This window comes from Mastigoproctus giganteus, chromosome 1 (assembly GCF_048544385.1).
Source record: "Mastigoproctus giganteus isolate SK-2022 chromosome 1, ASM4854438v1, whole genome shotgun sequence".
In the NCBI taxonomy this organism is placed as follows: Eukaryota; Metazoa; Arthropoda; class Arachnida; order Uropygi; family Thelyphonidae; genus Mastigoproctus; species Mastigoproctus giganteus.
In genome coordinates this window covers 171,637,784-171,781,962 of record NC_143575.1, presented here as the reverse complement: position 1 = coordinate 171,781,962, position 144,179 = coordinate 171,637,784, and the positions used below count along the sequence as shown (strand labels likewise).

At 39.3% G+C, this 144,179-nt stretch overlaps 1 protein-coding gene across 3 annotated transcripts; it reads left to right on the top strand.

Annotated features, from left to right (window-relative positions):
• Window positions 1-58,364: 58,364 nt before the first annotated feature.
• LOC150091259 (Kruppel-like factor 3) lies at window positions 58,365-106,501 on the top strand. Of its 3 annotated transcripts, none has more exons than XM_090375054.1 (4): window positions 58,365-58,502; window positions 86,163-86,249; window positions 94,537-96,040; window positions 106,112-106,501. In XM_090375054.1, the coding sequence occupies exons 2-3, from the start codon at window positions 86,169-86,171 to the stop codon at window positions 95,698-95,700; spliced, it is 1,245 nt and encodes a 414-aa protein (XP_090231180.1). In that variant the 5' UTR covers window positions 58,365-58,502; window positions 86,163-86,168; the 3' UTR covers window positions 95,701-96,040; window positions 106,112-106,501. The 3 variants fall into 3 exon arrangements, with proteins under 3 accessions (XP_090231180.1, XP_090231164.1, XP_090231172.1); XM_090375038.1 differs by lacking the exon at window positions 58,365-58,502 and adding an exon at window positions 73,353-73,650; XM_090375046.1 differs by lacking the exons at window positions 58,365-58,502; window positions 86,163-86,249 and adding an exon at window positions 73,353-73,650.
• Window positions 106,502-144,179: the final 37,678 nt, after the last annotated feature.

Sequence of the window (144,179 nt, the reverse complement as noted above, 5' to 3'; positions counted from 1 at the left end):
CGCGTGCAGTGGAAAGCGGAATGAGATGAACGAAGAGCCGTTATATAGCTGTAACCACTGTTGGATCTCGGGGGCTAATTAATAAGGCAGAACCTCGACGTCTCGTGCGACAGATTAGGCCCGGGTGGGCCCTGCATATTCTCGATTCGGTTTAACTTTGCGACGTTAGAAAAGTTATTAAACTCTTCGCAACTTGTTGCGTTAAAGTAGAAAGGGCACAGCAATTTACAAGCCGCGTGTTGATACTCCGCTCAGAAACAGAATGTAGAAGACAATCTGTCTTCATCAATCATTAGCAATGGGTCCTGATGAATCGCTTGTTTTCGTTGATAAGAGAGCCGCCTCGGGTGTTGTGAAGCAACCGAGAGGTAATCCATATTGATATTTCTTTCTCCCACGTTAAATGCACACATCTTCCTACCAAACGGAATGATCACACTCGGCAAACCATTATCGAGGAGCAGAAATAGAAAAATCCATGATAATGAGCTGTCCATGATCTTTAATTCAACATATGGCTAATAACCAACCTTAATTTACGATAACTTCATTAAAGGTTCTTCAAATCCAAAAATTAAATATTATTTTCAATAACTATTTCAGAAATTTTAGGGCCCTTAAGGAAAAATGTCACTAATCAGCAAGAAAATCGTAAAACTTACTCAGGTATGTCTATTAGGGTATATTTCTCTGGAGGGAATAGCCGTTTTACCATAAATGTACACACGCTAGTTGGCAAGCTCCTCACATCCTACACTAATACTTGATCCCTCGTAAAGGATCCTTCATATTACCACGAAGCACGTGCAGCTAATCTCTCTCTTTCTCTCTCTCTCTCTGATAACAAAGAATTAAGAAAAAAAAAAAAAGAAAATGACACTCTTACAAAAGATCCTAGTAAGAGTGAAAGGGAAATCCCCTCATTATGTAACCGTATAGTGATATCTGCTGACACCCAGCATTATGAACAGAGTTCTTTGTTATGTAAATCAGTTAACAGGCTACGAGATTGTTATACTGTATCGGACACCCTTACACCAGTTTCATTTAGAGGTCATTCATACTGTGAAGGAATGATGGTACCTAACTCATCCCACTTATGTCCTATATTCTGGACTATTAAAAAAAATAGGCAGCAGTAACATACTCTACTTTAGCATAAACCAACCAGTTATGGAAGATAAAATGCGTAATTGAGGTCTTTGTTTTAAGCGGATCCTACTTATTTTCAGAACACGCATAGGCCTAGAGCAAGTTTTGGAAACTGTGGTCCTTTTGGTAGCTAAACGGACAACGTGGCAGTTCTGATCTAGAGATCGCCAGTATCAATTGGATGACAGCTAAAAAGAATTTTAAAATATGAGCATTACCATTCTTAAATACAGATTTGGTACGTGGTATCCAGGACATATAACAGGATGAACGAGTAGGTATTGACATTCCACAAAGAGGGTTGGGAGCTGGGGGGAATAATTCGGTTAAGTTTTAGCAGTTACGTAGTTTGAAACTTCCTTCGTCTCCTATGAAGTATGCCTTAGGAATATGTTTGTTTATATAATGCCCTTGCTAAAAATAAAACGAATAGCTAGGTAAGAAGTGGTAGTGCCATAATGAGCAGCTCATTATAAATATGAATTTAATGCGTACATGTATCAGTTCTTATAATAAAAATTCAGCAGTTTTATTTCTGAATGGAGTGAGATTGCGCTCGATTTTCCATCGTGGTACGCCTTGCCCAACACCAGATCGAGATGTAACACTGCCTGTAGCTTATGGTGATCAATGGCATGAAACCTAAACTGTGTTTTCTACTGCTCAATGGACTAAACAGTTTCATGGTTCACATATTTTGGATTGAGTTCGTTCGTTATGATTCGATGGAATCAAAATGCAGACGGTTGAGTTGCCTGGGCTAGAACTAGTCACTTGCGAAACTTCATACTTGCACGTTGGTCGGTCATCTCCCCTACCTAGAAAACTTTTTGCGGTGAACGTATGCGCGGAAACTCAACCAATAAGAAAGAATTGATTTCCTTTATGGTACACCCGAAATCGATGTGAGCTGTGACAACTAGAAGCAACAGCCAGTTTGGCATAGTCTCCAGTGAAAATTGAAAAAAATCTCTATGAAAATTGAAGAAACCATGAATCCCCCCCCCCCACAGCAGACTGATCTTGAATTACCATACCAGTGGTCGCTTTTCGCCCCCTGCATAGGTGGGCTGGTGTTGTAGTTTCATCACTGGACTTAAACAGTTGTTTTGTGAACTATGAGGGAAAAAGCAGTAATGTCTGCTAAGGAGTACTTTTGTTACCCATCATTCACATGCTCGTGAACTTAAAACAGCTGTAACTCGGAATACCCACCTGCTACGTATTCTACAGTTTCCAACAAGCAATTCTGTCTTCTTTGATGCCTCAATCCTTCTGTGAAAATTTAAAAACGTCCCCTTGAGTTTTTCGAAAACACATTCGTTCCAAGTGAGTGTATATTAAAGGGAAAAATGAATATGCATTATATCCACGTTTTGAAGATAATTGGGGATGAAGTTTGGATTAAAACTGACAAGACACCCAATAATGTGGAAAGGTGTATGCTTTGGCGAGATGAAAATGATCATGATAACGTCCTGCAGTTCTTGAGCGACACACTCGCTTATATGGAGAACTTATCAAGATTCTTAAAATTATTTCCTTTAATTCTTACCTTGGGTTCTTTAGCCCATGCACCGTACTGAATTCAGAATAAAATGTGTACTTTACTTCCGGTTGGTGTCCGATAGCAATAAGTTTTCGTGAAAATTGAACGTGAACTCGCATTGTCTCTCCAATTCCTTCTCACTAGATGGAGGACAGATCTCTGCAATAGTTTTTGAGGCGGATGCGCTTCAGTCGCATCATGAAGTAATTGCTGTTGAAGAAGGCAGCCTGCAAATATCTCTCATTTGTTTTTCTCACTTTTAAAACTTACAAGATGCCTTTATAGCACTTGAGGAAAAGAATGGATCCTCGAAATCTTTAAAAATATTCACTGATTGAAATTAGCTGTGTCCAATGAGATGAAGTTTGTACGGTTATGTTAAAAACGTTTTTTCTGCTAAGATTTAAAGATTATAAAGAACACTTGGGAAGGATAGGCTACGAACTGCTGTTTATTAGCTTAACCTGGAATTCAACCTATTTCTAATCGAACATGAACAAAGTTTTAGGTCATTGAAGAATATTCCTTTATGTGAATCCCATCAAGTGGATTTATATTAAATAACTGAATTGTCATGTGTTGACTCTTATTAAAAGTTACCATTGGGAAACGCACAAGGCCCTTTCTCCCCTCCTCTTCCCTAATGGCCCACCCAGAAATTCTGGGTGGGCTACTGAATACCACGTATTTTTTTATTTAAGCGATTTGTCATCAAGCCATGATCTATCACATTGGTGCTGTTAAAATTAGGGTGAATATTATCATCCCAATATTTCTGCAAAATATCGATAAGAAATACTAAACCGCGACTCTGAAACACAAGAGGCTTTTCTCGTTTTGAATACGCATTGACTTTGTGGGTAATTTTATCGAGGTTTATTTCTAACCAGACCTTTTTTAGACAGATAGTAAAAGAATTCCATGTGAACTATAATTTCACTTTGTTTTCGTTGCTTATTCAAAACCTGAAGACTTTTGCATAATTTTAATAGACTGTTATTTGCACTAATGGTTTTATTATGAGTGTAAATGATGCTGATAGAATCTCTCCTTGAGGGATATCCATGCAAATTACGATTCTAATGGCTTTTCCATTCACTTAGACATAAAAGGTCCTTGTCGTACGCAGTTTTGTTTCATAAAAATTAAATTTTTCAAGTCTGAATTTTTAAATAGCGTTAATGAATTGGTTATTCATCTTGGGTGTGGTGAAAGGTCGGAAAGACAATCTGTGCAACCAGTTCTGTCAGATTGAAATGTAATAGTGCGATTGTCTAGATGTGGGTGCAGGAGGGGTGGATAGAACTACCACATTTGCAAGACTGACTGGGTTTTTGTTGATAATAGTATAAAGGAAACTGGTCCCATTACCATTTCGAGATCATTCCACATTTCAGTAAGATGGGGGTGCTAAGCAAAATCACATGCATTCCAAGAAGCTTGCATTCGTTAGAATCACAAGAAACAGGAAAAGTCTACGTGGTTTTCGGATTGTTCCACCTTCCGAATCCATAAAAATTTAGCCCCCAGGTTTTGCTCCAGGGTTCGTTGCAAATCGGGATTGCCATTAGTCGAGTCACAATTTGAAGTTACAACTCGCCAGTGCCTCATGGTCTTAGCTGCCTATGCTTATTATGATTGTATCTTCAATACAACCACAATCGAAGGGGTGGAATTACTTCACTATCGTATCCAGGTATCATCATAAGGGGGGGTGGGGCATAATTTTCTAGTTAAAAAAAATCTTTCAAAACATTTCCAACTTTAATTCATAGAGGGCGCCTCTCCAGAATAAGAATAACGAACGAGTACCAAATGTCACTGACGTCTTGCGTTTCCTGCGTTCACGCCATCTGGAGTGGTTTCGTGTTTGTATTTTAAATTCTATGGACGAAGAGGATTATCTTATATCGTTCGTTGCACGAGCTCGACCATCCCTCTCCCCCCCCCCCTTATTTCCTTCGTCTTGGCGATGGCATCACACCTTATTACCACGCTAAAAACTCAATTGTTATTTAAATCCCGAAACATTCAACTTTCTTTTCACCATGAGCGTGAATGACATTACGCCATTGTTTCCCTGCAAAACCACCGTGGACGTGTCACGCTGTTAGCCTTTCGTTTAATCTGTTTCTCGAGAGAATGAAACGAAAATGAAAAGTGTTTCAGGTATGCCGTTTAGGACAAACAATAGCCTGTTTTTTTTCATTCATTCACTTTCACCTTTTATCTCATATCTTGTGTGTGTGTCAGCAAGCCTCGGTGAGAGGGGGGGCGCCATTGTTTAACCCAATCACGAGCAGGTCTGTTTAACAACCAAAAAAATAAAGAAAAAAATATATGGACCACGAAAAACTGGCAGAAAAGGTCTTTGCTTAAGGAAACCTGTTTGGCAGATGGAATTCGCCCCCCTCCGCGCATACACTTTCTTCCTTACTCTTCTAGCGACCCACTTCCGCCAAATCGCCTCGGTCGGACGTGTCAAGATAGCGAAGAAAATGACAGAGACATTCAAATTACGTGGTAAGAGGAGCTGATGGACACAGCGATAGTCGGCTTCGAGACAGCAGATCCGAATGGAAGCGTAAAGCGAAAATCCACCATCTAATTACAAAAATCCAACTTCTTTCAGCAGAAGAGGAGGAGATGATTTTAGCCTGTCTAAGGAGGGGGGGAGGCTAATTTCTAGCAATTTTCTTCGCGTAGATAAAGACGTCGAACAGCGGTATTCACGCATCTGAAACAAAAACCGCCCACGAAATTACTCGAGAGTGGCGTCGATATCCAGAATGGACGAACACCTACTGCTCATTAGCCATTATTTCCAGAAATTGTAGAGGAGTGTTAACCACCGGGGGAGGGGGAAATCATGTATTGCCCCACCTTTTTTAGATAACGACTTCTGGTGGTGGTATTTCTTCCAGAATTTCCCTTAAGGCATTGAGATGACCCCATTTGTTTAATAATACCTGGCTTTATGTAAACTCTGATGTGATGCCCTCATTTAATTCAATTAAACTCCAAGTAGGAACAAAAGTATGTGGTAGGTCTTGGAGGGTTTTTTCTTTTCTTTTAAAGATTGCCAGCGATATTGATTGCCTTGGTAAAATGTGTAGAAAACCAAGATTATACTTTAAACATTGGGCGAAAGAGATGGAGAAAATACATTCCAATCTTTTTGATGTTTGAATAATGTGCTCAGATTACAATAATTCCAAAACTTAAAATGCTAACATTTATAATTGAAAACACTGCATCTGAGTTTTAAACAAATTGAGTTCTTTCAATAATAAACAACTTATTCTCAGATCTTTTCCAGCTATGTTGTATATAAGTATATAATTTGAAGCTTGCGATAAGTGTTTCTGCAAGAAAGTAAGGGGGAACCCCTTTAATATTTCGTGGGCTAATCACGGAGGCAGAGCATGAAAATATCTCCTTCTGGGTGCCCCTTCAAATCGAGGGTGTACTTGGCCTAGAGTAAAAGGTCATCCATCTATGACCTCTTGGAAACTGAAAGACTCCCTGTAGCCGGTAGGAACCACCTTTACCACCATAATTTACTTAGGAGACAGTTATGCATGTATTAAAGGCGTCTGCAGATGATGGAAGGCCATATTTTACCGAAGCCCTACGGACACATGCGTGCCTACATCGAAAGAGGAAGATCTATATAGATTATAACTTCCTAAGTGGGTTGCACTTAAGTTGGGCTGTACGTGACAAATTGGCCTAACTGTTTACATACTTATAATCACGGTTACCATTTTTGCCCTCCCCCTCAAGGACTCGTTTTCCTTTTTACGAAATTTTAGTTGATAATTTTAAATAATCATGAAGTATTAAAGTTGGTACTTTGCCCAAATATTGTCCTATTAAAGTCTTCAGAACAATTTCAGATGGCCCTGAATTCAAGCTAATTTAAGTCAATTTTAATTATGGTTCAAGTTTAATTATGGTCTTATTCCCGCTAAGTACAGAATTTATTTTATTTAATCAGTTGATTGCTAGTTACAATTATCCCTTGAACAGCATGAAAGCTAGATGAGAATATTAACAAGTTAGAAGATATATTTAAAATAGTATTTAAAGTTTTGAGAGAAAAGACAAATTTGTATAAATAAATGAGTTGGAATTCGGAGGGGAGCATCCGCAACCATTCTCAATGCCCACTTAGCAATCAGACTGCTTTGAAGCAGCAGCAGCATGGCTCTGAGGAACATCCAGCACGACATCCTCGACCACGATTGACAACTAGGAGAGGACTGCATATGAAGTCCCCTTCTCAGTTTTTGTTTGCGCTACAAGAAAAACACCATGGGTTCCAGTTACTGGACTGTTTTTCTGTGGGGGATGTTAGGTCTGCTAATAGTAGCGTTTGAATGCACGCAATTTACGGTCACTACAGTTCCGCCTCTCGACCTTGATTGCTTTGACGCAGAATACAAAAATAACTAACCATAACTCCACAGATTCGGAAGATTTTTCCTTTATCCATCCCTCCCCCATAGCCTTTTGGTGTGGGTCGCAGTGCATTGCTCTTTGCTCACTCAGAAAAAGAAACAAGGCACAATAACAAATATTCAGAGTTGCCATCCTAATGAGTAATGAAATTAACATAAATTAACTTACAACGCCTCTAGACAGAGTTCACCTACCTCAGGAGTATATTGTGTGTGTAATGTAAGGAAATGAATATATGGGCGGTTATGAAAACAAGGTTTAAAACGAAGGAAAAAAAAAAGATAAAGCCTCTATGGGAGGAAGGAATGAACTGAAAATTGGATTTTAAAAAGAGTATGTAAAAGCTTTAGGAAAATTACGAAATCCAATCGCATTTTTAAACCATAAATACTCATTTAATCTTAGAAAAAGATTGCACCACGTCTGTGGTAGTTATGAAATCTTCTCTGCCAAAAAGATAAAATGAGTAGTTTCCCAAAAAAAAAGCAAGCTTTCATTCTTTAGAAATCGTACCATCCTATTCTTTGACATTACAATATCAAGCAAAACTGTGCTATTGGGCTTTACCTGGTCTGGTTGCTGATTGCACAGGACTAAAACGTGGGTTTGAATTACTACGAAGCTTAGCCGATGAAGTATCACCTTGTTTATTCCAGTTTCTCCATCCTTGTGACGATAATACGGAATAAGGTGAGGTGGTCAATACCCCAATCGCCCACACCTCCCACTCTGACTCCACATAAAGAAAAAAAGGGGGGGGGGAACTGCAGTACTGCTCCCAGATCTCACACTTTTCATTCCGATTGGCCACCTTTAACCTTCTGTCAGGACTGTATACTTTGGACCATAAATTTCCCCCGCAGAGACAAATACGGCATGGCGGACATTATACGGTGTGTACACGTGTCTTTATGTGCGCTTTTATCTTTCTTCAGGTGATCAGGGGAAGCGTGCCGGATGTTGGAATGATGGCTTATGGACAGTAGATTGCAGGAGTGTGCTAAGAATTACGGCTCGGAGCGGCGTTCCAATCTTTAAATCTTGGTCGTTCTAAAGAACTTCCCCCCCCTCCCCTCGTGTCCTTCCTTCGCTATGTTTGCGGGTTGCGTAACGTGAACTTCGCCTTTTGTTTTATGGATGTTCAATTCACTTTTCAGTGGACCCGACGACGTGACCTGGGTTCCAATAACTGCGGACGATACCGCGACAACCTGCTATGGATGCCACGAGGCTTTATCTGTCACCGTTCTCAAATTGTCCGCGGTATTTTGCAATGGCTAGAAGAGGTCTATATCAATTGAGCGAAGTTATTTGGTGATGGCGTAAATTCGTCAATCCGTTGAATAGGTCATTCGGATGAGGGTTAAATTGGGCAAAAACGCGGTCATATTTGATAGAAACGCGGATTGATTAGCATCTTACCTGTTGGAGAGAAGTTGATGTTCATGATGAATTCCATTCTTTTATTCAACATACTGCGCTATGTAGATTCTTTTTTTTTATGCCTGGAAAATGAACAGTATGAAGTCTATTCAAAGACATGCGCATGATATATGTTCTCAAATTTAACATTTGGATAACTGGACTGTATTTCTTTTTCCAATAAAAATCTCCATTTACTGCACGTCAGAAATGCTCTAATCTGTGACGCGCTCTCAAAGCAATTTCACTTAGCTTTTCATCCACAAAAACGAAATGTTCGAAAAGGCTTCACCAGGAATCGAATTTATGATTTTAAACCGCCATTAAATAGATTTACTTTTAATTATGAACTCAGTGATCGAATGGGACGTCCCATCACGCAGCAACGACAAAAATTTAATACAATTTGACCTGCTTAGGAGATTTGAAGTATAGCCTTGTGATGAGCTAATTTAAATACAAATATTTTCGAAAAGTGATCCAAGTGGATCGCATAATGTTTGAAGATTGGTTATAAAGTCAAAATAAGTTCCATGTTTATTTTATCAGGAAATTCCCTCAGATAAAAAGCATTGTTCCCTAAGAAATATTTTGTTATTTATTTGTTTATTAGAACGGTGGAAGTATTTCCTTCCTTTTTACCTTTCTAGCCTAAGAAAAAAATATTTTCACGATATTGCTTTTCAAGGGATATATTGCTGTTTATTTAAAATGAAGTCGCCGCTTTGAATGCTCCTTTTGGTACTGCCACATCATCCTTTTCTCCTTCATGGTGAACAATAAGCGAAGGACTTAAAGTTCAATAGTCACAATTAGATTCTGAATATCGAACAACCATACTCTGAAGACTAGGTGATTTCTCCAATCTTCCTTTGTGGTAATTTACATCCACGAGATCAAGGGCGCATCTACCATTCCGAATTGCAAATGGTGATGGCGGTATCAAAGATTTCCAAATGGATATGCATCTATACACAATTAGGTAATTCAAAACCTACCCAGTTAGAATCTTATTAAAAAGCTGGTTCGTTTATGAAATTTATCATTATGGGACTATAGAATCTAGCCAATTTCAAGATTCAGTTTTCATAGTTTTTGCCTAACGAACAAAAAATATATATAATAATAATAATTACGGACAAATTAAGTTTACAATTAATAACGGATACTACTAAGAAATAAAGAAACTAGAGCAGCAGAAGAAAACACACGTGTAGGCATATTACACAATGGCGCAATATGATCCAAGTAGATTATGCGCGAAAACCCTAATAACAATCCCCCCTTTCTATAAATTTCTGTATTTATGGAAGAGGGAGGGGGGAAGAATATATTTCCCAAGTGTGATAATTTGTATTTAGTAGCATTTAACTTTAGCTGCTATTTTTTTTCAGGCCATACTTCAGTCGGTTTAATTTCTTTTGAAGCCGCATAGCCTGGTTCTGATCTTTTTTTAACTGTCCTCCCAGCCATCAACAAACTCTTATCTTCTGTGTTTCCTCGTTAGTATCATTTAGGTATATAAGGAACAAGAGGGATCTGAATACAGATCCCTGAGGAACCCCACTTTCTACTCCAGTTCACTTTGGACAGTACCCGTTTACGAACATCTTCTGTCGCCTTAAACCAACCTCCAATCACTGATTGATCGTCCCTATTATCCCGATCTGCTCTAATTAATATAAAAACCTGTCATGGGAAACTGTATTAAAGGTCTTACTTAAATCGAGGTATTAGTATTAGCAATGGCCACGTGGTGCAAGGAAGCCTATGGCTTATGCTGCACCAGCCAACAAATAAAATAAAATAAAAATAATAAAAAATAAATAACAATAATAATAAAATAACACAAATAAAATAATAATAAGAAAAAAATTAATTAATAAATAAAAGAAAAGGGAATGGATAACCTAAGCGTTTCCCTCCTCCGGTATGTAATTATCCAGCTTTAAATTTCCTCAGACTGTCAGCCTCTACCACCCATGTAGGTAACTTATTCCAGTAATTTATAACTCGCTGGCTAAAATAAAACTTTCTGCAATCCAGTCTAAACCGTAATTTGAAATTATGGCCCCTAGTTCTAGTATCATTTATAACGGTGAAAATTTCGATATCATTCATTTTGGTTATGCCTCTCAGAGCCTTAAACACCTCACTGAAGTATCCTCTGAGGTGCCTAGTTTCCAAGCTCTGCAACCCACATATTCGAAGTCTTTCCTCATATGGACGCCCTTTTTCCGATCTCACCAGACGAGTTACTCTCTCTTTGGACCCTTTCAAGAAGAACAGTCTTTCTTTAGGTGCTGTCTCCATACTTGAACAGAGTATTCCATGTGTGGTCTAGCTAATGATTGCTGGAGTAAAGCATAGCTGCCATTTTTCCGACCGTCCCTGAAGTCTATCTAGGTCATTCTGAAGAATCTCTGCTTGGCGGCAATCATTAACTACTCTACCAATCTTTACATCATCTGCAAATTTAGACATCACGCCCTCTATCCCTTCATCGATGTCATTAATGAAAATCAAAAACAACAATGGTCCTAATACTGATCCTTGGGAACCCCCCACTTCTTACATCAACCCAATCTGAGGAATAACCATTTATCACAACCCTCTGTCTCCTGCCCTGAAGCCATCCAGCTATCCATCTAAGGATTTTCCCTGTGATTCCAACCTGTTCAACTTATAAAGTAACCGTTCATGTGAGACTGAGTCAAAAGCTTTGCTGAAATCCAAATAAACAACGTCGAAATTATTCCCCAAGTCCAGCTCTTCAGTGGCTCTGTCAAAAAAGCTAACCAGATTAGTTAAACATGATTTTCCCTTCAAAACCATGATAAGCATCGTTCTGAATTCCATTTTTATCTAAGTGATCCTGAATTCCACCCTGATCATAGTCTCCATTATTTTCCCTACTACTGAAGTTAGACTAACTGGCCGGTAATTTCCCACTTCACTCTTAGAACCGCCCTTATGTATTGGAGATACATTGGCACTTTTCCAATCCACTGTTCTTGTACTGTCAGCCCTGTTATGTCATCTGGTTTAAGGGCGATGATGAGGTCTAGAGTATCCTTTTCCCTTGTACCTTACCTGACATACAAATAGCAATTATCTAGTTGATTTAAAAACGTTGTCCCTCATGTGGAGTTTCCTTCCCATTTTCTCCCATCAATTAGAGGCAAATTAAAATCGCCGATAATAAGACATTCACACTTACTTGCCCATTTCATTTGCATGTAGAGGCTCTTATCATAATCTTCACAATCACCTAGCAGGAATCTATTAATAATCTCGTCATAGTGATTCATCAGGTTAGAAAGAGGTAAGATCTCTTTACGAAACCATGTTGAAACCAACTTAGGATCTATTCTTAATCAGATGATCCAGTATTGCGTTTTTAACCATAATTCCATAACCATACCAACGAGAGAAGTCTAACGCACTGGTCTATAAGTGGTCCATTCCACCAAATCATAGAATTTTCTATAATCCACATAGAGCCGTTGTGTCCGAGCTCCCAATTTCAACATGATACCTAGGTGTCACTACAGTAACCTCTTAGTGGGGGATACACAAGTCTTCAGTTAGAAATTTCCAGGACCCCTTTTAACTCCATTTAGTGTCCCAATCAAATTCTACTTATCAACTGTAAGCAGTCGTCCAGAGAAGACTTATCGCCATGTGTCAACGAGGGTGGAATTGCCACAGTTTTCCTACCTGATAATTTTGCTGGATCACTTTCTCTCAAGATACTTCTTATCAGGAGATTTTTCAAGTTCTTTGCCTCGTTGGTGGCAACTAGGAATTCCCATTATCGATAAGCGAACATCTTAAAGTATTTTGCAGTGGTTACGAGTTGTTCGACTACTTTTAAACAATCTCCCACACGTTAGAAAAGTGGATATTTCAATGTGGAAGGAAGCTCAAGTTGTGATTAATATTTCTTGGGCGAATGACCCTTGCAGAGCGCACCTTTTTGTCGACTGGGTACGGAGTTCAGTTGAGTAACAGAGGTAGAGGAAATTGATGACTGCCAGAAGAAAATACAGTGCCGGTCAGTAAGGTTGATTTCTCTGTAATCTACCGTGACATTTTCACGTCAGGGGAGAGAACGAATCACAAACTAATTTAGAAACAGATCCTCCAGGAGAATTCGTGGCAATAAGAACAATATTTAATGATCAGCAAATCAAACAAATGCCAGATACGTTTTGTCCTATTTATTCTTCCTTTTATTTTTATAAATCGTGCACCCAATATTCAACTATGGAAATGGATTTCACCTATGCGACACCAAAGGTATCATTTTCCACCTGCTTCGCGTTTTTACCTGTTGTGCGCCGTTAACTCTGCAGGTGTTTTCGCCAATAAACCACGTGTTATGGCATTTGTGTGTGTTTACATAAACCAGTCATGGTCCAGGTAGGAGGAATGTGTACTTCGGCATTGTATACTCAGCTCGCGCAGGGGTGTGGAAGAGAATGGAAGGGAGGGAGTGCACGACGAGGACTGGAGGGGGGGGATCTATAGCTACTATGGTTATGGGTTTCCAGCAGGAAACACGGACCCGCTGAGCTACCTCCGTATCTGATTGATCGCGAGAAGTTACTAGCTGCTTTGGGCCGCCTAGTCAAAAGCGGGGGTCATGCCTAAAAGAGCATTATAAATTGTCAGGGACGGCTGAGGTAGGGAGATTTCCGAGGACTAAGAGGCTACTTTTCCGCTGGCTCGTGCTGCTTTATTGGGCCCCCGCCGAATGTCCCAGAACTCTGGGTCGTCGCAGCACAAAGAGCGCCAAATTGTTGTTCACCGTTTTTCAATGGCTGTCTGCTTCCTGCGGGGACATTAGCTCTCCGGGGAGGCGTGGGGGCGACGCATTTCTCACCTGGGACGCACGACTTCTCACACCAGCATGACAACTAAGACGGCGAGACAGGACATTGGTCGCTGCGGGGAGGTTACATGCAACTTGTGTCTGGCTTAAGTCGGGCAAAGTGATAAGTTTCTCCGGTGACCGTGTGTCCCTTATCGGCGCGGGGCAGTATTGAGTTCGGGACAGACACGAGTGGAGCAATTCGAGTTTTTTGGCTAATAAAAATGTCGATAGCGGCACCGGTAATCACTTCGGCTTTCTCACCCTCCTCATAACAACATTGTCAAGGTGTCAGATTTGGAACCGCGACTTAAGGAAATATGTCCTTTGGCATTTATGTCCGACACGCGCTCGAACAAACGATCCCATTGTTGCTTATAATATAGTTTTTTTTTTTTGGCATAGCGGTGGGCCAAGTGTGCATACCCCGTCACAAATAAAGAATTATCACTTGGAAGGTCAGGTTTTCAAATTGCCGCACCTTCTTTACGATGTTAAATCCCTTGGTCCGACCATGCCTCGTTCACAATTTATTTCTTCCTGTTTCTACTCCCCCCCCCCCTTCGGTTTTTTAGTGTCTGGATGCTCACGGTCATGACGATCACATCTCTCCACTGGTACTTCAAGTTTATCTGGGAGTGGTGATTCTGGAGGTACAATAATAGGATGAGGTTTATACAAGAAAATCACAGCAAGGTTCTGTGGATGGTCGGGAACAAGTTCCCCGCACCTTGCTGTGAAGGTGATGTCGAGTCCACAAGGAAGAGTGAAAGGAGTGTAATTCTGTCATTTTGATTCTTCTCCCAAAGTCTGGACTTCGATCGTACTAAACCAATAAGATAAACATTGATAACGCATTAATTCTGGTATCGGTTTAATACCGTAAGTATTCTTATAATTTCAAGCTCCTCAACTCTCTGTTGAGGACCTTGAAATTGATAAAGCAAATGGAATCGCCTCAAATGAAATTCATCCACTATCTTTTCTGACGCAATCCCATGTTTAACCACCGAATCTCTGTTCTTACTTCAAGCTTCAATCTTTGAAAACTCGAGGAACTGTTCTTGATCTAAAACTGTTGTACCATATCTTCACTGGTTCCTACCTGCCGGATCTTCTATAGCATATTAATCTTTACGCTCCTGCGCTGGATACTAGAAAAGACAACATTCCACATCGGCAACTCTAGATTAGAGATATCAGTAACTCCTTCAAAAGAACATTGGCACTCATGAACAAGCTTGATATGGCTGTGGGCAGGAAAGAGTTTCACAGAACTATTTGGAGTAGGTTGGCTTGGTTGACGGATGAATTCAAGGTGTAAGATGTCTCATCAATTCGGTCGTGTCTGTGTGTGATGTCTCCAGGGTTTTCCTCACGGCACTGGACTTATGATGTCATAAATACCTGTTTTATTTCCTTGATTTAGACTATTCGGGATTGAAATGAACTTTCATTGTACAATACGTTATTCTTCGATTTATTTTTGTTTTGCACAATCTTTATTTTTTTTTCTTTTTACTGTTTTGTTATACACAATAACTGGGCGCATGTCTGTTGTGTATATTATATGTTAAAATAAATAAATGAATAACCATAAATATGGAATGCATTTTTCTAGCTTTCGGAAAGTTTTCCGATGAATAAGCAAAATGATTTCCAGATTTTCAGCCAGAAAAACAAACCAACCTTTACAATGCACGCAGCTTAGATATATTGTAGTATAAGTTGCCTATGCGCATAACAAATCTACCTAACTTAACTAGTATTATTCCCTCAATCAACACTTAGAATTAGCCAACTTCTAATTGTTAGCCAAAGAAAGATCCATTCTACAAGGTCTTTCTCCATAGAGTGGAGTTAGAAAGAATATAAAATAAATAAATTTTCTGTTTATACTCCGAGACGACCACACGGTCAGAGGAATTCGCGAGACAGAGAATACAAGAAACAGCATGGATTTAACAGGTCATGGTCTTGAGCCCTGGTCACTCAAATGCATGCATCCTCCCGCCTGAGCATTCACTACGAAAGGCAGTGGACAACGGGAAAGAAAGAAAAATAAAATTAACTTTTCTTTAGTAGTATGACTCGCTTTTTTATTTCTGTAGTCTTTTTCCATGATAAAATTTTCAAATCCGGAAAATTTGTAATCATCCCACATATGTTTGCAAATTTCCTTTTTTTCAGAGCTTGTTAAATCACCAAATATGTTGATACGAATGCATCTACATCCCTACCCCCCAAACCAGGTGTCTATTGCTCATATGACATTGTCATTTGGTGCAAATTTGATGCCGTTTAAATGTTTTGAGATTTCGGAGGAGGTAGCAGCCCTGCTGTATGTGAGATCTGATGAATATGAAAAACGTATCCTTGTGCCAAAAAGACGGAAGCCATGACCCTCCCAGTAGACCTCTTCGTTAAGAACTTAAGAAGGTTATGTGGAGAGTGCTGAATTAATTTAAATCCTGGATCCGTAGTCCAACTGTAGAAATTGAGTTCCATTGAGAAACATCAGTCTTATCAAGTGACCACCTTATCGAATAATCTCGGGATATTCCACCACCAGGTACAGGAACATCCGAGAGATCACTCAAGACCAAAATCGTGTGGTTTCTTTAGATGAGAAAATTACGACTCAAGGATCTCTTGAGAGGGCGAATGGTAGGACTCTTCAATATTCCCAAGAGCATTTGGGAATACTGAAAAGGCCTATAATTTCTTTGCAATTAATTTACCTTTGTCGAATCAAGGTATTCTTTATTATGCCACCATATCAGTTTTAGTTTCCTGGTGCGAGACCGAACAAAATTTGTAATTCTACCTGATGACCGTGACATTATACAGTTTATGATGTGGAAGGATCTCTTGAGTTGTAAAAAAAAGTCTACGATAATAAACTACAATTAACAGAACGAAATGTTTTTTAAAGATGCATATACAAGCAAATCACATCAATCTGGTCATTATGTTACAGGATGCAGACATTTTCGGAAGATAGCCAGTATGGAGTTGTTGGAAATCTCAAGGTTAGCGCTATCCGGAAATAATTCGACTCAAAACAAAATATTTCGTTGGAATGAAAATCTAAAACTTGCCCAAGGAGTATATGAATCAGAACAATTTTAATGCGTAACAGGATCAGATTCCTGTTTCCAAAGCGGGTATTTCCAGAATAACATGCTGATTGAACCCGTTTTTTAAAATTATGGTAGCTTTTTACACGTAGTCCAATTACAGTATCCATTAATAATTCAAAATGAGTATTCTCTTAAGTTAATAAATTAGACGTAAAATATCGTGCTTGTTAAGATGAAATTATTACAGATTACCGTGTACTACAAAACTCAAAGAATTTTCACCAACAGCACGGTTATTACAACCGTTTTTTTCTTACAATATTGAAAATGCGTGGGTGTTCTATTTCGGCTGAAATTGTGAAACATTTCCTTCTGGATTGAATTAACTTTTCTTTTTTTTGAAAACATAAACTCTTACCCCCACCAAGAAGCAAATTCAGTACAAAGCAATCCGTGTCCTATTAGAGCATGATAACCAAATTTACATAACTCCAGAAAGGCCTGCCATTTCTTTGAAATAAATTCGCCCGTGTTGAATCAAAGTATTCTTTATATTACGCCATTATATCAGTTTTAGTTTCCTGGCGCGAGGCTAAACAAAATTTATGTAATTCCACGTGATACCCGTGGCATTATCAGTTTATGATGTGCAAGCTTGTCTTTTATTTTTAAAATTAACTGCGAGCTCAGCCAGTCAGGAAAATCAAGTTTAGTTGCTTTTGTGGAAGATGCAGTAGTTTGTATTTCGTGATTTAGATTTATTATTCCTCATGCGTTACTAGAATAAAAGCCCGTTAATCTTATATATATTTTTTAACCTTCCTTCATCCGATCAGTGCTCAACTATAATTGCGTTCCTTCAAATAACAAATATTTCTACATTGAGAGGGCGAAGAGCAGTTTCTTTGAATAGTGCGACACAGCAACTCCATTTGAAGATGGAGTGTTACGCAAGTTAACGTTCTCAATTTTAAATCCAGCAGTGGTTCGCTCCCGATGTTTTGAAATGTCTGATGGCTAAAAGGCCGTCTTAATGGTGTTGTCAGACGCGAGGGTGCATAAACAATAAGGAAGGAGACATTGTGGACATTATACGAAAATCTGCACAAAAGGACCTTGAGCAAAGATATATTTTGATGCAAAGTTCCAACCCCCATCCAAATCACAATGCACCTGTGATTAATTGATAACAGACTATTGCTCTGGTTGATGGTACAGTGAGAATATTATATTCTTTCCATTGGAGAAAGGGCATGGGTTCGAGTTCCGTCCCCATATTGTAGTGACGTATTCCTGACAGTAATTTCCAATGGACTTTTCAAGCGATGACAGAGTTAGACGTCTCATTCGACAGCTACATGAATTTCCCAACAGCAATTCTGTATTTCCATCCAGCGAAATACAATAAAATGCACTCATTTTAAGTACACGGTAATCTTACGTCTCGTGGCTTTAAATTGACTCGGCGCTTAGCCAGAATAGTCCATCATAGTGGAATGGGCTCCCAGAGGATCCTGGCCCACCTTCTGTCATCACCAAGTCGGTCAGAGTCCCTTTTGAGAAATTACGTGCTTTTCAGGGACTGGCTTCTGGGTAGCCAAGCGGCCAGAACAGAACGCACACAAACCTACACCAATTACATTTCTGGCCCTTTTATAGCGTTACTATTCTTCACAGAGATACGGGGCGGAGTTGAACTGACGCTCTAGGAGCCTCCCTTTACATATACACATGTCCACAGTCCATCCTAACCCAGTATTCGAAGCTTTGGTTTACATGTTTCCATTTGAACTCAATTCGTAGTAATAAAAGCCAGATTTACTGAAAAATAAATTTGAAACCGAATGTGTCCATCACCAAGCAGCTACTGTAAATATCCCAGCTGTCAAAAATTTTAAACAACGCAAAAATAGATTTTCTTTTATCCCGAATTTTCTTTTTAAGAAAACGAAGAATTCGATTAATCTCAATTGGCACGCAATCTGTCGCCATCAGGGAATGAATCCCATACATTTTGTATGTTTCTGTATCTTCGCTGAAGGAGAGTTGAATTCCATAAAAAAAAAAAAAAAAAAAAGTCTGCAACTAATGAAACATCGACGGTTAATCTTACAAAGTCCGGTGATAAAATCTCATTGGCAACTTTACACTGTCTGCCACCCTTCCCTCTATTATGCCCCGTATATATTCGTAATGGAAGATCATTAATCAAGTCAAACGAATTTGGCCTCTCTTTACTGCCCATCCTTTGTACTATTCATAAATGTTCACTGGCAGCTCTGCAAAGCGAGGAGTTCGCATGTAGGTGGCGTTAGTCACGTTTCTTTCTTTTTTTTTTTATGCGTGTATATACTCATATAGAGGAGCCTGGAGAGCAGCGTAGACGCCTTCTCTGAAAAGTATCACACCTCCCTCGTTTTTTGTGGTTGCGGTCTTCAGCTGTGCAAAATGTGAAACGTGTTGGATGAATAAGAGGAGGTCAAGTTACCGCTGGATGGAATTCTGTGCGAAGAAATGGGGAGGGGGGAGTAAAAAATTGGACTCCAGATGATAAATGAAAGGGTAATTACCGAATGAGCCTGGTTTTCCGTTATTAATATCTTCTCTAGTTTGTCAATTACGATTATAGAAAATACGTTTAGGCGTTTTTAACTAACAGCTTCTAAACGATCAGGTGGAGGCTTTTTGGTGTAATATATTGGGAGGATTTCGATTTAAAATACCGCATGTTAGAGAAAAAGCGATGGCAAAAGACGATAAATTGTTCCTTAAATTCAGATATTGGTTCTCCATATTTATTCTAACTTGTCTAACTTAGTTTTCGCGAATCTTCTGAAGGACCATACCTATCCCAAGGAATGCTCCTACCCACCAATTATGAAATGGACATTGAAAGAAGAAAGTCTGTCGTTAAGAGAAGTGCTTGCTCATCTGATACTCTGCTCTGTGACAGGATTGGACTTATAATTTTAAACCTATTTGGAAAGGTCAAAGTTCGAATCCCTTGAATGATGAGAGGAACGTATGGAGGACTTTAAGGGATAGGGCTAAATGAAACTGACGAGACAAGGTGGGTTCCAATCTGGCAAGCAGACAAACTAGTCTTAGAACACATGCAACTTTTTACACCCAAAACATTGACGTTTGGTTTCCTGAGTTGCTTGGTGCTGACTCTAAAGATGGCCAGGGCGAGCCATATAAGCCAATTTCCGGAACTTTCCGCCCACCATATTTCACCACAAATTCTCAGACATCATCAAAATATTACATCATGGGTTGCAGGGCTCCACTCCTGCTTTTATTTGTCTTAAAAATTAATAAGAGGTTCGCTTTTCTAAAGTACTTTCTTAAGAACTATACGTTTCTGTAAGATACAGTATAGTACACTATAATATGGTATACTAAACTTTAATATAGTTTAATAAAAAATTTAATAAATATAGTATACTATACTGCAAGGTACAGTATAGTATACTACAATATAGTATTTTTGATGAAAGATACAGTTTTGTAAATTAATTATTATTATTATCAGTTTATTTAACAAACACCCGTGTACAAAAATAATCATTCATACATACATCCAACAATACCTTTTAGTTGATAACAGAATAAAATATCAGAAAATACAATTTAGACTAACTCAAAAGTCATGATTCATCTTACAGACAGAGCTCTCTCATAGGAATTTGATCTTAAAAACGGTGTACAAGATACAATTCAACATGTGAAAACTCTGCTGGAGCTTTCAAGCACGACTGCCTCGCACGTATATCGAGATTGGTTCAATATCCAACTAACGGCAGTCCTGTGGTCGGAAACTGCTGAGATGCGACAGGCCAACGGAGGGAGGCTAACAAACAAACGAAAAGGCATGGTTACAATGAATGATTGAAGAAACGTGTATGGAGAATCTCAGCTCCTTTTTCACACCGATGGACGAGCAGAATACAGCGAAAACAGCATGAGTCTATGGATCCATCCTGCCAAGTGTTAACAGTGAAGGCTGTTAGTAGCAGCGTAATAGTCGGGCGCATCCCCTCATAGTTGCAGTGTATTCATCTGCAAATGAATTTTTCAACAGGACAATGGGCCGTATCACAAGGTTAGAATTATATAGAACTGGTTCCAGGAGTATGAGTGAATTCAGCCTACTGTGGCGACCTCCGCCAGTCCTCAATCTACTTGAACATCTGTGGGATGAGGGAGCGAATCTTAACCATCTAATTTGCAACAAGCAATTAAGTCAACATGGAGTTTTCGTCTTTCGACCCCTCCAACCTTCTTCCTATCACCAAGATCTCTAAATTGAATTTCGGATATATAATTTAATTTTGTGGAATTCTTCGATGTTCTTTAAGAAAGACTTCGCGGTTTCCTGTGTGCGGGGGTTGCTACTCCAAAGTTTAAGAGATATTCTTCAGGTGGTTCAGGATTTGGCATATTTAATTTTGAGCCACTGACCAGAATGAAGATAGCCAGCCATTCTCGGTAGCACTGGAAGTCTGTTGAGGAACAGGCTGCTTCCAGTCAGGATAGATACTTTCTAATTATAGTCTGATAAACTTTAACAGCCACTTGGTGGATGCTATGACTACCAGAGATGTCTGATCTATCCTTAGTTGCTCCGATTGAAGAATGTGAGTTGTGTGTCGTTTGAAATGACGATGCGTATTACGAGTGGTAATAAATTTATATTAAAAGTCATGCTGTGCTTCATACTCATTCAGCATTTCCCATTTACAATAAATAAACAAAGTACAATAATTGAACGCTTCGGATTAGCTAGCTCACTGGCGAAAGAAGACACAAAAATTGTTACACAGAGAGGGGTTAACGTCCTGAACGTAATTTTTGGTCTCCTGTACTACTCGATCCCAAACAAACAAGATGGCCTGATATCATCAATCACCTGGTTTTTTTTTTTTTTTTTTTTAAGAGTAGCGAAGGACTGATCTACCCGTATGTCTCGTGTTGACCTCTCAGCAGTCCTTTATTTTATGGAGGAAATCAGTCGCAGCCAGTTCCCTCACGGTAGTACAGTGGATATAATGAACTTTTTTACAAGGTGACTGAATTAGTCTGTCTCAGGCGAGGGTTCTATGGTTTTTCCTCCTGGATAGCAAACCGATAGGAAAATATATTCAACTGTGGGCACACTATACTGATGCCTCATAACCTTTGTTGCTTTGGTCTTTTACGCGCACAATAACCGTAAATCGCACTGCCAATGCTTAAGGACGTTCAGCGAGTGATAGTTCAGAAACTACATCTCCCTGACCAATGTATAATTCGCGCATGCATGCTGTAATCCACGGAAATATTCATTTCGCTTCATTGACTGCTTACCTTGCTTCATAAACAGCTCAAAGCACCTGCAGCACGCACTCATAATTTTCCATCCAGCGAAACAATTCCCATTTTCACTTAAAATATACTTTGTTGCCATACTAGTGTCTTTTATACGTAGACTAAGAGGAGTTGATTACTGACCACACGAACTTCTTCCAGTGCTGCCATTACTTTTTGAACAACCATTTTTATTTTGGCTAAACTCTGTAATGGATTGTGTATCAACTTTAGACCACGCTATTAAGACAATTCATATTGAACTTTAGAGACGTTAGCTTGTTTTGGAGAATTTGCGTCCATGTTTTCCGCCTTTTATTAAGCTTTTATTTTCTGTAATTATCCGTTCCGTTCTGCTTTGGGTAATGTCGGTGTACGAACTAAACATTAAATTAAGAAAACGGATCAGAAAATAATGAAGAAATCGCTAAAAGCCAAATATCAGAATGAAATCCAGTTATTTGGAAATCACTCATCGGGCGATTATTTAAAAAAAATTGAATAAATTTCACAGGTTACGAAAATTGCCTTAGTTGAGATCGGAGTGGTAAATCCTTTACCAATAAAGAAGTTACCACTCTGACTCTGTATGGGACACCAGAATCATTGCTATTTTCAATGGAAGCATCAAATTACTGAAGCGGTCAAACCCCAATTATCGAGGTCCAGTTCACCATGCTTGGAATAGGCTGTTCCAACGGGAAGAGGGAACCCTAAACTTTTTGGCTGAACAAATGATATTATCCAGACTTAACTCAGAGCTATAAAGATGTTTTACAGTTATATATACAATCATTAGCATAACACAGTACCTAGGAGTGACGTCACTGAGTGGCGCAGAATATATAGTGACAACGAGAGTAATGCCTATCAGTACGAAGCCGGTGCAATGGAGAAAGAGGAGGATCTGATGGAGTTTGAATGGGGAATGATTTGTGGGGATCGGAAGACGGGGGCTTGCATTGTCAGCTGTTCTAGGGCCACTTTAAAGAAGGTTTGGCTGAAATTTTCCGAAAAGCGACACCCGACCACCACGTTGATAGTTGGTGAACGGCGGTTGGTGCGTGCTGTCCGAGTAATAGATGGCTCACGATCCCTCGATTAACTAAAAACTAAAACCAAGGTGCATACAGATACGTTTCCGAGCACACCATCTAGTAGACGCTGTTGTGGATAGGACTACGGAGTAAGTCACCTGTTCATGTGCCCATGGTGACCGACCGTCCTCAACCTCGCCATCAGTGGGCACAGATGCACCGTTTATGGACATTGAAAGACTGGCAGAGCTCCTTAATCTAATGTGGTTCCATCTCCAACATGCCGAAGGACGGAGCGGCTGCAACGTTGAACGAATGCAGGCCGGTGGCGATAGTGTCGTGGTTTGTGGTATCTTTTCATGGAGACAGTTGGGTCCCCTCTTCCCATTGAACACACGCTCACCACCAGATCCTACCTCAGAATTGTTTTAGGCTAAGTTTTGCCTTGCATAGTGACTGTGTATCCAGAAGGGCGGTGGATGGATTCTTTCAACAAGACAGCGCTCCGTGCCACAAGGCTCTCATTGTACAGGAATTGCTTGAGGATAATGTCCAAGCATTTCGTGTGCTCTTCTGGCTGCCACATTCCCGCAGCATCATTCCCAACGAGCATTCGTGCGGCAGTGGAACGCAGCAGTCCATGTTAATGACTCGCTCTGTTGCCGAACTCTGGGACGTTCTGTCCAGATCGTCCAAAATACCTGAGGACAGCTTCTGCGTGGTTGTGGAGTCGATGGTACATTGAATAAAATGGCACGATTATCACGACGGAAGGCGACCCAAAACCCTGTTAGGTTGGTGGTCATAATGTTTGACTAATGAGTGTGTATATTGCACGGAAGCCGACCGGGCTAGCCGAGTGGGTAAAGTACCGAGTGGGCAAAGGTTCGATTCCCGAGGCGGGAATCGAACCAAATCGGGTTCGATTCCCGCCTCGGGCTTGGATCAAAGTACTGCAAAAACCTTGGGAGGTGCAATATGGCCACAGAAGCCGATGCGCCAACAACTACCAAATCAAAAAAAAAAAAAAAATCATATTGCACGGAATTAATTTGTTTTCGATACCAGTGTTCGATACTAGGGTTCTTCCTTGTAGCAGTTTTGTTACGCGTCAAACCGCATTAAAGCCACTGTTTTGTATTTCAGATGGCCTAATTGAAGATTCATTCTTAGATCACGTGATTCTTATTGGATCTTCGTTTAAATATCAGGTTGAGAATGTTTTCTAATGCAGCCTAAATCATTCTTATTCCCCGCTTGCACAATAATGTCCTTATTTACTGCTCATGCGCAGGAATTTCATAATAATATTAACAAAAAAAAGAGCAAATTAGTGTAATCTTTCTCACGCAACTCCCATGCACACTAAACCTAGATATTCATGAATAATTAATACCATTAATATAATTCTAGTTTCCTAGTTTGCTAAATTCCCTATAAGTCAAAAGACAACAAGTTGGCTAACAATCCGAGCACCGTTGACTTGGTTGCTCAAAACCATTTCTAGTTTGCATATCTTTTCAGCAAATGTTACGCTGACCCGTTCAGCCTGAAAAACTAGTTTTAACGACATTTTCAGAATTGCTTTATCATCCACTGTAAAGTGAAAACGTAGTATTGTTTGCGATGACCCCAATTTTGCCCCATCATTGATGTCTGCCAGCAGAAACAAATGATCTTCGTACCCTACTTAATAACACTGAAATGTGTTCTTTAATGGACTGTTTGGCACTTAATTTCGATCTATAAATAAAACAGTAAAAAATATTCGTCCTATAAATCCAATACTTTTAAAGTCAGTAGTAAACTAAGGATGAAAAACGAGCATTTTAAGAGTTGGACCTTTTTTGACATCTACAACAGTCGATGCCTGTGTCTTAAAAGTATTTGAATTCGTTATTATTTTGCCAAATATTTAAATCTCTGAAGTACTGTATTTTATTTTTGTTTGTTATATTCGAGACAACGTTGATTTTCGGGGGAGATTAATATTAATAACGTAGAGAAGCTGGGGATGACCCCCGTAATGATACCTTTCGGGTTAAGATCAAACTCCGCTCCTTCTTGTGACAGTATTCCAATTTACATCACACTCGCTTAAATCTACCACAATGCCATATGGGAGGAAACACCGTGACTAAGATAACAAAGAGCATCCCCCTCACGACAAGTTGTCTGGTGGGCTTCAATGACAGGGGAACATACACCTGTGTGATTACTCTATAGTCCGGGACGCGTAAACATCCCTGTACGGCCACCGTGTGAATATAAGCCCCTTTTTGTTGTTGTTATTCATCCCTTCAAGAATTTTATAATAATCGATGCTTTCTAAAGAATATCTGGAGCTAAAATGACCCCCGATTGTAGAGGGCAGTCGAGCACGATGCTTCTGTTTGCGTATATGATGAAAAACCGGCGCAATTTTCAATAATAATAAAAACAAAATGGCTGCCATTGTGGCTATAACCTCCATTCTGGAAGCTTACGAGGAAACAAAAGAATATTGTTGGGATGCTGAATGTAAATTATAGCAGAGTACCGTGTCAGTGGGAGGAGAGAGAAGAGTTGTGGAGGCAGATATATACTCGGCCTCTGACCCCTTACTATCACGTGGAAGAACGTGACCCTAGACTTAAATAAATGCTACTTTTCTGCCGCACTGGGATGTCTACATTCTTCTAATGCGGAATCTGCAGATGATGATGATGATGATAGGGCACATTTTTATCCACTAGATGGCGCAGAAGAATACACGACATTTTTTTTTTTTTTTTTTAATGTCATCTTAATAGTGGTTTTTGTAATTAAGCTAATGCGGAAATTACAAAGAATTTCCTGTCATAAATGGAGTCCGGAAGCCATAGAAGTTGAGAATGTGCAGCAGTGTCACCAAGAATGTCCACATTTTAGGTGGGGTGGAAGTGGAGAAATGGCTTTAAGAAATAATTGTTCTTGATGTTTTATTAGAAGTATGGCACGCACAGTTCGTAATATTTTTCCTCAAGTTTCCTCATTTAAGCACAACACCAAGCAATCACTGTTACAAACGATCAGAACAACCTTGAAGGTGAAAAGTTACTTCTTCATTTGTTTTTGTTTGCCCCGTTAAAGCTTTTCTAAAGAATTTTTCGGAATATTTCTGAGGGCATGGAACCGGGCGTGATTCAGGTAGGAAGTACCAACACAAGAGGAAGAAATGGATTCCAAGAAGCGCGAGTTAATTTGAATTTTTATCTACATAACCTTACAAGAATGGTCATTTTCCTGGAATTCATTTCGACTGGGTGGTAACGTCATATCCTTGATGAGAAGCATTTTCCAACTAAGTTCTCAATTTTCCGTTTCCTTAAAGAAAGCAAAACAAATGAACCGCTAATGATCTTTAATCCCTTTAGCCAAGTGGTAGAAGAACCAACGTATTCAGAAAGAATTTAGACTAATTTTTTTTTCTCCTGTTTCCACCATAATATGATGGACGCCTCGTCATATTATGTGCTTAAATTAAACGTATTCTTCGGTTGGTTTATCTGTCTTGCTGGATGAAAAATCATTCAAGCTATTCTAGTCAAATACGGCGTGAAAATTGTCTCATTAAAGTTTCTTCTGTCTGTTGAGATCGGATGCGAACCGGGCCTTTTTAGGAGGACAGCGATAAAAACCGAAAGTGTACCTTGTACGCACGAAAGATGTTTTATTTTATATGAACACATCCTTGGCTTGGAAGAGATCAGCGAAATCAAGCCAATGTCCTAATTACCCATTCGATTGTAGCCATTTGTTGAATAGTATGATTGCAACAATACAAGTATTTGTCATATGACTGCAACAATACAAATATCTGCCAACAATTTCTTTTTTCGTCTCGCATTTTCGTTACATTCCATTGTTAGATGCCCCTAAGGATATTTCACACGAAAACATCTACCCCGCGTGCTCAGACAAGAGCATTTTGCTCCTGGTACTTTAATACTACGATGACTGTTCAAAGAAGATTTTGTCGGCAGTACGACTTCTGCCAACAAAAAGTCGTGTTGCCACATCTTATACTGTCCTGTAGCACACGCTGCACATCCAGGGACTTAGCAGCCTCAGCACCTGATAAACGCACCGTGGAGGAGAGGAAGGAATGTAAACCGAATTATCTCAATCCAAGCAGACGCGAACAAATCCATGACATAATTGTATCTCTTAAACCTTTCAGTATGTTTAAGTAACAAAGACTTTCGACCCTGTTTGAAACAATGGTTCTTCAGTCGCATTCTTAAAGAAACCGTTGTTATAAATATAATGCGATTCGTTTGTATGGTTCATGTGTCATTGCCGAAATTAGCGCATACTTCTCTTATACACGAACACTTGTTCGTTATGATTGCAACAAAGGATTTATTCGAATAATTTATACATACCAGACTGAATAGCACCGGAGCGTTACCTACTTCGCAAAGAAGGTTGAATTAAGTTGTTTAAGATGGTTGAAGTTTTATTCAAGGTTATGAGCACTGTATTGAATGTGACTGTTTAGGCAATATTATATTTACACAGGTTTCTTTGGTTATGATACGTAAGTACTCTTCTGCATATATTTCACAGCGTGGATCCTGTAGCTTGCTCGTGTAAAGCGAATAGACACTTGAGAGTTCTAAGGCAGTAAAACTGTAGATCACAAAAATAAAAGCATCATGAAGTTAAGGCGTTTAATACCAAGTGAATATTTCAATTACACAGTTGTTATTTAACTTCCGAGGTATGATTGAAAAGTTCGGGAACGAAAGCTGTAAGAAACACATAAGGGTACTTAAGGATACTGCAGGTCCCCGTTGGGACCCAACACAACGATTCTGCCAAATTTTTCATCTGCAGAAGCTTTCCTGTAACTTCTTTTTTCGGAGTATGCAGAACGTTTGATTTGTTTCCTTGGATCACTTCGACAGCATCAAACATTTCCCTTTGATTTGCAATTTTATTTTTGGGAATAAACAGAAATCACAAGGGACGGATCCGAAGAATAAGGGAGAGGCACAGAAACCCGAAATTTTGCCAAGAATTCGGTCACAATGGGCTGGTTCGTTACCTTGATACAGAATCCCGTTCTTGTGAAGCCAAATGCCTGAAGAATCAAAGAAAAAGATTAACTTTCTTTTAATATTTAAGCAACTCTGCGGAGCGTGTTTTTTTTTTTTTTTTTTCTTTATTCATGGCTTGTCACTTGTAATGAAATTCTTGAAATTAGGATCAATTTCAGCATGTTCCAGCAGTTCCTGACACACCAAGTTTTGTATCTTCTCTTTCTCTCTTAGGATTCTCGAATGGAATTTGGAGACAACGCCACATCTGCAATTTTCTGTTAAATGTCGATCGCTGCGCACGAGGTCGCGACAATTTTTGAAGTCCATCCAGCACAGGGTCTCATCTTGGACCAATTCTCGGTCATCTTTGAATTTACCACACTATTTACAAAAGGTACTCTTTTGGCGAGTGCAGCCCCGAAGGCTTCTTTTACCAGTTCAATAGTTTCCGCAGTCAATTTCCCAATTGTACTCAACAACTGACTGCAACATTGACGCGGTGGAGGCATGGTAAAGGGTGGGAATAAAGGATTAAACGGGTTTGATTTAGCTAGACACAATACGTCTATTTCTAGCTAAGTTGTTGGCAACATTAGTCCATGAACTCGGTACTCATAGGTCCTATAGTCTTTTATGTTGGATCAGCTAGTCTTTTATTACCAATTCTTCCACAACGTAATCAACTCCTTTTATTAACAAAAATTTTCACTTATTTTAAGATGACATTCACAGAGAAATTGTACTTTGCGTTTTTCAAATTTTAAAAATGAAAAATCGACATTTTTGAACTTCGATTTTTCGAAACTGTTTGAATTCTGAATTACCTTTGAGCTGACTGCGATTTGACTTGTCTCATCTTTATGGCGATCATTTAAAGGAGATGGATAGTATTTAATACTTGAGTAGAACAATATTAATCTTATTTTTTCCCTCTGTTCCTAAGAGAATGTTATTTTAATTGAGTAAATATCCACTTTCATTTAATGCTTCTGTTTGATTACTTAAAGTAAAGTTAACAATAAAAATCCAGGATAAAACTAAACAGGTTTTCCAACTATTTGTTTATGATGGGATTATCTTATCTCTTGAATGATGAGGCCGGCAGTAACCTCTTAAAAGGCTATCTACATTTGGCCACTGCTACCTCTACTGTGGATAGCTTTTAACATGCAAGATCTGCGAAACCGTCTGTCTTAGCAGTCATTTTATATTAGCAGCGACTATTATGAGCAGGGGAGATGCATTGGGCGAAACCTGAACCCGTCTAAAGGAAGTTTAACCCTTTCTTATCAGAGTTAAGACACATCACATTTTGAATATCGCTATCATGTTTCTAAAACGACTTTCTTCCTAGAAAGAGCGTCCAGATTAAGAATGCTAAAAGGAACATTAAGGCTGTTGAATTATACTCATTAATGAACTCAAGACGGCTTTTTTTTTTATAGAATGTTGGATAATTTCATTAATATTACGTAATTAAAAGAAAAGTTGCCTTAAAAGCAACTTTTCCGTAATTTTTTCTTGGTCTTTCCTTCTGACCTTAAGAATTACTCCTCCTTCCCTGCTCAAAATCTGAACTCGGAGTTTTTCCAGTTGAAAAAGATCCACAGTTGCCATAAATAACCAGTTGGGCAGCAGAAGAGATGTTTTTTTAACACTAAAATGCTTCTTTAAAAGGCACTAACGAGGGCTCTTTACAGAGGGGTAAAGGGGTTTGAACCCCCAACTGAAGTCTCGTTTAAAAGCAGACTGGTTTATTTTGGCAGTAGGCATTCAAAAACCAGTAGCTTTAAAGAAAGAATGGCGTTAAAGTAGTACTTAGAGGAGAACGTAGCCAGTTGCTTTTATAAAGGAAGCATCCAGTTCAGTGTTGTCTGTGGGAGGGGTATAAAGGAAGGGCTCCTTTTATTAGGTGTAGAAAGAGAAACGGCTGAGAGGTAGGAGTGAGAAGTTCCTGACAGAGATGTGGATCTCCTACCTACAGCAGCGTTGGCAGATACGACGTCTGGTAATTGTTCAGGGGTCACATTCTCCGCTTTCTGTGGATGTCACCAAGACAGATTTGCCTTCTGTAAGGAAGGTTAACTTGTTGACTTTACAACCCACAGAGAAAAGGGGAAATGGATGTAGAGATGAACAAAGAGCAAGCCTGGAAGTAGAGACAAGAATATTAGTCGGTGACGGATAGACAGACAGCACAACCAGAAATTCTTAACTGAAGTAGTTGATTGGATCAACCAGAAGAGAAAATAAAGTACTGACCACAAACTAATAAATATATTGAATAAATTAACCTCGGAACAGTATGACCAGCTTAAGACAATTTACTCAAAAGGAGGGAAAATAAATCCAATAGAGCCCCCAGGGTCAGAGGCGTATACATCTCCATGGTTATTGCTTATGGAAACTGATAAACCACCTTCCCTTTGTTTATAATGAGCTGTACTTGGGTGTTGGAAGGGGGTGGATAGCGTATGCGCATTGGTGACCACACGTACCATAGTTCTGAACGAATTTCTGTCTCCAGACTTTTCTGTGTTTCAATGCAATTCTCTTTTTCTCTCCTTCCCCCAAAATACAGGGGCCACAGTGCAAGAGACTTTATTTTAGACTTCTTGTGTTCTCATATGCAGCATCCAAGCGGATCCTCCAGTATTTAATTCCCCAACTAACCAATAAATTAAAGAGTTGTGAAGGATTTTTAATTTTATTGGTTGGTTAAGGATTAAGGGCTGGTTAATCCGCTTGACGGTTGCCTGTGCGAACGCAGCCTTAAATTTAATTTTTTTTTTTTTATCTTCCAAATAAGGAAGCTTTGGAACACGCAGAATTTATTGAAACGCTAGATTCCTTCTTGATTGAAAGACCAGTGAGAGTGTCCTGCAGAGAATTGGAAAAACCCATGACATAAAGAAAAGAAAACGGCTTATCTTGGACACCTCATGAGGAACAACAAATATGCAATTCCGTGTCTTATTATTGAGGGGATAATGGAAGGAAGAAGAAAGCCTGGGAGAAGATATACATCGTGGCTTGATAACATTAAGAATTGGACAGGACCGAGCAGCTGTTCAGAGTTGACAGAGGGACATTTGTTGTCGTGGTCGCCAGGACAAATAGAAAGTACGATAATAAGGACGCTTTATCCGAAATGGAATACTGATCTGCAATTGTTGGTTAAAATTATTTTTAACTTTCCTGCATCTGTTTAGCCTTCACAATTAGAGTTGTGATTGCGTACTCTTTTACCAATGTGCAAAAGGCGTGATATGGGTTCAAGTCCCTTCCAATCGGGAGGAACTTTTATAAGATATTTTTTCCGCCGAGGTCGAGTTAGCCGAACGGTTGCATAATTTTACAAAATCTACAACTACCAACCAATCAACTGCTTCTTTATCTTAAGAACTACATCTGTGCCTTTATAAATAAATAAACGCCATCTTTGTGCAGTTTGTTAGTTCCCAAGGATTCTGTTGCAGTATGGCGTTAGCGATATAAATATTTAAATTAAAAAAAAAGCACGGAACGCTGAGACATTGCAATAAGCGTTCTCTGGATGTCGCTGTTGTGTTCAGTCGAAGTTGCATCCACAGCTGGACAAAGAACGGCTTCAAAAGAAATGAAAGCACTGGCGAATTTCTCTCCCTCTGTTTCTGTACAACTGATATTTTCTTCCCTTTCTACACCTCCCTGTTACGTGGCTACTCAGTTCAATACAATCATTTATAACCCTCTGATAATACGCACTTGCCACACTTCTGACCGGATTCATAATCTATCCCGAGGGCTGCCTTTCTGTTCCACTGGCGGACCAGACACAGGAGTACGCCACGAACAAATGGAAGATGGGTCACCGGTCTTCATCCGTGAGCTCAGAAGCTTTCATTTGTGGGTGGTGTAACCTAAATCAACTGGGCTGGGTCTTGCCCATCCCCTACCATCTGCCGCCATTTCTTGCTACCTGCCCAAGATTTTTTAAAGGAAACATCACGATGCAAACACCCTAAAAGAGGTACCAGTCTTTGTGTGTAATCTGCAGAAAAGAGATTAGCGAACCGAGCCCCTGGTGCCATGCCCCTGATGATGTTTCCGCTCGAGAAATAATGACTTGACGAAACAATGACGACCCCGTAATGCCTACCCGAGCTGAGTGCGGGGTCTTGTTAGACAGAAAGTGCGTCAGGAAGTTAATGGAAGCAGTAAAGGATACTTTCGGAGGGGGGAAATGGTCGTAAACACCACCGAGACACTGCCAAGTTACCTGTTTATAGCAGGGGACAGTCCGTCTGTATTCCCACCACCGATAACAGGTTTCGCCGCCGTAGAGCGCGCGCAGGACTTCAAGACTTTTTGCCCCATCTCTCTCTCTCTCTCTCTCTCTCTCTCTCTCTCTCTCTCTCTGTGTATTCCGTAGGCGGCAAACTGCAATGTTGGAACATCGTAATGACAGTCCCAGCTTCTTTATCTTCCTCTGAGATCGGGTAGTCCGCTCACGTGAGCTGTAGTCTTACCATTAAGCGGCGGGCTATGAACCATTTGGTCGTCCATTCGTGAAGTCACACTAGCCTACGAGGCGAAATTACTTCGGAGTGCGTGAACGATTGTACCGAGCTATAAGGTCTATTCTTTCCTCCCCCATTCCATCCTTTTTATTTTTGTTAAGTGATTTAATGAAGTCTACACCGACACCAGAGGCTTCCGCATCTACGTATTTAAATGTTCCTCGAGAGGACGTTGTACAAAAGAGTAGAAATAACCTCGGATTGCTCAAATGGGAAACTGAATGGTCAGTTTTGCTGAGTGCAGGACACGGGTTCCATTCTTATTGAAAATGACTCTACATATTTAATGATCTTCTTTTAGTGTTTGGTTAGCATAAGGGCATCGGTTGTTAGTGGTAAAATGAAGCCATAAAACTTAAACAATAGCTAATTAAAGCATACTTCGGTGCAATCTTCTTTTTTGTCTATCCCCTTATTCGTTAGAGAAAGATAAATGACCTTCAGTGTCTAGTTTACTCATCCCTTGCAAAAGCCATATGTACCTCAATCAGATCCCCACGCAGATGCCAATTTCCAACATCCATTCGTGGACTTGGAGTTACTCGCTATAAAAACAATGTCCATAATTAAACTCTAGCTATTCTCTACATTCTTTTTCAGAAAGTCAACGTTCCTCCTATAATACGGTTTTGGAATATGTATATGGTATATGTAAGTAATGAATATTAGCTCTAAGACGTTATAATGAATCCCGAAGCCATGTAGTTTAAGTTCCCTTGATCAACGGCTATCCGAACATTCTCCGTTAAGAAGTCTCTTTGTAAACAACAATAGTCTTTATTGGTAATGTAATATTTACAATTAAATATCAGTTCTTCCAAAAGAACAAACCACAGCTTCAGAACATAATGAAACTAATGTAAAAATCAGATTTTTCTTTTTTTACCTGTTTAAATAACACTCCAAAAGCAGCCGACTATAATCAGCACCTAAACACCAATAAAGGTTTGGATAAGAACTTCAAAAGGCAGTAATTCTTTATGGACATTTTCCCTACTGCACGTGGGAAGAGTGGAGCTGGAGAGTACAGAACTGCGAACACAAAGTATCTCAGTAGAGAAGAGCGTGTCTTATCTTCCGTGCCACTGCCTAATCTGTGATAACCAGGCAGCCATTTACAAAATCACCACTTGCTCAGCAACAATAACTCGGATTAGTTCCACTCTCGAGCCTGCGACCGTTTACTTAAGGTCACCTCAACGTTTCAAGAAAGCCCAGTCAACAGGTAGCTTAATTGCTACGGTGTGTAGAAACAGCATGTGGCACTCTGGCGACCCCATCGTCTAAGGTTAACAGACTAAAAGTACAACTTAGGTTATGGGAACAGGGTTCACCTCCTGTTGCGCCCTAACAGTATCTCAACTTTCTCTTTGAGCCACCTGGTGGTGGTTTGCAGCCACTGTTTTCTGTGCATGGGGTGTCGACTACGGCGGTTAACTTTCGGGCTTCCCGGGGTGAACGCTTTAAATTTAGACTTCCCTCCCACTGTTCCAGTTAGCTGCCTTAGTGGATTTCAGAAATTGGTAGGAATGCGCGCAACCCCTTCGATGGATGGTGTTGCTGATTGGAAGTTGCACGGCCGAGGTTGAATTCGGACAAGATGTGGCGGCCATTTCTATAAACAGATAAATTTAAAATATATAATACAGGAGCTGCAATAAAATTCACTTTATTCATTGAGCAACGTCATAAGATTACTGCCAGGTCATGCACGGTCCCTTAGCGAAGGCCAATCGTACAAAATGATTGATTCTTGCACTCCAAATTGATTTCGCACATTAGGGTGGTTATTGCGTGTTTACAAGTCAGAACGGGAGGCGTCTGGAGTTAAGAAATATGGCATCTATTTCTTACTGTGCGCAAAGCGTGTCTACTCGAGGAAAACACCTGCTATTCTAGTGGGAAGTATTTTATTTCATTCCATTCTTCTGTCTCGTTCAAACAACGATGCTGCCTACTCATCACAGTGAACAAACACATAAATCCACAAGAAGCTAATAAGCGGATTCGCGAGGAAAGTCTCACATTGTAAACATTCAGAAATGATAAGTGAGAAGGAAAAATATTGGGACCCACAGGGACTGTCGGAAACATTCTCACAAGACAAGCAGCCTGTTTGTCTCCGTAGCACTCCATTCCCCAAGTCACGAGCTTTCTTATCATCCCTACTATTTGTTCGTCCGTGCAGGGACCGCCGAGTATTTTCTCCTCGCTTACCTCACTCTGGGCAACCCAAACCCATGGGAACTTCAGCGGGGGTGTTCGCCTGGCGCCATTGAACGGTCCTTTTCCTGTGTTGTTCTTCTCAAGATAAGCGGAGGAGGTAAGGAAGTTGTGATTATTCAGTCGACGTCATCCCCAAGGCAGTGGGTTATCTGGCTCGTTATCCTCTTTTTCTTTGGGCTTTCACCTTCGTCTCTTTGCTGTGTGCATCAAGTTTTGCGCTCTCTTCGGTAAACAACAGTAACAAATTGTTGTCACAACAGATTAAGGCTATTTGCAGCCCGGTTGTAATTTTCATAAATGGGATGAAATAAAGATGGTACGAAAGCAGTTTTTTGCGTAAAGATGGGGATGACCTACTGCTACATAGGGATTGTTCTCATTATTCTGTAGATATGGAAATTATCAACAGCCGTCTCGTATCCGAAGTAGAGGATTATGCATGTGGACTAATGCGATTTCACAGCGATTTCAGGACCTGATTTCCGAATCCTGAATTTTCGGGGATCGAACCAGCCAGGATTGGAAGATTCTTTTGCTTCTGGCCTTCCTGCGTTACGCACCCAGAAAGGGAGTCCTTCAGGGAAAAAAAATAATGGTATAATGATTTCATTTTTTTCTTTTAACTTAGTACGAAACCTTGGATTCCATTTGGGACTACTGTTCCGAATGGTATCCATGGTTTCCATTACTAGTCCCTTAAAAATTACTTACCCATTAAGTTGTTCTTTCTGTTTAAAGGGGGGTGGGGATGAACCTCACCGGTATGATTTGTGTCCAAGTATTTGCTGGATAATTTAGTAAAACTATTATTATTAATCCAAAGGTGGAACAACTCCAGGGCGGTTGTGCGCCAGAAGGGTGTGCTGTTACATTCTGAGGTGGAAGTACCACGTCTATATTATGTTAAGTACAATGTTGGCTCAACCAACCTGAGAAAATATATACAAAAACTGAAATTGAATAACTGTAGATGCACAGTGGCCATCATAGATTTGTATAGTTTTGATTACAATCAGATGAAGTTAATCGTTAAAAGAAGAACTTGATTTGAGAGTATGAGACGTACTATGCAGTGAGATATGTCTGTTTTGGTCAGAGTGTGGCAACCCAATATTTTAATATTTAGTCTTTTGTTCTTTTAGAATCGGTAACTTGAAGTCTTCTAGATGTACAGTTTGTTAACAAGTCGTGATAGCCATTGCAGGTTAGTCGAGAACCGGAAAATGATTTTTTTAATAATTAGGTCAGATAATATGCATTTTTCAGATTTTCTTTCTGTAGTCAGTCTTGACCTTACCGGAGTAACTTTTTGGTTTTGGAATTAGGTGTTGTCCAGCGTGTTTTTTTAGGATCAGACTGTCAAGTTTGTTGTGGGTCGTTCGAAACGGAAAGCCAGGATCTTTTATTATTTAGTATCCGTGGTTGAGTAGTGCGTGCGAGTCGCCACATTTGGTGCATTAAGTCTTCCAGTGAATAATCTGGCATACATTAGTGAATATTCTTTGAATTCTCACATCCATCTGGAGCTCGGCTAAACGGGGATCTCCGGGACTCAATAGAATTTTCGCAACCCATTTGAAACGATTTATCGTATGGCGCCTGGGAGCAGTTCAATTTTCACGATGAGCCACAGTTATCTACAGGATGGAAGCTTGAACTTTTTCCATTTTTTTTTAATTGTTCCACAAACAAACTAGCCTTGAAATACAGAGTAAGTAAACTTCAGAAATTTTCCTACAATATATTGAGACTTCAGAAGTTTATTCTGTGCTTTTCCAGTTAATTAATTTATAATTATCAAAATAAACTCGGAAAGCTTTTAGGCTTGACGTAACTGAGTGTGGTCACGCAGGGGTGAACCTGACCATGATTTGACCTCACTATGACTGCTAAGTACGATTATGGTGGTAAAGAAAACTCTGATCTACTTGATCATGTCATTTTATTTATCTTTCCTCATGCAACTTCGTTAACTAATTCCAGATCTCGTTGGGTCCAAAGAAAGTTTGTGTATTTTGAGATGAAAAATGAAATTTCTTGATGGAAAAAGTTACCTACCTTCTCTTGAGACTAAACTCAATATTTAGATAAAAACCACCCAGAAAAGTTCTTTCAGTTATTGACGGACGAGATGTAGCTCTTAAATGTTTATACTTCGAAGGCAGCTCATAAACAGACAGACAATTTAAACGTTCAACACGAGCAATTTGAAACTTTAGCGAAAAACCAAATGCCAAGGGCAATTCCGTGTGCAAACCACTGTATTTAAACGGTAAATATATATAAAACGTAAACGGATCTCCCCGTTCAAATACAGTGCGCTGGAAAAAGCGTGCTTGCAATTAAATTATTAATTCTAATCCACGCAACCGAACCCGGGAACAGTGCACGCAGCAGCATCTATGTGCAGTGGTGGAGTGTACTAAACAATGAAGAGCTTTGTCACTGTGTGGTCCTTGTCGGCATGGAAAATAGAAGATCTCGCTGCAGATAACAAAACCGCCAATTTTCAAGAACGCTACTCCCCCGACGGTGACACAGGTCGACGGCAGTGGTCTATTAAGTGTTGCGTAAAAGCACCACGGCATAGTGGTCATTGTGTGTTGAAGTAGACAACAGGGCACAGTTGGAACACCCACGCGCAATCTTTTACCTGAACGGAATGGAGAAACTGGTCATTGTGATGACTCCACGTTGTAGGGGTTAGTGGTGAATACTCCTCCTAGTCCACCCGGAAGGGTGCCCGCCGGGGACGGGGATTCCTTAGCTGACTGGCCCAGAGGGAAAATACGTTAAACGAAAGTTTGCGTGGTGTTATCATAGCGATAGACCTGAGTCCAAAAAGAAAGGTGCGTTTGGATCAGAATTTGTTGCAGCAGTTCAGCCCCACCGAAAATGGTAGTATTTTGATGGAAGTGTTTTTTTCCATAGACCTGAACACCTTCAAGGCGACAAGAAATACAGCAGTCTTTGGATCGGTTGAAAGATCGCCAACAAAAGTTGACCTACAGAGGTGACCATTATCTCGAGAGGTCGATATGAAGATACATGAAGTTTAATCTTCTATAGTTATACTGCCTAAAATAATTGGTCCAATGTTTGCATTATTCTGGACATATGAGACACGAATATTTATGCAGCTAATTCCTTTTTCGTATAGTTTGCATTGAAAGGACAATTGCTAAGCCTCGACATATTCCATCCAATTCCAAATACTAAAAAAAATCCTCCTCCTCTTCCCTCCCCCAGTAGGCCTGATTAATGGAAGTTCAAGAAGCCGACAGCGGACTGCGATTCTTTTATTCCTTTCTTTCTTCTTTTCTTTTTTTTATCTCCCTTGCGGTCCCTGACTCAACTGTTGTGCACTACCAAACTAGGACCAAACCAAAACTCCACCCCACTAGTTTAAAGCGTTGGCCCACCCAAACGGTGGGATGTAGTAGAGGGGCCTTAGAAGTACTAGGGTGTCTCAAGTTAGGGGAGAAGGAAGGGTTAGTGCAGTGATTAGAGGTCGGACAAATAATCGCCCAACGTAGAATAGCTTGAGTCATCCGGGGGTCAAAGAACAGAACTTTTATTTTGTTGTCGTGGTTGAAGTTTTTAATGCAAAGAGGAACTCGAAAAAAAAATTTAAAAAGGTGCAACCCCATGAGGTCATTCTACTTGAGAAGTAACAGCATTTCTGAGAACTCCGGAGGAATATTTGAATGGAGGGACGACTGCCGACGTGCTGCAACTGAAAATTAGGTCCACGGTCAAAACGGTCTGACGATTGCGTAAAAAAAAAAAAAAAACCACGCACACACAACGGATAAGGCGGGTCGTCAAATCTTGTATCAAGAAGGCGACTTAAAGAACATTGTTCCGAATATTATTGAAAAAAAAAAAAAAAATCTGAAGATTTCAACTACAAAACCATTTCGTAAACCAAATGGTAACATTATCGTATGAAAATTCTATGCCCTCAGGCGCAACATGGGGTACAGACCGTTACACACCATTGCATTAATACAGCCACTTCTAAATTACGGTTCTAGAATGATAACCCCTTACTTAGACTGATCTTGAATAGTCTTAAGTTAAACCAGAAAAACAAGTTCTCTTTTAACAAATAGATATTTATTGTATACCCAGTATAAAATGAAATATAAGTACAATTTCAGTTCAGTAGCTTTCGGAACTCGTGTCCCTTCGTCAACTGACAAATTTGAATACATTACAAGCAAAGTGTGGCACGTTACTCATTCGTCATTGTTGTAGCACGGACGTGTGCTGCCTTGCGCCAGTGATCATCCATCAATAAAACGGTTGTCTCCAGGATTGGATGTATACGCATGCCTTTCTGGCGATTTAATGCCTTAGGGTTGTTCATTATGTTTAGTGACTCTAGCCATAGGCGGTGGCGAAAGTGTCGCGCGTGGTCCACTATCTCAAAGTCGCGCTTGGGGTCAAGATCGTGGTTGGTAGCCCAAAAATGTTCTGCAAGCGCGGACTGGTCAGTTTCGGCAAGCCGGATTGCTCTGTCGTGTTCCGTGAGGCGATCCTGGAGACGTCTCGATGTCTCACCTACGTAGCAACTGTTACAGGCCCTACAGGTGATACGGTACACTACATTGCTGCGTAAGACAGGTGTGACAGGGGTCTTCACACTGGAGACAAGTGAACGTAGGTTCCTACCTGGTAATTGTACACATTTTATGTTGTAACTTCTCAGGATCTTCGAGATACGTCCTGACACTCCTGGATAGTACGGAATGTAGGCGGACGATATGCCGACTTGCTTCGGAGGTCTTGGGTTGGAAGTAAGTTCTTGTGCCTGTAACAAGCATCTGTTTAGTACATGGGATGGATAACCGCATCTGGTTAGGTCCGCCTTCACACGGGAGATCTCGTTACGTCTAATTGTGTCGGTGCTGGAATGGCTCCAGGCCCTGGAGAACAGGGTGCGGGCAGTGCTATTGAGATGGCTTGGAGCGTGGCCGGACCCGTAGTTGGTGAATTGACCGCACCACATGGGTTCGCGGTATACTGAGGTCTCTAGATGTGGGCCTACGCGATGCACTAGCACGTCCAGAAACGGGAGCGAACCGTCCACCTCTGATTCTACGGTAAACTTGATGAAATTGGATAGAGAGTTGAGGTATTCTAGTAGTACCGTTTCAGAACCACGTGGTATTATGGTAAAAATATCGTCGACGTATCTACACCACGTTGTAATAGGTGTAGGTGGGTTCTGGTGTATCTGCTTCTCCAGATCTTCCATGGCGATGTTAGCTACTACGGAACTGACAGGGGCACCCATAGCAGTGCCATGTACTTGTTTGTAGAGTGAGTCTTCAAAGGTGAAGATGCTGCTAGAGAGGCATAGGTTGAGGGCGGTACAGATGTCATCAGTGGATAGTGACGTCCTGGATTGGAGGCTTAAGTCGCTCTCAAGGAGCCTTCTGGCGCAGTGCACGACCTGTTGGACGGGAATCGAGGTGAATAAAGAAACCACGTCAAATGATGCCATGATAGAGTTATCAGGGATTGAAATGTCCTTAATGGTGTTAATGAATTCACTGCTGTTTTTAACGGTGTGAGATGTATTACCTATAAGAGGCGAGAGGAGGCTCGCGATGTGTTTGGACAGTTCATACGTTGGGGCACTGCAGCAAGACACTATATAAGTCTGAGAGGAATACCCGGTTTATGGATCTTTGGTAATCCGTAGAATTGCGGTAGTTGGCAGCCAGTAGCACGCAGAAGATGGTGAGTCGCGGTCGGGATCTTCTTATCTTTAAGCCATGCGTGGACAAGTTTATTAACATTTGCTTCCAGACGTTTCAAGACTTTAACGGGAGGATCAGGTAGAGGTTCATATACGTTAGGATCGAGTAATAGGGCCAAGGCTTTCTCTCGGTAGGCTGATCGGTCCAGCACAACAGTCCGGCGCCCTTTATCCGCAGGAAGTACAACGATGGAGTTGTCTTTTCTTATAGATGACAGGGCGGCACGTTAGCGGTGGTTGAGGTTTGAGCACGTTTTTCGAGTGTTGCGGAGGACTGCGGCAGTCTTGAATCGGATCTCGTTGGCAGTTTCTTCGGGAAGGTTGGTAATACTGGCTTCTATACCCATAGCGAGCTGTGTGATGGGAGGTTGGTTGTGATGGTTGGTAGCTCCCATCACACAGCTCGCTATGGGTATAGAAGCCAGTATTACCAACCTTCCCGAAGAAACTGCCAACGAGATCCGATTCAAGACTGCCGCAGTCCTCCGCAACACTCGAAAAACGTGCTCAAACCTCAACCAAATTGTACTTATATTTCATTTTATACTGGGTATACAATAAATATCTATTTGTTAAACTATGGACCCCAGTACTCCAGGCCCATTTGCCACTAAGTTCTCTTTTGTTGAATCCCTGGTCAAGCTGGAATTGTTGGAAACTAATACCGATCTAGCTGCCAAAACTGCTACCGATCCTATAGACGAATCCTTTATTCACATGCATTCTGACTACAAGTTCATTATAAAAAACGATGTCTTGAACAATGACAACACATCTGGCAGAATCAACCCAATAACAAGCTACTCAGGATTAAAAATTAGTTATTAAAAAAAAGTGTTAGGTTCTCAAACCATGAAAATCCAGTATACGTGAGAACCGACATGAAGTCGCATTAACCCGATTACGGATAGGCCACACACACGCACTTGACATCTTTATCAGCTTTCAGCCACTGACCTACCATATTGCACAAACTGTAATACCAATCTTACAGTCCACCATTTACTTATAGATCACCCAATTTACAACAATGAGCAACAAGCTCTTTGCCTCATTTTCAGCAACGAACACTCTGAGTATTACTCATCTCCTAGCAGATACACCACACCTGGACAAAATCTTTACTTTCCTCAAACCGATACAACTCTATAACGCACTATAAACTTCAACCGCAATTCATATTGATAAAAACAGTGCATCGAACACTTTACCATTCTACTGTGATCATTCCATATATTAGCCTAATGAAATATTGTTCGTGTTATATTTTTAACATTGGTCCAATTTTATTTCTATTGTCAAGTAACCTTTTGTTTTCCAGCTGTTTACTAATCCTTAGGGACCTTCTGGAACTGTGGTAAAAGCAGCACCTACAATCATTCCCCTTTAAAGTCTATACCATAAGTTATTCTGGGTTTTCTCCTCGGCAAATCGGCTTGTGAATATACAGGTCTGACAGCCAAAAGGCACATGTTCCAATTAAGATGATTAGTCACCCAATATGGGAGGGGAAAAGATTACTGGATCGTGAAACAACTCAATACGATAACTGGAAAGCCATTCACTATCTACCGGGGAATCTTCTTTTGAAACCTGGATTGAAAGTTATGCGGCTAATCCTGAAAGAAACAAATGTTAGATGCGATGCCAAATTACTCTCTAGAAGGTTGGACACTGCTGACCTGACAATATTTCTTTTTGTCGGTTCATAAGAAACTGTGATTGCCTTGCACCTGTGTCCCCACTTCATTTCAAATTAGCCAATCTAAAAACGTTAGGGGAGGTGTTCCCTGCAAACACTAAGTTTATCAACGACTATAAAACACTCTTAAATGCTTCTCTGCAGTGATACAAAAAGGAATGCTTGCAGAAAATGACTCAAGTAACTTGCTTCAACTGTCGAGCTTTAAGTTCTATCCTATATGTTAAGGTGTGTTTGAATGATCAATTTTTGCAGCACTTGAAGTTTGAAGGGAAAAATACTGGACGATCTTAAGTGATTACAAGAATTTATTATCCGTAGCTTATCTGTATTTCTTCGTATGATCTTCAGCACCAGCCCACAGCGTGAAACCTTTCCTCAGCATGGAGTACTGGGTCCTTGAGAAGCCATTTACCATCTTCAAGACCATAGTTATGCCACATTGATCGAACTTCTTGGCATTTATTCACAACAAAACAAACACCTCAAAGTTAGCGAACTCGCTTTTTACGTTCCCCCATCTCCCAATTTTGTTTTAATTTTCGAAGAGTACAAATGTTCGCAACAGTTTCTTCGCAGTGGTGTGACACATATCGCTAACAACAGTCGACTTATTTGGTCTCGCGTGCGTTTGCATTGTCCTTCGTGACCTGTGCCTATTACCGCAGATTGATTCGCATCGTACCTGCTTCACAGGGCTGAATCTTCTGTGCTCGTGCGCCTGATTATTTACACAATGCTAGTTACCCCTGGTGACAAACGTAAATCAAACGAGCATGCCCACTTGGCACACGGAATTCTTGGCCTTGCGTCCGGTAATTGCCGATCCCCCCCACCCCGATGTTTCTACATTCGTCGTTAGCGACCAAGCCACAGCGAGACGTATGTGCGTCCATTTCATTCGGTACTGCCACGGAAACTTTGCGACAAATCACAGACGGACATACTTTGGGTGTATCATTTTGTCTTTAATAATTCTAAAATGACGCATCATGGGAAATACAACTGGGCACAGCAAACCTCGCATGAAGTACTATTAGAGAAGGAGTTTGGTCCCTTTGCTGTCAGATTGAATCAAGACAAATAACTGTATTGAGTTTCTCATTTCCTGTATTGGAATGCTAGCTGAGGAACATTATCTCGAAAGATAATTTAAGAAATAAATGATGCATAAAATAAGGCTTGTTCGGAGAAGAAAAAACAACTTATCCTAAGTGATTTCGTCAAAGAAAGAAACATCCAAGCTTTTATATTTAGCTCAGAATGAAAGTAATAATGCGAATTGTGACAAATGAAGTCTGAGTCCGAAGGTCATTAATCATGGTATCTCGCTGATGTCAATGATTTCCTCTTGATTCGTCGTTTTGTTGTTGGCAGAGCCTTAAACTCAATGCACAATGCTGCAGAAATGTCCCCATCATTCATTTATTTTGGAAATTCATAGTAGTGACTCCATTAGTAAATTTTATGATGTCCTAACGATGTCCAGGGTGCGCACGATACCATTTCCTGATTGTGTTATGGCCTGGGTGACACGAATTTTCTATAAATCATAATATAAACCTTTTAATAAACAGAGGTTACATCGCTATGAAATATGATGTGTATACAGTAGAATAAGACACGGGTTTATTAATTTACAAGATTAGACTACATGCTGCCCACAGAATGGTGTACAGCAAGTCCATGTTATAATTAAAGTTAAGATTTTGTCAGTAAGGTACTCGCCATGTTTAATTTTACAGTTTGATATTTCAATTCTGTTAGTCGACCAGCAATTTCTCGAATTGCCATGAGTCTACTAAAGTCCAGTTTTTATCTCAGTACATGGAAGGTTTGAATATATTTTACTGCTCGTGCTGCTGGAATATGAAATGAGTGGAAGTTAATTCGGGACATTGATGGTTCCCAACAATGTTTCGTATAGTAGATTGAGGTCCATTATAATCCTTTGACTTTCAATGGTCCAGTCTTAAAATAATGGCACAGCTGGGTTGTTTGTTTGCTTAGTATTTGCTCTGAGGCCAGGAGGGTAAGTGGGGTCGAAGGGAGGTACTCTGCAAGCGCTTCGGGGGGGAGATACATTTTTGACCTAAGATTAAAACCCATTGCTCTAGTCTCGGTTGCAGATAACCCGATGAATCTGGTTTTTCAGATTGGTTTTGCAGAAATTCCAGATCTGGGATGATCAATGGAAGTATGGGGATGTAAGTAGCAATAAAGAGAGCCTTGGTGAAGTTTTCTACAAAACCGAAACTTGCTCCCATCACAATGTCTCTTGACCATGTGATAATGTTGATTGCTTCTTGGGATGAGTTTACCTTATTGAGTTTTTGATGGATCAAAAAGCATTGGCAGACTTCTGAAGTAGATGGTAATCTTTGATATCGAACAGAAATAAAAGGGCCCCTTAACCTTCTCCTGACTTCTGCCGTTGCATTTCATTTTACTATCTGGACACTGACTATCATAACTTAAGTGTTCTCTCTAAATTTCTTAGAAAAATGCTGAAGATGGATGCTGCTGGAGGTAGTCAAATTTTAACTATCTTCTGTGTCCTCAGTGAAGATCATGCAATATAATTTTAAAAGTGTGCCCACAGCGTCCATAATTAACTGAACTTTATTAACAATAACGAGAATATTGACATCTGATGTACCAGTTTTCTTTTCCCTGTTTATCCAGGTTAATGACTATTCAGTGTCATACATGGCGTTAACCAACATCGTTTAAAATTTTTTTTTTTTTTTTTTTTTTAGGTGCAGCTTCCGGTTAAATGGGATACGGATAATCGGGACTGCATTGTGACGCTCCTTAAGTTGAAACATGGCCGCACATTTAGATAAGAAATTTATGCGCGCAAAATATCTTTGACACCATTTTCAATTCTCGTATTAGCGGTTAATTGTAATTAAAACAGGTTGAAGAGCCCTTTATCAGGTGGAGACATCTAGTGGGAGCCATGAAAAATACATCTCTTAATGCAATATTCAACGAGATAACATCAACACGCGGAGTGGCTGGGCGGGAAGGAAATTGATGATACGCGTGCACAATGAAGCTGGTGAGCAGCGCGAGGAATAGCCAGCGTCAGCCGCAGTTGCGTGATCGAATTATGTAGGGCGACACGTGGCGCATGCGTAACAATGCTTCTGGGATTCATCTGCGTGTTCCGAAACTGGTTTTCATTAAGAGTGTTACCGCAATTTGGTTGTGAGTCAGGAGTCACACGGCTGCTAATATGTCCCGGGTACCAGAGCGGCTCGAGATTTATAATCAGCCGTTGTATATTTATATTCTTCGTAATGGCGCTTTTACTTTGCTGCTCACGTGTGCGATCGGATTCCGAGGAAAAAATGAATAATCCGCGGAGTTCTCGAAATAATGACGCGTGTGGACAAGGAATGGCCAGATAGATGGGCAAATAAATCAGTTTATATGCCGATGGATAGGACACGGCGATGCGAGAGAAACAGGGCCGGCGAAAGCGAGTGAAACACCAGAGGATTAGAAGTAGTTAAGGCTCCAGAAATAATAGTAAACAGAAGTGAAAATTAAGCTACAATCTTACACATTAGACACTTTCAAAATTGCTTTATGAATAAATTAGAAATATGGGTAATTATCATCGATCAACGAAACAAAATTAAAAGTTAATTGAAATGTATATTCCCGGGCCATTTCCACTCTGTGTGAGAGCAACCACGGATGAAAAGATCGTTTACAATGACAATCTACAATGCAACCCACAGATACCTTCTCCAAAAGGATAAAATGCCATTTCTTTTTTAAAGATGATAGCCTGTTTCACAACCAACTGGTCCCTCATCAGATAACGTGGTCTATATTGGTCTGTTTTGTCTGAGTGTTATGACTAAACACCAGCTGCGATCTGTTAGATATGAAACAGATTGTCATAGCAGCTCATCTTTTAAACAAATAGTCAAACTTTTGGCAAGGCCATCTGTTTGAAAGTAGCAAAATACTAGGGCCACTCATTACAAAGGCAAGTTTGTTCTGTTGTTCAAATCAAGGCCATTGCATTATTCCTGCAATTTAAATCCTGCTGGCAGCTGAAAGGTAGTTCTGCAAAAAATGTCTCTGATGCCATGTAGCTTCAGCTATTACTTAATGAACACCTCTTGTATATTACAGTTATGTGACTGGTCATACAGCGCTTGCGTGAGCTGAGATCAAAGAGAGATAATAATGCCTGATGTAGGCACAGTTAGAAGTATCTATGCTTCAATAAATCTATAGTTAATACCTTCCAAAAATAGCGACTTACTATCGCTCACAAACAATATATTTAATTCCATTAGATCAAGGTTCTGCCGCCATTATAAGTAGTCATACAGCTCATCGGCTGCACGGATAAAGTAGAGAGAGAAACAACAGGCGACTCAAGGTTAAAAAAAACGATTTAGATCAGTGCTGTGTTTTGCATTTGCCCTATTTCTCTATTAGGTGAACATCAGTGTCGATAATACAGAGACTCACGAGCAAATTTGCTTCCAAAACAAAGTGAGGACAAGATGGACTTCAAAGATGCTGACATTGGACCAGTTGGTTTCATGTTAGTAGTTGGAAGAAATGGGAATGTGCCTCTTGATCAGATAGTAACGTATTAAGATATCGGTCCGCCAATTAATAAAATACAGAAGTCCACAGGCAGTCATGGCTTTGATCAAAATTTTTAGATTTTGACAGGTTAAGTTCTTTAGATTTTTTTGGTACACGAAGTCATAGTGACAACGAAAGTAAAGCATTTTTTTAATCCTTCGCGAAAATGTTCCATCCCATACTACCAGTACGATCATCGAAAAATTCTGGGTTAAGAAATCCTCGAATATTTCCTTTTTCAGTCCAGATATTATCTACTTTAGATGTCCACTCTTTGGACCGTTTAGAATTTCTGGCAGGACAGGAGTTTGACAGCAAATTGGTAATGGGCGTTTGTTCTCTGATGGTTGCTAACCCTACGAACGTGCCATCAAAGTGGGGTGTTATTGACTACACAGTAAGGGATTCCTTAGGACGGATTAGCAACCATGGGCTGCCTAATGTGAGAGGAGAAAGACAATTTACCGACACGTAGATCAAAATTTCGAGTAAAAAAATTTAAACCACATAATATTAAGGATTTCATTGTGTTTAAAACAACTCTATTGCTGTTTTCTTTTAATAAAATTCTAACGTTCTTTCAAAAAAGAACAGTCAGGTTAACTAATGGTCCTTTTCTTACAAACTTGCTCAATTCCCTGTCACACAGATGTCTGGTTTCTTCTGCATCCCTTTTCTTACAGATATTTCCTTTGCAATTATTTTTCTTCACACCACAACCGAGTTAGTAGGGCTCAGTTGAGGACCACATAACCAGACCAACCCTGGATACACGCATTTTTCAGAAATGGTGTACAGACTCCTTGTGACATTGGTCTCCTCTTTACAAATTAAACAACCAACCGAATTAGTAAGAGCGATTGGTCGTAGGCTGTTATTCTTTTTTGAGTTTTGAACCTGAACCTTCAGAGACTGCAAATTGTCTTTTGACTGAGGTTTCAATATTATAGGCTACCTTTTGGAGTTTGTAGCATGCTGTTTTTCAATGTCCTACACGCACTAATATCGCAGACCACAAAGAAGTGGTCTGGGATATTAGATGATGGATACTGATGATCAGACGAACAGTGCATATAAGGATGCCTTTTATTATGATTATTATCTAATTAAGTCATTGAAGAGTAAGTCATTGTAACTTTCCAGGTTGGCTAGTGTAGTATGATGGACGACTGTCCATTTGTAGGTCGAGTGTACAAATGAAATTTCCATCTACACTGTTAAAAACAACGCGTTGTGTAGTTAAAGCTAAGTTACAATCAATGTAATCAAAAACGTTCAAAGAGGCTGCGTAGTGAAGTTTTTTGTTACGGCTTTATTGAAATATGATGCATCAGATGCTAAGCGTTGGAAGCAGTAGTTGCGCAAGATTAAATGCCACTGGACAGATCGGAATAGCAGCAATACGTCCTTCTATGGAGTCCCAGATGTGTTTGATGGGATACTGGTTGGAGAGCAGGCAGTTCAATCTCTACGGACGATATCTTCATCTCCAAACATGTTGTCCAGTGTGCCCTTTAGGGTTGAGCATTGTCGCCCATCACAACGAGCTCCTCGCCTATAGCAACAGCGAAAGATAAGGCTTTTGAATCGCATCACCCTCTTCTTTCTCGCTGTTTCTTGAGATCGTCTCCAGGTAAACCTGGAGGAAATTGGTAGACCCAGGATCACCAATTAGCGTACCGTAAACGCGAAGTTAGCTCCATTACACGCTGTCGTCCGTCATTGAGTCTATTGAATAATGAAGTTCGCAATTTAGTGGCTCTGCATGAATCATGTGATACTATCGATACTGCTCAAGAACTTGTACGATTTTTTGACCAAAAAAAGTGAACAATACCATGAACTCTTATCTGTGTTATCCCTTGAGGACAGAACTCGTGGAGAAGACTTGCACTTACTAAATTTATGAATACCATCGGTCTTAAAATATCCAAAGTAGCATCGATATGCACAGACGATGCTTCTGCAATGACATTTTGAAATAAAGCGCTGGTTAAACGCCTGAACCAAGGTAACGTAACTTTTCTCAGTTATTATTGCATAATTCACCAAACCGTTGTTGGAAACTTAAGAATTTTGAAGACGCAATGCAAAAAGTAAAAGATGATTAATTTTATTCGATCTATATCTTCACTTCATCATCGCAAATTCAAATTGTTTCTTCAAGAAGGGCTGCTAAGGCCACAATGCACCTATTACAGTCTTATTTGGTATATTAAACAAGAGGATTCGGATCAGAAGGTATTTGTTTATCATTCTCAGGAAGGTAAAAACATCATTAATATCTTATCGGTCTTCAATGATCTGCCGTATGGAAAGATTACACTACCACAGACAATTTTTTTTTTCCGTCATACCTCTGGAACAAAAGTTGGTTATTCTGAACAAAATTAATGTCCTGATTATGAAAATATCAATCTTTTACTTCTGTCTCGTCTACATCAAAAGATATACGCATTTCTTTTTTTAAATTCCTTGTTTTTATACAATATCAGCATACATGGTTGTAATTATTACACACAATATATGTTATTTAGACATGTTTCCCACTCAATGATTTCCTTTTATACTCCAGATTGCTTTCGCGTTTAAGGAACCAACAGTAATCTCCCGTCATGGCAGAGTCCCAGCGACCTTGGTATCTTTTTCCCATTGCAGATACGCCCTGGTGGAAGCGCTCTCCTTGTTCATCACTGACATCTGCTAAGTTTTCAGGAAAGAAATCCAGATGGGAATGAAGGAAATGCATTTTCAATGACATTCGGAACCATGACATTCTTGTAACATTTCAGCAAGTTTTTCACCGGTTGCTCATAGTTCTCTTTTCTCTTTCCGAGGAATCCGTGTACCGCAGCCTTGAAAGATCTCCATGCACCAGTTCAACATCATTCAGTTTTCTTTGTTGAAATTCTTTATTTTTTAGGAGCTTTCTTATTTGAGGACCTATGAAAATTCCTTCCTTCAGCTTTTCATGAGACAGATTTGGAAACATTTTCAGTAAATATGCGAATCCTCTGCTTTCTTTATCCAGTGCCTTAGTGAAATTCTTAATCACTCCAAGCTTGATGTATAAAGAGGTAGAAAAACCTTTTGTGGATCAACCAATGGAACATACTTTACATTGCTTTTGCCCGGAATATATTCATCTCTCTTATCCCAGTGTCTTATGACGTAGTGTTTGGCTGTTGCACGACTATCCCACAAACACAGAAAACAACAGTATTTAATGAAACCACCCTGCAACCCAACAAGCAGTCCAATCGCTTTGATTTGTGATCACCACAAATATTCCAACCATAGTCATTGTAACGTACACTGAGTTATCACTGAATTATGACCCCCTACCTAATACTTCGTAGGTCCTCCTTTTGCCCTCAGTACAGCAGCTATCCGAATGCGGTCAGCAATGTAGGTATGGAGGTGATTGGTGTATCCAGACGCTTGATATGCCTTTACATAGTGTCCCACAAGTGCTCTATGGGATTGATATCTACGGAGTTCGAGGCCAATCGATATGATGTATGTCAGAACTGTGTTCCTCAAACGATTCCTGCACAACAAGTGCCCGATGGCTCGGCGCATTGTCATCTTGGAAGACACCATCGCCGTTAGGGAAAACGTGTAACGTAGCGGGGTGTACACAGTCAGCAAGCAGTTGACGATAACGGAGACCACTGATACGTTGTTCCACATGCACCAGGGGTCCAAGTTCCTGACAATGAAATATGCCCCACACCATACAACCGCCTCCACCAGCCTGCACTTTTGATACCACGCATGATGGATCAAAAGTCTCATGTTGTTGACGCCAAATCCGTACACGACCATCCACGGTGTGGAATAAATAACGTAACTCATCCGACAGCACACCTTCCAGTCTTCTAACGTCCAACTTGCATGCCCTTTGCACCAAGCGAGTCTTTTACGCCGATGAACCTTGGTTAGGAGAGGATGCCGTAAGGGTCATCTGCTGGTATAGCCCGTACGTGCGACGCATGGTCATGTCAAATATTGTTCCAGTTTGACCCACGTTATATTGGGTAGTCAACTCTTCAACAGTGCTTCGCCTGTTCGCCTATACGAGTCGTCGGACCCGGCACTCACTTCTAACATCAACCTTTCGTTGAACTTTGCAGTTTTGCCGTCGGGTCGTTGTTTGACCATTTTGACGCCAGTCTTGGCGGCTTGGACGGCTCTCGAACACCCCACCAGTTCAGCCGTTTGGGAAATCGAGGCACCAGCTCGTCGAGCACCCACAATCTGTTCTTTATTAAAGTACGATAAATCCTTCCTTTTACTCATCGCGCTCGCAATTTTAATACCTACTGAACCACTGACATCTTATCTATGCTACGTAGGTCGACTAACTCTGCACTCTCGTATTCCGTTGTCAACGGTTGCATTCAGTTTTCACAGGGGTGGTCATAATTCAGGAATCACTCAGTGTATAGCAGCACGAATCTGGGACATACTACCGTAAGTTTCTTTCAGACCAACAGCATGAACAAGAGGAATTGATGGTAAAGTATTTCCATTATGAATCAAAACTGCTTTCAAACTTAGCTTTGACGCATCAATGAACAAACGCCATTCAGAGGTATTGTGATCAATGTTCACTTCGTGCATAAGACCAACGACGTCTTTGCAGACACACACATTGTTTTCTTATGCAAAATATCTTGAAAACTCTTCATATCGCTTACGATATATTGTAATGTTTGTACCTTTGGCGAGTACGTTTCACTGTTGTAGTCTGGACCCGAGTAATTCAGCCTTTTCTTTGGGTAAGCCCAAGTCTCTGATGAGGTGCTTAATTCTTCTTGTTCAATGTAGTGTGGGGCCTTCTCTTTCTTTGGCTCGTAGTCTAAATCATGTGAAATACATGGTTCTGTGGCATCTGGTAAAACGATTTATTCTGTACCTTCATCACTACTTCCAATACTCCAAGATTTTGGTGGCACAGGTGCTGGCAGTTCTAATCTGCTATTCGGAAATAGCAGTCGTCGAAATGATTCTTGGGCTCACGCCACACCACAGGGGCGGCAAAAGGAAATGCTCTCAGCATGCCATATGAGCACAGCCTTAAGTTCATCGTACAAGTAATACAACAGACATGTGGAGCCCAATTTTTTTCTTGGTCACCGATCTTGCAGCCGAAGTACAATGAATATGCAACTTTTGTGACATTGTATATTTTCTTCCTCTGAGGTTTTGAGTTAAGTGTCCACAAACATAGCAGAAGTTGTCCGGGTGATTGACGCAAGTTCTGCGCTTTGCCTTCTCCATCTGAACAATGCATTAACCTAAAAACAGTAAAAGCAATTGGTAAATTTGAATAGAAGGTGAATTCTTGTAGCGTAGTTTATCATACACCAAATATTGAACAGTTGAATGGTGTAATAAAATTAATAAAAACACTGACTTGTCTGGAAAAGTGCATCAAAATATACTATATTGCAAGGACAGTAATGATGTACTCGCTTGACTTGACTTTTAGCCCAATAAACAAACCAACCAAAAGTTAATAACTTTAAAAATTGTATTTCAAACAGTAATAATATCTTTGTACAGAATCCAGTTATGAATCTATATCTTAAAACTGAGACGTGATGGGAAATTTTTACGATTGATTTTAAATTCTGTACATAAAACTTGACCAGAAACAACCATTGATTTGCTGGAGATAAAAATCATGTTGGGTAGTGTTATTAGAGGAATATAGATGTGGGGAGAAAGCTGTTCGTCGTTCTCTCGAGCATGATGGGCATTCAATGTTAAGGTGGTTTACTGTGAATTGAGTTTAACAGTTGCTGCATAGTGTAGGCTCATCCTGGGTGAGTAGATAACTATGAGTTAGATCGGTATGTCTTCTCCGCAATCTGGCAAGTACTACAACTTCCTTTTTATTGCATCTTAGGTTTTGTAGCCACTGCTTGTGATAATTTTTAATCTGGAATAGCTTATTGCTTTGTTGCTTCTGCCAAATGGATAGCCATTTTTTTTCTAACAGTGCTATGTATGGTGTCTTTGAAATCTGTGTAAGGTGTCTGGTGTTTTGTGACTAGCGTTCTTGGCAGCAAAATCCGCTTAGTCTAGCTGAGAAAGTGCATTAAAATGAATAAGGGATATGCAGGAGACCCATCACATAGCAGAAATTGCCCTGAGGAGATTCAGCTTCTTTAGACAGGTTGTGCGAATATGCTGGATATGCTCTAAGAAACCACGTTTTTATCCAGAATTAGTCCAAGAAAGTTAATACTCTGTTGAAAGTAATTGGATGAGAATCAAGGTGTAAGTCTTGATCAGGATGTAAATTCCGTTTTGGGCAAAAATTAATTGCTGTTGTTTTTTGTTTTTAAAGTCTATATCCATTAATTTTTGCCCACTGAACAAGCTTCTTAATTGTGCTTTGAAGCTGCCTTTGAATGAGACGCATGTTTTGTGAATGGCATGAGATCATCGGCGTACAGATGTTTCAGTTGCGTCAGGAATTCGTTTGGTAATTGAATTAATCCTGATGGAGAAGAGCTTGGCACTAAGCATAGAACCCTGGGGGACCACTTCTGGCATAAATGTTTGTGATAGAGTAGAGTGAAATCGTACCTAAAAGGATCTATTGCTCAAAAAGTTCCAGATAAATTTTGGAAGATGACCTCGAAGACCGGATTCGTAGAGATCGTGGAGCATCCCATATCTCCAGGTTGTATCGAAAACTTTTTTCTATGTCAGGACATATCATCACTAGGTCTTCGTTTCTGAGAAATGCATTTCGAATGTTTCCTTCAGCTTTAACCATAAGGTCAAGTATTGATCTAGTTCTTCGAAAGCCATAATGATTTTGACTTAGATGTTTTAAGTCTCTAGGAACCATTTCAACCTGGCATTAATTATTTTTTCTAATATTTTTCCTATACAACTAGTTAAAGCTATCGGTCGGTAATTTGCTGGATCTGAATGGTCCTTTCCTGGTTTTGGGAAAGCTAATAGAATAGAATGACACCAGCTGGTAGGGTAGTAATCTTCATCAAAGATTCTATTATACAGTTTTAGAAGAGCAGAGTGGGATTCTTCGTTCAAATGATATATCGTGGCATAATAAACTCCATCAGCACTAGTATTGGATCTTGCAAGTGCACTGCGCAACTCTCATGGTAACGGGTACGTTATATGGAAGCTGTCGTATAGTATTGAAATTGAGATTATATTTTTTTGCTTGTACTTTGTGACTGAAAGGTTGGCTCAAATTCTATTACATCTGAGAAAGTTTTAAAAGTTTCACCTATTGTATTCGCAATTTCAAGAGGATTGCAGATTTCTTTCCCTTTTAGAAGATTTATCACAATGGTTATAGGAGGATATTTTCCATTAATTCTTCGAACTTTAGTCCAAACGGTTCTGTTTATAGCGAAGGCATATTTGGACCATGTCTCTTTTATGCTTATTCGTTGTATATGACAAGCTGTAGCTCTAGCTTTATTGAACTGTATGAGATTAGCTGTGGTTGGGTATTTATGAAATAAGTTCCAGTATCTATTCTTCTCTTTTTTGGCATTGCTACATGCTTTATTCCACCTTATTTTTGGGTGTGAGCGGGTTTTCGTGGATGATTTGGGTATGCCGGTTTCTGCAGCTGTTATTATTAGATGTTTTAGACGTGAGGTTTTTCTTGTAGACAAAGAACAGCAGCCTTATATTCGGTAATTAAATCATAAACATCGTCTAAGTTAGCTCGGAGTCTGAGACAATTTCATTGAATGATTCTATGCATTATTGAGGATTATCGGGTGTGTCTGCTTGCTTACGGGATGTGGTTTGTTTGCACCTGTCTAGTCTTGTTTTTTTTCCTTTTTGGGAAAGTTGGTATGGTGATGTCCATGTCCTCCTTTTCTGCATGAAGTTCAAGAAGTGGTTCATCTTGGTGTGAATTTCTGTCTATGCCCATGGTATCAGCACTTGATTTTTGATTACCTCTTTCAAAGCTTGTTTCAAAGCTAGGCTGTTCTTTTAGTGGATCGACCTTGCCCAATCAGAAATTGAGATGCTTGATGGAACTGAACAATCTGTTTGTACTATTATGGATCGTTGCTTTTTTTACAACTGAAGGATAAGATGGCAATTTATTAGAAATTGAAAAATGTCTTTTTGCGTCTTGGTGTGGCATCTTAGCGTCTTGTGTTCCGCTTTGTACTTTTGTATATTCTTTTCTGTCTGCCACTGGATGCACTCCGTTGAAAATGCTGAATGATTTCCCTTACAGTTTGGGTAGCATTGCGTTTCAGTGGTTGTAGTCTGTGTGAACATGATCTTTTGAACCACAGGAGGCACAGTGGTTACACTTCTGTAGACTGCTTGCGAGTATCCAAATTTTTGGCATTTAAAACACCGTACTTGGTTTGGAATGTAAGGTCGAACTTTGAACATCCAGCTTTAACAGTTGTTGGTAGAATTGTGTTTTAAATGTAAGTATGACTGTTCGGGTAGGAGTAAGAACTCCATCTTTCTTAATGACTATCCTTTTGGCATTTATTATATTTTGATCGCCTAGTTCTTGAACGATCTCTTCCTCAGATACATTAAAGAGATCCCACTCGGCTATTACCTCTTTAGAGGAGTTTAAGGTGGCATGCGGGGTAACCTTTGTGGGAATTCTATCAAAAGTCGATGTTTTTAATAGTCTTTCCGAGTGCTTATTCTCACTCATCTCCATTAGAAGGTCTCCAGATTTTAATCTCCGAACCATTATTAAGAATGGGGAGAGCTTACTCAAAGGATCAGCCAATGAATGCAGTATCAGAAAAAAGAGGAGCAGGGGTTTCTGTTTCTTCTTTTTTGTGCCGTTTGGCATTACATGCATTTAAGTCATCTCTGTTTGAGAGATCTAGATCGTGATATCCGTAAGTGACATGTCTATTTATGTCCATCTTTGCTCCTTTTATCCCTGTGAGAGTGATTTTCTTCTCCCAGATTACCGGCCCCGCCCCTTGGAGGTAGAAGCGGTGCCAAGTAGTGACCAAGCGGTTCAGAAAGTTAGTTAGATTAGTGCGGATTATATAAATATATATACAGAAAAAGAAAGGTGAATTTTCTTTCTGGATTCCTACTTCAAAGCTTTCAAGTAAAGAATCACTTATGAAAAACAGGAAGAATAGAGAGACATTGGAAAATAAATATAACTATTCGCTGAGAAAGAGCACTGTGTATCGCACAAAATATCGCTTGGCACTCGGGGCCTCAACATATATATGGGAATCAACGTTTTCAAAAATGAATCATATTAAGAACAAGTTTGCTTGTTCTTCAAAAGTTTGTTCCTAATTTTACAAAAACTGTTTTAGAAAAATAAATGTAATTTTTCTCATCAATATATATATGTACATAAATTTTATCATTATCTATAGTAATTAGATAAATAAATACAAATATTACCTAATGTTTCTTAGATAATTTATTAATTTAGGAATATATCTGGAAAATTCCTGTGTGCAAATCTGTTCACCATTGGAAACTAGAAATTCTTTTGGTCATATCTTATTCGTTTGGTAAAATTAGACTGTCTTTTGGCCCCTGAAAAACGGAATCTGGTTATATAATTAGCACGGGAGATTGGTTAAATCGTCACAATTGGCAGTTAGATTATATATTTGAATCCCCTCTTTCATTTAAAAACAATATCAGTGTCGTTGGTAATAGAATAACAAAAAATAATTTCAAAAACGAAAGTTTTCTATAGAGAATTTCAGTCTTTGATTAAAATTTGTAGTTCTTTCCCATTAATTTGCTTTTAACTCTACCGAGCAGGTGTGTCTTAGTAAACTGTCCCAAGAATTGCGAATTATTATAAATGATTGTGTCATACTCGTGGAACGCCGATATCAAAAAGCACAACGGCAGAAATTTATTTGTCTTTAATGCTAAGACCAGTCGAAATAGCTGTCTTTGTGTGTGACTTGTCTTGATAAATAGTTGCAGTCCACTCGTATACTCCATCAAATAAGGGAAAAAATAATTAAGAAATAGCGCGCATAATAAAGAGTGATCGGCCTTGTTCTTTCGAAGGTGACAATGAACCCAGCTTAATGAAAATCCGCGTGCAAAACTGAGCCTTCGAGAATAACAATGGACTCATGACTGCATTTGTGACGTAACAATGAGGGCCTGTGCATGCCAACAGACACAGCTAATACAGAGAGTAGAGCCTAAAGCGACAAACAGCTTGCAATATAGATGAGGAGAGAGCGACCAGCGGTCTCTGTTTCTTTTGTCTGCCAACTGACGTGATCTTTAGTGCATCGCTGACGAACAGCGGCAGTCAGAGAATGGTGCGGCAACAAATTAAAGCTTTCCTTCGTATAAGACGTTTGAGGAGTTAAACGGCGCGTCAAAAGTCAAAGAGAAACGGAAACGAAGCGATATTTGAAACAGGTGCTAGCTCCAGGGGTCAACGGGGGAAGGCAAATTCGCTCTCCCGACACGGTTCTCTGCAGGACTTTGTCTGCGGTGCTCGCAGGCGCGCGAGGTTAGAAGACCTATAATTAATAGTGGCCTTTATCAGTTGTTGCTGGCCGAGAACTGCATGTAAACTTGTCTTGGGCAAGTGCTGATGTCCGTAATGAGTGTTTTCAAGCTATTTCTGATAGACAGTGGGTTGGGGCTCGACTTTAACTTCGTATTATCGGTCTCAAAACCTCGCTTATTACAATTAGGCCTACCGCATCACGATGATGGCATCGCGTTCCGTTTTTTTTTTTCTTCCCTTCATACCTTATCTCTTAGTTTTTCTCCCTCTTCTACCCCCCCACTCCAATTTCTTTCCTTCCCCTCAAGATAAATGCAGAAACTTTTACAAAAAGTAGTCCACGCATAAATATTCTTGATCGAATCTAAATACGTAATTGGCCAATTTATTTTACGTTGACAAGAACCGTTTATCACTAATAGGGACAATACCCCTCCATCCAGTGGTTGGAAATGTTCTCCTTTAAATATCTGCTACCTTTACGTAACAATGCCAGAATACAAACGTTAAAAAAAGAAATGAAACTTTCCGTTTGGTGGCGCCAGTAGCGATTATTTATCAATAGATGTTTTTAAGTCGAAGATCCAATGGTGGTGATAATGTAGGCTTGCCAAGTTTTTTTCCACTGTTGCATAAAAAGGTCTATACATCCCTCATTCGGCGAGGTCATGGTTCAAATCCAGTCAGAGACTGGAGGAATTCTTCAAGGTCTCTTTGAACGGGGCTGTAGTTACCCAATATCAGGAGGGGAAAGTGTGGTTTCTTTCTCCGTGAATTATGCCAAAGTTTTCATCTCTTAAACATGAAAATCCGGACCTTGATCGCCAATTCCCATCTTCAAAAATAAGAATCAGTTGTGCAAAGAAACCTTCAAGGGTTAATCTTTTTTCCCACTTTCTCATAAAAGCATGTAAAGGTCTCTCTACCACATAAGTAGTCAATTTATTCTTTATTATATTAGGTAAAGTTTGGATTCTTCAAGTTCCCTGGACCGCATCACTTCGAATCAAGCTAGCCATACCTATACCAGAAAGGTCTAACATTCTGCTGGTTGTCGGGATGCAAGTGTATCCAGGTTAGTTTCGAGAAGACATTGGCCAAAAAGGTAGGAAATGTTCTTCATTTTATTTAACAAGTATTAAACTTGCCTAAAGAAGTTAGGCAAGTTTTGAGTTGTCCCGAACTCAAAACTCGATAATGAGCTCTGAAGTAAGTTCGAAATGTTCAAAGTTTGAGCGAATTTAGTTATTTGGATGTCGCTAACCTTTATTACATTAAACCACTAAACTTACATTTATGTTCAAAAGTTTAATTTCTAATTTTTTAATAATTTAACACATTCTGTACAGAAAACGCACTGATAACACTTTGGAAAGCTGTTGAGCAGACATGAAAGTTGGAACAATTAGATCCTCCTCCTGCACGATCAAACAAGCAATCAACAACTTTGATGACCGAGATTATGCCACAACTTTTACAGTAGGAATTTAGCTCTGACTGCATCCAGTCTGAAGATTTTCCGTTTAGATATTTGCTATGAATCTGGTCTTGGTCATAATGGTATAGAAGAATGAATCCTCTTGCCGTTCTTACTTCATTTTCTAGAAACTGTTCTGTGTATTTAATTGTTTTACTTTTGACCACAAACGGACTCTCCCTTACCCTTTGTTTTTATATATCCTTTTATTCCATCTAGCTCAACTTCTTCTTGTATGAAAGTCCAATTTAAACTAGTTGTGACATCTAGCCACTTACAGTACTCATGGGGAAATTCAACACTCCCTTCTATCACTGTCATGTTTCTGATCAGCAGCACCTCACACATCAAGCATATCCCCCCCCACCACTTTAAGATGTCTTAATGAACTTTATATTGAGTCAGAGTTTAGACCAATTTTATAAGTTTCAGAGGGATGAAAATAAATGGTCACGTGTGGTTCCTAATCTTCCTTTTCCCTTCAAGGGGCCCATACACAATTCTGTCCATTGACTTCTCTTATGATTATATTACCTTCTTCCGGGATTTCTTCATGTTCTTCCATTTTATTCGTGTGGTAGTTAAATAGGACAATCGTGTGTCACCATGAATTTTAATTAAATGAAACTAAGCATATTTGCATTCAACTACAAGAAATATTTTCGCCCTCAGCCACTCGAATTCTTCCTAATACGATTTTAAATGCCTCGCACAGAACCGTGGAGGAACAGCTGCTCATTTTGGCCGCAGGTGATGATGACCCCAACGGCACACTAACTCGTGATACTTTATCATTCTCCCGGCAGTTCAAAATCATTAAACTTGGTTTAGCCATCCTCCAAACTCCTGATTATTACCTCCTTTTGTCAACAAATAAAAATACAGATTACTGTTACTTTTGACTATCTTTCTTACAATTGTAGATGCGATTTTGTACGCCTATTTAATCTTAAAATTTATAATGATGCTCTGCGTTGTTGGCTTTGGACATAAGATAAAAAAAAAACAGTTTAAATGCGGTCCATGAAATATAGGTTTCAATTATGTCATTCGTCTGTCGTCACAAACACTTAATGAAAGAAAAACATAATTACAAATTGAAGTTGTGCATTCATTGTGGCCACGAATCAATATTTAATGATTTGGTATGGGGATGATAATTTTTTCTTTCAATTAAAAGTTGATATGATTTATCGGCAAATTTTCTGCTTGAAAGAATCGGCACCACACCCTGTATGTAGAACATATTCACTAGGCCTATCCCCGCAGAGAAAGTAAGTAGTGCAAGATATTTACGTGTGTCTTGTGAGGGTTAATGTCTCGTGTTCAGGTTGTTAAATGACTGTCTTGGTAAAGGAACAGTCCATTATGGAATGTATTGGGAAATCACTGAACAGACTGAATTTTGAGGACTCCAATTCCGTCTTTCGGTTATCGATGAACAGTTCCATCTTTGAACTGAAAGGAATCATAGAGTGAATTTAGACAACTCAAGTGAATGGTGTGTTCAGGTAGCCGATAATTGTCATGAAAAGTAATTGGGGTTCGTGGGTTGAAAGGGACATCACTAAGATTGAAATTGAAACCACGTAACATCTGTGAAAAGAAGTGTTTAGGAGATTTCCATCTTTTCGCAGATCAATTTGTTCTTTATTCTCACTGTTCATGATGTATTCAGTAGATAAAGTAGAAGGGGGGGGGGGTCTATGAAGTAATGAAAGTTTTAGCTATAGTGTATTGCGCACAGCATGAATATATCCAGCTCCTTGATATAAGTGGCCGTGATAATGCCTCCCTCCAGTCACTAGTTGGCAGAGCAGAAGCAGCAAGAATATGCAGCAGCTTCGATGCCTTCCGAGCTACCAATAAGTTCGGTCCAGTGTAAACTATTCGTTGGCCCTCCTCCAAAAATCACTGTACCCTACTTAGATGTAAGGGATATTGGATCTCGCCGTGATGCCTATCATAACCTCAAAAGGCTACAAATGCTTATTGATGGAAGAGACAGGGTTGTTGCTGGACATTGAATATGAATTTCAACACTTCAAGCAAAGTGGTGGTCTTGCATTGGGTGATAAGATCATCTGCTGCCTAATATTGTCTGGTGACGCCCACATCACGCAGAGAGTAGGATATTCCTCTTCTGTATGATGTGGATGTTTCATCTCGACCCTGTGAATTGGTTCACACCTGGATTATCAACTTCAGCATACTAAGTGCAGAGTTTCAGACTTGCACATGGGGTATGTTAATGGTCCTCCCACCAACCTAAAGATGCAAAACGGCAAAAAAAATTGGTCGCATTATTTTTGCCTATCGCTTTTATGGATAAGAATTATTCTCTGTAAGAGTATGTTAAGAACGCTTGCTTTGTGTTGTCGTTGTCCCCCCCCCAACTCAATCTCACCGGTTACCAACGCGGTCGAATGTGGAGGAGGTGGTAACGCCTTAAACAATCTAACACAAACTTCTGTAAGAGGGACTAAAGCAAAATAAGAACAAAAGGGAGAGAAATTCTAGATTTTTCTCACACTCCATCGCAGTCGTAATCTCGCCTGTGATTTCGACTTGTTTAGACCTTGTAATGGATACCTTGCTGGTTTCCGATTTACTCGGATGCCAAGTTTCACGTTGAAGTTTGGTAATATTTTCTTTTTTTTTTTCGTATACTGTTCAATATCCAATTTTTATATATTAAATAGTCCATATTAAGATCTAGTTCATACCATCTTTGAGTGGGAGAAAGAGAGAGCAAAGTAGACCCATAGCATACTCCCATATTGACAATGGCTGGGCGTAGTTGAGTTAAAACATCATTTGCATATGTTATGAGTTTATAACAGGGATGGCCTAAGCAAGCAACAGGTAGAAAGATATTTTCCGAACTTTATTTTGGATTTTCTGTATGGAAAAACCAGAAAATAATAATAATTTCCATACAGCGTTATTAAGCTACACAGAAGAATCTTGGAACAAACATGACGCCCATTATTGCCATCGAATGGGATTTGACCCAAAAATGAAATAAACTACGTCATCCATTTTTTTTTTAAACTTCCATTCATGGTCTGAACTCCACCATCTCAGTTCACTGATGATGTTTATGAGAGTGGAACAAAGGAATATCTTATAGTTTCCCAACCTCCAAACAAGATTTATTCTCGATCCTCATTATACGCTAAGAGATAGTGGAGTTATCTACAATAAGATGTCTTTATTTTGTCCCATAACTTGCCAATGACGTCATTCCATAAATACAACCTGCCACGTCCATGATTAGTACTGGTAGATTGGTATTACGATATGCATACTGTCAGACAACAAGCTGCGAAGCAGAAAAAAAAAAGTTCAAACCTTCATTCCGACCCAAGGGATTTAGGGGTGAAAGGGGAGGGGGAGAAACAAGACAAGAAAACTCGTCAGTCTGTGTGTTCTTATTTATCGATACCAGCAGGTGATAAGTCAACAGTGTTGCTAGCAAACACAATGACCCCTCCCATATTGACAGCAATGTCAACTAGTGAAATGATAGCACTGCCCTCTAGAGGAAACATAGGCGTTAATTTTATGATTGATAGCGTCACCGTGACCTCGCAACGGCTGCAATAGATCAGACCAAGCAATTAATGTCTGTGATCAAAGCGTGGGTGATGAGGGTCACAGATTACAGTCAAGGTAATAGAGAAAGAAATAGGTCTCCGCTAGTTCCTGATAGCTTTTATAACCACTCCATAGGCAGATTTATGCTTACCTGGAGACATGTGATAAGGTTTTAATATATGTTAGTAACCAGAGTTGCCTCTTTTCACTTTCTTTCTTACCCGTTCAGCATTCTTATTATAACACTGGCGGTTTGCTATCAGGAAGCCGGCTCTTATCTGGTTGAGCGAGCAGGCAGGGAGGCCTAATTAACTCCAATCATTACATTAATTAAAAGATACTGTATTTTCATTTGGTTAATCAATAGTAAAGACCCTTAAGCGCACTAACGCGATGATTAGTTCTAGTACAAAATGTAATCGCCAGATGGCATTCGAAAAAAAATAGGTGTCAGTCGATGGTAAGAGGATTCGAAGGAACAGCGATATGATTATCATCCCTTGTGAAAAGAGCTAGGTTTGAATTTGTTTATGAACAAATTATCAGCTTCTTTATTTATAAATTTCATAGAGTGCAAATCTAATTGCAGTTTAAGGGCCAGTGTTCCATTTTCCCTTGAACTGGCCCTAAAATTGATGAGTTCATAGAACAAAGAAACAAAGAGTTGGTCCTTGACGTGTCTTAAGCACACTAACACAAAATACCATCGCCAGATGGCATTCGAAAAAAATGTCAGTTGATGATAAGAGATCATATCGTATCAACAATAACCATCTCTTCAGATGTGGACAGAATTCTTAAATACCTCTTCAGTGGGCAACCATTCTCAGGTGAGCGGAGTAGGGAGGGTTTTGTAGGCAGCACAACAAGCGAATCGGGTCCTGATGTGCCTAAACATCAATAATAATAGTAATACTGACCTTTGAACACAACTTAGTTCTCTTTAATGGATTTGAAAAGGTATAATCATGTTAATTTTTATAAATATTGAATGATTCCGTCCATGGAATCATTTGGTGATTATTAATTACTAAATAAGAAATATTCAACTATTATATATTAGCACTTTAGGGTAGATTATAAAAAATATTACGATAAATTAAAAAAATATAAAATATTTACAAGCAACCACATATACCGTCTTTCTCAGATTGAAAATAGTCTTAATCAGTAGAGGCTGCCAGTGAGCTATGCAGTCTTATAGGGTAACTGCTGCTATCAGTGTGATGTAAATATTAGTGATATACGCTAGCTGCATATCTATAGTTTTATTTAAAGACTTGTTTGATTATTGCCATTAATTCTTCGTGCTCCTATCATTTTAAATGTTAGGAGACTATTAGTAGACTTCTAATGAGATCGAAACTTGAACAAATCTTATATATTATTTATTGACACAAAAGCAGTAACTCCGAAAAGGTATCTTTAACTTCTGACAATGCACAGCTAATCGTAGTTTCCTTCAGTCTGTGAACAGTCTGGATTACAAAGCAGACAAATATCTACTTTTTCTACTGGGGGAAATCCAATATGTATAACATCTCATATTTGGAAGCTAATATCTTGAAAGAACAGTGGCCAGTCGCCATCTTGTATATTGTGCATGATCGTGACTTTCCATCTAATCTAGATGGGAGAGAACACCCAAATTGAGAAAAAAAATTCCTACGTTGGAGGACCAAATAATGGATGCATTAAAAAGCAATGGCCTTAATTTATACTTCAACATTGTCAGGATGAGGCAGAAGAAGTACGCTGCTCTTTGGTGTGCATCAGCCAGCGTTGCATGATCGGTACATTCCTGAGGTGCGTATTACTCCTATCCCTCTCTATGCATCCGAAATTTGGTCATCTGCCCCTGCCTCATACCCAAACAAGAATCTCACTTTGGAGTACTTGTTGCTTACGTGGATGAACAGAGTGGTAGGCCTGTTCATCCATCTAAGCAAACAGATCCTACAATCTGTGCACCATCCCCTGGAGACATCTCATCATGACAAGAAATGTCTTCACGCTTGTACGGCTTATAACGCGGCGAATTGATGCTCCATCGGTATCCACCTTAATCTCTGGCCCGAAGAAGGCAAGAGGGGAGCTCCCCGACTCCTGTCTCCCTCTTTTTCTTACGCTCTCAAGCATTGATTCCCTGAGGGCCATGTTTCCAGCCAATTGTCTTCGGATCTTCAATAAATTTGGGTTACACCCTGATAGGTTCGTTGAAGACAAGCTCTACAGGAACGAAATCATGAAGAACTGGTACCAAATAATGAATCTATGATGTACATCTGCTCCTGGACATGACTGACTTTTTTTTACTTGCCTATTTGTATATGACAAAGACTGTTTTCGTCGCCGTACAATTGTATTTTTAATCCAGTAATTTTCTCTGGTCGCGCACGCATGTACTCTTGTATATTTTACAAGTATTCCTCGCACCTTAGTCTTTAAATATTCACACCCTTCTGGCAGAATGTCGTCCCTGGGTGACCCAAGGTTTCTTGTGGTAATAAACTGATTTTAATAATAATAACATAAGATGGTCGTTTCGAAGGATAATAGAGATAAATCTCATTAAAGGAGGCACAGAGGATTGAGATACGTTGTTTTGCACGATGATCTGGAAACCTATGTTTGGTATACAGATGGAATACAACCGAAGAAACACTAAAAGACATAACCAAAAGGGATGACCATTTTGGCCATCGACACTTAATTTTAATTTGGGTATCTTAAAGACTCCGCTTAAGATTTTAACTTGCATAAGCAATCCAGATTGTGAAGTTCGAAAAGTACCTCATAATCACTTTTCTTAATGCGCTTTTTACTAGTTTGAAATTTTACAATTTCAAAGGATTTCCTGCCCAAGAAATTCATTCTGGCCGTTGCATAACTGACATTTTATCCACGTGTTTTTTTCTGGTCCGCTCATCGATCAATGCCATACTGCCCTGTGTGCTTATACGAGGCGACTAATTCACTAGACATATCCCAGCGCGCTATGAATGATAGCCGGGCATATAGTACTTTACTACTTTAACCCGCTTTACATTTGCAAAGAAAAAAAAATGTTATTTTTTGTTCTGTAATACGGCATAGATTTCTCATACAAAGCCACTGTCCACCTCCAAAACGAGTTTCTTCAGTATTATATTACTTTAAAAAAAAAACAGTATCTCTCTCCCTCCCTCCCTCCCTCCTCGTATAAATAAACTTGACACATTTTGCAGTGAGAAAACTCACAGAATTTGTCAGAAAGACTGTGCATATTTCAGGACGAAACTTCAAGATTAACCGTACACTCCAACTTTATCTTGTTCAAGTTTTAAAATTTCTAATGTTCCATATCACATTTGCCTCATTTGTTGGAATCGCTCAGGAAAGGGAGTCAAGTTAAAATTACGTTTTAGTTTTGTTATTCCCATGGTCTAGCGTGAATAGAAAAACCAAGGAGTTGAGCGCTGTTTTTGTTATTTGTAGTTAAAAACCAAAACACTAAAAATAGAGTACGAAGAAGCACTTACCACACAGAGTGATCCTTATACTGGGTTCAAAAGGTATTGAGGGTGAAAGTCTGATGGACCCAACAAAGTTTCTGAGTTTATCTGATGTGAAACTCAGACAGAATAAAGATGTGAAAGGAAAGATGACCATAGTTGAAAAAGACGCATGGATTTATATCAAAAATGCACATAAGAGCTTCTTAGGGAAAAGGAGTATATTTGAAAAGAAGCTCAATAAATTTCAACAATCTAGATATAACATAGACTTGAAGGTATATTTCTTGCATCCTACATATTTTTGTTTTCAGGAAAATCTTCGTTCACTTCTGGTTGGAGAGATTCCATCAAAATATGAAGGAGACGTGTTTGTGTAGCGTATGCCTTTTGTTGTTTAGCTGTTTTTGGCCACTTTACCATCGGAAAGTTGCTTCCCAGAATACCTGTCCACGTACGATGAGGTGGACCACCACCATACCCGTACTGTCTTTAATGGACAAACGTAGCAAACTTAGGGAAGGTAACATGAGTACGATAATCGAAATCCCATTCTACAAGTCCTCCATGAAAATTAGAGTTGTTTCGTTGAAACAATCAGTATTTGGAGATGTCCATGCTGGAATCCCAGCTTAATCTCAAGGAAATTCGGAAGGTCCTCCAAAACCGCGGATGGAGTCCATCTGGACCATAAGGAGTATGATTTTTCCGTGATTTATTTCCAGTTTTCAGCCCACGCAACGTGCAAATCTGCCCATGAACACCCTGGTTCAATTACGTCTTCATGGTCTGATTATAACACACAGTGCGTATGGTCTAAACTGATTGTGCCTATACTTTATGCTTCCTTTTCCTTCCCCACTACCTTGCATTCAAGTCTAGATATACAAATATATAATTATAGGTGGGCAACTAGAAGTTTCACCGGGCTGTGTTCAAGTGAAATCAGGGTAAAAAGCGCCATGCTACGAAAGCTATAGATTGCTTGTTTACAGTTTCGCCGACTATCAGCAATGATGGCTATAGTGTCTGCTTTTAGTGGGAAAACAATAGAACGATATTGTAGGGCAACCGGGTTTAATCAGAGTGGTGCAATATCGAGTGATAGAGAGAGCAACCCCCACAATATTTTAGATTGATAACAATTTGCTTATTGTAAAGGCTGACAATTAAATGTTTCGTTGAAGGTGTCGAATAACAGTCAAATAAAATTCCAGTCACGATATTGAAGTCCCATATTGCATTTCTTACCATCTTGGTTATTCTGTTTGGTGGACAGAAAAAGTATAATGAGATAATCCAACAGAACATTAAATATTTAGTTGGTATAACGTTTAGGGTCTTTCCAGGGGTGCCCAAAATCCATAAGAGAATTTATCTGGAGAAAAGATATCGTGAGACTTTTCTGCCTCTTTAAAATGTCTTATTCCAAACAAACATTAGCCTCTTAATGTCCTAAAGTCTTTAAATAGTTATCTGTACATATTCCCTACAGGGATTCGTACGCTCAACCAACAGCAGTTTTCTTATCAAGAGTTGAGAATGATTTGGTTTTCGTAAATTCCGTTGTCATTTGATTATAACGAACTCAGTAAAAATGCAAAAAAAAGAAATGATTTTATCTACTTAAGTCTATCTAATTAGTATATTGCTATCAGACTCCACTTGCCTTAGCTTGTCATTATGCGAACACACCTAAAATTTGAAGACTCCGATTGTCTTAGTTTGTCATTATAGGAACACACCTAAAATTCGAAATGCTTATCTGAATATTGGAGGACTCTTTTTCTTTCGGGTTCCAGAAATTTGGTAAATTTCCAATTTTTTATTGGAAACTTACCAGTTGGAGCATTAAAACAAATTCAACTTCGTTGCCAATCACTTCAAAAATCCTTGAAACTCAACTCCACAAGAAAAAAAAAAAAAGAAGAAAACTATGGAATTACCCACTTTTAAGTTGAGGTGCATCAATGTTTTACCCTCCTCAATCTTGAAAGATTGAAGGCGCATAGTGTATGCAAAAGATTCCAGCAAATGAAAAAATTTGGCCCATACGTGGGACCGTCAATAATTTTCACTAAAGCGTTTCAGGTGGGTTGGCGACTACGATCCAATTAAACTGAAAGCTATAATGAGTTTGTATTCATAATGTCAGCAAAGTAGTTAAGAAACCTTCTCAGTATGTTCCATTTGGAAGGTCAGATGTAGGCGCAAAATAGGACATCTTACGTCAATCTTATTTTGGTGAAACATAGTTGAAATACTGGACAAAGTTCGATATATTTATTCCGGTTAGGTAAGAAGCACATCTTTCGATGTAAATTGTCACAAGATGCTCAGTTTTCCTCCTAATTTTGAAAACTAGCAACGAAAAATTTGCAATTTTAAGTAGATCACTTCCACAAATGCTAAACTTCATTCAAAAGGGTCCAAACTTGCAATCAAACAGTTCCACATTCTTATAAAATATACGCACGATACCTAAACAGTTATTTGAGGTTATCCTGACAACTGTTCTTTCAGTCAAAAACGTCTATCACGTAATACATATATTTCATAATCATGGACAAGGTCATCTTCAAATATTTTGGTGAAACAGTATACACCAAAACCTGTATAGACTTTGAAATATGTCTAACTATACCATCCGAACAGCTTAAATAAACGCGATGCTATGTTTTATGTATTAGAAGCGAACTTACCTCAAGTGCTTTCATAAATATTAATATCTCGAGTTCAGACCACGTTCATCTGTTACTGCGATACGATTTCCACGCTCAGTAGGAGCACGGGGAGAGAAAAACGATAAGTGGATTTACGTACGTCTTGGGATGAAGTGTTGTTTACTAGGCGGACAGCCCTGCTAAAATACTGTGGCAAATCTCTGGCGGTATTCTTACGTCAAAGGGTGGGGAAGGTTTCTCCTTCTTTCTTTGTCATTATTTTCTTGAAATATTTAAGACTACACCTTCTCCACCTCTATCGTAGTGGAATCGAAACTGCAAATTGCCCAAGAACGGCGACAGTTACAAATGTAACAGATGTTAAGAGGGCTGGATCTTCGAGCTAATTCTCTTGAATTATTTGAGTCGGGTGAACGGACAGACAACGCTCATCGACACGAAGACGTCCCCAACGGCAAACTACATTGGTTACCACAATAACAAAGTCCATTTAAACTATCTGCTTATTCTCCCTGGTTGCTAAAACGCGAAGAGACTTCATTGGACAGACCATACCATTCTTCAGTTGGGACAAGTTGATCAATAAGCGTGAATATACATCTGTTGTAACTTATGCAGAGAGGCTTCTGAACATTAGTTCAATTCCACTGCGAATATACATTTAGAAAGATTAAGTTAGGGTTATTCCCCTTTTCTGGGGCGTCCTCGAAAAGGGGAATAACCCTAATTTAAAGGGAACAGAAATTATCAAAGCCACGTTTCTAAGGTCCAAAGAAATACGTTTACCTTTTGTAAACTATTCATATAAATATGATTTTAACTATTGTACAATGGTATAAAAAGTATTATATGTTGTTTAAATTTTATGAAATTCTAGGGGACGCAGCTACTCTACCTATGCACTACAACGGATAAACATGCAAACTGTATCTGGGAGTCGTTGGTGTCTTTGGGGTGTAACGATGACAAAAAAGGGGAAAATGCATTATTCTGTCTGCGTCTGACTCTGCAGTAGTGGGTCCATTAACGTGGTTATTTCTGGAAGAAGGTGACCTTGGAGAGACCAAAAATGCTTGCAATGTAGGTGGGGGTCGGAAAATTAAAATTACTTAGCCATTTACTTCGTGGAAAGTAGGCTGAGTTGGCTTTCGTAATAGTCAGCAGTCGCCTGCAAGATCTATTAAGAAACTAAGGTGGAGTGGGTAGACTGAAAAGTAAAGCTCGGTATTGCACTTGAGAAAAAGATTCAGGATAACAGCGCGTTCATATTCAGAACCATCCAATCCATAAGGTACTATTACTGTGCATCGATTTTCTTGTGGCTGCTTTTCCTATGGGCATAAGGAGCTCTGCCCTTGCCCCTGTACAGTAACGGGCCCTTAATCCAAGACAATAAAAAACTGTACATAAGAATTCGTCGAGAACAGAGGTGTTAAAATTGAGGCATTTCTTTAAAGTAACTTTGATAATAGTATCCATTTTCTCTGTTTCTAAATAGGCTGATTAATACAGGAAAAAATCCGCCATCTACAAAAGTTTCTCCCGGTCCTATAAGTAGTTAAAGCGATCGTAAACTTGCCAGTTCATTCTGGTGTATGCGAAATGTATATATGACGAGGAGCAGGAGTACTCGGAGGAAAACTACGACAAATAACTCTAAAGAGAGGAGAAAAAATCTTGTGGTATGGGAGGTTATTCTGAAGTTTTGGTGAAATCTTATATGAAGTGTTGGTAGATAAAGTCAAATCTTTCTTTTCTTTCACTGGTTAATAAGACGATATTAAGAATACCGGAGCTGCCTTTCGGATGACGGGAGTTTTAATCTCAAAGAATTGAAGAAAGAAAATTCGATATTCAAGATCTCATTACAGTCAAAATCTCCAGGATGTTTTATTATTCGGTACGAGAAGAATTAGTTTTATTTTTATTCAAATAATCACCACCTGATTAAATGCACTTATTGCGCCATTCTAAAAGTTACTGAAAAGAGTCAAAAAAGGCGTCCAAAGGAATGATGGTCAGTTCGGTGGTAACGTTTTTCTTTATGCTCTCATCATTCTGAAATCTCTTTTCTTTGAGGGCAGTTTTCATCTTGGAAAAGAGTAAGACGTCCACTGGTGCCAGATTGGGAAAGTAGGATGGTTGATCTGTACAATGCCATGTTTCTTCAGAAATATCTTCATATAAGTGCAGATTTTGCCTGGGGAACTCTTGTGCAACAAGAACTAGCCGCTTTTGAAAGCGGCTGGTTCTTGTTGCACAGGAATTCCTCCGCTCGAAATTGGGGCTCACCCGGGAAATGTGCTTCAATAGTATTTGAAGCACATGCACGTGGAACACAGCATTGACTCTCTCTCACCTTCATTTACAAATTACTTGTGAATCACTCCATGTTTGTCGAAAAACATGACCAGCTTCTTCTCGATCCTGGACTTCTGTAAACGAAACTTTTTGGCCTTTGATGAGTGACGATTTTGAAATCCACTGCATTTTCTAACGCTTCGTTTGTACACGTTTTTCCTTAACAATAATGCAGTTAAGGAAATCAGAATTGTTTTTGACAAATCTGGATGAAGTCTTCGTTGCTTCTGCTCATCCATGAAGGTGTGCGACACAAATTTTTTACGCACCATCCTTTTCCATAAATATAAATGCAGAATTTGAGGAATCGTCTTCTTATTCATATCCGACTCATCAGCCATCAATCTGTGGATCAAATGACGATCTCTTGCTTCAATTTCTCGAATTTTCTAACTCTCAACAGGTTGACGGACTCTTTCTTGGATCATCGCGAACATATAGCACCTCAAACACATTGGTACGACTTAACCTTTCATCACCATAAACAGTTAACATTTCACACATCTCTGTTAAAATTTTTTCCAATTTAAAAATTTGAAGTTCGTTCCTTGGCCTGTTGCAAAATCATGACACAGAATATCAATGCTGCTAACGAAACTGGTTATTTTCAACCTGTCAGCCTACTGGACAATCTCTGTGCCACCATCTGTTGGAGGAAGTTTAAACTACAGCGTATCACTTTCGTTTACTTTCAAACTCATCGAACGTGATCGCACAAGTCCAGGAATTTTTGTGGTACTCAGTGATTGGAAACCATATTTAAAAAATTAAGATCTTTGGAACTAGAGTTTTCTTGCCACTGATTGTTGACTCGTACTCGTCTATACATTCTGTGGCCCTTAATTTTATATGGTCTTTAAACACTCACCATAAAACAGGTGGATTTTTATTTAAACAATTTTTTTTTTACACCCATTACTTTTTCGCCTAAACAAACCGATCTTTAGAACACAGCGCGGATAACGAATTACGACCTGAGCGGACTCGTTATTAATTTAAGTAACGATAATACCGTAGAATACTTTATCCCTCCCACATATGTGTACCATCTTTATTAAGAATCTTTTTTTTTTTACTTTTGATGTGAAAACATCTATAGCGGCACCTAACAATGGAATGTAACAGAAATAAGAGACGAAAAAAGAAATTGTTGACAAATATTTGTATTGTTGCAATAATAGTATTCAACAAATGGCTACAATTATACTTGGATTGGATTTCGCTTACTGTTCCAAGTCAAGGATGTGTTCACATAAAACATCTTTAGTGCGTACCACACGAGTTTTGTTAACAGCTAACAAAAGTGGGCAAGTATTTCTCGCCAAATGCCATCTACGTGACTTTTTTTTTGTTCGAATTTGTGGTTCTGAATCTGTTCAGAGGCAACAGGAATTTTTGAACTCATTAGATGAAAATCTAAACAAATCAATATCTGGTTAATGCAATATCTGGTTAGTAGAAACAGAGTATTACATCGGTGAGTGGCAGCCAACGCCTGACCAGCACTTTTGGAGGCAAGCGTACTGCAAATGCAAAGAAACAAGGCCTCCAAGTCGCTATTTCCGTTGGCATAAAGTGCGGTTTCTATGCACTGCAGAAGACTGATTTCATTCGTTCAGAGCAGAGGATGAAAGGGCTGATGGAAAATTGCTCTCGGTCTTCCAGGCAGGTCTATCGCTCACTACACACACACACACACACACACACACACACACACACACACACACACACACACTTCTTAATTTTATTACAGGGAGTGGGGGGTTTATCGATTTTGTGAGGTGTCAAAGGAGAACGGCCATGGTTTCTTAAGATCTCTATCTGATTGCGCTTACCTCAAATCGCTTTCCGTATCTCCGCCTCTCGCCGTTACCAAGGTAACGCGTTATCCATCTCGGCAGCCTCCCTGGAAGACGGCAACCTTGCATTCCCTCGGGCACTGCGGGTCACGATGCATCATTGGAGTAACGTGTCCACGCGTTTCGCACGAAGGCGGCGCGTGCAAGTAAACTCCCCCCCTTCCTCTTCCTTTCCCCCTCGGGAACGTTTTCATTCACTAAATCGCTCACGCGTTCTCACACCTGCCCATCTTCCCCGATCTTGTGTCATCCCGACGAGGAAGAGACAGAACATCCCTCCGTCGGCGCGTGCCGCCAGCCGATTGGTGCATCCCATCGCCACGCTCGAATGGAGGCTTCCCGTGGGGACTCGACGTCCTATTTATGTGGTGCAGGTGGCGACCAATGAAAGCAGGTGAAGGAGACGCCAACAAGCGGGCAGTCGTACAGGTGAGACTGGAATCGGCCATCGCACGCGCGCGCGCGCTCTCTCTACCTGGACAACGTCTACACACACACACGCGCTGCGAGGAGGAGAAACGTACGGCACCTAAAAAGTCCACACACACGCACGCGGGTAAACAGTTAGCAGCTACCAGTGTCGCCACAGGAACGGTTTTTCATCACGTTACGACGGCCGCTGCCGACGCCACAGAGGTTGCAGGGCCGTGGTGCCGCTCACTGCACGGCTTCCATGTCGACGGGTGCGGCAGTCCTCTCTTCTGCCCCACTAGATCCCCCCTCCGCCTGCGGACTTCGCTTCTCGGCCATGACCTCCGAGATGGCAGATTTTCATGATGTAAGTACCCGCTTCGATGCTAATCTTATTGTGTAGTGTTAAGCCTAATTCTGGGAAGTTAAAGAACACACCCGGTTGGTTCGTGGTACTTGTACGAACTGTCCGTCGCTTTCCTTAACTCTTCTATAGGTCAAGTACGTCGTGTGGTTTCTCTACTGTCGTGCAGACAGCTGTCTGCGTATCTGGCATTCCCAGCATACGCTCGAAAGGGTTTATGCGTAATTGGTTTTTGTTGTCCTCTTTGCACTCGATTTGTCTTAGCAAGTAAGTTCATTTTCTCTTGTGTATTGAACCCAATGTCTTGTTTAAGATCATCTGAACAGAGTCAGAAAGGAACGTTTCTATTTTGGTATCAGTTTGCTGTTAAAGTTAAGCTTAGAATGTAAAGTGATTTCCGGGATGAAAAATCGCAACTTAGACCAAATTTTGTATATTGATAATCTCCATGTAAAAATGTATGTAGGTTTCTGTTATAATTATGTAGCCCGGATGTTAGAAACCTGTTGATTAACCGATATTCCAGATGGATGATGCTCAATGCTTCCAGGGTCCTTTAAAACCCAGATTAAAGGGAATTAAATACACCTTAGCAGCAAACTCAGTTCCATTACTTATAAGGTGTATGACTCAACACGGAATGGTCTATTAAATCTTAATTTTCTACCAGTTGTTTTCCATTTTGTAGGATCTGTGAAGTTTTTGTCAGACTGCACACATGACTAGAGTTTCTTCTAATATAGTTGTCACTAACATTATGAAGTCAACACCTCAGTCTTATGCACTTAAGACGTTTTTATCTTCTGTTATATTCTTTCAATTTTTCTTAAATCGATTATTGGCAGACAATAATCGTTTATCATTATATGATTAAGTATATAATCTTTCATCATGAACGTTGGACAAACGAGTAGCAGCAAGGTGTTTAACTTCATGATCTTAGTCGTATAAGATTTCTGGTTATAGTCAGTCAATCCAGGTATAAATATACCCAAAGGATGACAGCTTCATCTACCCATATTTTAGCACACGAAACAAAGTTGGGAATAACCCCGCGGGACAGGAACAGATTAAATAATTCCACAACTGTTTAAATTGATATTCATTAAGATTTAAGCATAAAAATCTTTGTATTGATGCTTCATATAAGAATTTGGCTCTCTTACCACCTTTATTGCTTTTCTATAATGTTTTACAAGTTTAATGATTTGCTGTTTAAGTATGGCCACATAAATTGATTCCAAAGTGGCAGGAACAACGTCCATCAAAGCTTATCACAGATCCTCCCCTTTTTTCAAATTGGACAACTATAAATTTAAATACTTGTTAAAATGCTTGTATATTTAAACTGAAAATAGAATTTTACATGTTCTTTGAAGGTGTGTTCTTTGGAGAAGACTTGAGCTGGTCATTTTATCTGGAATGTATTTGAGCTGAATACTATTTCCGACAGATTGTATTGTTTCATTTTTCTCACTTAAAAGTCATTAATTATTCGTTTAAATGGAGAATCACAAATATAAGGAAAGGTCCAGAAAGTACTTGATATATATATCTGTATTTGAGAGATTGTGTTGGTTTTAATCCAGTTTCTTATTATTAATAAATTAAATTCAGTTTTCACTGAGTAATAATAATCCAGGTAAAGATTATTAAATGGCGATAAGCTTTTTAAAACCATCTCTAGATGAATTGTTATGGGATACGTCACTATAATCTATAAGAAAAGTACAATTGAAATTTTACATTCATAACATTTGAAAAAAAGTCTCTCTCTCTCTCTCTCTCTCTCTCTCTCTCTCTCTCTCTCTCTCTCTCTCTCTCTCTCTCTCTCTCTCTCTCTCTCTCCCCCCTCTAACATTCTATTAAAGACAAATCAAAATTCTCTAAGAATGGTTAACTAACCATTTTACAATGGATAAGTTTTAGCCAATCTTCTTAATTTCCGGCTCAGTTTTCGGTTATTTAGATAATTTAGAAGTACGCTATTGTCCAACATGTACTGGGACACTTCAGTCCAGAAGTAATGGTTGGACCAGTTAAAATTGTGGCATAAACAGCATTCACACTCAATGATAAATAGATGAAATGGGACAAGAAAAGGACTTGGATCCTTTCATAAAGAGATTAAAATGGGACATCCAAACTCAACTGCTAGAAATATATTTTGATAGAAGGCAAAAGGCAACGCGACCATTCATCCCAAGCCAGGTAGAACACATGATAACCTCCTCCCACCCACTCTGAGCATGTTGGCAAACTGACTCGAGATACAGTTTACAGAACTAGGATATGAGTAGAACCAACAGCTATCAGAAAACGCTTCATGGAAAGGGTTACCATGGTTGCGCAGCTGCTGGCGAACCGAAGCTGTCTGCGAGCAAACCATGTCACCACGTATCCTGTTGAGCAGAGAATGGGAGTTGAGATTGCAGCAGTGGCAGAACGTGATGTAGAGTGAAGAATCACCATAGATAGGTCAGATATCGGATGGGCGGACCTAAGTACAACGCCGAAAAAAGATATAATATAGGTCTATTTCACTTGGTTTACAGTTGGATGACTGGTTGTCATCAGTGGAAACACGAATGCTATCTGTTATGCCGTACTTCGTTGTAGTAATTCTTTGGAAGGGGAGCCATATTTGTTCCGTTATTACAACGTTCTTTGTCACGAACACGGCCAGCACAACAGTGGTTTGAGGAACACACTGTGGTGAATCTACCATTTCCAGCCCAGTTCCTAGATCTAAATCCAATTTGACACCTGTGGGGTATTTAAGAGCTGCAATTGAAAGCCAGGACAAGAGGTCCTAAATAAAGTCTTCTCCGGTCTCCACATGCTGAAAACTTGTACAAAGTGTCTCTCAGAGAGAGTTAGATGCCATTAAAGCCAAGTGAGTGATACTGAATGTTAAAATTTATTTATCTAACTATGTTTTTCTTCTTTAGTGTTCCAATACATGCTGGAAGATAGTTTACAAGTTGACCCCTTAAAAATTCTCTAACATTCTGATAGTTAACTTTTAGCGGGGGCTATAGATCTGTTGGCGATCGTGAATATTTAACTGATGTTATTAAAATGAAATGATATTTTACAGCTAAAATTCTTCAGGCTTTGAATAGATGAAAATTGATTTATCCGTTCTGACAACTTTCTACTTAGGAAACCGACTCAGTTCTTGGTTGCTTCTCAGCACTACTTAAAGAACTATGAATTAGTGCGCAGTAAATGCCACCTATCCCTTTCCAAAAGTGTTTTGGAAAGTTATTGAGAAGAACTGGAGTTACTTGAGTTAATAAATGCACTACATACTTGTTGAGAAAGAGCCGGAAAACATTCAGAACATCTGATAAAGATTTTTTTTAGGCGCATCCCCAACTTAGGACGTATTGCGCCGTATATAATATATTTGTAACTGAGTGTATTCTGTGGTCGATTTACTGCTTGCTGGATGAAAAACCAGACTTTCCAGGACAAGAAACCATACTGTCTTCACTTGAGAACGACTAACACAGCCACATTATGAAAAATGCCCATAAAAATTCTTCGCGGCATTAAGGGGATTCAACCCAGTATGTGTGTGTGGGAGGGGGAACTCTACGAACTGTGATACCCATGAGGTCCCTAAGAAAGATCTTTTTAATATTCTGTGAAAATCCTTAAAGCTTACCTAACAAATATGATTTATTAAGTAAATTTGCACGTGAATTTCAGATTAGATTAAAATAAAAGGAACTGCGCAATATTTTTTCTAAAAATTCAAACTGATTTAAAAATTGACTAATTTTACTTGGAAATAAGCCAATGATTTTAACCGCCCAACTGTTTTTCTATTGCTATAAAGTTATTAAATGATTCTTGTGAACTTAAGCGAATAGTTAATATAGATTTTATAAGGACTGTGCGATTGACGACGAATATAAATTATCGTGCATAGGTTCTTGGTAAATATACTGTATAATCAATGCTAAACAAAGACCAACATTTGAAACAACGAGATCGATAGCCTCAGTTACGCCTTCATGAGAAGACGCAGCTACGAAAGCTGCTTAAATATTCGCTTATTCTCTTACTACTAGACAGAAACAGAATGCAGATGTCAGTTTTAGCATCGGAACAGCTTATTCAACCCAGAGAAAATTGCTTAGTTCTTTTTTGATCGAGTCTCTTGACAAAGGCGAAGTCTGAAAGCTCCATTAAATAGATTTGAAATTTTATGAGATGTAAGGCGTGAATTAAATCTTACATAAATAGTGTTCATGTTATAATTCTGTCCAAAACTAAAATTAAAGCAAAGAAATCTGAATAGGAAAACTAGGACTTTCTTGGCTACTCTAGTGTTTCTGTAACAGAGTTTAAACTGTTTTGCAAAAAGAAAAAGGTCTTAATATTCTCAGCAGAATAACCTTCAATTTACCAGGAGTTTCCTTGGTATTGCACTTGTTTTAAACAAATGGCGTATCTTTTTAAAAGGTTGTTATTTATGTTATTTATTATGGCTGCTTTCTTCGTGACTTATTTATCCCTCGTCGGACGATGTCTAGCCATTTGATGATTAAAAATAGTGAAATTCGTTTTGTCATGAACACTGCTTCTGCTCGGCAACTCCTGACAGCCAAAAAATAATAAAAAAACAAAAACGCCCTACTTTTAATAGCATTTAGCGACTTAACTTCAAAATTGCAGCAGAAATCTGTTTGGCGAAGTCATTTTGAGGAACTATTTAAAAGAAAAAAACTGAAAAAAGCATGATCATTCGACATACCCACGTGTAATAATCATTGTCTACTTTGTATTGTTCGTCTTCCAGGGAACTGGTTTCCACCATGTGATTTGCGGCCCACCTGGGAAGCAAAAGCTCGGTCTAACATTTTGTTTGGATTTTTCAGTCTTTTAACCTCGATACTTTGCTCTTTCTCCTTCATTTTTCTGTCTATCAATTCTTTACACACTAACATACCATCCAGCTCTCTCTGTTTCTCTATATTCTGCTGTGACGTTGCTAAATGCGAGCTTTCCGACTGGCTATTGACTAACAGCTATTGGCTAACACTCGCAACATGTACGTGACATTCGGCCTCGCGCAGCAGTGAATCACTTTAAGTGTGGCGAGATGTGATCGGGCCATTCACCTTTCTGTATATATTGATAAAGTCCTCACATTCCATTCTTTGCAAAGAAAGCCTTTGACCATCTTCCTGGGATTATTGGGATCTACTATATGCAGAAGGTTTGGCACAAGCAAACAAAGTACTGTTTTGTTATAAAAGTGAAAAATAGAAAAAAAAATGAAATTCTTTGAAGCTTACAACATACCAATGATTCGAACAGTTCTGTAATCATTCATTCTAGTACTCTATTCAGTGGATACTTGAGCTTCAGTTCTATGGAAGAGCCTTGAAATGGCAAGTCAAGTCCTATTCTTGAATTATTCTTCTAGGAAATGTTCAAGTGTTTCTTTTGGAAACTTTATGAATGGCCTCTTACGCATATGCTTATATCTCTTGGAAGATTCGGCCTCAGTTTATCAATCGAATGTGGCCCCACTAACCACGCACCCAATCCTATCCCCCTCTAGTGGGTGCTCAGTTTTTGTTAAACCTATTTGACCTCGTCGTCCATCCTTGCTACCACTTTCAATTGAGGAATATTTGGTTCACAAGCACAGCATTTTGAATTATAAACAAATTTAGCGAGATTTGTTTATAATTCAAATTTCTCTACTATATGTGCTCAATTCGCGGAGGATTTCCATTCCGTTCTGGAAAGTTGTTTTTTTTTTTTTTTGTCAGCTGTAGCACGAGGCACAGAGGCAACCTAGGGTTGGGTTGGGTCAGTTTTTTGGGCCCATTCTTTCCCTCTCAACTTAGAATAGTGTTTGCAATCGCTGTTCTTTCATGTCGCGTGGACAAGGTTTAGGTTTGAGTTCCATCTAGAAGAGAGTAAGAAGTGGTACAGGAAATACCACGAAACGTTTGAGAATAATCTGTAATTCTTTAAGAAATTAAAGGTAAATTTCACTACTAACAACCCCTACTACAAATCTCCATTTAGTTGTTTCGTCACTCGTTTTTAAAAGTCTAGATTCAAATCCTTCGACGATCAGAGGAATTTCTTAAAGGCCTGGATGTTGTGGCCTTTGGCCATCTCAGGTGTAAGAGTGTTTTCATATGTGACCTATTTCTGGTTTAATATATCGCAAAACAAAACAAATTGCCTTTTTTAGATATATTTAATATTACAACTGAAGACTCTTCCATTCGTTTGTTTCATGATTTTTTGCCTTCATAAACCTATAGTTTTAGATTTGGGTTCATCTCCATTGAAGGACTGTTGCGTACAAGAGTTACGCAATCGACAACTAATTTGTTTTTCGCTTTCCAAAATTCCAATAATTCATTATTCAGTAGCATAAAACTAAAAGCTTATTAAATCAAAACTAATTAAGATTAAAATTAAAATCTTTAATTTAAATCGGTCGGCTGGTTTAAATATCGCATACCATAATATTTTTCAATTATTTTTCATAACGTTGCATGCCATAAACAAATGGTTTACAGATCTAATTCTAGCTTAATGAACATCCCATTTAGTTATAAAATTTCATTCAAGGGTAGGATAATTAGTTAATTATTTAATATTAATTATAATTCTCGTCAAAACTAGTACAAGGTCCCTCAAAAATGCATACACACCTAAAGTAATCAAAAATATATAGTACATAATTGAATAGGGGGCGACGATGCTTAGTGCGACATGTACCTGACAGATGACAGTACTGTGTAATGGAATGAATCTACATCATCAGGTGACAGGTACGCATGATTCCCTATTTTCTGAGCTGGACTTCGCTTATATTACGATTTTTGGATGAAAAGGTAGCATATAATATAGAAACTACTGATGTGTTGGGGTACATAGAAGATAGAAATAACAAAAGAAGTTTGAGACGAAGTCACCAACGCACATTTAACAAATCCCTGATAAATATGACATTTGTAGTACAGATATGCAACGGATGTTGTAATTAGTATCAGTAAGAGAGAGATCCGGCACAACAACATAAACTCAGTGATCACGTTATTATATACAGTATTCCTACATAACAACGAGTAGATCTGCCCCCCCCCCAGCCCTCAGCGCAGCATGGATTCAACGAGATTTCGAAATGGTGCCACAGGCACGTGGTCTCTGTTGGATTCAGTTGCATTCCGTATTTGTAAATTGGATTGTTGTGTCCTCTACTCCGAGGAACTTGTTCCACCTCATTCCACTGATGCTTAATTGAATTCAGATATGGTGATTGAAGAAGTCACTGCAGAATGCTGAATTCGCTCTCATATTCCTAGAATCAGTTCTGTTCTGTACAATTCTGACCTTGTTAAATTGTGCATTATCCTGTTGGATGAACCCATTCATAGATGGAAAGATGCCAATTACAGCCATGACAGGATGCGCCTAGTAGAAATCAATTTTTGGATAACCGGCGGCATCCATATGTTTACCCATTTGTATTAAGGGATCCAACGTGCACCATGAAGACCCCTCCCTACATCCTTACACCGCTATTGCCAGTATGCATTTTTAACATCTCACAGGATGGGTTCATGCGCTCATACTGGTTTGGCCATATTCTGGTTCTCCCGTCGGCGTGAATCGACAAAAAACCTGGATTCGTCAGACCAGTCAACGCTTTTTTTCATCCTCTACCGTCCAGTGTTGGTGGTTCTGAGTCCACCACTGTAACCGTACCTTCTTGCGGCTTTCTTTTTAGTTTTCTGTGGTATCACATGATGGGTTGATACAGTACCCGTGACAAGGTACAACGAGTTGTTCTGAAATGCCTCTTTCGTTACTGACATATGTTTTATCAGCCTCTCGCATTACCGAGTTGTTCCCCATCACGGGATCGCCCTTCGCTGGATCTTATTTGATTACTGAACCAACCTCGATATACCCGAGACGCAGTCATATGCAAAATCCAGTAGGGTTGCAGTTTTCGTGATACTCATATTGACGCATCTGGCGCTGATCATTCAAAGTCACATCTTTCGTCTTGCATATTCTCACACTGAATTGCACACAAACAGCATTCCTACGTATCTGCCCTTCTGTGTCATATCGCATTGTGCGCACACAATACTGTTACTGAAGGAGCGCTATGCCCTGCTATGCATGAAAAGGGGTGAGTATACTTAATAAAGCTGACACAGTTTACAATAGTTTAGTGAAAAATGCGACAGTTAATTGTATTCAGCAGTGACGTGGGCTGAAACGCATCGGCTACACTCGAAAATTAACAGCTCGACTACATCCTGCCTGTTATGATCTTGATGTCCATTTAAATTGGGTAAATGGAGTAATTTCTGAGGAAGTATGATGACAATGTATGGTTCGTAGATTTTGATCTACAATCCAGGGATTATTTGACTATGTAGCTTTTCGTGTGGCTAGTGCTTTAATGGGCCAATCAATCTAAAAGGAAATCGTTTTGCACAGTAAGCAATGAACGCTTAGTTCTCTAGCACCATTTAGTGATTTGTTGACGAGCATTTCACAACCTTCACGGGTGCCCATGTGAACCATTTGAAACTGTCTGGGCTTGTCCGATGAATGATGCTGTGAACCAGAATAAACTCATATTGGAATCCTTGAGAACTAAAAGGGAGTATGCCCTACGGTCCAAGTACTGTATTGCCATTCATTATAAAGTATGGAGAGATATACCAAAAAGACATCGTTTATCATTTCAGAATATTCTTTGATGTCAATTTCTAGGAAATGTAATGTACCTTCCACGTTCTTCTGCTGTTTTAACATGACCAGACTTGTGCCGGTAGATTGACCTAGAGTACGAAATACCTAGGTGTACGACAAGGAGCCATTCCAAAAAGTGAAGCATTAACTTCAACAGCTCCACATTATTATCTGTTAAGATAATAATGTGGAGCTGTTATTATCTGTTAAGATAATAATGTGGAGCTGTTATTATCTGTTAAGATAATAATGTGGAACTTGATATCTTGAAAGATCTGCTATTCAGATCGTAGTAGACCAGTTCTTATGGGCTCCAGTAAGAGTGTGCACAAGTGCGTGTTTACGGACCAGTTTGAACGTTGTGCGTTCTGAAAAATCCGAAATAATTCAGTGGGAAAATCCTACTCCTTCCGCCTCAGATTTACCAACTACAGCCCTGATTGAAAGCGGCCTTTAAAAATTCCTCCAGCCTCAGATGGATCCCTCTTCTGCTAATTTGAACATCTTGTTAACCTTTAACAATCGAATTTTTTGTAGCAACACCTATGCTTCTGCTTGAAAGCCTTCAATTGATCTTTCTCTCCCTAAGACTGAGAAAGACCTGATCTCAAGAATTATTGTCCCATATCCTTGATGTACTGTGTAAGTGAAATATTAGAAGGAATGGTGTGAACAAATACTTACCAGCTTGCTCAAAAAAATTGGATGTATCGTAGCCTGAGCAGTGTGGGTTTAGGAAAAATCGCACCACCTTTGGATCTACATACCAAAATACAAACAAAGATCACAGAAGATCTACATACCCAAATAGATCAAAGATCACAGTTTGCACAGAAACGTGTATTGTTACACCTATATAAAATCTCTTGTTAGATCCACACTAGGTTGTAGTGCGCCAGTTTACGCATCGATCAAACAGCGTTATCCGTAAGTTAATGGTCATTTACTAAAGGTCGCTTTGCAAGCCTTCTTTTCCATCCGAACAGGAAAATATTTGATGCTGTGGCGAATTAGATCGCAAACTAAATGAAAACGGCGACTGGAATCAAACTGCGAGATTTTCTTTCTGAATGGTAGATAGATATTTGAGCCTCCTTGAATGCCATTTACCTTCGCTGTAAACCTTTCCCTCCTACAAAGTCTTAATCGATAATTTTCAGTGCTCCTCAACTTTCAACAGTTCCATGCCTCTCATAGTGCTAAAAACAATAATAGATACCAGATTGATTTAAGACGGAACCCTTTGTTGATGCGGCAGCAATGGTTTCGAACTTCCAGCTCTCTAAAGCCATACCAATCCTAGATGACTGCTAACCTGCATGCAACTACACTAGCTCTAGATGGCATAGATTTTATCTCTGGAAGATTTATATTCTCACCAAAACTTGTTTTGTTGAGAAGTTTGTGACTTGTTATATCACAAGCGCTTTCAGATATCGTTCATGGATATTTTCAACAATAAAGAAAAATATTTTCTTTAAAATCAGTTAGCAAAAAATATAGTGGAATGAAAGTAAAACTTAGTGCCAATCAATTAGTTTTCCCATGAAGGAATCTTAGTACTGCTAGAAACAAAGAGAAAAGAAGAATGGTTGCAGCATTACTAGCTTTCATCATAAATAAAAGATGCTCCGTTTTTATGAATTCGAATTCTTTTGAAGAAACCTGTAAAATATAGCTCATCAACGAAAAAAACATTTCCAGACTGAAAAACAACGGGATTCGTGTTGCGTTAAAACATATAATCCTTGATTATTAGAAATTATTTTTGTTAAGTAAAGAAATATTTATTTAACATATTATAGACCTGGACGATGGACATTGAATTTTATGTAGAGTAGGTGGTAATGTGGTGGTTATAGAGCAGCAGGTTATCTATCTTCTACGCATTTAAGGTGATATCAGTCCAGGTGTGTTTGGTTTTGTTTTATGTATCAGAGGTAGATACCGAATCAAAAGACTTTGTTTTCCAAGTGTTTGGTGGACTAGACTTTATTTCTAAATGAATAATTAATCTTACCAAGTGCTTAGATATACAGCAGTGAAACTGCGTGGACAGTTTCACTCAGTATGTAACATGATATGCTATTACATGAGCTATAAATCAGGCATTCAAATGTCATGGCTGATAAATGTCGATTGAAACACTCTACCAAAAGTCATTCTAACAAAATAAAACAAAAACTTAACGCTCGGTTGTATTTTAGATAATAAATTGCAGAAAATGTGTTGGAGACATTTGTATTAGCTCTATTAACTACATGCTTGGAAGGCTACACCCATTAAAAGCCTTGAAATGATAAAATAGTTTTATCTTTCAGGGTTAACTTTTTGACGTGTTAAATTACAAAAAAAGAAAAATTCCCTTTTTGTGTAGAAACGGTTTTACACCAGATACAACTACAGTAATGGCGGTCAGCAAAGTGGTAAGAAATGTTTGTCAAAAAGCCTTTTCCAAATTTCATTAAAATAGAAGCGATAAAAATCCAGCAATTATTATTTCCTGCATATCACATAGGCTCCATATTCTGTAGCTGAAGTTGGATATTACGTTTGTTGCCTCGAGCTGATTGACTGAAAGAACGAATGGGCAATGTAGTAGATGCGCAGAAACAATTTTCTCAGTTGGCGCATGAAAGTTGGTGCTTTCGTGCTTTGTTTATTATTAATAATGGATTATTTTACTATTTGATAACGCGCATAAAATGTAATGCGTTGCTAAATAACTAAGTTGTCTAGTTGGGGTCGATACAGCCCTGAAATCTTCAGCCAGCGATCAAGCAGAGATTTTGAGTACACATTGAGGTGTATTAAACCACTTCGATATGCAACTTCAGACACTTGAACCACTTCAATTAAAACACTTCAGTGAGTAAATTGCAACTGAAATGTATTCGTATTTGACTAATATTGTAAAATTACCAAGAAAATTGAATCTAAGTTCTTTTATTTACTTTTATTTTTAGGAAACTTATTTTTTGTTATTAATATGGTAAATAAATAAATAAAAATATAACAGCACATATCCCTAGCTTTCGCTTAGTAAGCTCAAAGTTTCATGTTCTTTGGTTTCATGATCTTGGAGATGGACTGAGAGACCACAAAGCTTTTATTAGTACAGATAATCGGGAGTTTTAAACTACAGTAGATCTATTTCTAATATCCAGCAGAGCAGAAAAAATTGATTGCGTCTCCCAAGCATTAATGAAAGAGTTAGCGCCAGTTTATGACAGAAATTTCGTTCTAGAAGAGGATTGTTCCATGATTTTTTGCCCGAAACATCTCAAAGATTTTTTTGTAGGATAAGAATGATGCCGGTTCTAAGATCTGCTATATTTTCCAAGACTTCTGATGAAAAACAGTTAGGATGGCGCTATCAAAACAAAAAAAAATTGAAGGACTTCGAATTGCGCACTCTTGGAATATCCAGCTAACATAAATTGACATTATAATGGGATGAACTTTTCAGACAGTTTTTTGGCTTGTCCTGCCAGACATTCTTAAAATGCTATGTGGCCTCAATAGATCGTTTGAAAAGAGATTACAGGAATGGTTCAAGGCATAAAATGCAAAGGACTGCGACTTTTCTTTATAAAAAAAAATATAATTGGATTTTCTTAAGATAAAGATTTATTATTAAAATTGTTTATGGCATACACTTCGTTCGATCTAGAAGTATTCACACTCATAAGAGATATGACGGCGAAAGAACTTGAATGGTTTTAATTACAACACTGTACGTTTTCCTTTATTAGTTTTCAATGATCGACTACGCTTTGGATGAAGACGAACTGCAACAAGAAAGCGGAACTTTGACGTCGAAGATATCCACCGAGACGAAAGTAAGCGTTTAAGCATCCTACTTAATAAATTAACAGTAAATATACTAAGGCTGAAAGTGTGACTAATTCCATGATATATTAGAAAAAAAGGAGCTTAGTGAATTGTTTAAATATAAATTCTGCCTTTCTCTAAGGAGGCTTCGGCCCCAAAAACTTTCTCCAGTTTTAGCATTCGAATGTTTCTTAATTGGTAACACTCTCTCTCCCCTTCTGAAGATATAGTAGAAGCTGGACCACTGCGAAGATTTTAGGTTGAGGAGAAATTAAGTGATATATAGGAAGTGCAATTTAGGAAGAGGGCTGTGGATTCTGTATATGGACTTCTATATTCAATGATTGTAGCGAACTTGGGATTCCTTCTACCAGAACAGAAGACGTAAATCGATACTAAGGCATTTAGATCGTCCTTGCTGTCACCCAAGGCCTACAGCAATGAAGTTGTGTCGAAAACGTACTTTATTCCATCTATCATCATACGTTTTATAACAGAATGTAGTAAATTTTCTAATGCAAATAATTCAATTATATGCCTTATTATTTGTTTTTTGATGTTCCAGCATGACCACATAGATAAGATAATTTTTCACTGTAAGAAAGTGTGATTTCCATCGAAAGGCGATCGTTTCAAGAACTAATATTTTGCTAGTACTTCTCCCTGGTGCTTTACAATGACTGAATGAGGCAAGTGTATATCAACGCCCTTAGCATACATGTTCCACGGACCACTGCAAAATTTACTCCGCTTGAAGAAATCGTGTTTCTCTCAGGATTCGCACATACTGCACGCTTTGAGATACGTGGTAATTACACACTTCAGTTATTTCTTTGGCCATTTCAGAGTCTTGTGAGTTAGTCGCAAGACTCTGGACTTAGCAGAGCTCGTATCTGTCGTGCAGGCTGTGACTCAGATACAGAAATAAGGGATTGATCTTTGATTAAACTGAAGATGTGCAAATTGAACATCGCCAGGAAGTCTAACTTCATCTTGAGGGCGTCCACCTTCCAGATGAGGTTGAAGAATATATGAGATTAATCGCGTAAAGAAATGAGATGAATTCCCACTATTTTTTCACTTTTCTGTTCAGTATTGAGTTTGAAGATTCCAAGCCGGTCATGAGGGTTATTTTATAATTTGAAGAATAAAACATGCGGTCTCTCCTCAACAGCGGAGCCCAAAATGAGGTCTCTTCTCCCTTTGAACTAGCAAACACGTTGAATATTTCTAGGAAATAGGAGTTATCTGATTTACAAATACTCTGAAGAGACACACTGAAATTCTTTGGGCCCGTGCAATTTAAAGAGAAGTTTTCTTTGACAATGAAAAATATTGTCATAGTTATTCGCCTTCTGATGATGTGACACTTTCGTGGCTATCGCATCATATTTAAATATTAAAAGTTTAGTCTCAGTGATTTAAGATGTTAAAAATAGCGAAATAACAGAACAAAAAGTGAAAATTGCTTTGCATCACTGAAAAATGCCTCGTTTGGAAGAAATGATTGAATTAGTTTGTCCACCATGATGATGTAGTGGATTCACCTCTTGAACTCGAATGGAGTGGTCTGTGTTCGAATCCTTCAGAAACTGGAAGAATGCTTAACTTCCTCTTCAGCTGGTGTTATAATTAGCCCATCTCAGTTTGGCCTCTCCAATGAGTTATTCCACGTTTTTTCAATCGTAAAATGTACCAACCTCTGAACGTACACTTGTGTACATCGTATACACGATAAAAAAATCAAAGAATATCATCTTAGGAAACAGCGCAATATGAGCAACTGTTTTTTTCTCATATTGCGCGAAAACATTTCCAGAAAAATTCCCGAAACAATAACAACAAGAAGATATATTTATTTAGTTTCTTTTAATATAAAACTCAAGGAATGGCGAACACCTGATTTCAGTAATAATTCGAGAAACTTTGAGCTATTCCTTAAAAGTAGTTGAATCCATTCGTGAAGGATCAAAGTCTCAAAGGGAATGGTTGTATTCCAACACCTTTAGAAGAGAACGATAAATTCTACCAAAATCTTTCACATGATTTTTCTGATTTAAGATTCCTTCCATAGCAAACTTCTCTGGAAGTTCTTTAATAGTACAACATATTGAAGGTTCACGAAGTTTTTAAAGTAGTATCATTAAACAATTTGACATTAAATCTACTCAATATGAATTCAGATGCAGTCGGTCGGTTATATACTAGCTTAAACGAATGCTCTTTTATAAAAATACGTCTATAACTGGCTATTTTGGTTTTCAGAAATGATTTGGAGAACTGCCATATTGTTTGAAGAATATACGTGGACGTATAAATAAGCATTCTTGTATAAATTAAATGTTTGGTTTATTTAAACCAAACATTTTTAACTTGAAGATAGATTTAGTATAAAACCTTAAATTCTAATGCCAGAGCCTTTTCCCGCTAGAAGTGTTCTGTATTAAAGGATGAACTTAAATTATTTAACTAAGGATTTACCGTGGATCCAGTGTCATTTCCTTCCTTGTTAAATCAATCAGATGGCGCACACCGGGTTCTAGAAAAGTTTTCCTACCCTAAACATGTAGATCGTTTACTTCAGTACACAAATAAGTAAGAATAAAGGTAAGATTTGATCAAAATAAAAGATGTTTACTGAATGCAGAAAGCCAGGTACATCAGTACATCAGAATAAGTACGATATTCTCCTCACCCAGCAGCGATGATAAAGCGTCTTGGCATTCAGTTCAAAATACTTCTCCTTGCCTTGGTTAACTGTTCTCGTAAAATTGGCATGGCTTGGCTTTGTTGAGGCATGGTTCTGAGTTGTCGCCCCATCGTGTCTCGGACATTCTCAACAGGAGAAGAAGAATTAGAGATTTTAGCAGGCGAGGAAAGCATATTGACATTGCAAAGAATCTGTTTGATATTAGGGGTATGTTGTCGAGCACCGTCCTGGTGGAATAAAGGATTATGCAAGTGGTTGGAGAAATAATAAAAAAGGACAGTACACTTTTAATTAAGTATTTTCTCAAGATAATTTCATTATCTTGAGAAAATACTAACGACGAACGGCTGCCATAAGAGATATCACTCAATATCATGATGCGTGGTGAATTTATATGCTATTGTTGAATACAAGCAGGAACAGCTCTTCTGCCAGGTTCTCTACTCTTGGATCTTCCTGTAAATTGCATGAAATTGAACCGTGAATCATCACTGAAGACTCTCTTCATTCACTTTGGATCTATCTTTGCACCATTGAGATAAAGCACGCAGTGACAATGTTAATGTAATTCTTTCTCTAGTGGTGCTTTCCCGTTGATACTAGGTGTCTCAAAGGTGAATTGACATTATCTGTCAGCGAAATCCTGCTAACAAATTATCTGGTTCTCACGTACTTGATGTTTGTCTGGATTCTCCAGAACCACATCTGTGGGGGATATTCTCTTATCCAAAGGTGCCAGCATTAACCAAATGTCCGAGGACGTCGTCGAATATGAACAGCAATTGTCCGATTGGACAACTCAACTTTACGAAACCCAACTGTGTGATCCCTTTTGAAATTCATAACTGTTATATGGATACATGATTGTACTATACCGAAAGAACATATTTTCGGACAGTGCCACTAACTATATTAGGGCTGGACAATTTTTCTCCCACTTAGTGAATGCAAGGAACAATTGCATTTTAATATACGAGGTGTAGATAATTAAGTTATAGGAGAAAGCCAATACCTTCAAATAAATATTTATGAAAATTGTATAATCCAACATAAAACAAGACATGGCTTGTAAATGTTGTCTTGTTCTGCCCCCAGAAAAGCAAACATAAGTAAGAATAGGTGTGTTACTGTCATGTGAACACTGCCAATAATTTTGGCAGATTTATTTCTCAAATGTTTATGCATTTGAGAAATATTCTTTGAGAATCCCTGTACATTAACACGAAGATTATTTCGGGCTTGGAAGATTCCTCTGAAAGACGTGATGGTCTCTTTCTTAATCATTAAATAAATACGGGGAAGTCAAAACCCACTTTGAGACTAAACTGTAAATGTAGCGTTGTCTAGTGGAAACCTCAGAATTAACAATCGATATTTTTCATTAGAATGAGCTAGCTCACAATACTATTGCATCCAGGTTAATCCATTCAGTTGGAATCATCCTAAGTTTCACAATGAATGGGCAAATATTCATGGGAATTATCCGGCTATCGAAGTCTCTCGCTGTATTTGAATTAAAAAGGGGTGAAAGGCTCGTACGTTGTGGAGAAACACTGCTTGAAGAATTTATAAAAATGATTAGTTAGTAAAACTTAAAAAGCTCCAGCTTGTTGCTGATCCAAGATATATTAAATGTAGCAGTTAGTGAATTAGTTGTAATAGTGATGGATGACCAAAGCAGTTGCGAGTTTTAAAGGAAAAAAGCCCGAGAGAGGGTGAGTGGTCCTGGTCCTCTTTATCTGCCCTAGGGCAGACCCTAATGGCCGACGGTTGGGTTGAATTGAGTTTCATCTTTGTGCGGTTGCCATGGCTTCTATATTACGAAGAAAATTCTGTGTTTTAAAGTTCAGTATCTGCTCCAAACTCAATGATATTGAGATAGCTTCCTAAATACAGTTTTCATAGTGAAATGATCAACATCTAACTTGAAGAAATATCGAAATTTTCGAACAAACAAAATGAAACCAACAACTTTGCCACAACTCGGTAAACTGACCATCGTCGCATCTGTGGGGATGTTTGGAATGTACTAGAGAAAGCATAATGCAGAGAAGATATTAACGCAAACCACATTATCCGAACTTCTTATTGGACAACTGTTCAGATAATTAAGAACAAGAGGAGCAGGCGGTTTTGACACAAGGTGCTCTATCGTCTAGAAGACATGCCGCGCGCAACCATTTTATCAGTTGATGATATCACATTTGTGGAATTCGAGTTCCGATCGTATTCTCCAGGTCTTTCTTCCAATAAGTTTTATTTTTTCCCCAAAATTAAAGGAACAGGAGGCGAAATTAAATGTCAAAGAACAGATTCTTTTTCAACTGATACTAGAGATTCGGCGCATCTTTCAGTGTGAACAAAGATCTAGGCAAGTGAGTTTGATGACATTTATAGACCTCAATAAGGTGATGTTCTCTAGTTTCTTGTCTTCCATTAAGGAAGGATAAGCTTGTTACCTTGAGGTAACTGAGAAAATATTTATGATGAGCTATTAGTTTCCTAAGCGTTAGAGGTTGAGGTAATGTTTCAGTCAGAATCTCTTGTATCATCTCCAGCATAGAACGGGGGCTGATTGCCTTCACGGATGGTATTGTCGTGCTACAGGCACACAGCATAGGACAATAAACGACTTAGACTTACCGATGACTCGTACGCTTCCTCACACTAAACAGATACTACGATAAACTTTGGCTGGCTATACCCCTTCTGTATCTCAAGAAAACAATTAGAGACAGAGTGAGAGAGATAGCTGGCCCCTTCTCGACATTACCAGGTCGTATCTTAATCTTCGTACATGATATGAATCTGCCCTCTTGTAGATTCTACTTAAAGGCAACGTCGAGGATCAAAGAAGCCCATGCGTATGATTCCTACAGAATTTAAGGGTAGAGACGAGTTACAAGACGTTTCAATATTTGTTTTGCATTTGTTGTTAATATACAGCGAGTTTGAGGATTTTCATTTGAACCATTTCCTTATCCTGATCTCTCAAATGCTGAACTTCGGTAAGTTTCAAATATACTGCGAGGGGAGAGTTTAATTTTCTATTTATACTCCAGAACGATCAAAGAAGGTCAGAGGAATTCATAAGACACAGAGAATACAATAAGATCACTATATTTAATAGGCATACGGATTCGAAGCAGGGGTCATTCAAGAGCGTGCACTACATATATTCGTGCATGACCACGAAAATATAAAATAGATTTGGATTTCTGCAAAAGAGGAACTTCATCAGTTTTGGAGGAGATGTCTTGACTATTTCCAAACGAAACTCTCATCACTTCTCAGGCTGTTCTTTCTGGTTTACTTCAGTGATGGTATCAGGTTATTTAAAAGTGTAGTGATCAGTCGATTATTCAGTTTATTACACTTCATTTACTACCCTTAACGTAGTGTTTGATTGGATCTCTTAAGATACGCGCTTGTTCTGAATGAGTAACTGCTAATTGTTTTTTTAAAGCTGTGTGCATTGAGTTTTGATTAGAAGGGTTAAGTAGCATAATAATTTGGGAATGTTGATGGACCACGATGGAAGACTGCTGTGAGGTTAGGTTTTTAATTCATAGGTCTTTCTAGTTTTTGCATGTCCTCTTGTATTCGATCGTACCAATCTGATTTTTGAAGATATTCAGATAAACCCTGTTCATACTTTGTTTTAGGGTCAAGTTATGTACCAAACTAGATCGTATAGGAACTGCTCATAAACATTTCGCAGTCTACGTTGAGGTTTATGATAGATTTTAAATTAAAGTACTCGTTCCATCTTCATGTGTCTGGTTTGCGATTTCTGTTTGGGCCCTTCACCCCATTCAAATATTTTTAGACAAATTTAGAGAGTTGTCTTCGACTTGGAATGGATCTATATTTCTTTACTTCAGGAAAAAAAAAAAGGAAATGAAATTGCCACTCACAGTAGTAAAACAATAAAAGTAACCCAATTCAGCTGAACTGACCATATATGAACAATTCATTGCTAAACTGCAAGAAAAGATTTTATGTTCTAAAAGTAAATACGGTTCATATCCCATCTACCAATGCGCAGATTGAGCGAAGGAAAACCAACCACGCAGGAAAATCTTAGCGGGCAAAGCACACGTCAAAGATAACTGTCGTTTTCATTTTGACACAAGATCTTATTGTAGACCTCCGCGATATTCGTCTGTCTTACAGCCCCACCCTTCACAAGTGCCTGCTTTTTGCTCGCGGTACATATAAAAGGTAGGGAGAAGCAGGATGTCGAGCCGGAGTATAGTCATCTCTTCCTGTGTACTTTGCTAAGGTCGGAAAGATTTTGTTCAGAAAGCAGGTTTCGCACGTACTCAGAGAATCATATTTTCAAAGAACCTACACGTGGAAAGATGGAGGAGGTGGGGGAGTCGTCAATTAGTTTACTCAGTCGCCTTGCTTTTTTGTGCATAATAAAAACTTTTTAATTATTTGTAATTTCCATAAGGGAATAGAAAATGAGATTTGAAAAATTAAACCAGTTCGCGTCATTTTTGTGTTAATTATTTTTATCCGCAGCAGAAGAAAGAATGCATAATGATTGTTGTAATCATCTACCTTTGTTATTATCAAGCACGATTGTTGTGAATTATTAATTTTTTCAAACAATGAAAATATTATCTTTTTTTAATTGTTAGTAAATTGTCCATTGTTACGTCAAAAAAAATTTAATTCTTCTTCTGAAAAATGGGAAAATTACTTTTATTATCATAACATAGTGTTACAAGGATGAATGCTCTGCAAATAAGTTTTATAAAATGATAATCAATTGATTTGTTGATCTGTAAACACGTCCATCTTGAATGTTATGGATATATAGCGAATAAAAAAAAAACAATTCTCCATAGCATTCAAATGACCTTAAATTTTATTATGTTGATATATTTTTTTAATGGAATAAGTACTCTATTGATATTGCCACTCACATCAATAATGCAAGATAAAATTAACCCAATATTCGGCTATCTTTTCAACGTTCTAATGCCACACATAGGAACACTTGCTCGAAACAATTTAGCTATTAATGGAACCAAAGTAAACAGTTCTTTTCTATGGCTAATGCACATGTCCTTAATCACGCATGTGCACTGAATTCGTTATAATTAATATCACGAAATATACGGGAACTTATCTCAAATTAGCGATACATATATAGCTTCTAATTTCTCTCCACCCATCTTTTGTGCTGGTACCCAGCTGGATGTCCAAATGAGCTTTTATACCGGAAGATAACTCCAACACTTTCTTTCAGCCTCGCGGGGGAGGAACTAAAGTCCTATTCCAACGCATGCGCTCTTTAGAAAGTGAATAGAAATATATGCGACAAAACTTTCTAATAGGAAGTGTAAATACGCAAAAGATTTTGACAATCTGTTAAATACTGAATAATTATTTTAAGAGAGGGGTGGTGTAGTTGATTTCGTCAACAGCTCATTCATAATTCTTTCTCCCCCCCCCACTTAAAATTCAATTTATACGATGAACGAAAACACAATAATCTATAATCATAGCAGCTTCATCTTTAGGTGGTAGCTTCAAGCGTTTTCTCACCAAGATTTTCATTCTCTTTCCAGATGTGGCAGGACATTGAAAGTGTTCTACTGGGCGACATGACGGTAGCCACCACGGCCATCATTCCAGAGGTCCGGATGGTGCCTAGCACCGTGTCAGCGGCGGGGGACGGAGGCGGAGGAGGTGTTGTAATTCAGTCATCGGCGGGAAGAAGAGGTCCTCCTGTCCTTCCGACGGTGCACACTTCCTCGGCGCATTCCCAGTGTCCGCCTCCCCCTCCGCAGTTGTCAAGGAGACAAGACAGCAACCGTCTGGAGATGGAGTTCGGGATCACGGTGGAAAATAGCGGCAAGCCCCTGTACCACGACGACAGTGCCATGGCAACCAACAACAAGTACGACTTCGGCCTCGCGACTCCCATAACGGACAATGCGGACACGATCAGCTTCTACAACAACGTCTACTCGCAGCGCTACGCTTCCATGCCAGAACTGAAACAGGAGGAGGGGCTGTACGTAACGCAAGTGCATCCCCGAGAACCCCCGAACACCACCGGTTATCTAATAAGTCAGTGGAACACCTTCGCTAGTCCGGTCCCAGGGGTGAACAGTCACACGTCTCCACCCTCGACTCCCGACAACGCAGTGCTCAGGTATTCGCACAACGTGGGTCAGTTCGACACCTACCTGCCATCTCACTCCCGAGGTCCCGGCGCGGCGATCAGGCCCCATCTCGCCCCGCACGTGCAGCAGCAGCAGCCGTTTCCGACTCCCTACCCGCCCCAGGGTAGAATGGTCACGCCTCCCACGTCCCCGCACTTAGCGGACCTCCTGGCGGGAAGAACGCCGGCGGCGGCGATGACGATGCTCTCCGCCTCCGGCTCCATGGACCAAACGGTTGCGGTGCCGCCTCCGAAGCCACGCCGTGGACGTCGAGCCAGAGGTCCGAAGAAGGTGACGGTGCACACGTGCTCGTATCCGGGCTGCACGAAAACCTACTCCAAGAGCTCCCACCTGAAGGCGCATCTGCGAACCCACACGGGGGAGAAGCCCTACCAGTGCAACTGGAAGGGATGCGGCTGGAAATTCGCACGTTCTGACGAGCTCACACGGCACTACCGCAAGCACACTGGCGATCGTCCCTTTCAGTGTCGGTTGTGCGAACGAGCATTCTCCCGGTCCGATCACCTGAGTCTTCACATGAAGCGACACGCAGAGATAGTCTGACCCCTCCTCGGTTTCGCCGATAACGGCACGTCTCCCGACCAAAGACGCTCAGAAGTCATTAGATCGCTGTGAGTGACTGGAGGCGAAAGGTTAGACTAGATAGAGCCGGTGGCCGGACTGAACCTCCGTGTGGAGGACTCTTCATTTTCCTTTTATTTTGTGACTGCGGGAACGGTTTTAGTAAGTTCCGGTCTTTGTGCCAATGTCAAATGTGCCAGCGGACAGGTCTGGTGAACTGCGGGTTCGATCTGGTGCTCTGAAAGACAGCCAACAGGAAGTGGAAACTACACCCGTCGAGTGACCCTGTGCCTCTTCACCGAGCGAGGAGCGAACACATTTAGTAAGTACCCGTCCTCCGAGTTTAATTTCTAATCTATCAATCTTGTAAATTTCCTGCAGACATCTCTGTGTTGGCTGCGCTGTAGATTAAATCTGTACAAACTTAAAAAAGAACCTTTGCTCAAACGGCAGCCATAATATTTCCATTTTAAAATCGGTCTTCACTGCGCATGTCTCAGTTTGACATACGATTAATCAAATGAAGTGTATGATCGTTCTCAAACAATCACGAAAAAAAAAATTGAAATAATTTAGTTAGGGATGGGTTTATCGTCGGTCGGTGTTATTGACCTCTTAGAGCGGGTAGAAAGGCTCGCGCCACTTACTAGGAAAGACTGGCGTTTTCAATGAATCTTTTAAACAAATGGCGTTTTTCATCTGGGACATTTAATGTCACACGAATTCAGACAAAGGTAAACTTCATACGATGGCGTTATCTGCTTCGTATGCACTAGACGGTTTATGACCGTATTTACTCGCGAATTTTACCTGAGTTTTTTTTAACACCAAAATTGAGCTGGATAATGACTTGACAATCTGCGCTAATTATGATAACGGATATCCTTCAACTACTCAAATATATAAAATGTTATAACGTAGTAAGATTGTACTCTTAAAAAAATAATAATAAAAATCACACTGCTCATGCGCAATTCAACTTTTCCGCTAAATGTCAGGTAGTCACAAGACAACGCGTAGCGTCTTTCCTCGGTGTGCAATGACGGAAGGAGGACGAAGAATGAAGGACTGAGGTCAGGTGAATGCGAGGGAGGATCCTGTTTGTCGAACGCCGTTTGTACCGGCGAAACCACACATGTGGGTTCTTTGCCAAAAAAAAAGGTTTTTGTTGCGAGCAGAGAAGTAGACGTGAGTGGACCGAGGGATTAAGGTGTTCGGCACATCGACCGGATTAAGATGTTTTGTTCGCCAGATGACCGTCCGCTGGACGTGTGAGATGAATTAGAAAAGCATTGCTAAGTGACATGTCATTAGCCTCCTTTAAGGGTCAACCGTGATCCTAAGTGGAAAGTATAGTTTGTATTAAAGAAAACAGGGGCACACACACTCAGAAAATGACGTAAGAAAGACCTTCTAGTGCTTCTGACTTGAAACCTGTCTTTCTACAATACGCGCAGACCGAGCAGATATTAAATGGTTCCTGTGGATGCCAAGAAGTTATTTTCTTAAGAAAATTGAGTGTTTGTTTCTTTAAGGATCAACACCTACTTTATCACTTCTTTCATGCAGTAAGGACTTTGTATGTATTCGCAAAATTTCTAATCAACTTGCGTACATTCATAAAATATGCAAAGAATCCTGCTTTGAATATAACCCGGAAGTTTTGTGGTTAAATCGAGAAACCTCTGAAAAAAGTGGTCTTTTAATTTTTATTAGACTTTTAAATAATTTCCTCAGCCCAAATAAGTCATAGTTAGAAGTCTGTAAAGAGGAATAAAATTATTATTTTCCTATTCGCCAGACTCGCATCCTTTATGACAACACGCCTGACAAAGACACAGCACCCTGCATATATTAACGCGATTCATAAATATCCTGAAAGTGGAGCAATTATTTCCTACATCACAAATAACTGTCTTTAGTAATGTGCATAAACACAATGTAAACACGTTCTAATTTGAAATATCCGGGTGTCTGAACTTTAATATGTACGATGTTGTTTTTTCCTTCATTTAGTTCCATATATTTGACACGTAACTTTGAAAAAAGACATACAAATGAGGTGGTACTCATCCCCCCGAGCGACGACTTTTATGCGCAAACTGAGAGCATTTAATTTCTGATCATCCTACATTGCATTATACAGTTTATGAAAAAAAAATAATAATAATTTTCGGTTTCTATTTGTGCAATTTTAATGAAATTTGGGAAGCTGGACAACATCGTTCCAAAACAGCCAAATATAAAATATCATAAAAATCTATCGACTGAAAGTCGAGTTATTGCATGCGGAAGAACGAACGGATAAATAAATAATAACTGAGAGATTTCTGTTGGTCCAAATTCAGTTAAAATCGAATTACATCTATAAATCTTTCTAAAAGAGCTAAATATGAAATTTGATCAAAATCCGTCCATTGGAGTCGAATTGTTCCATGCGGATGGACATGGTGGACAGTAAGCACTTTACGCATATACGCTTAAAAAGTATTCCAAATAAAAACATCACCAAAAAAACAAATATTTAAGTATGGCTAGTCTGCGATCTAAGTCATTTTGTGCGTATTAGCATATATGCACCCATTGTGTCCACGATGACCGTCCGTCCGTTGGCATGCAATAACTCGACTCCCAGTGGATGGAGTTATTTGAAATTTTATGTTTACACCTTTTAGAAAGATTTGTCGAGCCTTCTCAAATTTAATTAAAATTGGATCAATAGTAATTCGGCAATTATTATTTATTTTTTTCCATACACATTAAGTAGGGTACCCATATACCTTATATTTTTACTGAATCATTGGATATTATGTTTGTTGCAATGCGCCGGTCGGAATGGTCCTTGACACTCAAAATGATAGATTTAACACCATTGCTACTGATTTCAATTAAATCAAAGATATCCTGTCTAAATGGCGTGGAAAGTTCATTAACTTACAATTTTTTTACGCTGATTGTTTCGATGATATTGGTGCCATTTTCATTTGAATCATTTAGAATCTGTCATTTGGGTATTTCGCCTTTGCAAATTGAACAATAATCCCGGAAGTCTACTATCAGCCAGCGTAAATGGCTAGATAATTGAAAATTTTGAGGGAAAGACCTTTATGTACTAAAAATGAAGCATAGGATTTTGATGTTAGCCAGTTGTGGTTTGTTTTATTCTGTTCAGCTGTAAAGATATCCAACAAGTGATCAATATCTTTCAAAATCGCAAGCCATAATTCTTTCTGGTATGTAAGTGGATTTGGCTTTCGGGACTACTTCAAGCGTGGTGTTCGCTTACTCTGTAATTAGGGAACACGATATCAAACTATCAGGGACGATCATACATCTCTGGTCATTATTGGAGGCCCTTTGATTATTTAATGTTGGTAAGATCCTGGGACTGAACTCTGCTATTCATAGTCTGTATCTCAGGCAGCCTTTCAGCAACACATAAATATACCAGCAATGATCTTGTGCCATTGAGGTTCTTCTCTTGCCCTCAAGTCCAATCTTTCCCCAGTAGAGACCATCTGGGACATACTGTACACTTAACTCTACACCTCGGTCATCTCCAACTGTTGCCCATCTTGTAGCACAAATACGGCAAACCGGTTAGTAATATCAGTGGTAGACAGTCAAACAGTATTCACGATGCCCATCTTCTGAAAGTACACGTCTATTTTTCCTCACTCGTGTACCATTCAAGTTAAATATATAAGCTCCTTCTGAGGAATGTATTTTAGCCAACTTGTGTTAGCTGGAAAACACTTAACTGCATTCCAATTAGATAACAGATATGACTAGTCCTTTCTCCATTCCATTTTGTTATTGGCATATACAGTTTAGGCTAATTATAAGCAATAGAGAAATGAGAGTTTGCCTTTGTTCACTTACTGTGAACAACGTCCTAAGAAACCACTTTGCCTTCTGGGTGTCTAGCGCAAGTCTTGCGGAATCAGAGACAGGTGGGCTTTTGCTATTGATCCAACAAACACGCACGTTAAAGATTTCGAATGTTCAATCGCCAAAATTTAAAAAACAAAACAATGGAACCCAAATTCCAGAGAGTTTAGATTTGGTAAAATTGTAATTATTAGAGCTGCCTTTGCAAAAACAGCAATATCGGATAATTACAAATTTTTCTTTGAGTATATCTTAATAAAAACCCATATATAAAATGTATCTTCGGCAATAATATCATGGTAATTTTGTTGCTCAGAATGCATATTCAGTTTCTTTTACTAGTGGAGATTTTTCGAAGTATTTTTTCCTTCTTAGAACCGAGTATAAATAGGTTTCAGATTATGGCAGCCGCTTCGGGGTTACTCCGGTTTTTACCCCTCATCCAGACAACTCGCCCTCATTAATAAGCTGGTGAGCAAAGGTCATCAGCTGAAGAAGAGAAAGAATTCCCGGATTCTTTCTTGTATTGTTTCCTTGTACGCCGAGAGAGTACTTAATATAACATATTAAGAATGAGAGTACAACGCAGCTTCCCTTTTCCCTCCCACTCTTTATTCATACTGTTGAAGTTATCACCAGGACACACCCTGCGAAATCGTAAGTACTCGTTACAGTGTTTCATTGGACATCGACCTTCATCAAGTCCAACAACAAAAAACATTTCGAACATGCTGTGAGGAAATTTACTTGGACGTGAGTGTTGTGTCAATGGATTCAGTTTCTGTACACACAACAAAGAAGCAGATTTAAGTGAACTGGCAAACACATTGGCTTCGTAATCTTCGAGGTTCCATTACCTACGCCTGATAATTTCACCGGGAGATATATTGGACTTGTGGGTAATTATTTACGTTGAATAGAAAGAGGAGAAGGGTCTGCTTGAGATAATATTTACATACAGTTCATCTAAATCATCTGTTTACAGCCATTAAACTACTTCCAACCGCATTTGTCTCGGAGGGGAGTCGTGATAAGGACATGAATAAGTAGTCGAAATAACTAAAGTTGTCCAGACATTATCGCCGATAATTCTTTAGCAAGCTGTCTTTTCTTCCTCGCGTGCGTACAGACACCTTAATTACATATTGGTTTATTCTTTTTTTTTTTTTCTTTCTGAGAACTGCAACGGATGAGGGAATGAACTCTTTTGTTGTCGAGTTTAGGTGTAATTAAATGGCTTGTGGAAGAGGACTTAGTCTTTTCTGATTTGTTTTTATTAATGTTTATTTCATGTAATGCATAAGCAATCAGGGTTGAGGGGTCCCATTTCTTCGTTCTAAAAGCCCTTTAAATAAGAGCCCAACGTGTTATTCATGTAAATCGAAGCACGCTATTAATCCCGACAAATGAACTTTCAAAAGCTGCCTTCAACAGTTCAGAATACTCGACTTGAGCATATGCGAAGTCCGTTCTGTGGCATTTGTTTTTCGTTTGTGGACACTTTCTCAATGGCTATTGGAACAAGCAGTCCATAAATAGTGGACATTCAAAAGTTTTGTACAGGTTCTGCAACTTTTTTTTTTTTTTTATATTCTATGGTCCGTTTGGAACCTTTCCTCAAGCATGAAAACCTGAATTTGTGGGGGAGGGAAAAAGGTTCCTCCCGTCGAGGGCTTTTCCCACAATGACGAAGGAGATTATAACCACTGTATCAGTCGTTGATTATATCTAGATATAGAGGGATTACCAAACAGATCGTATTGGAATGTCTTTATGGACAACGAGTATCAGTTCTAGTTGCTGCTGGTTTATTACCTTAATCATTCAGCATTCTATAAATAAATCCTCGTATAGAAAAGGTTTAAAGTGGTATTCTTAGTTATCTGGCGAGAATACAAGCGCCTCTGTTTCATAAGCTCACCTTTGCTATGTGTCGTTAAATCATGGAGCCTGGCATGTCGCCACAGTGGTTTCTATAGCAACCCGTTACATCATGGCGACGCTAGACTTTGGCCGCGTTTTACAATATCGATTGAAGTAGGTTTCCTGGCAAAGCATCCAAGGATGGAGTATATTAAAAGTACCGATAATCGTGCAGGAGAATATACACTGACTAAATATTCCTGAATTGCGTTTATACCCATGTTCCCTCATCTTATGAAGTTTTAAATTTGTCACGAAGAATGGTACCATGTTGTATTGAAAGTGATGTGAAATGAAGTTCGTGTTGATAACAGAGGTTACCTGCAGAGTGGCTTGAAAGGGATGAGTTACGATCGGTTTCAGTATTTGATGCAGTCTTCTAGCGACGTTGTGGCAAATAACCTGACGGAGTCCTGTAAATGTACTTTTATGGCATTGCAGCTTGGTAATGCGGGGGTGTTGATGTATGATACGAATTGGCAACGGCAGTTTCCATTCATATGCATATTGTCTTATAAGTACAGAGGCGCGTTCAACAGCTTCAAAAAGCCTTGACAGCAGTTTATCGATTGCCTAACCAAATTCCATCAAAAGGCCTCTGCGTACTCCATAAACATCTTGAACAGTTTACAGCAGCTTTTCGCAACTGAGTCTGCTACAGACTTACTTTCATGATGATCAGGTTTTGAAGTTTATATGATAATTGTGGCACGGGAAGATATCTTATCTTGAGAAGGGTAATTTACAGTGTATACGAAGCAATATGACCCTAGTCGCTGATCCTCCTAAAACCCTACTACAAAACAACACCTTGAGAAAAGCAAAACCTTCAATTCTTTGTTCAAGAGGGGGTATTTTCTTCAAGTACAAAGGAACGGTGGATTGTTATGCTTTATGGGGTGTATAATTAGAGAAGCAGAAGCGGGCTAAATTATCAGATACGTGGTTAAGGCCGAGATTCAGAACCATATCAATAAGAATGCTATCGCTAACTGTTTAATGAAGTCATTGAACAGATGCAGATAAGTCTAATATTATAAATATAGACTTTAGTAAGGCTTTTGATACAATCTGTCATGGAAGGCTGCTGTATAAACTGTAACAAGTTGGAATTACTGGTAAGATCCTAAGTTGGATTGCAGGCTCGCTAAAAGATAGGAAACAGAGGGTTGTCATAAATGGTCAGTCTTCACGGTGGACTGGTGTAAGAAGTGGGGTCATCCGTAAGTGGATTCGGTATTGGAGCCTTCCTATTTGTAATTTTCGTGAATGATATCGGGTGTCCAATAGAAGCTGTCCAAGTTTGGTGATAATTTAGGTGGGGAGGGTGGTTAATAAACCGACCCAAGATGTTACAAAAAGATTTGGATCTGTTGCATATATGGTCCGAAAAGTGGTAACTAATTAAATGCTTCTAAATGTATGGTTATACATTTGGTGAAGAGAAATTCCGGAGTTGCATAAGAGGCAGAGGAGCTAAAAGTGGTTCAAGGCCAAAAAGACTTGTGTTACGATTCAATCTGATATTGAGTTTTCTATGCAGTGTAAACAGGCGGATAAGAAAGCACATGATGGCCTCGCTATGATTTATAGGTCCATTTCTCATCGGGAGAAGGAAATCATTATTCCTCTTCAAAAGGCAATTGTGCAAACCGATGCACATAATGGCTTGAGTGTGCATTGAAAGTCTGATAACTAGACATCTGGCGGAGGGGGATATTATCGAGGCGTATAAGGCGCGGAAAGGGTTGTGTAAAATGGATGAGGAAGATGTGTTTTTCCTTGAAGGTGAAATGAGAACCTGAGGGCCATAAATATGAAATTTCAAGGAATAATAGAAGGCTGAATCTCGTAGTTCACTTATGGGCAGCGAGTTGTCAAACAGCATACAAAAGTGAATAAGTTGACTTCTAAAGTAGCAGAGGCATCAAGTCTGTCTAAGTTAAAAGCAAAATTAGATGATTACCTTGTTGGAATGGTATGAATATTCTGGTTAATTATTATTTTTTTTTTCATTTATGCAAAAAGACCAATTCCTTCCATCATTTGGCGTGACTAATACTAAATGCGATTTATCTCTCTTGAATAGAGGCACACAGATACATACACACTTTTTTTTAATCAGTTACTCACACTTGCAATTTAACCTATGTAGTTTATCTTTAAATTCCGATCACTTTTATTCTTCAGCTACAGTGTTTTCCCACCATCAATTATATCATTCCATAGTTCTTGTTTCCTCTTCATAATGATCTTAAACCACTTGATGAGAGCGTCTATTTTTAGGGGCCACATGAAGAGGACATCGAACATCATTAGTCGAGATTATGATGTGGCGACAATTAATGACCAAACCAGTCCAACCTTTGCGTTAATTCTCAGCCTCCCCATCTTACAGATCAAGCTAAACAATCGGGTTCGCTTTTCAGATGAACTGGGGTCGTTTTTCTTCTGTCTTTCCCCACTCTCTTTATACATCAGTGTACGCTCCACACGACAAAAACTTAAACTTCCAAATTCTAACAGCCAAATCGCACATAAATTCCGACGTTTAATCTCATTAGTGAACCACCCCCTAGCCACTGAAATCTCAGGAAATTGGTGGCAGGGCCTGTCAGAGTAGATAACTATAATACTGGTGTACATGGTCTGCCTCCACGGGGCTGAATGCGGGCAACGTTGGGCCCCAGCAGGAATCTCGCCAGAGGAACAACGATACACAACACAATACTTCCAAATCCCATACACTTTTAAATCTCTGGCCTTAACAGTGATCTGTTACACCCACAAAGAAAACCATGCTGAAATGGGACAAACCCCTGGTTCCGTTTGACACAAATACACTTTACAGATGAATTGCTTCTGCATTTAAAATCCACCAATAGTTTACCAAAATGGAAATGATTTTGGTATTATCAATTCCAGTACTGGTCTCTATTTACTAAAAAAATTAGAAAATGTTAAAAATTATCAAAATGAACAATCCAAATGCTTCCTGTGCTTCGGTTGTCTTCTGTGTAAAGCAGGAAGTCGAAGGCACCACCAGTTTCATATATCAAGACACCTTTTGCCAATAAAAGATGCTGCTCTTATGAGAAGTAAACCAACAAGAAGTCAATTTTGAAAAGGCGGATTAGAAGAATGAAGGAATCAGCCTTATCAGTCAAATACTTGTCTACGAAGCCCCTTCCCCCTCAGATGCGGCAAACAGATTGCACTACTTGAGGATAACTTTAAAAGCCAGTCCGCCTAAAAAAGAATCGCCAGTTCCATCAGACTGGTAAGTTGCTTGCGCACACATCCAAATGTTGTTTGTCAGTATGATAGACGAAAAGCAGATTGCTACGTTGGCATGACAGGAACTGACTGATTGGGATCTGACGTGCTAAAATACCAAACTAGATTTTGTAAGATTCGTCATGTAATAATCAGGAACTCACTCGGGTCTTTTTTTTTTCCTTCTCCAACTATGGCATACTGTACCCCACCCTCTTCATACTTCAATACCGGATTTTCTGGTATCTTAATGTGTCCTAAATTCATTTTTAGATGACTTTCTAAACGTTTTCTGAGTAGGCTTAATGGTGTACTCGTCTGAACATGAAAATGGTACAGTTCTACCGATTCAATTAGTTTCTCGCAAGTTATTAATTTACTAATAGAAACGATTCGATCTCCACGAAGACTGTGCTTTAGAATTGTCCCATGTTGGTTCGTCGATTGATCAAGCTGTTGTGATAAAAAAAAATTCGATTAGTTTCTTTCACTCGATTGTACAATGATTAAAGATTGATGCCCTCATCCGTAATGATTTTTTCCAGGAATGCTCTCTCAAATAACAGAATTTGATTTCCTGTAACGTCAAAGTATGATTCCTTCCCCATTGAAATGGACAATGTTAAGACAGTTCCGCCATCTGAACCCGCAGTGACTAAGATTCTTAAAAAGTATCACACCCATATAAATCGACCAGTGTCCAACTGTGTCAAGCAATTTCATGCTGTCCTGGATCCTATTATATGTTCGCCAACAAAAGAGAGTACACACTCTGATTAAGATGGAGTGTATTAAAACACATGAGAATGGAAAGGCTGTAGATAAATATTTATTGTTTTTTTTTTCTTCAGTATATCAAGAGATACCAAGTAAACACTCTCCCAGAACCTTCAGTGACTTGTTTACTCTACGAAACACAGTTGTTATGGTAACACTAACATCGATCATTATTGTTATTAAACACAAGGTCAGCCCACTTACCAATCCTTTGGGATTGGTAAGTGGGCTGACCTTCTTGGCTGAAAGAATTCTCTCCGAAGATTTTGTTTTTGTTGTGACAGAAAGCAGACGGGGGGGGATAGCTGTAGGGTAGCGTATTCGTTCAGAAAAACGTCTTCAAAGAAGCCGCAGACTTCTAACACCTTTGTGTTCAATTCAGGTGACGCATAAACCGAACGAATTATATTTTAAAAATATATAAACTTACATTAAAGTGTAAATTCTGTTTTTATTGAAATCATTGATTCGCCTTTAGATCCCAAGAAGTGACGTCATATTTTATTTGCATATTTTATGTTTCCAGGTACCTCAAGGACCATTGGCTACAGTCACCATAGCAACCGCTGCAGATATTGGTCTGCATCGTCGGGGAGAGAGAGAGAGAGCTCCATCGTTGTGACAGCTGCTCTTTGTGCGTACGTGTGTGGGCTTGAAGACACCAGATCCTCACCGCAATTGGACAAAACAATCCGCAAGAAGGGTGGTGCATTCGGTTGGAGTGAGTGGACTTTGTACTATTATATTAGGAGATCTACTATTTTTGGCTACCTCAGGGCGGTCTCCTTACAGACCTACGATGTATGGGCCAGTTATTATTGACCACTGTTGATAATGTCGTTTTAGACCGTGCCAAAACAATGGCATCTCCCCTTTCTCTGCGTCTGTGTCAACGCTTGTTACGTCATTATGTGGCTGATCAGATGTTTGTATTTTCTTAAAAAATAATAAATCGCTCTTTGCTGCTTAACTTAATATATTGTATGGTATTTCTTGTATGTTTTCAAACTGCTATTAGCATATTTCGAGAAGTTAAACTCACTCCAAATGTCTCCATCCATAACCTCATTCATCTCTAAACTACATGCAGTGAGAAGATTTATGGTGAAGTGTGTATGATCTCATTCTTCTACGTTCACAAGGTCGCCCAATATTTGCCGATATAGTTAGAATCTATTTATAAACAGTGGCCCAGAAAAAATGGTAACTACAGAAGTTGGTTCCGTTTCACTTACCTTTTTTCTGGGCCACCGCATACTTTTCAGGAACAATTGCGAAGATAAATTACAAAAATTAAATTTAGCACATGTTTAAGAATATTTGTAGTTCTCTCTTGATGTACATGATCAAGTACAGTTGTAGACATTCAGCTTATTCCCTTTTAAGCATCTGATTTTGATTCTTTAGCAAAAAAAGAATATTAAATGATAACTTATAATTTGGAATAGATACTGAACATTAAAGTCAACTTTTATTTCTGTTATGATAAATAAATTAGGTAGAAAATTCTAAATAACAATTTATTTTTTCCAAAAATCCAAGCTATTCTTTTAGAAGGAACCCAGGATTTAAATGGATATTTCAGAATGAAAAAGACTTGGGGATTACGATACAATCAACTAAGAAGTTTAAGCATCGTAAACAGACAACCAGAAAGGTAAACGATATCCTATTAATGATTTATGGAGCTAAAGCTCAATACAGAGATCGTCCACCATAAAATTCGGAACCTCTGTTCAATTCTGACCATGGAAGTTAATAGAGGATCCAAAGCGATTATTTCGACTACAGTTCCTTGTTTATGTAGTGTCAAGAACTATATAAAGAGGAAACTTTGCGCCACCATATGTATTTGGAATTTCCTCGTTATATAAATAAATAAGAACGCTACTTACATTGGTGTCTACAGTTTGTTCAGCCAATATGCTGCAGAAACTCTTTTATGGTTGTGTGACTTCTAAATGTTCTTGGATATCTCAGCTGATCTTGTGCGTCTTATGATGGCATCCCTCTATTCAACAGGTTAGAGGGATGCGAGGATAGGTGTGGAATCTCTTAGGACAACAATCCATCGATCTAAAAATTTTTCGGAACCTCTGTTCAATTCTGACCATGGAAGTTAATAGAGGATCCAAAGCGATTATTTCGACTACAGTTCCTTGTTTATGTAGTGGATTCATAAACTTGAATCCATGCCTTGTAATAAAACCCCTGCTGATTGGACGCCAAAGTCCTCCAGACACAGTCAGTTAATTCTGGATGTTTCGAGTTTGCAGTCAGTCATATAGGTGCCTATTAGGTCTAAATAGAACGATACAGAATTTTATGATTTAAATGGACGTTCCACTGGTTAAACTATTTTGTAGTTGAAACAGTCATCTATTAGCTACGGTTTTATATCCTCAGCAGAGATCAAACATTCCACCTTCTCAATGATAGATATCATTCAAATGAAGTGTTAGAAGTAGAGATCCAAGGGGGGGAGGGCCCTGCAATGCAGCATGTATGGACGTGATAATCGATTTTATTTGCTACATAGTGTGATCTATCCGGAAGATAACTTGTAGTCCGCAACATTATAAATCTACCAAAACCATGTGATCCTAATGTAAATACACTCGATAATCACTGAATTACGACCACCTCATCCGTAATGAACTAAGCCGTATAACTCGCAGTATAAAATGCTGAACAGCTTCATATGCTAGAGCAATGGTAACTTGCATCTGGTCGTGGAAAGTCAAAGTGATAAAGCAGCAGTTATGGGACGTTAGTAAAGGTATCAGGGAGTTTGAATAGGGCATGATTGCAGAGCTCGTATATCGGAAAGGGCATGCCTTGTCGGTTTCTCGCGGTCCACTGTGGTTAAGGTGTACAAAGAATGGGGTCGAACCACCTCCCACTGATAGAACTGTAAAGGATTAAGCAAGGTTTACTTTTGGTAAGCGAAGGATGCAGCTTGTTGTACGGACTTAACAGCAGGTCACTGTCAGACAGTTTACATCCCAATACAATATGGGGAATGCAAGAACAGTATTCCAAGTGACAATGGCCCCGCATTCAGATGTATTGGGTTCCACAGCAGGCGATCCAAGAAACACCCTTTCCTCACCGCTGATCATTATCGATGACGAATGCTGTGATGTTAAAAACAACACGCTAGCTGGACATTGCAGGACTGGAAAAGAGTGTGCTGGTCGGATGAATCCAAATACTGGTGCCTCACTAGTCCATGGACTCATCGTGCATTGCGCCCACTATCCAGGTAGGAGGCAGTGGTTGCTTAATTCTAGGACCCCTGTTGCGTATGGACCAAGGTTTCACTGGTGAGGTCTTATTGGCAGCTCTTCTATTTCTGTCCGGGAAAAAAATTTTCCCGGACAGAAATAGAAGCTTCCAAGACGATAATGTGCTGCTGTGTCATCGGGCCCGCACTAGGCACACTTGGTTCGAGGAACACAGTGAAGATATCACCCATCTGGATTGGTCTCTAAATTAGCTCGACTTCAATTCAATTGAACATTGGGAAGCGAGGCCTATGGACACGCAATCATCATCTATTCCGACCTTGTGGAAAGCCTTGCCGGCAGCATCTTGAGCAGAGTAATAAATAAATAAAAATGGCTGCAAATCCCTACGGACGTTTTCAGACACCTAGTGGAGTTAATGCCTAGGCGAATAGCAGCTGTTATCCGTGCGAGCCGTGGCCCAACATGGTATTAAGCAGGTGTTCATAATTCAGTGATCACTCAATGCCCAATAGGTCGTGATTCTAGTGGCAGTTAAATTCTGCGCAAATGGTTATTAGTTTGCAGTAATTTCTCTAATGGTGTCGAAATAGTTTCCAAATATTTTGCATAAGAATTTATGGGTAGCTATTGGTGGGGGTACAAAGAGTAGTGGAGAATGGTATCCTATATTTTTATAGGACAGGAAAATTTCCGGATTCTAACGGCTATCATCATATACTTACATTTCAATAAATGAACACAAAATCGCCTCTCAAAAAGGTGGGAACTCGACGCTTGACAGGTAAGATTTTATAATGTTTTGGGATTATCCTATAACTACCGCGTTTAATTAAAAAAATTTAATCGTGATCTTTATTATAATCTGTTCGAAAATGGACATTTATCAAGTATCAGAACAAAAAATGCGTTATGTTGAATAAAGTTCTTTTTTTTTTTATTTTATTGTCGCATTATAAATGCCTGGATATATGCCTACCTCAAAACTTGGATTTGAAATCTTAGACATTTTCTTCCCCCTTCCCATAATCTGTTGTAATTCCTCACAGTTTCTGAATACTTAAAAAGCATTTGAAAATCCTCCAAGCAGAGGCGTACTTAGGTATGCTTGGGTCAGGGGCAGGTCCATAGAAGTTCGCACCCATGGCAGCTGCCACGATAGCTTCTGGTTCCAAGGATCAGTTCTTAGTACTTGTATGTTTTTCGTATTCAGTAGGGGGGAAAAACAACAGGCGACTTACGATTATTCACTTGCTTCTCACGCTCTACAAATGCTATGAAAGAGAAGGCATAGTGAGTGACCTTATGCTGCCTGTTGTTTTCTCGATATAATGATCAATAGGTATTCAGTCTTTATGTCCATGGATATTAAGACTGAAATGTCCATTTATGTCCATGGACTCATCGTGCATTGCACGATGAGTCCATGGACTAGTGAGGTATTTGCAACTTGAAATTACTTTTTTATCGCATAAAGATATTGTTGATAACTTATGCATCCTAAGACAAACAGAACACTGAAATTCAGACATTTTGCATTCTATGGTCGCAATTTTAAACCATCTTCTGTTTTCTCTTTCGACAGCCGAGGAATACCGAGAACAATTACCATCAGTTGACCTCTGATAATCAGAATTACTTCTTTCATATATCCCATGATCCTTTGGCGTACCTTAGCTAATTACGTGGAAATATCCGAAGAACGCGGCCACTTATCAATAGTGCCACCTGGAGAAACGCACCGTCAATGGGACCTGAAGTGCTCTCCAGTTGTACGAAGTAGCTACTCCGTCAGCAAGGCGCCTTCGGAGTCCGCGCAGCACACGGAGACCAGGTTAAAATCACAGCAGGACCCTGGGTTTCGTGAAGAGCGGCCCGTTGTAGTTCCTCGTGGTCCCTCCTGTAGCGAGCTCGCTACTGCCAGATTGTTACCGGCCTTGGAGGTGGTAAGGACTGCTCGGTAGCTCGCGGTCAGCGTCCTAACGAAGTAATTCTACAAGAACACTTGACCTTTCCTTTCTGAAGAACCTCGAAGAATTTGAAATGGTCTACATGTACGGAAACTATGCGCGCGAAGTTCCTCGATGTTTTTCTGACCTTTCTGTTGAGGAAGGGGGGGATAGTTCCAGAAATAGCGTATGTTCTACACGTTTTGGAAATGAGCAGAAGCAAACTACACGCTTTGTTTGGGGAGCTTTTGTGGCTAGCTGGTAAGAGCAAAGAAACGGGTGTGGAGTTTTGTTTGATGTCGCGAGTTGCTGTTTGAATAGGGGTCGGAGACCAAGGTATTAACTTTTAAAAAGATACAACCAACCCTGTACTTTCTTCTTAATATGTAAAGAAGTAGAGTTTATTCACTTAGCTTATAGGAAATTCTCATTACCAATTAATGCAGGCGTAATAATAGTGTCAATTATTACATTTCTCGTGGAGTAAAAACAGAACTTCTAAGAAGACCATTTCCCTCTTGACAATTATATGTTACGCGTAATTGGCACGAGGGAAATGGTCTTCGTAATCAGACTTCAAGCTCTACCGTTTATTATGGTGATTGTGGACAAACTAAAGCTTAATTAGTTTGTCCAATCACCTGAGAGAATTTTTTGAGCTTATGAGACTGAAAATTGTACTTTCCTAGGAGAAAACTGGTCAAACATTTATTGGAGTTAGCAATAAAAATAATCTTTAATGAAAGTTCCAGGTCTTTATACAACAATAGTTTTTGGACGCAATCCAATCGTAATCTTTCCAATATAATATTGAATCTATTCGGAAATCTTGAAAAATATTTTCTTTCTTTAGAAGGCTCGAAGATTCATATTTCCGATTTCTGTACTGGCCGTCGTAGCCGAGTGGTCATCAGCAGGAGTTCGGTAGCACAAGCTCTTTGAGTAGACCGGGATTCAAGTCCCTGACTGATAAATACGGGCAATCTGCCAATCCGTACTGGATCAGCGTGGCAGATTATAGTCCATTCCTCTTAACATGAATTGGTGAGGAGGCTTCCATCCTACAGTAGATTGATAACGGCTGCAGTTTTACTCCTAGAAGAAATAAAAAGATTATTAAAATAACATTAACAGAGATTCAAAAAGTTCTTGTTATTAGAAGAAAATTAAAGTTTAAATTAAAGTTTTTCATTAATTATTTTGGACTACGCCCGTTAAAGTTTGTTTTATTCCAGTACTTCCCTTGAGATACACTGATAATGATGAGAACACGGTTTTATGGTAGAATGCTAATTATGTCGTCAAGAGCCAATTTCTATTCTCGCGTGGAAACATTAATTTGTGATCAAGAGAGGATCTTTATATAAACAGAATCTTCAGTCTCGGCTAACTTTCCTCATCTAGACGTGACATCAGAAGTTAATATTTAAACTCTTGCTAAAACAGTCTCGGTGAAACCTCCAATAGAAGATTAATCACCTGACTTCAAAGGTAAGATGTGGAGCGAGAAGGTCCCTGCCAGTTGCAAGCTGTCTCTAATTCCTGACTAAAACGAAGTCTGTCAGCAGAAAGAAACACGATCCCTCTCATGGCTGGCGTATGCTGAAATACTTAATAATTAACCCACACTTTTGCTCAACTGACAACCTAAGATTGATTAGTCAGCTCTGCTGAAATTACAATTAATCTAAAGTCCCAAGTCACCTGTGGAAGAACAAAAAAAAAAACCACCTACATCTTATTACCGATTGCTTTGCTCTATTTATATGGTGGGATTTTTTTCCCCCATTTCCAGAATGTTCTTTTTGACTACGGTGGTCCTCTTTCTATTTAAGATTTCAAGATGTCAAATGCTGTTGTTTTCAAAATCTGATTGTATCCCTTTCAGCTAGTTTCGGGTGAAGTTATCCATTTGGCATTGTGTTCCGCCTTTGGGGCGCCATCCAGAGCTCTACCTACGCAGAAAAAAAAAAAAACTGAACGAGTGAAAAACCACGTGATTCCAATGAACGCAGACCATGAAACCGACAGGAAACGAACCTGGTGTGTACAATTCATTAGGAAACCGGTCAGGAGTTCAACTGACAACCACTATTAGTTAATGTCAAGGTGGAGGAAATTAGTGGGGGGGTGAGGAATTCAAGGATAAATAGCAGAGAAACTTTACGTTGGAGTTGACATGTCACCCATCCAGTTGCCACCGAGGAGATAAAATACTGTGGCGGTACAGGGTGATTTGCATATAGTGTGTTTTTTTTTTTCAAGAATTGTACTGAGATGACGAAACACGTGGCATACACTGCTATTGGACACACCTGAGCCACTCCACAAAGGAAGTTTTAGTTACGGATGTCGGGGTTTTCTGACAACCGCGAAAAAAGGAACGATTTCTTAGCAGGGAAGCGGGCTAAGAGAACGGGCACCTTGAAAGGAGGTAAGAATTTTAAAGATGCACACTAAGCGTCAAAACCAACTGATTAAAACTTGGTACCAAAATGAAGAGGGTATAAAATGGTAATTATTTATATTTTGTTCTTTTGAATTAAATTATTAATTTAAGGATTTGGAGTAGGCCTTCTTCACTGTACCAACATTTGAAACTTTGGAGTTCAAAGTCAAAAACCCACACGCTCAAATACATTACCTCCTCTCCTGGTGGTGTGTTTTCCAAAGGTCGAGACTATGTGGTAGATGGGCAAGTACCTCCTTTCTATAACCGCTGTTGCGTGCTGATGTCAGTTTTGAGTTTTTTACTAAATACAGACTTGTTCATCTGTACTCATTTGGAATTTTTTTTTTCTTTAACCAAATACATTTTCTTGGTCATGACTGTACTACTTCGCAGCTGTTGATGAATTTCTTAGTTCCTTTTGCGCACTTTTTGATTTGTCCACATTTCCAGTAGATCATCTAGTTTATTTTAATCATCAACAGTGGTGTGCAATAAAAACAAGAAGAAATATATCACGTATGTATCTTCGACATGTTTTAGAGAAGGCATAGTTTCTCCTCAAAAATGTGTACATTACTTTTTAAACAGCCCTCAAACTAAAACATTCTTCTCGAATATATTTATTTCAATGGGACTCTATCAAAGCTCTTTCATCTTGTTGTACAATCGAAAGAGAAACAATTTAAAAAGTTGCTGTTGAGAAACACCGGTTTAAATCATTTAAATGAAATAATAACAAAGAAAGGAACTTTTATAATCTGACGTATTCATTATGTTAATTCAAGAGAAATTGCATTTTTTAATCTTGACGATTGTCGGGAGCAAACTGATTAAAATATGAACACCCGATAATTATCTACAAAATAACATATCAATGAATACAGAACGCCTACTGGCGATGGACTTTAACAAGCAGAATAATCAGTCAATGCCTGCCTTGGGCCACTTTCAGAGATTGCGCAATTTGGCCATAGTAGTCCTTGTGCCAAAAAGAACCCACTACAACCGCTTTCAGAGATTAGTTATCATAATGGTCCACACATCATAGCATTGAATATTACAGGTAGGAATTGCGAAGTATTTTATAACAAGAATCAAAACACCTTGTAGAAGTTTCTAAACTATTCTGGGATGTCCAGCACCAGTACTTTGGTCAGATGACAGACGATTCTTCACTATGGTGGCTTCAAGAAAGTCAGGGTTGGACAAAAATCTTAAGATGGTTTTCAAGAGTCTCGGTGAATCTTTTTAAGATCCAACAGCTCCCTTACTGCGTCATACCAATTACATCACGTTCAAACCTGCGCCTCCTAGTGGCAAACTTCCTCTATAGCTGTCAAAAAAAAGTTAATCCCAGGACTAAAATTCGCGAGCTTTCCAAGGACACCGAGTGAATTACTATCTCTGTTGTAGGTTTGCTCTTTTTTTTTGTTCAACGCCACCTTTTCCCTTCTTCCGCTTTCTGCTCCCTGCGTTTCTCCCGTCTCGCCGAACACGAGAGCCGACCTCACTGGTTTCAAGCAGCGGGAGTCTGATTGCTCCTTTTTACCGTCGGCCGTCAGTTGAAGGTTACATTAGCTAAATTTTCTCCGTACGCCGTTCAGAGTGACAGTTAAATAAGACGGTTGAGGAAGTTGTCGGTATCGAGTCGCTGTCGTGTGGGCAGCGAGCGGCGCCCGTATTTAAATCACTCGAAGGAGAAAAGGGAAAGACATTTGGAGTGCGCGCTCTCCGAGGGGAGAGGTGAAGGTGGAGTCTTGTGTATAGTAAGAATTATCCGATTTATCGGCTGCGTGAATCGTACGAGAACACTCCCCCGCTGTGACCGCATGTAATAGGGGGAAGGGGGGGGGGAGATTTCCTGTGAAAAGGTCAATCCGAACAAAGCATTCATCAAAATAGGCTTCGATTTTCAACTCATAGAAAGGAGCAATGAATGCAGGGTTGCATTGGGGGCCTCGTGGACTTAGTTACCTCGGCGCAAAAGTACGAAGTCTAAACATAGGGGATATTTAAATCCTTTTTCCATCGGCGCCATCTATTGATGGCTTTCTGAAACATTTCCAATATTTAAACTCATTCGTTGTTATTTTAAAGAGGACGAAAAAAAATTTCCTATTTAATTCTGAAGTTGAAGTACGAGTTTAACACGTTAACTTCTCGGGGCCCGGTAGCCTAGTGAGCAAGAGCTCTGGCTAGCTGAGTGCTAAAGATGTGGGTTCGAATCCGCCCAGTGATTTCTCGAAAGTTTATTCGGCGAATTTCCACTCAGTTCCCGAGTTAGTTGGTCTCGGGCCGTGGTCGTGAGGTTTCCTCCGGGTACTCCGGTTTCCCCTCACAAGCCAAAACCGACCTCGAACGCGACACCTACACAGAGCAGGATGTGCGCTTGGATTTTGAAGGGTTTTTTCCCTTCAATTTCCAACCCGCACACTCCTGAATCTGAACCCTCCCCTCCTTGGTACCGAGGACGGGAGGATTCCAACCTCCCTCCATTTAAGCTTCTATAGCGAGCCTTCAGTTAAAAGCCTTGAAGGTCTTGTCTGTAGCGCTCGACTATGCCTTGAACGCTAAATCAGACTTCGATTTCCATTCTCAGCAGCTTGTCCAAAGCTTAATTTTGAGTTCTCAGTAGGGGGTCGCCAGCATCTGTCTTTACTGACACCTAGCTCTCTTCGCTTGGAAGTTCGGCGCGCTTTTGGTAATAACTTACGACTTTTGGGAGGATGAGCCCGCCGCACGCGCACTGTGCATTACTTTATCTGACAGAGGATAGGAAGGGAGATCGCGCTCTCTCAAAAGCGAAAGGAGTTCGGAAGGGTCACCGATGTTAATTACTTGTCATAGCGCGCGACTCACGCAAGCCGACAGCCAAAGGATGCGAAATCGCTTCCCCCCCTTTCCATTTAATGGATCGGACCGCTTCTAGGATATGTTTCAGGCCATGAGTACAGTCGGAAAACTGACGTCTAAATCTTTTGTGGGATTCGTTTCTGTGTCAGTGACTTCCGAAACGAATCTAGCATTCGCACTGTCCCTTCTCTCCCCTCATGCTTAAGGGATTAGCCTGAAGGAATATTTACATCCTCCATTGGGCAATAAAGGTAGCCTCATAGCTGAAGTTCGTTAGAACCCTAGATGATAGTTAAACGAAAAATGACATGTCGAAGTCTGAGCTGAATTTAAACAAAGGTGTCAATCGAGATCAATCACATATTTTGCTAGCAGTATACTAATGTCTAAGTTGAAATTTTGACATATGACAAGATTATAAACATTTCTCAGTGTTACGGAGCTGGAAACCAATGTCTGAACATTTCTTTGCACTGGTGTAGACTTGTTCAACTCCGCATGAATATATTCCATGAAATAGTAAGACAACGCTAGACACTCTTTACCATGCACCCAGATTTAGAAACAACGTGTTAGAATGATTACGAAAAAGGACTCTAAATTAGCTTCATCACAGCCTTGTTCTATAGGAAATGCACGTCAACGAATAAAGATTCTTTTTGCGTACAGAAAGAACCAATGGCGAAAAACAAACAGTCCGGTACTTAAGCAGAATGACAATCGTCCTTCCAATATCTTATACTAAATAAGAAGCATGTTACTGTCATCAATACTTAAAAACGCCTACTATTCACCTTATTAGAATTTTAAGGAGTGACCTCCAATTTATCTTAAACATAATGGACAAACACACATTCAGAAACCTTTCATTTTAAGAAATAAATAAATACTTCATACCACACGTCAGTCTCGAACTCACAACCGCATCGCTTAAAAGTACCGCGCACTAACCAATTGCACCACTAGGAACACCTGCCCTCCTATCCGTTTTCTATATTTTATCTTTCAAAAATAAACCATACTGAACTGCGTGCTTCAAACATTGTTTGGTAATGTCACAATCTCGTAGATTGATTAACATAAATGATGACCACTTTAGAATTCGAAAATTATTGTACAGAAACTCAATTTAGTCTCTTAAAACACATGGCACTGAACTCAAGTAAAGAATAGTCTTGGGCAGGACACATATCTCGATAAAGAATGATGGCCATTGCACAAAAGAGAAGGAGCTGATGATCTATGCTAGTTATTTGATTTTTAGGAGTATTAGCAACTAAGGCCATATTGCTCCGGAATATGCGGTGGTCATTCCCTGACCTTTCCGCATCCTCCGTATTTGATGGTGACGGGCTCGAACCCCGGTCTAATCAAGAAGCGTGTGCGATGATCTATGCAGTAGTAGCTCGACGCCAAATACAAATAATGAAGAAAAAACTTCCCAGCCTAATATAAACAGTCATAGCAGATTAATAATTACTAGAAAACATTTTCTAAACGTCTCACACTGTTCGTGGGCTCAAATTTATCGGAGATGAGTTTAGGTTTCTCCTGACCAAATTGGCGCTAAAATATTCATGCTGTACTATTATGATCCTTGGTGAGAGTAAATTTCCTGACTGCAACTTGTCTCTGGTAATAGTAGACCTGTTTTCAATGACTGAAAATAGGATGGACGATGGCTAAAACATTGTTAATAGGTCTGCAGGCGTTAGGGAAAGTATGCGATAGTAAGTCCACCAGGTAAGAGTTACATATCTTAATAATGAAAAGAGAATTTGTCTGGGCCTATGGCGCACTTGTTTGGTAAGCCCCTGATGACTGGTTGCCAGGTCTCTGCAGTCAACATAATCGAAGTCGTACCTCGAAAAATGACATTATGTCTTCCCTCTCTCTACAGGATATAGGGTTCGATAAAGCATCGATGGGCTTTCCTGGCTGACTATTTATATTGCTCAAAAAAGTGACAGCGATTCAGAGCATTTCACATCTCATAGTATTGTAACTTCCACTACTGTTAATTCAACCAGACTAACTGTATAAATCTATTTAGGATTGCTGTTCCCCAAATGTAACCTTTCATTGAAGGATCGCTATCAGTCTTTGCTTCGTCTGAAAATGTTGATGTCAGTGTCGTTTATGAGCACCAGAAAAAAAAAACCTACTCCTGTCCTGCAGCCACCCATCTTAGATTATTTTCGTGAGGGTCTGAGTCGAATGCCATGCTAAAACCAAAATAGTGTCAAATAGCTTGTAAGGTTAGTTAAAGCATGATTTTACACTTTAGCTTAGCATATAATTATCAATATTCTTGTGCTCCAGGGACACATTCCATTACGTGGATAAAATAAATCTCTTCCGAACTGTTCTCCAGAGGGCGGAGGCATTGAGCATATTATTGCATACCTTCGGACGATATATTTATCACTGTTCCCGATTTTCTATCCCCCTCCAACTGTACAATGATAGGTGTGGTACGTCCAGTATCTCAGACAGAAGTGAAACTTGATCACTTAAATCAAGTCAGATTCTCACACATTATGTGTGACAGACACCTGTGAGAATTTTCTCTCGCATAACTAAGAACAGTGGATACAGCGGTCATTATTCCTTATTAAAGAATTTAACAGGAAGTGACAACTATGGCCCAATATGAGTTATAAAGCTTACCTTTTGCCAATTAGTTTTAAACAAGTAAAAAACATACATCCAATTCAAGCACTCCCTCAAACCTTATGTCATCTTGAACTACAAAAGACAAATCAAGATTAAAATCTTTTAGCCAAGCCTGATATGAATCATTGCAAAGTCTACTAAACGAAGGACTTTCTTAAAGTATACGAAGTGAGTTGGACCAGAAGTAGTCCCTCAATTAATAAAAATTTAAACTGGACACAATGATATGCGATTCATTGAAACCCAATCATGAGCTGCCGCCGGTCTATTAAACATATCTCCAGTTGGTGCCTTTTTTATTATCCGACAAGGAAATAAACCGATTTTAGAACACAGACCTCATAAACTTGAGTTACCTTGGCAAATTCCAAAAAGCTCAACCCGGCCATTTGTATTAGCAAATACAATAACTGAGGGTGTAAGGGGGGGACGAATCTCACCTTATCATTGTTACAAGCAGTATAGAAAATCAGGTGGAGTGACATGCCACTGCCCTTATAGAGAATTGTTTAGAAGAGCAATACATTCTCGAATTCATACTACTAAGAACAGAACATCATATCAAACTGTTAATTCCTTGTACTTTTTTTTAGATTCATTTAAACATCACTGGATACTGTAATTACCAATCTTATATAAAATACAAAAAGATAATAATGAGGAGAGGGGGGAGTTCTCTTCGCAAATCATGCTGACGATGATTTAAAGTTCTTTGTTGTTACAAGAACTTGAAAATTATCTTCATGCTATTTGGATCTCCATCACCTTAAAGAAAGTAACATTTGTAGTGAAAGGTATTGCATTAGCCGTTTCTATAAATACACGCTCATTAGTATCCTATTTTGCGGAGGTGTAAGCATGGCTCCATATGTTCAGTTGCTCTGTTCCAGAAAGGGCTTTCTACGCGTGCTGAACATAAAAGAAGACCTGGATCAGGCCGTCAGAGACTGACTATGCTAGTGCTTCTGATCTAAAACTGGACTTTGAGGTGGTCTGCATGTTTCAAGAACAGAAGACGAAAATCGGAGGCATACCATCCTGACTGTAAAGTTCCCCGCCGGTCAGATGGTCTGGAGATGCATAACAAGCAAAGCGGTGGGGCGAATTAAGTTTATTAATGGAACGGTAAATGTAGAGATCAGCACCTTGGTGAGTTTGTCTCACAAGGCTTAAAATATACTTGCACCAACGTTTTTCTCCCTTAAGGTGTTGGACTGACCCGGCAACACTCCACGTTTGAACCCTAATGAAAATTGCTTGGAAGAAGCCAACAAGTAAGATTCAGCTGTAAGGATTTGGTACCACGAAGTTGATTAACTCTATGCCAGATTGTTGCAAGGCTGTAATTGCAGCTCGAGGAGGAACAACAAAATATTGAGGACTTATTGTACTAATTTGTCATTTCAGTTTGTAAATGCAATAAATTGTATGTTTGGTTGTCAGGATTGCCATTAATTACACATTTTACCCATTGGGAAGACATTTATGGCAACTGGTTTCTTTCACAGAGATATATATCCCATCTAACAATTCTGCAATTCACATTTGCCCGCCACTATACTATCAGCAAAAAGAGAAACATAAGAATTTGGGCCTCATTTTAATGTCAATCAGAAAAAAAGCATGGCAGTGAAACAAATCTCCAATTCCATTGTATGCCTCAACTATATGGTCCTCTGCACACGCCCCCATCTTAGCAAACGAGGTTCCTATCCTTGGAATACTGGATTTTAAAATGATTACATTCAGCTTCTGTCCGAAAAAATTAAACTCACCTGATATCTTTACCAACACACTCTCAAGGTGATGGTACTTTATCCATGTGTTGTATTAACTCATTTGAGTACTCTGTTGAATAAATATTGCCGTACAATTTTATCACGTAATCGGTATCCTCTAGTTGGATAGCCGTAAAGGAATATTTCTTTGAAAATAAACTGATATTAAATAATAATTTTATTCTGATACAGGGGCAGATCTTGGGCCCAAAATATCTAACTTGTATTATTATTATTTACAGATACCCTTGGCATTCGAATTCTTAAATGGCTAACGGTTTTCACGATCAGAATGTTGGTGGTGGTAGTGTACACTGCACTTGCTCTGACACGACCCTGGTAGAACCAAGCTCCCACTTTTAATTGACAAATTATATTATTCAGGTAGTGACCACATTATACTACTACCTAAAAAAGGGGCCCCACTGAGAAACGATTTTCAGCTAGGAAATGTCGCGGAATTTGAACAATCGCTTCTTTGGTAGACCTCCCCAAATGAAGCAGTCTTTTCGGCAGCATTAATCAGATTTTTTTAAAAAAATAATGTTAAAGGGAGTTCGAATCACCTCTACAATCTTATGTAGTGTTCTTTCCCTTTCAAAATACGATCATTATAGTTGGAAATTCCTGCGTTATGTGAGTGAATAAGGTTTGTTTTACCATACATTTGTATGGACGTTGTCTGCAAGTTGTGGTTCCACTGCCTGAATTAATTTGTTTAATGAGCTTAAAATAAGTACCTGACGTTTGAGTTGTAAAAAGATGGAATAATAGCGGTCTCAAATTCGATTTATCCACCCCAACCATTTGTTTTAACAGTAACTAACTGTTCAGATAACTTGAGCAGCATCTAATAAGAGTATATCAATCTCGAGACCAGAGTGCACAAGCAAATTCCGTTACTGCAATATTTGGAAAAAATACCACTTTTTAGCCCTCAACGAAGTTTCGAAAACGTGCCACCACTCTGTATTTATTATTCTGTTGGAAAACTCAATCTCAGATGGACTCATTGCAACTATGAAGGAATGGTCGTGGCCCGGAAACAATTTCCAGATATTGCGTCGCCACTGGTATCAAGAGATCCCCGATGTGCACCACAAAAACGCTTCCCACTCAAGGGGCGGACCTAGATTCTTGAAGCCCCTTTTGGGTATTAGTATAATGTGCATGGCACAATCAGTTAAACCATGATCACTTTCTGAATAAAATATAATCGGTCAATTAAGAGCAGCTATTAGCTCGCCTCTCACTAATATTCCATTTATTTTTGTTAGTAAAGATAACAATCACAGTGTCACTATGAAAAGTGGGAACTTGGTTCTACAAGTGTCGTGTCCGAGCAGGATTTTGGTTGAAAAGCTGCTCCAAGGTCAGTTAATCAGTTAAAAATTCGAATGCCAAAACTGTTAATAAAAACGTTTTACAAGTTAGATATTTGGGTTTGACCACTGGCTGCGATATTCCAACCATCACAACATACGAAGAATTGTGCATTATAAAAATGCCTCTTTGGTACCACTACATTAACCAAAGAGGCATTTTTAGAATGCACTATTAGAGACTTCACAGAATGAACTTAAAAGTCACTATTAAACAAAAGTAATCGTATACTAATCGATTCTGATTTTAGTCTATAATATCTCTATTCACTATTTTTTCTTCTCTAGTTCCTAAAATAACTGTGGCAATTCAGTCTCCGTATTTAAGAAGTTACAATTTGGATAATGAGAAATAACATTCATATTCGACTCTAAAATTGAAATGATTAAATGTTAAAATCTTCTATTTTGAATATAGTTTGTATTATAATTTTTACAAACTTACATTATACAATGATGTTTGAATAAAGAGCTGATTAAGCTTCACACAGTAAACCGGAATACTGCTAGCAGTATCACAAAACGTTCAAGTACCAGCTTAGTGTATTTAGTCTCAGGGACGCGGTAGCCTAGTGAGCAAGAGCTCCGGCTAGCTGAGTGTGGAAAGCGTGGGTTCGAATCTACCCAGCGACTCTCCGAAAATTTATCGGAAATATTTCCACTCAGTTCCTGAGTTAGTCGGTCTCAGGCCGTGGTCGTGAGGTTTCCTCCGGGTACTCCGGTTTCCCCTCACAAGCCAAAACCGACCTCGAACGCGACACTTACACAGAACAGGATGTGCGCTTGGATTTTGAAGGGTTTTTCCTTCAATTTCCAACTCGCACACTCCTGAATTTGAACCCTCCCCTCCTTGGTACCGAGGACGGGAGGATTCCAACTTTCCTTATCTTTAAATATGCTTTCAAGTGACGCGCTTAATTAAAAATTATATTATTAATTAAATAATACACAGTTGCTGTTTGAAGCGCGAGGTCTCTTCTTGAAGGAATTATCTGGCGCGATGTGCATTATATTTAAAAACAGAACAGTTTTATAGTTCTACGAACGTATGGCTGAAATTTATAATGCAGACGTTCTGAGAACTATAAAACAGTTAAGAGTGGAGCATAAATTACGTGATTAGCATAGCTTTTAAGAAAAGGAACTTGCCTACAAACCGCTTGGTTAAAGGAGAATCGAAGGACTTAAAAGTTTCCTTCCATCTAATTCATAGACAGACGTGGAAGAATCCTTGAATTTTTAGCTTAAAATTACTCCGAATTTATTATAAGAATTCCCTTAAAAAAAAAAACTAAAATTCTTCCATGATAATAAGCCAATTATATTCGAGTAGAACATAACTAAAATGTCATTACTTAGTTAAATATAACACACATCGCATTATTTTTTGAAAAAGAGACCTCGCGCTTCTAACATAAATGTACAAAATACAGTCTCTTTAATGGGGGGGATACTTAAGTATCCTGGCTGAAGTGGAGAAGCAACCCTTGCCAGATATCCTTCTCTACGGTAATTTAAGTGACCTTAGAAACCCACCAACCTTATTATGAGGGTGGCTAAATACCAGAGGACATATCGACGATTCCAGTAGGCAAAATTACGTGCATCTGATTTAAGAGGATTGTAGACGGGAACCAGTTCAAATCCTAAGCAGCGAGATGCCACAATAAAAGGTAACGCCTATAAGAAATTACCTCAAACGCGCGTGCCGTCTACGTTCTACTAACCCTGTATGCACCATCAGCTTACGAACACTACTCTTGCACGACGGATCCTTGGGCTGAGTGGGTGCCTGGATCACTACCCGGTTATTCTATTGCGGGATCTTACTTTCGCACTTAGGTCACTAGAGGGAGTGGGGGGGGGGGCAATGTAAACCACGAGACTGACAGATGGTTTGTGTGGCAGCTTCGTGGGTAGTTAACGGACCATGTTTCTCAGTCCACGCTCTTCCTGTCATCGGGTCGCAGAGTGTTGAAAGCAATTTGTATTCCCGTTTTGTAGAAGATTGCAGCTCCGCCCCTCAGAACACTTCCAACCCTAGCGATATTTTACGAATGGAGTTCTATCGACCGGGGGTTAACTGGGAGTGACACACAATTAATACCAGATTTGCTAATTCTGAAAGGACAAGGGAATCGTTCTGACAGCCATTTGTAACGAGCGGCCATCACCATGGTGATTTGCTCGTGCCTTTCGTGGGCCTCTCATCTTGAGTAGTTACTGCTCAGGACGATGTCACGGTTACCCCGTATCTCCATTGTTTTCAACCCCGCATGCTGCCTGTACTTTCACCCCAGAGATTAATGATAGCAATCCTTCCTCAGGTGACGTCCCCGGCGCCTCTCGGGGACTTTTTTCTTTCCCCCATCCCCTTCTCTCTCTCTCTCTCTTTTCAGAAAGAGAAATCCTGTGGTGAAAATTAAACTTCCATTTCTAAATGTTAATGATCTCTTGCCTTCGAATATCTTTGCACCCGTGATCAACCCTCTTCATTCTCCTGGAGAAGAGTTCAAAGTCATTTTCTTACACTCATCCCCTCCCCCTCTTTTTTTTTTTTAAGTGATGAATTGTTCTCGAAACTCGGCTGATTGCACTCCTCAATGCGATCATCACCTTCGCGTTTTCGTATTCTACAGTTCGTGGCACGTGCAGTTGTCTTCTTAATTACTCTTTCGGGATACCTCCCAAGAGGCTAATTCCAAAGTCATAACTTTAATATGAGTTTGACATTTTATAAAATGTCCAATACTGATAGGTGGAAACAGAAAAGTTGCCACACACCTTCTAAAATGATGGATTCCGTGGAGAAATTTAAGGACATGCCAGTAGTCAATAATCGATATCTTAAGTGGAAATCAAAATCACGAAAAGTCTCTTGTCAATTTGATGTGGTCACAAAGGAACTGGATGCAAAAAATAATTTTGATATCAGATACTTGGATTTCAAGAAAGTTTTTGATACCGTTGCACATGGAAGACTATTGTACAAATTGGAGCAGAATGGTATTAAGGGCAAGTTGCTACAATGGATAAAAGGATGGTTGAGTGGGAGAAGATAGAGCGTGGTTATCAGTGGACACTGCTTTTCGTGGACTAATGTCATTAGGGGATTTCCCCCAGGGTTCGATGCTGGGCTCATTGTTTTCTGTATTTATTAATAATATTGATGAAGGTTGAGCATAGTGCCAAACTTAGACAATTTAATGTCTAAGTTTGGCACTATGCTCAAGACAGTATGAGTACGCTACTCCAACAAGATCGAACAAAATTAGGCAGACGGGCCAAAAATAGCAATTGAAGTTTAATACTGATAAATGTAAAATACGCAGCATTTTAGAGTAAGGTACCAACTGTGTGGTACTATACTCAGGGCACTGGAAAATGAAAAAGACCTGGAGATAATTGTACAGTCAGATATGAATAAATTCTCTGAGCAATACAGACAGACTGCCAGAGCAACTCATGGGATTTGTCAATGATATATAGAAACTTTGCTATCACGGATTAGGCAATGATTAGGCTGCATCTTGAGTACTGCACATAGGTCTGGAGACCTCATTTTAGGAAGGATATAGAGCCCCTGGAATGGGTATAGAGAAAAGCCACGAGATTGGTGAATGGAACAAAAGGGTGCTCTTACCAAGAAAGGCTTCGGTTCTACAGATTGCAGCGTCTGGCGAGTAGGCACCTGCAAGGGTGATCTTTTTCTGAATTCTATACTTAGAATTCAGAACACGGGGGTTAGAAGTACGGGAACACAATTAGTTACTGCAAAATGGAAATAAACTCGTGGTGCATTCCGACCATGAAACTCTGAACGGCTAAGGACATTTTATGGATGACCTCACCCTCACAATATCTTCGTCTTTCTCAGTGAATGGATCCAGGAGCCACAGTTTGCGAACTGACGAGCACACGTTAGATTTCTATAGACTGAAGTCTGCAAATGCAGGCCAACCAGACAAACTATGACGTTTACGGGTAGCAGGGACCAAATATTCATATTCCCATAGTGAAATCTAAAAGTCAGCTGTACTCGATTAGCGGATTTTGAGATTTATTATACGGATGATTCGTCCATGGGGCTCGTGGATGGTATTTCTGATCACGAAGGTGCAACATGTACCCTTAACTTTGCCTGGTTTGGGCAACATGATCGACTGGAGCCACAGAATGTTAAGGTTATTGGCCAGGCCTATAATTTTTCAGATAGAGCTTGGCGCCATAGTTGATCACCTCCGAATGAAATATGGAGGATTGACCTTCCATACTTAACATGAATCGTAATGGGGATTATCACCGTATTATGGAAACCATTATCCTCCAAATAGATGGTAGTTGATCCAGCTTTTCCACGCTTATGTAGATCAGAGGAGTTTACGATTAGGTACAGTGGTGTTCAAAAAAAAATTGCTCACTTGCACAATGCTACGAGCTATTTCAGTGGCTAAATTTTCATAATTAACACCACGTAAGAAAAGCGTTGTTGCTGCTTTGAATGTAGAAGGACATTCTACGCATTAAACAGCTAAAAGGATTCAACTGTAATCAGTCAACGGTGGCAGTGTAAAAAAATAAGGAAGTGGGCAGCCACGTTTATCTTCTGCAGCACAGGAAAGATTTCTTGTCGGACACACACACACACTGTGTGTGTCCGAAACAGAGGATCATCATCGAAGCATCTCAAAACAGCATGGGAAGAGGATACAGGAGTAAAGGCAAATACTATAACAATAAGTAGATGCTTTTTCTTATCGGGATTAGTAGCACCAAGACAAAAGCCACTTTTGATGCAAAAATGAAAGCCCAATATCTAAAGTGGGCAAAAAAGCGTGCTAGTTGGTCTAAGGATCAGTGGAAATGTGTTATTTTTCTCTGAATGAAAATAACTAATGATTAATCAAGGTTAAACTTCCATGGGTCGGGCAGACAGCGGACTGTTAGAAGAAGAAGAGGACAAGAATTTCACGTCTCCACAATGAAATATTCTGCATCTCAAATTATATGAATTTCATATCACAAGAAAAGACGTCTTCTGCCTCTTAGCGGCAGAAGGAAGAAAACAAAGCCTTTTAAAGGCCATGCCGCTTGTTTCTCACCAGAGAAACTAAGGCTGTGAGGTGTTAGTGCATTTTATGGTATTTTGTTGCATGAAGCATCTGAGTTTTCAGAGGAACGTACAACCCTCGCCTTAGTCCAACTAACTCTGCAACAGTGTTAAAAAATCGCAAAAATTCCTCTTTTCTGACCAGATTCCAATCTAGGCCTTTTTCTGGTAGGGAATAATGTCAATTTTCAAAGATATGTGCTAAACAGAAAACTCTCAGACTATGGTATCCTGAGTGTCATCCACGACGTTAGATCGTACACGAAATCTGCTTAGTGAGATATGTACCACGAGGATTCTCCTTCGGACCACCACTTTTTTTTAAGTCTGCCTTAGGAACTCGGCCTTACTGACATCGATTCATCTGTTTATATTCTCATCGCCGAGGACGTTATGATATTGAGTCCACTGAAGACCTGAACCTCCTTCAGCAAGCACCTGACAAATTTGTACACCGAACCTCCAAATATCCTATTGCTTCATTGAAACAAGCAGAAATGAATAAATACAACCGAATACACCAATTAATTAATCAGGTTCGAGAAACATCACAAGTAGAGTCAATCAAGCTATAAAATCAAAGCCAGTCGGGTTTAATAAAATAATTTTTTCTAGTTTGCATACACAGATTCCCAGTCCTTCAAAAACTTGAATTTTAGGATACTGAATCTACGGCAAACCGGGATTATCAATTAAATCAAGAAACAGAAGAAATATTTCATCAGATGTCTTATCAATGGCCGCCCAATGTTCTATCATAAACAATACTGCTCCCAACTCTGCCAATATTCCAAACTTATTCCCTTAGAGACGAGACAAACCACTCTTGATATAAAATTACTTTACAGAATTTCTCTGGGAAAGTCAATGTCCCTTCTCTTCTTGAAAAAGTCCCACATGCAGTTCCAACAAGACAGCAACAAACATTCCACAAGAGAACAAAATCTGGGCATCAGCGAAAACTACTTTATAAACAGAACCACCTGCTCAGCCGAAAGACTTCAAATCGACTTCTCCATCTGCCTTAATGGGTCTCTAACTCGTCTAGAAGAGTTCGATGCCGGGTTCCATCCAGCCAACAGTTAATCCTTCTTCGGCTTAAATTACCTAATATCAATTCTACTCAATCTTTTTGGTACCTGGTTTCTCAAATGGTCTGGTAGGCTTTTGGATCTTCCAAACTTGGCATCCTTTCATGTATTTGTACTTCATAACGTCTTCAGCAAGCTCCCACATTGTAAATGGTCTAAAATTTAAGTATTCGTACATATATATACATTATAATAAGCATATCACTGGGTACATATATGACAGTTTAACGTACCACTCCCTCGAGGTTGTAATATGCTGTTCTATATATATTTTTCTCTTCAACCGCAGTTAATTGAGTGGCTCTTCTGGGATGGCAATTCTACCTACGCTGGAAGTCCCTACAGGTATCGTTGGTACCTCCCACAAATAACGCAATATAAAACCGACTTTTAAAACTGACACACAGTAACCATTAATACGCCAGACTTTTCCATTATAATTAAGCCTTCACATACAATAGTCACAGGGTGTGCATAATTATTGGGTGAGTTGCAACACCTTTTTAAAATGTGTATAATATTCCAGAAAAAAAAAAAGGAATACAATTGTTACAATGTGCGAACGTGCTAATTTAATTTCAAATTCCTCACGAGGTGTCATGAAGTTTCATTTTAAGAAGCAAATTTAGTATTTTATAGCGTACGAGGCGGAGTATATCGTTGGGCCCTGACAGGGCCTTTTGTAAGTCGGGTTAACAGATCAGGGAAAACGAGTACAAACTTTCCATATATGCAGCGCGGACGTTCGTTAACGTGTTCATTAAAATTCGAAAAAGGTGGTTTCCATAGACAGGTGACTGCACGGAGGTAAGGTTGAGGGGGAGTGATGCCATTAAATGAAAATGCACGGCTTCACGACTGCCATCCGTCAACAAAGTTTCCCGACACAAACCGCGCTCAACAGCAACAATCCCTCGCGGTTGGGGGTAATTAAAATGGAGAAGATGATCAACTCCTCGACTCCCACAACCTGTAGTTTCATCGCCTGACGCCCTTCAAGGCCTACTTTAAATGTCAAATTGCTGCAGATCGACGATTAGTCGGAGTCATTCTCGCCTGTGCCCGCAGTTGGTTGGAATGGCTGACGGAAGGCGGGTCCCGATAATCATCTGTCAACCTACTGCTACAAGGTGACATTGGGTACCCTGCTTTAGTCGTGCGGAATAGAGGATAGGGAGGAGAGGGGGGGGGGGTAGGTGCCCGAGGCAAACATCTTAAAGTATCGGAATTAAACGGTGGACTTGAACTTCGATTAAGGATCCTCCCCCATAAATCTGTGTACAGTGGCTGAATTAATATTGTTTATGGACTTAGCAGCAACATCCCCCCCCCGGGGCTTCGTATAATAAAGATAACAGTAAAACAATACAGAATTTTTTAATCTGGTTTTAGCACTATGGGTGAACCAGGAGTTGTGCAACGCAAAATCTCAAATGTGAGATAGAAATATCCAGATTTGTTCCATCATTCTCTTACAAATAATAAATTATGATTATTAATGTATTAAAATACATGATAAAAACCATCTCAAAGGTTAAATAGGTTGGATTTTGTATAATTTCGTCCAGAAGACTAAGAAGAGGCGCAGTATATTGCATCTGCAACTACTGTATATGTATTTATGGTCAGCTTGTCTGTTTTGAGATACCGAATAACTAACCAAAGTCTGGAAATTCCCTTAAATTCCCAGTCTTGGAAAAACTTTAAAGATTCTTCCTGAATGAGGGAGAGAACCTGAGATTAAACCCAGGGGACTCTATCCACGAGGATCAAGACACATACGTAGAAATAAAATATCTGGCAGCAGCAGCTGGTGATTGTTTTCAACAATTGTTTGGTTAAATTTCAATTCTGTGATTTATGACTCTGAAGATTCTCCTTAAGCTTCCAAAAATCAAGCCTCAGTCTCCTTTACTTCAATATATCTTGAAGGGGTCATTGACGCAAGACGTACTTAATTACTAAATTCCTTCATAACCAAAAAAAGAAAGAGAAATTGCTATTACAGAAAGAGTTATTGACATTTCGAAAGCTTATTAACAGTTGTCAAATAGCAATATCGCAGTTATTATCGCAAGCAAATACGCATTCGAAGTACATTAAATGGCTAGCCATACTCAATTTTTGAAATATGTGCTAAGCTATGCAAGCCTGCTCCCGGATAACCGCCATCTTTCTTTAAGAAACTGGTTCTAAGAAAATATTACTTCCTTTTATTTATTATCGTTCAATGGAATTCATCTTGGCCAATGTACGGGAAGAGACAGACTGGGTTAAGATCTGTTGACTATCTGTTTCTGTAAATCATGTCCACTGTCATCATAAATCTCCGTGTGCCAGGTGTTGAGCGTGATTTTCTATAGGACCCAGCGGTGAAGGAAACTGTAATAAGATTGTCACCACACGTGGAGAGAGACAGTTCCAGCACGCGCCAATGCTTTATCCTAATGGCTACCATTAATTACCTCGTGACACTTAGATCAACTGTCCATTTTTGCAGTCATGAAACAATTAAAGGTGACCACGTCATTGGCTGCCCACCGGAAGGAAGAAACTCGACAGCACTATTTCTTCTAATAAAATGTCTTATAAACCGTACACGGTCAAAGGTCACCGTTCATTTCCAAGTTCCTGCTTTGTACGAGCAATAGGTGGTCTTCATGGTGCTCGTAGGCAAGACTACAGCGTGACGAATTATGAAGGTATTCGTCCTCCATTTATCGATGCACGCATGGCCACAAAGACCACCAGGTTTGCCACATGCGTATGCTCTGCATGGAAAAAAGTAGTTCACCAGTAGCTCTTTTACATGTGGGATTTAAGCAAATACTATTTCTCTCCCTCCCCCCTTTAGAGCGTTACTGTGCTTATAGAGAAGCTGAATCTCCCATCTGCACTGTTCGATAAATTGAATGTACATATACTGCCAAAATTAACAGGGCAACTGTATATTTCAAAGAACCTTTCGATGATTTAATCTGTAGTCCAGTTTGGGCCTTAATTATATACATCGTCGGTAGGATTCCAACCAATTTTTGACAACAGGAAGGCGGTATTTTGGTTCAGCCCTCCTTCAATATAGCGGTCAATTTAGCTATTGATTGTAAGCGCCTTGGCCTGACACGAAGCAGAAAGTTCCAGTTCATCCCAAAGGTGTTCAATGGGGTTAACGTCTTAGCTCTTGGAAAGCCAAAGAAGCTTTTGCACACCCATCCAGACTAAGAATTTCGGGCCAAGTCACTACAGGCTGCTCAGTATGACATGGATCGTCCTGCTGAAACAATAAGGGGCCAGCCCCATACTGCTGCCACACCCTACAAAGAGAAGAATTGTACAGGATGCCAATGTATCGCATGTCATTCATTGTTCCAGGAACGATGATCAATGGTCGGAACTCAAACCACAATAAGCAATCCCAGACGATGGCAACACCCTCGCCAAAGTATCACACTGTCTAATTCGTCACCGCTGGAGAAGAGACCCAAAGGAACAGCGACCCCAGACGATGGATTTGGCATAGAATTTGATAGGAGCAGTTTCGCTATTGCTCCTGCCATGTGAAAGATGTAGTTTTAATGGCCCATATGGACAGAGGGCAAACTATGCGATACCTCACCACCACTATGAACGAATTGCAATGACTCCGCTTATGTTGCTCCATCCAGCTCACAATTCGAATCTCGCTCCTTTGGATTTCCACAAATTTGGTCCATTGAAGGGCTCCTTCGTGGGCGATAATTTAAGAGAGATGAAGAACTAAAACAGCGGCTCAGGGAGTCAAACTTCTACAAGACAAGGAATGCTATTCTTCGTGTCCTGGTGTTGCAAAGTTATAGAAAAATACCGTGCTAACAAAATATGTTAAAACATTAATTTTTCTTAAAGTTTTGACAAGAAAAAACATTATGGCAAAACACTTTTAGTAACCACCGTGTCAAGTCTACCGATTTAAAAATAAGATATGAAAATCACGAACTGTAGCAGTTAAGGAGCCAAAGCAACTTAGGCCATGGGGAGTGAGATATATATTGCCTATACACAACATTTATATACACTCGCGAGGAAATATCTGAAACTCTTAAATCCACAGACAACGCGTAACTTTAAAAAAAAATTCAGCTGAAATGAATCAAAATCTTTTTTTTTAACAGACCATGGCTGCAGAGGAAAATTCTGATGTACGATATGAAGCTGAAAACGAATTGCCAACATCAACAAAAGTGCGTGTATTGGAATGTCAGCGTTTGTAACCTTACCTGTTAAGATAAAAATGTCTGAGTTAAAGAGTGACCCAGCGGAAGAAAACAATTTGTGACGTCATATTCTGGAAACCCACTTTTAAACTTTTTTTGTTCTTAATGTCTCGAGAGGTTACTTAACTGACTTGTCAGTAGCCAAGGGGGTCAAGAGCTTTTGACAGTCGACTGGTTTATAATGCCCTCTATCGGCATGCCAGAAGGTGAAACACCCTGTGTGGCCACATCTTTGCTCACCTGTCGACGGGACATTTGAAGTCTGAAATCAGCTAATGGAAGAGGAGAAATGCGGGGGAGTGACCCCTTTCACGACCTGATGGAGATGAGCCTTCAGGAATGCTCTCTGGCCCCTAATTACACATGGCCGCAGTGGTTTCCAGTGGCCGAGTTGTGGGAGAACTGTACTACTAATGGTGTAGATTTAAAGATGTATTCGCAAGGGCATTTTCGCTTGGGTGTGAGGAAAGAAGGGTCTCCGTTGCTCTCTTTTAGCTGCCATCTTTTGCCTAACAGAAAACTAATAATTGTCAATCTCGCCTGTAGAACTTTTCACTTTTCGAGGCGCCCCCTGTTGATAAACGGTGGGTACCACTATCGAAAAACGAATTAAATTACAAAGGGGGAAACAGAAAATTATATCACGTCCTCGCGCATGACATGCGTGGGTGGTTGTGGGAGGAGGTCATCGTGGGTTAGTTCAAAAAACTCGGAGAGATTTACGGACGTGATTTCAACTACTCCATAATTTCCGTTGTACGAATTACAGGATGGTCTAACGGACCGCCAAAAGTTGACGGTTGAGAAATGTAACGAGGATGGAAGTGACGATTACTGCATGAATTCCGACACTGGAAACGGCTCAAATCATAAAGGTGATCTATTAAATAGACTTCCCAACCTTATTACCGCCTGCTACTTGAGTGGGAAGAATTTATAATTGATAACTTTGGTACTGCAAGAGGTCCATGATGCGAATTTTTAAAGAACGGTGTCAGATGCCACTTTTATTCTGTTGTTTGTGGCATCTGTGTAAGTTAACACCAAAACAACAGACACGAAGGCTTCCAGCTCAAAATTAGCTTCGATCCCATAACTCTTTACTTCACCAACAGCATGTTACAATCATCGTGAAAATGATGGTATAATTTGTCTGGTAATGATAATAATATCGTTGCCAGTTAGTGAGGTGAAGAAGTCCTTGTCAAAAACGTGTCAACGCAGAGGCGGTGTTGATAATCAAGAAGTTCAAGAACAGTTTCTTGCCAGCGCTGGATACATCATAGATGGGTTCCATCCGCCTGTATTGTATTATTTGCAATACGGTCACGTAAGCTGTTTTTAGCTTGGCCACAAGGAAAAGTCAATTGACACATAATCGGAGATTCATTTACATGGAAACTAACTTCTAACTGTGCACGAGTGAACTTTAAGGTGGTCAACAACAAAAAATAGAACAGAGCTTGTGCGTTAACATTTGACTTACAGTTCATGAGTGGAGTACATACTTCAGTTTGTGTGTTGGCCATTAGAGGAACTTAATATTGCATTAATGATTTTCTGTATATACAATGGGATATATTATTATGTAATCTTATTATGAACGTTGTTATTAGACTGTGTTCCCAACGCTGTATGTCCCTCTAGCCAGCAGGCTCTTCAGGAGATGAACCGAAATGGTCAATGAAACAAATTAACCATTTTGGACCACTGATATTACCATATCAGTAAAGTTATTTAATGCACTTAAGATCACAACTTTCTTCTTGATTACAACTTCCTTTTCAACTGATTGATTTCTGTTCTTTTTTCATTGGTTGGACAATTGTTTCTTGTAGAGATGAAATCCTTTATTCTACTCCACCTTAAAATCTCGGCCTTTAATTCAACCTTGATTTTGCAATAAATGTACTAAGGCTGTTCAAGATAACAATGTTGGTGCAATTGGCTTGCATTCAAATCTCCAGGTTCGTTTTCTGCCTACACGAAAGCTCGCAACAATTGTAAAGCAGTTATTAATCAGTCAAAACTAGATTTTGAACAGGCTAAGAGTAGAAAATTTGCTTCTTGTCCAAATGGTAGTCGAGCATTCTTGTCTCTTGCTAAAGCTACTGATCGGAACTTTTCTCCTTCTCTATGCCCACTTCTGGAAAAACCGAACAGTTCTATTGCTGCCTCAGCTAAAGATAAAGCAGCCCTGCTAGCATTCTACTTTTCTTGTAACTTAAGTATTGATGATCTTGATAAACTACCGTCCACCATTCCGAATACTCCATTCAATACCTCCTGTGGTCTTCCGTCAAATGGGGCGCCTCCGTAGCCAGGTGGGCAGGAGCAGCAGTGCGTAGTACACGCTTCTTGATTAGACCGGGGTTCGAGCCCGTGACCACCAAATACGGAGGATGCGGAAAGGTCAGGGAATGACCACCGCATATCCCGGAGCAATATGGCCTTAGTTGCTAATGCTCCTAAAAACCAAACAACAACAATTCGTCAAATGGATGTCAAAAAAATTTTGATGCTAAGAAAGTGCTGATGTCCTGATGATATTTCTCCATTTTTTTTCTCAGAACCTACATTACTGAGCTTGCCTCAGTTCTGTGTTGCCTTTTTGCATTTTTTTTTTATTCCACCGGTGTTTTCTCTTCTCCTTGGAAAATTTCACGAGCCAATCCATTTCCTAAAAAGGATGACAATTCACTCCCATTTTTTGTCCTATTCCACTTTTTTTTTGTCCTATACCTCTACTCTTTCAAAATAATGTAGACACCCATTAATGACCAACTTCTTAAATGCTGAGTTCCAGGTATTTCTCCAGTAGGGCAATTAGTCGATTTCAATCCTTCTAAAACTCAGTCTTATTTTATATCTCACAAAAAGGATTATTCTGCTCCTCTGCTTATCTTCGATGACACTCAGATTTCTAGACAAGATCATATATCTGCATTAGGGATTACCCTGACTTCAAATCTCTCTCTTGGCATAAGCGCATCACAAATATTGCTTCTTCTGAATCTAACAAAATAGCTTTTTCTCTTTCGCCCTCGGCGTTACCTTACTTCCAAACAGCTGCTCACTCTGTACAAATCTCAAATCCTCCCTACCATTGAATATTGTTCCCACATCTGGGGCGGTTCCCTCAAACCTCTCTCAAAAGACTTCATTCAAAAGATCCACCTTTAACAAATTATCTCCATTTTCTGCCTCACAGATCTGCTATTTATGCTGCATGGCTTTTCTTTAGATACTTTCATGGGCATTTCTGATTTGGTTTCTATAATTTCCTCTCTCTCCCTTCCAAACCAGTTCGGGCCCTTGATGCATTCAGTCAGCATCCTTTTACTGTCCAACTTCAAACTCAGAACCAACATTTCTTCTTCCTCATTTATTCATTCAACTTCCGTTTTCTGAAACAACCTCCCTTCTTTCTTATTTCCTAAAAATTAGTCTACAAAAATTCAAGTCTAATATCAACAGGTATCTTCTTTTATCATCACAACCTTCAACCCATACACGGTACTAAGTATTATAGATTCTAATACGAATCTTAAACGAATCAACTCTTGTTATGCAAAATAGTGCACAAAGTTACCACAAGAATTGATGTTCAATTCTTCCGCCTGAGTATAATTTTTAAAACTAGATCTTTGGGATGCTGAACAGATCTGTCTTTCTCAGTCCTGCTCACTGGTATCTAACCGCTTGTCCATCTACAACTTCTCAATCTTTTCAGCAAAATAAAATGTCCCAAAATTTTTGATAAGGATGTACTATTACAAAAAATTCTAAGTTTTATATAGACTCAATGGGAAAATATTTAGTGTAACTTAAGTTCTATCTCTTGCAAGATTATAAATGTAAAATTATTACTTGATATGGCATTATTACAGCAAATACTAAATGCACCCAATGGGTGGACACTTAAGCCTAAGTTAGAGTTCTTTCATTCTTCGGTTGTTGGTCCATAAATAAAGAAATTTCCTGAAAATTACAATCTACAAAAGTTGGTCTACCTGTAGATCAACCAAGAATAAACAACAGATTTTTCTCACCAATCTTATTTACTCTTTTTAATAGCGTTCAGACATCATTAAATACTTTCTGACTGCAGCAACCACGGAAACGTTTGTGACCATAAAACCAGTGTCACATTAAGTTGCTTACTATTGCCCAACACCCACCGTAGATTGAATTCATTGACCGTAATAACCACAGGCTTGTCACACGGCTGATGTGCTGGTAAGTATCCAGGTAGACTAATAAACACACAAATGGTCATTAACTTTCATACTACCTGACAATTTCAGAAGAGCAAGAAATAAACTTTCGAGTCTAAATTGAGTCCAAAGTGTCCACGGATTTTCTGAGAACACACACTCGTATTTTTTTCTCTAAACTAAAAATAAAATTCGCAATTTCTGAAATTTCACAATCATAATGACAGCGGTAAGAGTCGCATTTCCTCCAGTTCATGTACATAAACAAAATGTCATTTTGAAGAGTTGTCTGTATTTATCCCAACCCGCCATCTCTTTAGGCACTTAATGTCTCCTGAGAAAGAAGAGGGGTGGGGGAAAGAACCCAGGGTACTCCATTAGCGTCTTTTACTCCTCCTTTTGAATTTATTACTCTTAGTCCAGATCTTGCACTGCGTCTGTTTCTCTCTCTCTCTCTCCTTTCTTTCGTGAGCGTACCAGGGCTGAAGCTATTAGTGGACAGACAAAAAAAAAAAAGAACAAAAAATACAAAGAAAAAGACACGACCCGGCTGCAAGAAGACAATACATTTTCTACAAGAAAATGCGGTCACCGATTCTCTAATTTAATGATGCATGAACACGCAATGTTCTTGAGCTGTAACTATGGTGTTTGATCTCCCCGGAAGTGCAGCGAGCTTTCTTTAATATCAGACCATCCACTAAATGTTTAATATTATTATAAGGATATTTGGAAAAGTGCCTGCACGTATGTGTCATGTACGGGAAAAAAAGTACGGATCCTACTATTGAAAATGATATTGAGGGAGTTATTAATGTATGTATATCTTTCTGTGCGCAATTCAAGGGTCGATGAAGATATTTTTAGATGATTTAGAAACAATAAAACAAAATTAACGAAATAATTTCGTTGTTTATAAGGCCTGGAGTATCTCCTCTTAGATTTGCAACACCTGCAGCAGTCCTTCGCGTAAAGAAAAGTAGCCTCCGTGGCATGTTAAGTGGCAATGTCACTCACAACCAATTTAGAAGGATTCGATGAGACCTTTTAATGTGGCACTGAGTTAGCCGTTTTAAAAGGGTGGTAGACAGTTCCACCCAGAGCCACTTGGATATTTTTCATCGGCTGCATAGACAAACAACCCTTCAAACGCATGAAATTTACAGATATTTGCGCCTTATGATCTTCTAAGTCTTATAATCTTCTTCTTCGGAGTCTTCTAAGCTAATTGAAAACACTCCAGCAGATTATTAGAGCCACTTAAGCTAATACTTAGGTGGCTCCAATAACCTGCTTGCTCTAATTATTGAATTACACTACTCTATCAAAATATTAGACAGCCAGACATCCCAATAAGCCAATTTCTACTTTTGAATATAAATGGAATGGCAGGTCAGTTAGTAATGTATGGAAATTACATACCTCCGTGTCAATAGTGAGTGATTCACTTGGTACAATTTTGGAAAGGTCAAGGCTCGAGTCCCGTTATAGACCAGAGGAATTTTTGATGCCTTTTTTCAAGGGATTCTCGATTTCGACCATGAAAACACGCAGCTGTAGACCTAAATAGAGGCGTGAAAAGCACTGGCAACCAACGTATTAATCTGTATAAATCTTCCCGGAGTTAAGGCTTTGCTCAGTACTCTTATTATTAACACTTTACTATTGGAAATCTCCGTAGCCGAGTGGTCAGGAGCGGGAGTGCAGTAGCACACGCTCTTTGAGTAGACCGGGGTTCAAGAACCTGACTACTAAATGCGGTCAATTTGCCAACCCGCACTGGACCAGCGTGGTATATTATGGTCCATTTCCCCTCAGCATGGATTGTTCAGGAGGCTCGAAAAAAGTCTGAAGAAGGTATCCATAATCATTCTTGAGAAATCTTTCTCAAGTAACAGGTGTACATAAGTATTATTTGGACCAGAATTTTTAGCATTGATCAGCTGAACGATGATGCAATGTTCCATGATTGTCATGCCATTGCAAAGAGGCCAGTGATTTAACAAAGTGCGATGCCTTCCCAAGTCTTTACATTTGAACAGCAGTTTCAGATGAATATTAGTATTAGCATTATTAGTGGAAAATTACGCAAGAAAACAAGCCTATAAAGCATCAGTCAAAACAAAATTCCTACATTACTTGCCCATCCCCTCCAATAGTTTGTGAAGTTTTTTGAATTTATTCAAACTACCCAATTCACACAACAACAACAAATGGAAATTTTTTCCAACAACAACCATCCTCTGGCTGAAGCCAAACGTCCACACAACCACCCTTCCTCAATGTAGTCTTGTATTTAAACTAATGTACAACTATAACGTCCTTTACATCAACATAATCGATATTTTGCAAATCCTATAAATCATAAATTACACCGAAATACCTTTTCTTGATGTGATCCAATGGAAACTACAAGTGACGTTTCCATAAAATAAAATTCAACCATCGAACTCCTGTGTGAGCTGAATGTATTCAGGGGATGTCTTCCATCACGAGCGTCCTGTCCATATTCAGCTCACACAGGAGACGCTGTACAAACTTGAAAACCAGAAGCATTAGTCATTAACAATTTTATCCAAATACGCATATGGTGTTGTTCAGAAAAATCAATAAGCTCTAACAAACCGCACACGACAACCGATATGACCACATCAGCGGTTTTCACAAATAGCGTGACATTTGCACACCATTATGTAGCGTGAAAGCAACGGAATAATTAGCTAGGTCAGCATTCATTAATTAACCCCATGATACCCACTTGCCTGGCTTCAACAAGAAACTAATTACATCTCAGATAAGGTCCTGCGATGGCAGGGTGTATCTGAGGTCATTTTTGCAGACAAGGTAACCCTAAAGTGTCCTTTTATCTTTGATATTATCGCGTCAAAGAAACTGTTAGTGATTTCCCTTAAGGTTTCGAACTAATCACATATCCAGCTAACCCCGTGGTTTGCCAAAGTAAGCGCCACAGGGGTTGTCGATGTTTTAATAGCGATGATACGGAAAACCTGGAGGGATAGACGTTAATAGATTTATAACAATATTCTGCAAACTGAGGAATTATAACAAGAATTAAAAGCTTCTAAATAGATCATAATAACTAACCAATCACATTGTAATGCTCTAAGCCATTTTCCAAATCCATGCCAAACATTATTAAAAAATAAAACAACATTTAGCATGACTTACTTCATATTATCCGCTCTGAGTACCATGGAAGAAACATCGGACAGAGAAGACCACTCATTAATTCATTTCGGCTTACCTAGACAAGAAATAAAAGAAGAATCTCGATTATCCCGATTAGCTTGAGCACAAAAATATTACAGATATTAAAAATATTTCACACATATTATAGATAAAGCTGATATTTCTCACTGTGGATATTTAGGGTGCCGACAGGACAAACCTATTATGTAGGAGTGTTGAGAGGCTGATGGTAGACGGCTCAGTGCCCTGGACATTGTATTGGAGAGCTTCAGATACGGAGTTGGAGTTTCCTACAGGGAAAGGTGGACCGGCCTGGTGAGATTCTTTGTCCCAGGGACCCGTACTGGCTCTAGAAGTTGCTGTTGTAATGTAAGGATTCGAACTGAATCCAAATTGAGCAAAATACGCAGTTGTACCCGCTGAATACTTCTTCAGAAGTTTCTGTTTGATGAACTAAGCTAGGAATGGTACATTAAAGACATTTCCAAATATTCCTCCTTTAGACTATCTTTTTAGGCCAAGTCCGCGCTGGTAGACAGTGGTTGTAAAATTGTAATCACCGTCCTCCCCACATCGGGTGGAAAAGTACGAGATTCAAAGCGGGCAAAGGCCCGGCTTTGAATCTCGAAAATACTATACCATCAATGGTTTTCCAAATCTATAAGAAAGCAGGAATTCTAGCAGCACAATACACTGGTCCTTTCTTCATTTAAGCTGGAACCTCCTGAATCTGGACCTCTCAGGCACAATGGGATGTTGTGCTCATTGTGACGCACAGCAGACAAACATCCTGAAGTTCCTGAAATACGTTTTGGTGCTGAGAGAGGAACCGCATTTGGTTCCTTTTTCTTTTTTCTAACGCTGAAGCGAGCTACAGAGGACATGTTCATAATTATAAAAGATTTATTTTCTGCGCATCCACCACATTGCCAACGGCAGCAAGCATAATATCCATTGCTTAAGTTTTCCGTACGTATTATGGTTAGCCTATCCGGCAGTTATCATCATGAAGAAACACGACAATTGCCGAACTGATGATAAATATTCGGATTTCTGTTAATCCCATTTTAATGAAAGTTGGGATGAGTCGACAAATCTTTCTAAAAGAGTTGAATATAAAATATGAAAATCCTTCTGGGAGTCCAGTTATTGCATGCGGGCGGACAGACGGGCAGAGTAAAGACAATATGCCCTTTTTAAAAAAAGATAAAAAGTCAGCACATTTCGTAGATAAATTATTATGAAAATTGAAACAATTATACAAAAAAATTATAGAATTTTAAACTATTTCGCTAAAGTGTATATTTCAACTTGAAGTTCAAAGATGCGATTTGCATATGATTTACGTAAAACTCTATTAATTTTTGATATTCGGATTTTACAACTGCAAAAATGTTAACGTGCAGAAAGAAAGAAAGGAAAAATCTTAAAGGCCTTCATTTTAACACTCGATGAAATATTTCCAGTTTATAAACACGAACACATCCTCTGTAGATCGCTTCAGCGTTAGAAACGACACGATATTATGGAAATCAAACGGCCTTAGTCGTTTAAGAGATTCAGAGATTCAATAAGGAGATTCAGAGGATTGCAGGGATCTTTCAAAGAGACCGTGCAATTGACTGGATCCCCCGTGAAGTAGATCCTTCTTAGGGCCTTTTGTTTTTCATTTATAACTTCGAAGAAACATTCAACGATTCCTAGCAGAAGAACTGATGAAGTTAGAGGAGAATTCCAGAGGGGGGAAATCGAGGATGGGATTATGACTCTCCCGGCACAGTTATTGCTATTCAGGGCATTGTACGAAAGTAATTGAGTTTCATAAACTATTCCGTTTTGAATTCTAAATTGCTATTAGCAGTTCTTACCGCCCTGGTGAAAGATATTCAAATAATAGAAGTGGGTGTAGACACGTGTCCTTCTGAGGGCAAGGCTCAAACTGCTCCCAAACATAAAACGGAATGCAGGAAATCATGAATGCTGAAGCTTCTGCAATTTGACTTCCTGTTATACGCCCATTAAGTCCCCAACTCTTCCTTACTACCAGATAGTATCGCACCTCCCCACTGTACGATGCGGTTACCATGGTGATACCTCGGGATGTCACCCTTGCTTATTAGTAAATCCAGGGGTGCTTTGAAAAATCTACCGAAAACACCTTATTAGGTTATGTATTCCACATCTCGCCTATTGTTCGGTCTCACATTTTGGGCGGTGACAGGTCACCTGTGCATTCTCAGGACACGCGATCTCTTACTTGTGACGTAATTTGCTTACAAGTTGCAGTCAGCCTCTTCCTGAATGAACAGTTGGGCTAACATTAGCGCTAACCGCAGGAAATGATCCATTTAGGGGTGTAATGATAAGGAGCTGAACATTTAAGTGCTTCCTCTCTACTCTCTGAACATCCTGGCTGAACCAAAGAGGTCAAGAGAAGCTACTCGCTATTCCAAAACAATACTGAACACCCAACGGACTTTATAATCTGCTCTTTAGGTGTGAATATGAAATTGCGTATGAATACGATCGAATAGATTTCTGAGGACTATTTCTGAAACAGCTTTTAGCTTTCTTTTTAATATAAATACGCGATAAATTGTAGAGTAATCCGGGATGGACGCTTATTTACCTTAAAGTACACGTAGTGTAAAATGTTAAAGGTCATCTTATACTAGAATTCGCCTCGAATTTGTTCACACAATCGGTATTCTTGATCCACTATCGACAAATTTTGGTTTAAAAAGAGCAAAATACACAGAGATCAAAAAAGTAAGGGCATAATTTTTCGCCAGTGCTTTTAATTGAGAAACTTCTGTCCTGCTCTAACGTAAACACCTCTAAGGTACGAACCGTATCAGCATCGCGGATCTCCCAATGTCGTTCCCTCAACTCCCAAACCTTATCTGATAGGCGATATCTTTATCAAATACATTTCCGTTCCCACAGTCTGTTTGTGACCGACGAAATTCTGTCACACGTGGAAACAGAAGGAGAAGGGAGTCGTCCGGATTTGGGAGCTTCCGTCTAGATGAACCTGATGAACTCTTACTTGCGGCTCTTTTTACCTCATTAAAAGAGACGTAAACACCCAGGCTGTCTGGTTGTTTGGGGGTTTTTCTGTTATTTATGTGTGTGTCGTGGTTCTTAGGCTTAACATTGATAAATTTCGAGTTACTGGAAGCGCTCAATCAGCATACTGGTTGGATTTATGCAAGCGACATACTTTATTTTCAAATTTGGTTTATTAATGTGAACCATGGAGCTTCGATACATCATCGAAAATCCCAAGTGCATCGAAAACAGCATCGTAATTCCCAGTTCAATGGCCTTAACCTTGAAGCGGTGATGCTACACCTCTGTGGTTCATCTCGAAAATAACGAGTCAGTTTTATTTGTTGGTTGGAAATAAACATCTGTGATTTTTCATACTGCCTTCCTAAATATAGATAGATATTTGTATTGTTTTTTTAGCATTTTCCCAGAGTTATAGCGTGATTGCATCCAGCAGATACAGCACCACCGTATCTGTTACTGTTTTTCACCGGTAATAACGTATCTCACTAGTTATGCTAGTAATGTGAGTTAAATACTGTTTTATTCTCCCCTTTATTATTATTATTTGTATATTGCTTTTGGACGATCTCTCCAATCACCGTGTGAAAATATACGTAGAGCATTATAGTTTAAAAAGGCTTCTAGTTATCCAAATAACAATAATAAATTAGAGGCTACGGACTGTTTAAAAAGGAAAACGGATTCCATCTAATTTATGACTGTTTTTCCAGAAATTAATAAATATGAAAACCTTTGTGATGCCAAAAAGTAAAGCAGAGTAGCACACTGACAGGAAAATTCCGTGGTGCGTGTCCATCACAGGAAATTCTATAGAAATAGGCCCTCCACGTTCCATCCCCTACAACAAGCAGTGTAAAAACCTGGTTTCAGGAAAACGAATTCCAAGAACTCGCTTGAATGGGCAAGAGAAACATTATGGTAAAAAATAATCCACCAGTCCGCAATAACCGCATAACTGTAGTTATAGAAAACCACCAATCCACAGCTATCTGCAAACTATTTTGTGTTATGGTAAATCACCAATTCACAGCTATCTGCAAATCATTGTGATTCCAAAGAGATCGACTGTGACGAATTTAATGGACAGCCTATTTCGGATCCAAACGACTCTGAATGCCAAAGAACAGATTGATGTAATGTTTTTAGACATTAAATCTGCTTTCGACAATGTCTCAATCATTTCAGAATACGGGGAAGCTTATTAAAAGTCATCGTTGCCATTCTCAAACAAAGGCATTTGAGGGTTGAACATAGGAACTTTCAATTGAACCACGTCATCTGCAGAGGAGTCCCCCAAGGT

Bases quoted from the DNA above. Each gene is read 5' to 3' on its own strand.
- LOC150091259 (XM_090375038.1), top strand. From the start codon at position 73,546: ATGTCGACGGGTGCGGCAGTCCTCTCTTCTGCCCCACTAGATCCCCCC. The intron at 73,651-86,162 runs GTAAGTACCCGC...TTCCTTTATTAG, and splicing joins AGATGGCAGATTTTCATGAT to TTTTCAATGATCGACTACGC. The intron at 86,250-94,536 runs GTAAGCGTTTAA...TTCTCTTTCCAG, and splicing joins AGATATCCACCGAGACGAAA to ATGTGGCAGGACATTGAAAG.